General features: G+C 37.6%; 1 pseudogene; it reads right to left on the reverse strand.

Moving 5' to 3' along the window:
* Window positions 1-16,697: 16,697 nt before the first annotated feature.
* LOC132426610 (TM2 domain-containing protein 1 pseudogene) lies at window positions 16,698-17,327 on the reverse strand (annotated as a pseudogene).
* Window positions 17,328-144,179: the final 126,852 nt, after the last annotated feature.

Consider the following 144,179-nt stretch of genomic DNA (forward strand, 5'->3'; position numbering starts at 1 on the left):
TAGAACCACTCAGAAAAGATTTTTATGTTGCTGTTGTAATGGGTAAAGTGATGGTAATAATGACACCAAGTTATGGTCTCAAATGAGAGGTGGGCATAGAATTTGGAAGCAGTGAATTAAACAAGGCAGCTCTGTTGTGGGCTCATGAATTCCCATTTACAGGCCTGCCCTCAGGCACCCTCTTGACCCTTTGGCATTCCTTGGAGGACATGGAAATGTCAGCCAGCAGCCTGAGGTCATTATTCCTGACACAGATTTCATTCTATTTCCAATCATCTTAGTGAAGTTTCCAGCTTTACCCCATGTGCATCACATGTCCATCAGCACTATAACATGCATCTGGGTATAAGCCATAGCAAAGAGATTGCAAATAGGTCATATTTAAATTTTTCTTTCCATACTGACAAATGACATGGGACTCCTATGGGTGTACATTTGACACCCTCATGAATACAAAATGAATTTATTATGATTAGTGCTTTCACCTAGAATATGACATTAATTCACAATGATTGATGGGCTACTTAAAATAAAGTAGTAACCTTTTCTTAAGTTGGCTAGGTGACCCCATATCCACTTCATTAGTAATATTCCCTGAACTGTATTTATGTAAATGGGAAAAAAAAAGTATCATAAGGCTACTTTATCCCTTATAGTCAAGCACAACTCTCAGTGTAACTACATCTTACACAAACCAAAATACAATTTTATCTCATTCCAGAGTATCTGACAACGTTTTATTTCCACCATTGGAAAACAAATGCACTTACAACTGAACGAAATGCTCATGAATTATCATTAAGAACATGTAATGATCAAATTTAAATCATATTAAGAAGAGCTATTTACACCCCTTGTGCTGTCAGAAACTACTGCTTAGTTCCATCTTGGATAAATCAATGGTGAGTCTTGCTCACATGATTAGATTGATGTTTTCATTGATGCATGTGTTATATACTTATGAAAAAATAAAACCTCGGTCATTTAATATGGATTCTTAATCATTCCTTTGAACTAGAATGTATGAATAAAGGGAAGCCCTGCACCCTATGCTCATGCTGTTGCTTGGTGTTTAGAAACTGCTGAATAAGTAAAGGCAAGAGCTTAAATGGTTAAAAAAAAATACACACAGAAAACCAACTGGGAAGCCACATACTATTGGGTTCTCATTGCTTTTCTACTGGTTCTTTTCAATATGGTACTTCTCACAGGCTAGCTATTCACCTACTTAGAATGTTACAAACATGCATTCCCCTTTCTAGTATGATTTTGATCTAATGAACAAAGTGAAGTTTACATGAAAAGTAAAATAAACAAGCCATGACACACTGGAACAAGAACAACGTGATGCACAAGACATCAACAAGGACAAAAAGAACTGCCTTTTTGAATTGTATTCTGCATAAAAACATAGAGATTTCTATCACAAATAATGCAAACACTCTCCGCTTCTAACTTGGGATGTGAACCTAGGTTTTATAACTGAGCTGGAGGTGTGGACTTACGGAAGTTAACAAAAGCAAAATATGCCAGTTAGCACAGACAATTTGGGGGAAAACACATTGTTCTGTAGTGAAGCTCTGTGGACTAGGAGTTGGAAACTTAGCCACTCTGTCCACACTATGTCTTTGATGAGCGTGACCTTGAAATATCATTTAAAGTAGTCATGCCTCAGTTTCTTTTCATTTAAATTTATAATATCCATCTGTATCATCCCTCAGAGTTGTGTTGAGGAGCAAATAAGATATTATATGTGGAAATGTTTTTAAAAATACAAAGCATAAAACAAAATCAAACATTACAGAATACTATTTAACCTCTCGTCACTGTGTAACATAGGAATCTAACATACCAGAAGCAACGGTGATTCATCCAAGCAAATATTTATTGAGAGCTTTCTATGTGTACTGAAAGGGATGCAAATATAAAATTGGTCATGACTAGAAGAACCGTGAAGACACATATAAGTAACTGCAATATATATAAGATAGGTAGTGGTAAGTAGTAGTGATGCGTGAAACATAGATAATTGCCTATAACAGCTCAAAGAAGAATCAGAAAGGCTTGTGGAAGGAAGTTCATTAAAGTTAGGCCTTAAAAAATGATAGGATTTGACTTGAGGAAGAGGTGGGGACGTAAGTCTTCTAAGTGGAGAAACAATATGAGAAGAGCCACCAAAACTGGGATTCCCCTAACATAGGGAAACTGCAAGGGGTTCCATTAAGTTCTTATTCAGGATGAGTGAGGGAAATGTTGGGGAAATATTCATTAGTAATAGTTATTGAGCGTTTGCTATATGCCAAGCACTGTTCAACATGCTAGGAAAAGAGCAGTGACCAAGATAGACCAAAACACTGCCCTGAGGGCTTCCCTGGTGGCGCAGTGGTTGAGAGTCCGCCTGCCAATGCAGGGGACACAGGTTCGTGCCCTGGTCCAGGAAGATCCCACAGGCCGTGGAGCGGTTGGGCCCATGAGCCATGGCCGCTGAGCCTGCGCGTCCGGAGCCTGTGCTCCGCAACGGGAGAGGCCACAACAGTGAGAGGCCCGCGTACCGCAAAAAAAAAAACACTGCCCTGAGGGGGTTGACGTTCTAGTGGCTATAAATTTATGCCACAAAATGTCTCTAGCCCATAATCAATTTCCACAACAGCCTCCTCCATGACTATTCTTCTCCTAGTCAAAGTAAACACACATACACAGACACACATTCACTTAAACTCTAAATTTTGGAGTATCACCATTAATGTTGTCCAACATGCAGAATTCTGATTTTGAGGAAACATGGTGTTTCTGAAAATTTGGTGGGGAAAAAATAAGGGAATGGGTCCAAAAGGGGGCGAAGAGAAGGAATTTCCCCAGTGGTTTTCAACACTTGATGCATATTAGAATCACCTGGGGAGCTTTAAAAAAATATCCCATGTCTGGGCACCGACTCCAGAGCAATTAAACCAGACTCTCTGGAGGTTGGATCCAGACATCATTAGTTATTTTTAAAGTTTCTCTCAGGTAATTCAAATATGCAGGCAGATAAGAAATCATTGAAGTAATCAATACTCTGAGGGGCTGTCTCACTTCTTTTTTTCTTTACTTTACAGTTCAGGTAAGTGGATATATAACTCGCATAACACCCTAAATCTTTTATTATAATCTAGTCAGGAAGTCACAGCATTTGGAGATGGAAAAGGTATCAGATTTTAGGACAGTTGAGAGAAAGCCTGAGAAAGTCAAATTGACAGTCATAAGGAGAATTATTTGGAGGTGGCATTGAAGTTAAGTGGGGAGAAGTTGAGATGCAAATATGATTTCCTAGATTTGAGTCTTGGCTTCACAGCTGACTTTGTGATTTTCTCATCTATTTGAACTTTGATTTTCCAAACATAAAACTGAAAAATATAAAATCTCTACCTCTCACCTTCGGTCTCTATTGAGAATCAAGGTAGAAAGCGTCATGAAGGTGTACTGTAAACTAAAAAACCAAATTGAGGGATTATGTCCTAACAGCTGAAGCAACATCAGTAAAAATATTTAGTCCTATGAAAAATGTCTTTACTATGCATTTAGACATGGCAAGTAAAACCAACCCTATCAGATGTATACTTACCAATTAAAGTTATTTTCTTTCTACACAAGATACTTACATATTTTACTAGTCCAGATCCCTCAACAGAAGCCCTACTGGAAAGCCTTATTACTGATGGCAGGAAACAAAAACAAACCAGCTGTTAACAATCCAGATCAGATGATGTTAATGTAGTTTGAAACCAAATAAAGTGGAGGAGGAAAGGAAACATGGGGATGAGAGAAAGCCTTAACAATTCATGAAGAAAGTAGTAAATCTCACTGACAGAACATAAACTTCTTGGGCACCAAGGCAATGAAAATGGTGTTGATCTATGTGTCCACAGATGTGGCTCCAGGGTGTAATCTGTTCAGCTGCTCAATATCAGGACAGCCACATGGGCACCACCTCAGGGAAGATAAATAGGAAACCTCTTAGAGAGAGAAACACAATTGCTCCTGCTAGTTCTTACATGGAAAACCTGCTGATTGTCACTGTTGGACAAAGCAAGTGCTACTGAAATATTCTGAGACAGAGAGAGTAAAAGACCCGGCCACAAATCCAAGAGGTGATGGGATGCAGAGAGACATAAAGTTTTGCTTGTATCAATTTACTCAAGTTGGATAAGGCCATCCCACTGAATTTCATTAGGTAGTGCATGGAGCAAGTTTAGAAGGCAAAGAATAATTGGGAACTCTGTATTATATAACATGTAAAACATTGTTATGTGTAATATATATAAGCTACCCTTCAAGGTCAGGGAAGATCAGAGATAGGCAAGTTTGAGAGAGAAAAAAATGGGTTGGCATCTCAACCAGTGGATCAATATCCCACTCCACTTGAACCAATGGAAATCAATCCAACCTTTGCGTAAAAGGCCAGTTCTTTTAATGTGCTTTATTACATCCCTGGATTGACACTAGCAGGCAGGAGGGAGGGAGGAAATAAAACCATCTTACAAAGAGAATGTGGAAGAAAACTTGTTTTAAAAATAATCACTTTGGCCTTCTCAGAGTTTTCAGTCAAGCAATATGCTAAATTCAAGAAACAACCTGAACGTTTCAGAGCAAACCCATGCCTTTGTTTTAATTATTAAAGCCAACATGTTGTTATTCATTATGTGCATATTTAGTCAGCAATTATGACATGTAGGCACAATCCTAGGTTCTGTGAGGAAGAAAAAGGAGAATCAGATACAGAATCAACCTTCAAAGAGCTTACAATGTACTAAGAGAGATGACACCACATAAAAAACAGCAATGTACAGTAGAAAATACATGCCCTAAAATAAAAAGGACCATAGACAGCGAAGAGAGAGAGTGAGATTCCATCTGAAAAGCTTGATCAAGGAAGGCTAAAATCGCTTTTATTTTCTTGTCACTTTTATGACAACGTAAAATTGATTCTTTCTCTTTAAAATCTCCTTGAATATCTCTCAGTGGAATAAATAAACCTTAGGTTCATTCTTAAGAGACTTGTTTTTGCCTCTAGTTTCAACAGGAGCCCAAGATCTAAAGATCTAGAGGCGAAAGATCTAGAATGGTGTCCAACCTCTGAAAGCTGTTCCAGGTCATTTCTGACCTTGTTCATACTTAACTAGGGATTTATTACCAAGGGTCCACACAAGGGCTACCCACTTTAATGGGTACCTTGACATGATATGCAAAAATGCTGTGTGTAGATGCCTTTGTGTTTTTTCATAGCTTTCATCAAACTGTTTCAAGCCAGGAGCTACTTTGAGGCATTCCTCAGACCTGGAGTGCAGAATCAGATCAGCCCCAGGAAGAACGCGAGCCAAGTGAGCTCCGCAAGACCTAGATCAAAATGGGACCAGGTCCTGGGGAGACATGGTTTCTCTCGACAAAGATAAAATACTTTTTTCTTGTCTTAGTATTGAGAAGATGTCCTTGGTCAGGCTTGTGCTTTCCCGTTTTCTCTGAAAGAACGTATGTTTTGAAACAGTAATACCGTTCTCAGGTCATATAATATGTATGTGCTGAAATGGTAATATTGTCTTCAGATGACATGACATTCAGATACACTACTGGTTCTAAATCAAAATGGTGAAAGCCATTGAATTTGAGAACATAATCTTAGTTTTTATCTAACAATGTTGGCAACCATTTACCAGTGGATTTTTTTAGAGTTCTATAAAGTGGGTGTTGATGGTACCCAAAGCAAACATTAATAATCTTCACTGGAACAGAATGAATGGGAAGGAAGGAAGCTAAAATCTTTCCGTTTGATATAATTGCAGTTTAACGTGCTTTATTACATCCCCGGATTGACGTGCATAAGGCATAAGAAACCAGTCAATTTCAGTGAACAAACAACCAAATACCTAAAACCAGCTATTTACATTGTATGTAGTTAATAACTGCTTGCCTGAATTTTTCAAGTTCTAACCAGCTGTTTTGGCATTTTATAGACACAGTCTGAATAATTCCATCTATATTCCATCAGTCCTAAATTAACGTGACAAGTGTTTGTGTTTAGTAACATTTTCTAAAGTTGATAACTGTGTAAACAATTAGATGGTTCGTCCTCGCTTCCTAAAATACAGACATTTCCCAAGTAGACTGTCCTGAGAACAGCAGTTTCTTCATTTCCAAAGGGCATTACAGAGACCATAGAACTAAACTGGCCACCTCTTTTTTTATTTCCAGGACCCACTTTTCAATATATCACTTAAGTGATACATAAATTTATTTTAAATGGCTTACCTCCATTTAGGTGCCTATCAAAAGAAATGGAAATGTCTGTTCTACCGTTATCAAAAACTTCCTGATAGCAATATTTTTATTTAATTGAAAAGAGAGAGAGAAAAAAATCGAATCATGTCACAGACAGGTGGAAGGACACCGCAGGCAGGACTGTGTTTTCCAATGGCATCCAGGAAGATAATGAGTCCATGTCTATGGAAATTGATTCATTAATATTTCATTGAGGCAGCTTCAGAGCAATTCAAGAACTAGCTACCAGGAATTCAATCAGTAAATTCAATGAATTGTTGAGCTTAAAATAGCTGGGGGGGGGGGGCAAAGATATACATATATTTGGCATGTGTGCATATTTATACATACTGATGTGACACGTATATGCACATGAATACAGGAATACATATTAAAACACAGCACATGTAAGAGACTGTCATTTCTAGGCTTAAACTCTGTCTCACCTGCTTATATTCTTTACTTAAGAAGAATTTCCAAATAAAACAAAAATCACTAGATTTAATAACATTCTCCTGCTCAGTACTCGATTGGAAAGCAAGTTAACAAAAATGTTAGCCGCAACTTGTTCACTGGTAATCACATATTTATCAATAGAGCCCCTTCAATCAATTGACAACACATCAAGATGGCTCCCGAGAACCCATGCTGAGGCTGGAGAAAAACGGGGATCAACTATTTCATGGAGGAAGGGCTAATGGTTTGGGGCAGAGCAGCCAATTTACCACGTGATATACACATTGAGAAGGGCCAGTTAGGGAAATACATTCAAATTATCACGTCGGCTAAGTAATTGGTCTTTGGGTGTCCCTGAACACCAACCTACGAATAATTTTATTTTCATTTTGGATCAATGTCTTCTAGCCCTTGTCTAACTAACCTGTATTGATGTCTTTTTAATTAAACCGTGCGTGATATGCTCTCTCGGCAGTGGGGCATACTGAGTGTACATGCTAGGAATTCCAGATAAGGTAATTATGCTATTTGTCACTGTCATGATTAATGTGTGACAGCTGTTATGACAGCTGTGCCACTGTTTTGTCACAATACTCTGTTCATCCATAACAAAATTAGCTGTCGCACTCAAAGGTACACACTTGCTGCTATTTCTTTCTGAAGTCAACAATGAGAAAATCGAGAGGGAATATTACATGAACTCTGTGACAAACAAGAAAAACGACATCTTTATTTTTTTTCTTTAAATGATGATATAACCTGCCTGCATTGAAAATGCAGATAGCTCACCTCTAGCAAACAAGCTGTCACAAGGAGCCAATCCGCCACTAATCTAGCTAACAAGGTCTCAGTATGTGAGGGGTTTGCTTCATAATTTGAATCTGCCTTGTCAGGCAAGCCTTTTAGATGTTACCCAAATTAGCATTGGCTGGAACTGTTACTGCCTGTCAAGGTGGGAAACTGCAAATGCAGAGTGATAATAGGAAGTGGGAGACTGACTCACCCTTTCCTTTGGGCGTCAGTCAAGTGGAGCAAAATAGGCGGCTCTGCCTCCATCTCCCTCAAGACAGTCGTCCCTCCCTCCCTCCCTCCCAAGCCCTGCACCCTTAACTGGGAAAGATGCTTTCGGGAGCTGTCTCCAAACAGAGATGTAAATTGTCAGATGAAGGCAGTTATTAATGTTAACCAATATTGTTTCTTACAGAGCCCTAAGACTGGACTATAAAACCACAGAAGACACTGATGTGAAGAGACAGATGGCTACAATAATAGCGTTGTTATTCTATAGCTTTGGGTGAAGTGGATACTGCATATGTTCCATTAATTTAAAAGAAAAAAAGCTCACGGAGATGTCTATTCATAATGTAAAAGAAACACTGTGACATCAGACATGCTGAGTGCAAAAGAAAGAAAATATGTTGGATATGCATAACTAAGTGAACATGATATTTTCTCTCTTAAAAATTAAAGGGAGAGCAGCTGTGGCTATTATTATTTTTCAATAAATGATTAGTTTGATGTACTGATAATATATTTAAATTTGCCAATAACTTAACCAGCAAATATAATATACACTTTTAACAAGGAGACTGTTTAAATCAGGCCCATCTGCACTGTCTCTCTTAGGCCTCTTCAAAAACAGCTCTGGAACACTGAATTATTTCAAACAATTACAATGATTACAAAGGAACTGTTACCACCTGCTGCTGACTCTTGGCAGTCATCAGTCAATGAAGGATTTAATTAGAATATTTATCAAGGATGACCAAAACTCCTTTTGATTTGTCCCTGATTTCTTCATGTGGGAAAAGTAAATTCTTTGAAATTCAAACAATGAAAAGATGCTAAAGATTTCGGGAGTGAGAGTCCCCATGGCATATCCATCCCAGGGAGACCCTGCTGTTCATGGATTTATAAAGAACTGACTTCTCTGCAAATAAACTGGAGACCAGATTACAGATTAGGAGGACCTGAGCTCATCTCCTCCTACAAGCACACCCAAATCACAGCTAACGACTGAACAACCACGGGTAAAAAAGACGGGAATCTACTGAAAAACATATTCTACATCCAACGGCATAAAGAAAAAATCACGAGATGGTAGGAGCTCATGATACGGTCAAATCCCATACCGCCCAGGTGGGCAACCCACAAACTGGAGAACAATTATACGGCAGAAGTTCTCCCACAGGAGTGAGAGGGACCTCGAAGCCCCACAGCAGGCTCCCCAGCCCAGGGCTTCAGCACTGGCAGGAGGAGCCCCCAGAGCATTTGGCTTTGAAGGCCAGCGGGGCTTGACTGCAGGAGCTGCACAGGAATGGGGGAAACAGAGAGGAGGGCACACAGAAGGCCCCTGTGCACCGGGTCCCAGGGCAAAAGCAGTGACTCCACAGGAGCCTGGGCCAGACCTACCTGCTGGTCTTGGAGGGTCTCCTGGAGACGCGAGGGGGCGGGGGCGACTGTGGCTCTCTCTGGGGTCACAAAAGCTGGTGGCGGAAGCAGGGACCTACATCAGTTCTGGCTGGAGGCAGAGACAGGTATTTTGGGTCTCTGGCACCGAGACCTGCCCCACTCAACAGCCTGTAACTGGGACGCCTCAGGCCAAACAGCCAACAGAACAAGAACACAGCTCCACCCCTCAGCAGACAGGCAGCCTAAAGACTTCCTGAGCCCACAGCCATCTTTAGATACGCCCCTTGACTTGGCCCTGCCCATCAGAGGGCCAAGACCCAGCTCCACCCACCAATGAGCAGGCATCAGCGCCTCCCACCAGGAAGCCTTCACAGACCTCCAGACCAGCCTCACCCACCAGGGGGTAAATACCAGAACGAATGAAACTATGACCCTGCAGCCTGCAGAACTGACACAGGTCAGAACCTACCCTGGGACCAGCTGGTCCCTGGGCCTTGGGTGGTGAGAGGGGTGTGTACTGCTGGGACACATAGGACATCCCCTACAGAGGGCCACTTCTCCAAGGTCGAGAAACGTCTAAGCTATTACATACATAAAAATACAAATAGAAATTTAAACAAAATGAGACGGCAAAGGAATGTTACAAAGGAACAAGATAAAACCCCAGAAAAACAACTAAATGAAGTGGAGATAGCCAATCTACCTAAAAAGGAGTTCAGAGTAATGATCATAAAGATAATCCAAGAGCTCAGGAAAAGGATGCACAGAGCGAGAAGTTACCAGAAGTTCTTAGCAAAGAATTAGAAAAAGATGCTAAAAAACCTGGGCGCATGCTTAAATAGATTTCAAATCAACAACTAGGCTTTAATTCAATTGCTCTGGTTGGTTTTCTGTGAGACAGGCATGTGAACCTTTGATGATTCCTTTCACTTTCACTTTCTACCTCAGAGGAAACAAAAACATTTGTTACCTTACATTATTACCAAGCATATAGCACTTAGCTACTAGATCACACAGGGGTTTTGGATGAAGGAAGTGATAGCCCCTTCCAGGTGGTAAGTGTTCTTGCATGAATGGTCATGTATTTATAGAGAGCACCTGTGTTAACTTCATTTGCATTCACCCTGAGGACTCCCTGTTGAAAACTACCCATCTTCAAGATCCACTTCCAATGCCATCTCTTTCACGAAGCCTTAGATGAAATTTTGTCCCCATGTGTTCTTGCCCCTCCTTTTCTTGGAACTTCCATAGCACTTGCTGCTTGTTTATTTGTTTTAGTCACCAACTGTATTTGATTTGGGAAATGATTATTTGTGTGCTTTTCTTACCCATGGGCTCCAAAGAGAGCAGGAAACACTTTTGATGAATCTTTTAATTTCTCACAGAATCTAGGATACTATCTCACACACGGTAGGCCCTTTTGTTCATATTTATGAAGTAAATCAATTATTGCATAACGGGATTTTCAAGATGGTGGAGGAGTAAGACGTAGAGATCACCTTCCTTCCCACAAATACATCAAAAATACATCTACATGTGGAACAACTCCTATACAACACCTACCGAATGCTGGCAGAAGACCTCAGACTTCCCAAAAGGCAAGAAACTCCCCACGTACCTGGATAGAGCAAAAGAAAAAAGGAAAAACAGAGACCAAAGAATAGGGATGGGACCTGCACCTCTGGGAGGGAGCTGTGAAGGAGGAAAAGTTTCCATACACTAGAAGCCCCTTCACTGGCAGAGACGGTGGGTGGTGGTGGGGAAGCTTCGGAGCCACGGAGGAGAGCACAGCAACAGGGGTGCAGAGGGCAAAGCGGAGAGATTCCTGCACACAGGACGGGTGCCGACCAGCACTCACCAGCCTGAGAGGCTTGTCTGCTCACCGGGGCAGGTGGGCTCTGGGAGCTGAGGCTTGGGCTATAGAGGTCAGATCCCAGGGAGAGGACTAGGGTTGGCTGCGTGAACACAGCCTGAAGGGGGCTAGTGTGCCACAGCTAGCCGGGAGGGAGTCCGGGAAAAAGTCTGGACCTGCCTAAGGGGCAAGAGACCATTGTTTCTGGGTGTGTGAGGAGAAGGGATTCAGAGCACTGCCTAAACGAGCTCCAGAGACGGGCACGAGCCACGGCTATCAGCGCAGACACCAGAGACGGGCATGAGACGCTAAGGCTGCTGCTGCCGCCACCAAGAAACCTGTGTGTAAGCACAGGTCACTATCCACACCCCCTTCCGGGGAGCCTGTGCAGCCCGCCACTGCAAGGGTCCCGGGATCCAGGGACAACTGCCCCGGATGAACGCACGGGGCGCCTCAGGCTGGTGCAACGTCACGCTGGCCTCTGCCGCCGCAGGCTTGCCCTACTTTCTGTGCCCCTCCCTCCCCCGGCCTGAGTGAGCCAGAGCCCCCAACACACCTGCTCCTTTAACCCCATCCTGTTTGAGCGAAGAACAGATGCCCTCAGGCGACCTACACGCAGAGGCGGGGCCAAATCCAAAGCTGAACCCCAGGAGCTGTGAGAACAAAGAAGAGAAAGGGAAATCTCTCCCAGCAGCCTCAGGAGCAGCGGATTAAATCTCCACAATCAACTTGATGTACCCTGCATCTCTGGAATACCTGAATAGACAACGAATCATCCCAAATTGAGGAGGTGGACTTTGGGAGCAACTGTAGACTTGGGGTTTGCTTTCTGCATCTAATTTGTTTCTGGTTTTATGTTTATCTTAGTTTAGTATTTAGAGCTTATTGCCATTGGTAGACTTGTTTATTGATTTGGTTGCTCTCTTCCTTTTTTTTTTAATATATATATTTTTTCCTTTTTCTCTTTTTGTTTGTATGTATGTGTATGCTTCTTTGTGTGAATTTTCTGTATAGATTTGCTTTTACCCTTTGTCCTAGGGTTCTGTCTGTGTGTGTGTGTGTGTGTGTGTGTAGTTTTCAGCGCCTATTATCAATGGTGGATTTGTTTTTTGGTTTGGTTGTTCTTTCTTTCTTTATTATTATTTATAATAATTTAAAAAAATTTATACTTTAATAGCTTTATTTTATTTTATTTATTTTTTCTTTCTCTCCTTTTTTTTTCTCCCTTTTCTTCTGCGCCGAGTGGCTGACAGGGTCTTGGTGCTTAGGCCAGGTGTCAGGCCTGAGCTTCTGAGGTGGGAGAGCCGAGTTCAGGGCATTGGTCCACCAGAGACCTTCCAGCCCCACGTAATATCAAACGGCAAAAGCTCTCACAGAGATCTCCATCTCAACGCTAAGACCCATCTCCACTCAACCACCAGCAAGCTACAGTGCTGGACACCCTATGCCAAACAACTAGCAAGACAGGAACAAAATCCCACCCATTAGCAGAGAAGCTGCCTAAAATCATAATAAGTTCACAGACACCCCAAAAAACACCACCAGACATGGTCCTGCCCACTAGAAAGACAAGATCCAGCCTCATCCACCAGAACACAGGCACCAGTCCCCTCCACCAGGAAGCCTACACAACCCACTGAACAAACCTTAGTCACTGGGGGCAGACAACAAAAACAATGGAAAATACAAACCTGCAGCCTGCGAAAAGGAGACCCCAAACACAGTAAGTTAAGCAAAATGAGAAGACAGAGAAATACACAGCAGATGAAGGAGCAAGGTAAAAACCCACCACACCGAACAAATGAAGAGGAAATAAGCATCTACTTGAAAAAGAATTCAGAGTAATGATAGTAAAGATGATCCAAAATCATCAGTGGAACAATATAAAAAGCCCAGAGATAAACCCACACACATATGGTCACCTTATCTTTGATAAAGGAGGCAAGAATGTACAATGGAGAAAAGACAGCCTCTTCAATAAGTGGTGCTGGGAAAACTGGACAGCTACATGTAAAAGAATGAAATTAGAACACTCCCTAACACCATACACAAAAATAAACTCAAAATGGATTAAAGACCTAAATGTAAGGCCAGACACTATCAAACTCTTAGAGGAAAACATAGGCAGAACACTCTATGACATAAATCACAGCAAGATCCTTTTTGACCCACCTCCTAGAGAAATGGAAATAGAAACAAAAATAAACAAATGGGACCTAATGAAACGTAAAAGCTTTTGCACAGGAAAGGAAACTATAAACAAGACGGGAAAATACAACCCTCAGAATGGGAGAAAGTATTTGCAAACGAAGCAACTGACAAAGGATTAATCTCTAAAATATACAAGCAGCTCATGCAGCTCAATATCAAAAGAACAACCCAATCCAAAAATGGGCAGAAGACCTAAATAGACATTTCTCCAAAGAAGATATACAGATTGCCAACAAACACATGAAAGGATGCTCAACATCACTAATCATTAGAGAAATGCAAATCAAAACTACAGTGAGGTATCACCTGGCACCAGTCAGAATGGCCATCATCAAAAAATCTACAAACAATAAATGCTGGAGAGGGTGTGGAGAAAAGGGAACTTCTTGTACTGTTGATGGGAATGTAAATTGATACAGCCACTATGGAGAACAGTATGGAGGTTCCTTAAAAAACTAAAAATAGAACTACCATACGACCCAGCAATCCTACTACTGGGCATATACACTGAGAAAACCATATGTCAAAAAGAGTCTTGTACCACAATGTTCACTGCAGCACTATTTACAATAGCCAGGACATGGAAGCAACCTAAGTGTCCACTGACAGATGAATGGATCAAGAAGATGTAGCACATATATACAATGGAATATCACTCGGCCATAAAAGGCAACAAAATTGAGTTATTTGCAGCGAGGTGGATGGACCTAGACACTGTCATTCAGAGTGAAGTAAGTCAGAAAGAGAAAACAAATACCGTATGATAACACACATATATGCAATCTAAAAAAAAAATAATGGTTCTGAAGAACCTAGAGGCAGAACAGGAATAAAGAGGCAGACATAGAGAATGGACTTGAGGACACAGGGAGGAGGAAGGGTAAGCTGGGACGAAGTGAGGGAGTAGCATTGACATATATACACTACCAAATATAAAATAGATAGCTAGTGGAAAGCAGCTGCATAGCACAGGGAGATTAGCTCAGTGTTTTGTGTCCCCCTAGAGGGGTGGGATAGGGAGGGTGGGAGGGAGGCGCAAGAGGGAGGGGATATGGAGATATATGTATACATATAGCTGAATCACTTTGTTATACAGCAGAAACTAACACCATTGTAAAGTAATTATACTCTAATAAAGATGCTTAAAAAATAAAGTCATTCACATATCATTCATAATTATGACTTTATAGTTGGGATAAATCAATAGCACCTTAAAAATAAATATTAAAATAAATTGTTAAGTCAGTTAAAAATTATTGCATAACTGAATGCTGAAAAGAGTGTTTGTGTATTGTAGTATCTGTATTCAAGTGATATTAAAGAATGTAGGAGCTATTTAATGTGTGTAATCTTTTTTTTTTTTTTTTTTTTGTGGTACGCGGGCCTCTCACTGTTGTGGCCTCTCCCGTTGTGGAGCACAGGCTCCGATGTGCAGGCTCAGCGGCCATGGCTCAGGGGCCCAGCCGCTCCGCGGCATGTGGGATCTTCCCGGACCGGGGCACGAACGCGTGTCCCTTGCATCGGCAGGCGGACTCTCAACCACTGTGCCACCAGGGAAGCCCATAATGTGTGTAACTTTTTATAAGTGAACATGAAATATTTAAACAGACAAAACTCCCAGGTGATACCAAACAGACCAATTTTAACATCAACTGCTACACCCAGGAGTGATGTCAGATTAATGGGACACCTGAAATAACCACCATAAAAAGCTCCTAATTAAAAGGGGTGTTCCAGCTGTACAGATAACTTGATCTTTTCTAATGCCAGGGAGGTCTAGAAAACAGCTCTCTATGTAGCTGAAAAGGCATCCATACATTCATAGGTAGTAACAAACAGGACACAGTTTTTGCAGGAGTTTTGTGGGAGGCAGTTTTTACAGAAGGTAATTACGCTGGAGGATAATTGCACTTCCAGTGTTCCACAGGTCTGTGAAATTAGCAATCAAGCATAGAAATAGCTAGAACAATAGAAATAGAGTAGATGGGTTGTGTGGAGCAATGGCAAGCTAAAACTTAGAACTCTTCAATTAGGAGATAAACTCTAGCACCAGGAACCTAAAACACCAGGCTGAGATGGGGGATGGGGTGGGGTGAGATGTAGGAAGGCCCAAAGATGATGCATAATTAGCAACAGGTAGGAAGAAGAGGACCCAACTCAAAATCGGTCTGATTCTAGACAGAATTCTCCCTAGTTAGGGAGAATTAGTAAGTGCCAGCACCCAACAGAGTTTTACTTGAACTTAATCTTTAATTTTGTTTGTTTCAGTTAACTGTTTAGTAATCTGAACATTTTATCTCATTGTGAGGGCTCCATTTCTTTAGAGGCATAATTGAACCATTATTATTTAAAGGCATAATGACTGATATTAGTAATGGAGAGGAGGCACCAAATCAGTAAACTGAACTGATGGCTTCTGGGACCTTGACAGTGTGGTATCACATTAGCTACTGTATAATGCCTTTTCCTCTTACATATAGTAGCCCTTACACTTGTGTCCAGAGAATTAATCTGATGGGTTCCTCACTGATCCAAGGACAGAAGAGGATTTTTGACTGGCACCCTTTTCCTCAGGTTCCAGTTCTAAGTTACAGATAGGACACCTCCATGATCAGTTAATCTAATGAAACAGTGGAAAACTTTGCTAACTCTACCAAAACTCACATACCACTAATTTACCCTCATCCTCAACAAGAAAAGATGATTCACAAACCATTATCCTATGAAAGGCTTTTTATAAAGCTTTGTTAAGATCAGATGGTGTCTTGGTAACAGTATAGAATCAGTTAAAATTGTGGGGCAAAGACTAAAAATAAGACTAAAAGGCTAAACTGAATAGGCGACTCTGTTGCCTGTCTTGGGGTATGCTGCCATTTCATCCCTCAAATAATGAAATTGTTCTTGAAAGCCACTCTTTTAATACATACCGTGCTGACCTTTTTAACACTTCTAATAAAGCCTCCAGTTCTGGGGACCTTGTTTCCACTTGATAATGAGAGTGTTCTCTTCTTACCCTCAGAGCATACGTTCGGTCCACCACCTAGCCCAGTAGTTCTCAGACTTCCCTGCATTTTGGAATAATCTAGGGAGCTTTAAAAAATACTGATGTGTAGATCCCACCTCCAGATTTTTTTTTTGAATAAGTCATACTTTTTATTTTTCAGAAGTGAAAAAGACAAGTGGCAACTTGCCTTTGGAAAAGACATTAATATCAGAGTAATAAGCTACCTATCTCATAGAGACAGTAGCTGAACAAAGACTCTATTATCATATAAATCTCAAAGAAAGTTCTATTAAATACATCTCATATGTTTTTAACTAAAACAGCAAAACAAAAACATCAGCAACAACAAAAAATTAAATAGAATCCATAAAGTGGTATGTGAAGAAGGAAAAAGGGAAGTCTGGAAATCTACATACTGAGAGCTCTCTATTAAAATCAAGGAGGCCCAAATCTGTTTCTTTTAAACAATATTCATGGATATAACTGCGTTTTTCTAAATTTCTCATTGATAATACTCATAAGTCTGGTTCCATAATAATCTATAATGTAACTACCTCTATCTGAAGGTCCGACAATCTGAATTGAAATAAGAATGAAATCAATTAGGCTCCCAATTCCACAAAATCCTACAGTGCAAAACTTCAACAAACCAAAGGCAGGGTATCCAAGGTAAAATCTATCTGCTCCCAACCATCCAACAAAAAAGAGACAATGCAACCGCCACCTTGTATGAACAGCCATTTACATTTTGGCAAGATATGGGCTTGAGAAAACCAATTTTGTTTCCAGTAAAATGTGTTTCATTGCCACCAAAATCCTTACAAGTCATGTTAGGTGCTGGAAAACATGGAACATGAACTGTGTAGTTTGTACAGTTCACTGGTTCTTGTGTAGCATCATTTATTTTTGGATCCTTACAAATATATTGTCCCACTTTGAGGTTCTCGCACGTAAGCGTCTCCTCGCCGCTGCTGTGGCAGCTCCCCAAGGTCCCATGGTTACTGATGCAAACCACAGAACACCCAGGAGCCCAGCGGCAGCAGTCTCAGAAGCAACCAGCCCAGGGGGCCAAGCAGCCTCCATGCCGGGAACCGGCGTGTCCCCTATAACTCACCTCCAGATATTCTGATTTGATTGGTCTGCTATGGAGACTGGGCACTGGGATTCCTAGAAGTTCCACAGGGAATTCTAACTTACAGCCAAGGTCGAAAACCATTCCTAAAGCTGAATGCCTCTTTACCATTCGTGTTCATACAAACCATTTGAAGATTTTGTTAAAATACAGATTTTGATTCAGTGAGGTTGGGGTGGAGCCTGATACTCTGCATTTCCAACAAGCTTCTAGGTGATGCTGATACTCCTGATTTACAGACGACACTTGAATAGCAGGGATCTGGATTATTCTCACTCCCACAAAAAAATGTCTACATTGTTGCCAGCATCTGGGATTCATGGTGATGACTAAATGGAATGTTTATGGTCATAGTCAAACATTCTTTTCAAATTATACCCCAACTGAATCTGAGCGCCCATAGTTATGGGCATGATTAAAGGACAGGAAGTGGGGGGGAGAGTACCTTAACAATAAAGATTTGTAGATTTGCACTTATATTCATGTTCCCCTCATCAGAAATGGTTTGCTTTCATAATGAGTTATTTCTTTTTTGAATTCAGTTAGAAACACAGATTCTTTCCCCACACGTATGCAGGACACTATGACACATTTATCATGATTTTATTTGACTCGCAAGTCAAATAAAATTTTAACAATACTGTTAAAATTTTCAGTATTGTTCAAAATTTAACAATACTGTTAACGTTTTCAGTATTATGTGACCGTTTTATTGTATTACAAAGCAGAAAATTAACCTGATAGTGTATCGGTGTGGATTTTTGGGACAATCCCATCTGAGAGGCAGGTTCTTTCAAATAAGTACTATCTGGAAATAAGATATTCTTCCTTTGATCACCATATTTCTCTAAAATATTTGAAGTCTATATGCCTTAAATATAAAGCTGGCAATGCAACTAAACTTTCAAAAAATGCCCATTGATAAATTTCGGCATGGCCGTGGCCCTGTTGAAATTTCAGAATTAAGTGAATTTCAAAGAGATGAGATTTTAATCAATATAAGTTTTGTAAATTTTTTTTTTTTTTTTTTTTTTTTTTTGCATAAGGAGGATGAGGAAATGTGCTCATCTGGTCACCACTTCACAGAAGAATAAAAAGAAATGTCTTCCATCTTTTCATACAACCCCTATATTAGCATTACCCTTCCTCTAGAGCCCCATGGGCCAAATCTGGTTCACTGCCTGCTTTTGTACCACCCACAAGCTAAAAATGGCTTTTGCATTTTTAAATGGTGGGAAAAAAATCAAAAGAAAAATAATATTTCATGATGTGAAAGTTATATAAAATTTAAATTTCAGTGTCCATAAATGGAGTTTTATTGGGACATAGCCATGCTTATTTGTTTATGTGTTGTCCAAGGCTATTTTGTACTACAATAGCAGAGTTGAATATTTGGGACAGAGACCATGTGACCCACTAAGTCTAAAGTATTTTTTTATCTGGCTCTTTACAGAAAAAGTTTGTTGATTCCTGCTCCAGAGATATACTCACTTTTCTTCATTCTTACTTGAAATTGAAGACGTGCTTTGTTCTGCAGATTATATCGGGTTTGCAAATGTTGATGCTTTATAGCTGTGTGCCCATGCACGTGTGTGTGCACATGTAAACACACTCACACACACACACACACTCTAATTTTGTCTCCTTTAATTCTGCCTTCTCACCTCTGCTCTGATAACCAGGAAGTCTGAGCAGCATCTGCTTCAGAACCAACTCTATTTGCTTTTCCTGGCCACAAGAATGGAGTTCTTTAAGAAGGGAACCAAAGCTTGAAAGCAAAGAGAATCACCTTATCCTATTTCATGCTGCCTATTCTGGCCCAGCTCCTAGAAGCTGGGGTCTCTAACATATGCTACAACTTTTCTCCCAGGCTTCTGTGTGGAGAGCATTCCAAAAGGGAACAGACCTTTCTCTTGTTGCAATTTTCTATCAAGAAGCCTTGTGGCCAGAAAATAGAAGAGAAAACGTTAAAATCTCTGAGCACAAATGAGAGAGTTGAGATAATCTGTCAAGTCTACAGAAAGGATTTTCGTGTTTGTTTTTTTTTAAGTTAAATAAAAAGCAGCCAGATTATTAGCCTTGATAAAGAACAAGAATTTCTATTTTCCTTTCCTCTAGGAAATGGGAGTATAAAAATAACCTCTGGACATGCATAAAGGAAGAGGGGAGAGAAAAAAGAAAGGGAAGAAATGCCTCAAGCTTTCCTGTTATTTGTAAGAGTTTGTAGGTGGAGATATACTGATGATAACATATATGTTAAAGGTGCTGAGTTTCAAAAGGGACATTCACTTCTTTTGCAGAGATACTCTGGAACTATGATTGAATGACTCAGGAGAGAAAGACATAAAGGTGCCAAAACTCTGGCACCTTCAACAGCAGCATGGAGAGGTGGTAGAAGGAGAGTGAAAACCCAAACTTTAATCTTCAGTTACAAGTTCTATTGCTGTGGACGTGGCCCCTAAACTTTTTGAGTCTCAGTTCCTGAAATTTTTAAAGAAGGATAATAGTGCTTCTCCAACTTCCCTCCAGGGGCTGTACTGAGATTTGAATGTGATAATATATGTTAATTTCATTTTGTTGATTGTAGAGATCTAATCCCTTTTAAGATACTGATTTTATCACCACTTATCCTGTGTCCTGAATTTTATCTCATTGCTCAATCAGTTTCCTTTTAATGCCCACAAAAACAGAACTTTGAAATTCACTCCCTATGTTGTAGTAGCAATTTTATTTCCTAGTGTCTACAAAAAATATAAAAAATAAAAAAGACAGACTCAGACTCAAGATTCTCAGGGCAGCTGCTCCTACTGGGCCCCTCTTTCAAGGCAAGGTAGCTGGGGCCTGACTCGATGAATTACTCCACAGGCCACCATGTTCCCAGAGCATGATAGAAATTGTCTTCTGGAAACAAAACAAAACCCATTCTATAGTTTCTGAAACTCTCCAATTTGAACGTGGCACCTATAGTCTCATTTTCCCACAGTTCTCAAATGAATGGAAATTGGAGGGCAATCAAGTAAAAGGAATAATGTACACTCAGAAATACAGGCCTAAAGTAGTCTCATATGTACCACAGGTATCACTCATGGCCATGAACTATAATTATTTCCTCTGGAATCAGTGGTGCTTTATTTCATGTTGTTGTTGTTGTTGTCGCTATTGTTTACATCCAGGTGTAGAAGATCACATAACCACTATCAGGAAAACTAATGTCTTGAAATAACATAACAGCATATGAAAAGAAACCACACAGATCTAGTTGTATTATAATATTATGCATTTTATATAGGTAAATACAGATATCGTTACCAATTTGTCATATAAGAAGATGGACTTCTAGAGGTTAAACAGCACTTTAAAATTATATGGCAAGTTTGTACAAATCTGATCCTTTAATTCTGGAATGCTTACATAGTCTTGTTCCCTGAGTGCTTAGTGAAAATATTCATTCATTCAAATACTCACAAAATACATACCAAGCACTTACTATGTATTGGGCCCTGCTTGTTTCTGGGGACTCACTGGGGAGAGTCATGGCCTCTTATATCTAATGGATGTGGACCTTCCACCCTGCATACAATACTACCTCTGACCCTCCTTTGGATCAAAGGTATCCTGGAAAAGATGGAACTCAAGCATGGACTGCACTCTTGGTTCTCTGAGCCCCCTCTCCCTATCATGCCCCACTCTTGGCAAAGATTCCTAGTGCCCCTTGAATACAAGAAGACAAGGAGGCTAAATTCATCATGTTCCAAAGAATAATGTTTGTGTTCTAAATGACCTATTTTACATTATAACTGCATATTTTTAACACCCAGAAAATATATTCCTACTACTGTTACACTTTTAGTGCTACAACAATACTAGATTCTGTCAGAAATGCCTCATGCAAAAGACCTTCATGTTCAATAACAGAGAAATGAGAAAATAAGATATGTTCTCTCAGTACACCACTAGGCAGGCGTTAAAGTTTGTAATAACATGAAAAATGCTTGAGGTAATAGTAACTTGCTTCACCAGCCTGGATAAATACAGCCACATCCTTTTTATTATTCTAATTAATCACTTACAAACCCACATGCCTATATTGGCAAGCAGCTTTTTATCCCATGTCACCCACAATCAAAATTATTAGGCCAGAGGATTCCCACCATTCTTCTCATGAGGGGGAGTATCACTAGTAGAGCAGCACTGTTGGCACCGTCATAACAGGGACAACTGAAACTGGATGAGGGTCCCACAGCGACAGCAAAGCCTGTGTACATTTAGATCACTAGGGTCACTCCACTGTTGCCTAGTCATGACTCCCGTACCAGGCTGGCCAGGCCTGGGGACGTATGAAGGCTCAGTACAAGATCTGCCAAGGCCAGACCTGTCTTAGAACCTTGTTTGACACTTGAGAACCTTGTTTGAAACTTGTTGAAGCCCAAACTTTCTTCCTCTCTTCATGATTGCTCATCTGTCACTATTGTGGTTCTTTCCTGTCAGGGAGCCTCATCCAAGGACACTGTGGTTGCCTCCAAATTTGTCTAATGTTGAATCTTATGGAGAAGGGGCTGGAATCTTAGTCCCTTAACACTCACAAGTCCCTTCATACCGCCACGCCTCTGATGAAAAATTGATTCACAACCTTCACAAAAGGTTGAGGGCAAGGAGGGGAAACTTTGCTAAAACTAGAATGTTCTGGTCTGCATTTTAACGAGAGACACAAAAACACCAGAAAAGGCTGCACAAGCTTTTGCGTAACTAAGGTAAGCCAGTCAACTTTTTTTTTTCTCATAATAAGAAAAATTTCTCTTAAGGAGACTTGCTGGCTCAGCCTCTAAAAAAGGAGGTTGCATGCTATTTTAAAATTCCACCCTACCAGTCACTTTGTTATACTGATGACTTTAAATATATATATATATAAAATATTGTAAATGGGTTAATAAAAATCCTGCCAATTAAAAGAGGAAAGTGGAACCTAGCAGGAGCCTACATGGAACTTTCCCTTTCCTCATAACCCTACTTCACAGAAAGCTGTCCAGGGGAAAGGAAAGGAAAGAAGAGAGAAATACATCCTGCTCACCTCAAGCAACGGTGTGGCACAGGTGTGATCACAGTTACAAGGAATATGAGGAAATCAGTGTGCCCGAAGAAGCTGAGTTCCCAGCCTGTGGCCTTGGTACCAAAGTGACAAAACTCAGACACATGGTTGCTTGAGGGGTAGCATCCTGAGAGGTTTGGACTTAGGAGTGGGGCTGGGAGCAAGAAACCAGAGTGGAAGAAGAGAGGCAGCCCAGCAGTGTCATGGCAGCCAAAAAGCAAGTAAGAAGCTGGGAGAAAGTGTTTGGCCATGAGACTTGCCCACTGAAAATCCTTAGACACATGCCCACATAGATGTGTTATGGCGAAAGACATATTACATGATACAATCGACATTGTACGAAGAAACAATATACGTAAAATAGGAAGGAAATATATCAAAGTAGCAATTGTTCTCTTTCAATGGTGGGAATACAGACCATTCCTCCGTTATTTACACTTTTATTGCTATTTTGCAAAAGTTTTAAAATAATTATGATTTGCTTTTTAAGTTTTTAATTAATTTTTAAATAAGTAGTTTAACTACTTAATGATCAATTCTTTCTGAACTAGCTAATATAATAAGTAATGTAATGTTCCTTATTTTTATGGCTATGTGTTTCTTTTTCATAATTTTTAAGTCACAGAAAAAAAGCTATACAGTTTGAATCTGCCTGTGGCTTAGTAGTTTGGTAAATTCATACTTGGCATAAGCATTAGTCAAACAGCAAATGAATTGTTTGCATAATGGAAAAATAAATATTCTTAACATTATTAATCAAAATGTCTCATGCAGTTTGCAACTTAAAGCTAGAGGGCAGGACCTGGGACACACAGCTCAAAAATCCATTACCCTGCTAACTACAAGACACCCAAACTATGGCTAGATCATCAGGCAGCTGCCAAAATGGAAGGAAGATAAGGCTGTTGAAAAGTTGAAATTAAAGTATTAATCAAAATTGAGTAACAGAAGGTAGGCCATAATAATATGGCCAAAATATTTCTTTTTAGTGTTAACGAATATATTTTTACCTTGCAGAATTTCACAGGAAGAATATGTCAAATGGTGAAAATCCTAACAAAACAAAACCCCATTGAGAAGACTGCTAATGATACAATAAATGTAGTCTCTGCAGAACCCTCTTATGTACATTATCTTATTTATTACAATGTGGGATATATATTAGTATCACATGATAAAACTGACAGTTTTTAAAAAGGCATTCACCTAGTTAGTCAAGGGAAACTTGGGTCCTCTGTCTCTAACTCCAGAACTTCTTCCTACTTAAAAAAGAAATCCATAGACACAAAATACAGAGCATGAAAACCTACTTGCCTATTAGAGATTCTAAATAAAGTATGTTATCTCAATGAAATTCTTAAAAGCAATGTCCTCAATCCAATAGCCATTTATAATACTCCTAAAAAGCCAAGAAACCTGTCTTGATTTAGGTTCCCCCAGAAGCAGACCCTGAGAAGAGGATTCAAATGCAAGTAGTTTATTTGGGAGGTGATCTCAGGAAACAACAGTAGGGAAGTAGAGTAGTGAGGCAAAAAAGGTAGGAAGGAAAGGAGGGAGGGAGGGAGGGAAAGAGGTGGGGGGAGGGGGAGAGAGAGAGAGACAGATAGAAGAGTCAGTAAAGGACGTGTTATCAAACCAGTTACCCCTGCGGGCAACTAGAGCTTAATCTCCCTGGGGATGTTTAGGAGACAGAGTAGAACACACTCCAGAATGATCTCAATTTAAGGACAAGGAAGCTGAGTATTTATCCACCAACATCCTTTCTGTCTTTGGCTTGGGACTTGTTCCAGGAGCTTATAGAACTTCTGACTTTGCCTTCATGCAAGCCAAACCTGTGACCAGTAAAAAGACCTCTGGCTGGTGCTTGCCATGACAGTCTTCAGCATGCAGAGCATTCTGGAAGATATGGCCAGAACATCAAAATCTCGTGCTGCAGCGCCCAGTTTGGGCAGCTTTATCTGGGTGAACATGTATATAGCATTTATACCTAAGCATTTTGCATACACTTCTATGACTTAGGTTTTATTACTATCCCCATTTTTCAGACGATAAAACTTAGGCACAAAGAGGTTAAGTGACTTGTCCAAGCTGGAATTGAACTCAAGAACTATTGATTTTGAACTTAAGCACTCTGATTCCAGAGTCCATATTCTTACCCATCTTGATATATCACCTCGACTGTGGCCAAGGCTGATCGGCCCACATGAAGAACAGTCAAGGAGTTTGGGGAGAGCTTCCTATTAAGGCTCTGAGAGAAGGTGTGGTGTCTCCTTCCTCGTTAACCCTCACTGACTCCAAAGCAAGTAGCCTCTGTTGTCTGTTGCCCTTGTTACCAAAGGTCAGCCAGGACACACAGTCAGAATCAGGAAATGAAGACCTGCAGGAGAGTCATTTCCCTACCACCTGCCTCCCCCACGCTATCCACACATAAGCCTCTAGATTTCCGAGAATTTCTCTTCAGAATCCAGATAGTCCAGCAGTCATTTTGAGACACCATAATTTTCACTAACAGTTTCAATTCTATGAGCCTTTAAGCCTGTCTCCCCACAATGCTGTAGTAGCCTAGGGATGGAATCAGTTTGACCAGGGACTGAGAGCAAAGACGCAATTTAGCTCTATTTCAACTGACTGTATAACTGCCACAGACACAGCATTAGGCAGGTGGTAAATTAGCTACCTGGAGAGGTTCTTTCATTCCTTCAGGCTACTGAGGCATTAAAAACTCTATGAGTATCTACCAGGCAGTGTTGTAAATTCTTGTGAAACTCTATGTTAGCACAATTTTAGGAAAATCACTTATTCTAGGTAACCTAATTAGAAAAGTAGCAAGGCACAGCAGGCTTCTTTAAGACCATGAGCCCGAATACCCATCTGAGTTTGGTAAACACAATTTGGAATTGATTCTAATAGTTTTAGACACTAAGCACTCCCTGCCAATTCTTTCCAATTACACAGAGAACAGAAATGGATGAGAAATCAATCAAAATAAAATGAAACACCTTTGATCACCTTGGGTGGGATTTGAGAATGGGCCCACTACTTTGTTGTCTTATATTATCCTGTGGCATTATCAAATTTTTCCTGAGACAAACTAGCAAAGCAGAATGGGCTCATATTTCTTTAGTAGAATAGCAGTGAAGGGGGGTCAAGACTACATTTAATTCTTCCCTGTTTCAAGAATGTTATGGACATGATTATGTTCCCGACTATTTTAAGCAGTAACATAAGTATATACATCCAAAAAATTAAATAAAAAAAAACCCTGGAAGATACATCAGATGTTTTCTTTCTACCACACTGCACTTTCAAATTCAGTAAATCTCTTTCTATTATAAATTTCTTAGAAATACTGAAAACTTCTTTCATATTTCCCATGTGGGTGGGGAGAGAACCAACATAATGCCAAGTTTAGAGGCTTCCTGCATTTCTTCTTCATTCTTTTTAGGTATTACCAGGGCAATGTGTCTTCCCATTCTTGGCACAGGGAAGGCTCTCAATATATACTTCTTTTTTAGGCACGGTAGAATACAGCAGAAAAAGTATAGAACTCCTGGTATTCCAACTTCAGTTCAACAGCTACAATTTCCCAGCCACTGTCACTTAATATCTCTGATAATAACACCTACCTCATAAAATTACTGTGAGGATTCAATGGTATGCTATAGTCAGCTCTTACAACTGGTGAGAAACAAATGTGTGCACCTCTTAAATTCTGAATGCAGTAACATCATGCTGGTAGCATGAAATCAGCCATGGTGTGAAAATTTGCCATAGAAATTGACAAAAGCTACAAATTAGGGCTTCCCCCCACCTCGCCCCAGAGGCCTGGTTTATTAGCTCATTACTAAAAATTATATAATGTGCAAAATGTTTAACAGAGCATCCAGCTCTTCCCCCTTTCCTTTCCTGTTTTGAAGAGTTTGCAAAGATAGTTTTACCTCTATATCTAGAATACTCTAGTGACGATTTCACTTTATAATCAGTCGTTTGTTAAGGATTTGCCCTTGCTGTAGCTTCTGACAATAATATGAAGCTATTTGTTAGGATGACCTTGATTAGAATTTAAATGCCAAGTGAAACTCTGCTCTAGTATTTTGATCTCTGATACTTTGCTTAAGCAGGGCTAATATATGCTGCATTTGAGTTTTTTACTTGCCTGGGTTCTACTGAGGAGCTGGTACTTTCTGTTCAGCCTCAAGTGGCATCCCCCCAAAAAAGTTTTCTCTTTAATCTAGGGACTCACTCAAGAAATCACACCACCCTGCTGCAACAGTTGGGAAAACTGATGTATTCCCAGTAGACATATAAAATGCTACTAAAATTATCTGACAGTTCAATTCAACATGTCATACTAGACACAAAGTGAAATCTGTGACATAGAATTTACCATAGACTTGGTGAGGTGGAACCAAATGCTACACCAGAAGGTGTTGTAATTGGAAGCCTGTAGAAGGCTAACTTTCTAATAACGTGCAGGGGATGTGGTAGGAATAGTGGGTGTAAAGGCATCAGAGGTTCTCTTTTTCTTCATGAAACCCTATAGGATATCAGTATCCCTCCTGTCCCATAAGATCATGAATGGCAGCTGGAATTCTACTGTGTATAAAATGTTGGAAATATTTTTATGATTGATTCCTCTTACCATCTCCAGAAAGTAGTAATAATACCACACAGATGAAAATTGCATCTCAGAGGTACTTTGGAGTCATTCTGGTAAGCAGTAATATAGCATCCTGTGTTAAGAAGAATGACACAGTTGTCAAAAGACTGTGCCCCATGTTTTAATTCTGCCATTCGCATGTGACCTTGGGAAAATTCCATGATTTTTATAAAAATCAATCTTTTCATCTTTATCAATATGAGGGCCAAATACTGAAAATACGCCCTATATAGTAAAGCACGATACCAAGTGCAAAAGCTTATTACTACTTGGACATTTTTGGTCATATCCTACCAAAAAGAAAAGACTTTTAATGCAAAACATCTAATTTGGCATTAATAGTAAGCCAAACCACACATCTCAGGAATCATTTTGGAATGTTAAACCATGGAGCAAAGAAGAAGGCGACATTCCTAGTAATTAAGATCTAGGCTTTGGAATCAGGCAGAACTGGATGTTATTATAAGTTTCAATATATACTAGTTATGTGGCCTTAAGCAATTTATTTACCTCTCTAAACCCTAGTTTCCTCTTCTTTCAAATGAGGATTATGATATGACCCAGCTTATTATGTTGTTGTGTCAAATGAGAGAATATATAGAAAAGTGATTAGGACCAGACCTAGTTTTCAATAAATCTTATAATGCTTTTACTGTTGTTGTTGCTATTATTATTTGTATTTTAAAATTACGTAGGCAGAAAAATATTCCTAATACTGAGGATAAGAATCCTTAAAATAAGTTAAAAGAATTTGACAAGGAGGCACAGATTGTTAAACTTCCAAATTTAAATTAATGGTGCATGGTGGCAGCTAGTTTTGGACCATCAAGTAAAGCAAACCAGTCTCATTTTCCTCTAGGCTCTTCCTCTTAAACTTTCTTCCATTTAAACTATGAGAAATGCCAGTAGAAAGTCAGCTATATTTGTGTCTAAGCTCTTATCCTGGGAGAGAAGAGGTCCTAAAAGGAAAGATTCTTTACTTTCCTGGGACTTAGTTTCATGGACTTTGAAATAGACAGTTGGAAAGATGTGCTCCAACATCCAAGGTTAAGGTTGGAGGTGGTTTTACTGACCATAGCCACAGAGCATAGAAAAGGGGGAAAGCAAAATTTAAGTCCCAGGCAAAGGTATACCAGGGAAGAAAGGGGCAGTTCACAATGTTAAGTCCAGGAAGGAAGACAGGAGACTAGAAACACAGTAGATACCAAAGGTAAAGAGAGCTTGTATGCCACTGTGGACAGGCAGGATAGAAGAAGTTTAGGAAATCAAGCCTGAAGCCATAATAATAGAAGGATAGTTTTTAAGGATAACTATACCCCTTGGTGAGGAAACTGTTAGCAATGATTCATTATCTTGTTCTGAGGTTGGTGATAAGAAATATCAGAAAATTGCAAGCTTAAAACTTCTTTTTCTTCCATAAAGGGAAAAAACAGGCTATCTCTTAAGAAAATAAAATATGTTTTTGCATGTAGGACCAATCATTGGGCCAATCTCAGAAAGTTCTAGTATTTTATTTATTGATATGGAACCCAAACCTTTCTGTACCCAAGATTCTCCCAGGTTAAACCATTTTAGAAGGTACATAAGTCAACCAGGACTTTAGAATAGAAATTAGAAGTGATCACAGAGTAGAAAAATGGTTGTCAGGGGTTGAGGAGGTGGGGCGAGGAAAGTGGGAGAGGTTGGTAAAAGGGTACAAACTTTCAGCTACAAGATGAATAAGGTCTGAGGATCTAATGTAAAAAGTGACTGTAACTGGTGACACTGTTATATAACTGAAATTTGTTAAAACATTAAAACTTAAATGTTTTCACCAAAATACATACATACATACATGTTGGAGGTAACAGATATGCTAGTTAAGTAGATGGGAGGAAAATCCTTTCACAATGGATATGTATATGAAATAAAAAGAAAAGTGACCACAACTTTCAATGTACGAAAAAGCACCCCATGGTCTAAAAGAATCAGTGTGCTTTAGTACAGTGCCTAACAAACTAGAAGGGCTTGCTACTATTTTTTTTTAATCTTTAAAAAAAAAGCTCAAAAGCTGTGAACAAAACAAAATCTCAACCTACTTCATAATGTCAATCTCTTCTCTAAGAATCAAAATTCTAAAAAAAAAAAAGTCATCATTATCAGAAGAAAAATCAGCAAGTATTTCCAATGCATAGGGCAAGAAGGAAACATTTGCAATGTGAGTCTGAAATAACCTTGTCTTGTTCATAGTAAAGCACAGTGCTCATTAATGAAATATGTCAAGAGCAAGTTACATTTGGAAGAGAGCACTCTGTGACTGGAGGCTAAAATTTGTGATAGAATCATTTTTCTCTTGCAATTTTCCAAGATTTCCTGGATTTACTCAGGCTCTCCATGATAAGGTTATAGCTTTCTTGCGGTATTTCAACGTTTTCATTCATGATCTTTCATGAAATGAGGCATGCCTTAAAAAGCAGGGGCTGCAAACATTATTAATTATTACATACCCTTTTAAAAAACATAAGTATACGCCTTATTCTTAACTAAACAAAATTAAATCCATGTTTGGTGAAATGGCAATTATTTTGCCAATTACAACTACTTGGTGTGTGAACAAATAATGAGGTTTGCTCTGTGGATTCCTTTTTACTATCATGTTGCTGAATTCTAGTTAAGAGGATAAAAGATAACCTAGAATAATAGAATATTTGAGCTATGAAGGAAATTTTAGAGCTCATATTTCCATCTTTCTATTTCATGAAGCTAAGGCTAAGAGAAGTAAAGTGACTTACCCAAGGCCTCAGAGCTGTTAAGATGAAGGAGTAATGAGCAAAGTAGGGGCAGATCCCAGTTAAATGATAACCACTGTCACACACTGGTATGATAACTAATTTTACGAAGACTCACTATAGCCGTATTATGTTTTCTGATCATAATGCAATTAAATTATCAATTAATTGCAGAAAGTAGAAAATCACCAATATTTAGAACTTATCTAGTATGCTTAAAAATAGCCCATATGTTAAAGAAATCAATTGAAAAGAAAATACTTTGAACTAAATGAAAATTTATAAAAATATATATGAAAGCCCACAGAATGCAGCGAAAGCCTGTGTTAGGAGTTAAAATCTTAAATTCTATTACCTAAATTACCTCCCTCAGAAGCAATAAAAAGAACAGCAAATTAAATACCCCCAAAAGTAAAAGAAAGACAATAATAAGGATAAAAGAAAAAATCAATGAAGAAGAAAGCAAAAATACAATAGAAAAGGTCAGGAAACCAAAAGTTTGGTTTTTGAAAAGAATAATAAAATTTATAAACATCTCATCAAGAGTGAAGATAAGAAAGAAAAGAACCAATAACAGAAATGAAAAATGGGGCACCGTTATAGTCCCTATGGAATCAAAAAAATAATAAGGGGATACTATGAAAAACTTTATGCCAATAAATTTGAAAATTTAGATTAAATCAATAAATTCCTATAAAAACACAGCTCTTATAACTGACAAATAAAAAGAGAAAATATGAGTAATTCCATATTTATGAAAGAAATTGAATCTGTAACAAAAATTCTTTCTAATACTTGTAAGTAAATAAAACCTACGTTATAGAAATTCTTCAGGAAATAAGAAAAAGAGGAAACACTTCCCAGCCCAGGATAAAGTTGATTATCAAAATCTAACAAGAAAAAGCAAGATTTTAAAATTGCTGTCTAATCTTCTTCTGTAGTATGGATACAAAATCCTAATCAAAATAATAGCAGATTAAGTCCAGTTATACAAAGATGGATAATATATTACAATGAATTCAGGTTGTTTAATATATATGAAAAGACAGATCCATTTTTTTTAGAAATTTTCTTCTAAACACCATGAACAGGCACTTTACAAATAATGGTAGCAAATAAACGTATAAAAAGGTCTTGACATAATTAGTAATCAGGGATATGTAAACTAAAACCACAATGAGCTATCACAACACCCCTAGAGTGGCAAAAACTGAAAGGACTGATATTTAATATCACCAGCTCTTCAGCTAGTAAGCACATGGAGCCACTGGAACTGTCTTAATACTGCTCGTAGGAACGTAAATTGTTACAAAAAGTTTAGAAAATTTTTGGGCTGTACCTACCAAAGTAGGACAATTGCACACTCAATGTCCAACAATTCCACTTCTGGGTATATATTCAAAGAAATTCATATATATGTTCACCAAAAAAGATATATAGCAATGTTCACAGCAGCATTATTTATAGTAGCCCAAAACTGGAAACAACCCAAAAATCCATTAGCAGTAGAAGAGATAAAGAAATTGTAGTATTTCACACAAAGGACTATAATTATTCAACATACTGTTGAATCTTACAAACATTATGTGGAACAAAGAAAGCCAGATGCAAAAGAGTATGTATTGAATGATGCAATCTATATAATACAAAAACAGCTCAAACTAATAGAACTGGTAAAAGTCTTAGAATTCAGAATAGTGGTTACCTCTGGATAGATGAAGGGAGTGACAGAGAAGGCTTCCGAGGTGTCGTAATCTGATCTAGGCAGTAGTTACATGAGTGTGTTCGTTTTGTCAGAATTCATCAGGCTACACACTTATAATTTACGTGCTTTTCTGTATGTACATTATACCTCACTTCTTAAAAATTGGAAAAAGGAGGGAAGAGAATAACAAAATTTGGAGGCTAGAAAACTGTTAGCTGAGTGGTAACTAAAAAGACCACTCTTAGTTACCAGAATGAGAAAGGGCATTCCTGCACCATCAATGGAGACAGCCAAGATCCTCAATAGGTCCAGTAACTGGCAACATCATCTGAAGTGGGGCAAGGAGTACGGATGGGCTAGTAAAAGGAAAATTGGCTTAAAGTCATTGAAGAAAGTTGTCTCTCCAGCTCCATCCCATCTCCATTCTGCACCTCCCTACCTTGGAGAAAACTGAGATTTATTTTCTGGAAAGTATAACATAGAGCATCTCTGGACAGGGGGAAACAAGGTATGCTTTACTGAAAATAGAAATAATACTTACATACTCTAGTTTGCTTCCTCTACTTAGGAGGTTGTTGGGTTGTTGGTTGTTGGGTCTTTGTTGGGTTTGCTTCCTCTACTTAGGAGGTTGTTGGGTTGTTGGTTGTTGGGTCTTTGTTGGGTTTGCTTCCTCTACTTAGGAGGTTGTTGGGTTGTTGGTTGTTGGGTCTTTGTTGGGTTTGCTTCCTCTACTTAGGAGGTTGTTGGGTTGTTGGTTGTTGGGTCTTTACCCTCCAGGCAGGAGATTGCAAGAGTCTCTTCTGGAGAAACTATTTATTTAGCCAATGAGAAAAGACAAAAAGATACTGAAAATCAGGAGTTCTCCCACGTCAACTGAGCCATATCATCCCACAATGATACTGCTATCAATTCATCCCACTCACGTGCTCAGAACTTCCAATAAGTTTTATTTCCCTACTCTTAAATATGTGTAGACATCCAGAACTATTAAATACTCTAGGGAAATAAACAGAAAAAAGCAACATGGAGGAAACAGAGACTATGCAAAAAGAAGAAAGTCTCAAAAAAGTTATCTTTAATATCCTCAGAGTAATAGGAGAGGATAATGCAACCTTGAAACAAGAGCAGGGGATCCAATACAGATCAGTGGCAAAGAGAATCCCCAAGATGGTGGCAAATGGGAATCTGAAAGTAACAGCTGTGCACCAGGCATGGAGGCAACCTGTGCAAACTAAAAGCAGGTCAGAATGTTCTGAGAGAGATCACTGCCGAAGATGAAATTGTGAGGATAGCAGATGTGAATGAAAGTATTGAGAGGCTAATTAGGCAACTGGCAGTGCTCAGGATTGTCCTCTTTTAAATATATAGAAAAATAAGCAAACAAAAAAAGGGAAATTGTTATATCCAGGAGAAAAAAAAAACAGGTTGCATAGGTAAGAAAAATGATCAGTGTTTACTATATGATTCAGGTCCAAATTATATAATAATAATGTAAATACTAAATTTACCAACCTAAACTATAATTTTACCATATTGGCACCATTGATATCAATACAATAAGTATTAGAGGATAGAAGGGCAGAGGGGAAAACCAAATTCTTACCTTCCTTACTGGGATGTCAACAAGTAATGCCTAAAATATAAATACCAAAAGAATAAGGCAAAAGAGAGAAAAGTGACTGCCTCTAGGTAGGGAGAATGGGGAAAAAGAGACCAAAGACTGTTACTGACCTTAACACATCTGGTAGAAAAGTAGCTGACCTTCTGAACTAAGTATACGTATATTTGATAAAAATTAAAACTGTCTTTAAATGAAGAATGAGGGCTTCCCTGGTGGCACAGTGGTTGAGAGTCCGCCTGCCGATGCAGGGGACACGGGTCCGTGCCCCGGTCCGGGAGGATCCCACATGCCGCGGAGCGGCTGGGCCCGTGAGCCATGGCCACTGAGCCTGCGCGTCCGGAGCCTGTGCTCTGCAACGGGAGAGGCCACAACAGTGAGGGGCCCGCGTACTGCAAAAAAAAAAAACAAAAAAAAACAACAAAAAAAAGAATGAGTAGGAGTTATGTGAAATGTTAAGGGGGGAAGGGCATTACCAACAGAGGGGTGTCATATGGGCAAAGTGTGTGAGGTAGATAGCCATAGCATAGTACAGAGGGTGGCTTGAAGCAGAAGCATATTGCTAAAACAGCAAGAATGACTTAATGGGAGGTCTCTAGATGTCTTCTTCTATGTGACTCCCACTTCTTCATCCATAAGGAAGGTGCTGAAAAGTGAAGAAGTGCCAAGAGTATTGATGATCTGGGACACTAATGGTACATAGTGCTTCCCTAGCACACCATGAACCAAATTGGACTATTCGACCTGGTAAGATACCTCTAGTGTTTTGAATGAAACGAAAGGTTCACAAAACTACTTATTGGAAGAGTTACAGAGAATCTGGGAGTATCTTGCTCAGAGCAAGCACCCCCAGAACTAAGCAAGTCAGAGTGAGCCCCCAGATAGAAGAATCTGAATATGTGGCAATACTGGTCTTGCTAAGGCCTGGCCAGCAGCCAGCATACTCTGGCTGGTGGAGATGAATGAGAGGAAAAAGGAGCTCCCCTAGAGCTTTGGAACTCTTGTGCTTTTGCTGGTCACCTGGAAGGAGGCTTCCCAGGGTCACAAGGGGACAGAATTAAGACAAAAGCTTCTGAAGTTAAGATAAAATAGGACAGGTGTTTGTTCATTTCTTCTGGATATTAAATAATCCATATTGTGAAAGGAAAAAAAAATAACATCAGTCATTAAGGTAAAAGGAAAAAAGTTGGTTTACAAAGGGGAAAATTGCAAACAAGTAATCAAAAATTAAAGGAGGAAAATTAAATAGGAAGCATGAGAAAAAGAAGAACACTATAACCAAGAAATTTAAAAAACGTTTTGTAAGCACTGTGTGTATTTAAGAGGACAAACATCAAGGAAAAATTGTGTGCACTTATAATAATAACGGGAAATTAGAGACAATGGAAAAGGAAATAACAGAGACACTAAACAATTACTTGCAGCTGTCTTTACAAATAGAAAAGACAAGAGATTTCTCCCATTTGGGGATCAGATTTCTTCCACTGAAAGCATGACAATTTGGAAGTGGGTAGATAATAGCGGTACTGCTGATAAAGATAGAGTATCTTTCATCTGATAAATCCAGACAAGTAGCATCAGAGAGAAATAGGAAAGAAAGAGCCAAGGTTTGTAAGAGATTCATTCTTGAATTTGTGTTATTTTCATGAAAAGCAAGGGGTTAGATAGTGACTATAATACCTGCATGGAAATATCCTTCACTTTGAGAAAGGCAACAACCAAACAGGCAATTTAATGTTGGTGAAAGAAGAACATTTAGGAAAGATGTAATCAGAAAAGAAATAACATATGTACTGTGCCTTTTTGGTACATAAAATGAGCTATTAGATTAGAATCTGCTCCAAAGTTTCTATCTGAAAATGGTAAAAACACATGCATAATTGCAACTAAGCAAAGACAGAGAGGTTACTCCTGGCCCTACCCGGCAGTTCTGAAGCTTCAGTCTGACTTACCTAAAATTTCTCTGATTCAATAATCTCTAAGGGATCATTTTACCTACAGTTGAATGCCGGAAGTAAAATTAAGCCATTTGGGGAAGCTTAGTTGAAGGTTTAACATGCTCTTCCAAGGTTTCATTATCAACTGCAATCTCTAAATTTCTTTCTTGTAAAAACAACAATAAAAAATGTAAGCCAAAGAAGTGTCCAGCCTTGCTTTTATCAATGAAGATACATGTAGAGAGTACTCATCTCTTTGGGGGTTTGTTTCCACTCCTTACGTGGATTCATTTTTTGTTTTAATCAATTTCACTCTTTTTACCTTTTTCTACCATCCATAAATGGGAGTAAGACTGGTTCAGAAATTTTAGGGGATACAGTACAAATTACATTGCCTTCGCTATTTCCAGTTTGTGAAAGAAAATATTATTCATTTTTATGAATTTGTATTACTTTTAATTTTTACTTTAAGTTTTAGAATTATAGCAAACTGACAAACTACCCTGTTAATAACTAAGGTTTGAAATGTATGGAAATAACCAGTTTTACTGTTTTTTCCTTTTAATTTCAAGTGTTAAAGTACTTGTATCAGTGAAATGACAATCTCTCTCTCTCTCTCTCTCTCTCTCTCTCACACACACACACACACACACACACACACACACACACACACACACAATTTCCCATTCAATAATTAAGCCTAAACATTTGAATAGAAAATTGTTAGGCTTAAAATTTTAATCTTATAATCAATATAAAGCATAGCTTATTCTAGTAAAAATGTTTATTCCACTCCTGGGAAATCCAATCTAGGAAAATTATGAGAAGAATTGTTATGAATAGGAGTATACAAACTGAGTAGAGAATTCAGATATAGAACCAAATACATATGGGAAATTAGTTTAAATATGGCATTTTTCATCAGTGGAGAAAAGCAGGATTACCTATAAATGAGGTTAAAACACCTGGAATGCTGTTTGGAAAAATAAAAGTTGAATCCTTCTTTTATTCTTTATACCAAAATAATTTTCAGTTATATTAAAGATTTAAATGTGAAAAAAATGAATCCTTAAACATTCTCAGCAAAAGTACAAATAAAATTATTATGATATTAGAATAGAGGTCTTCCTGACAGGACACATGACTAAAAACACATAAAAGTAAAAGAATAATAAATTTAGCAGTATAAAAATTCTAAATTTCTATGTGATGAAAATGAAATAAAAGATAACAGCAAAATAAGAAACATTTTATAATACATACACTATAAAAATATTTTTTCTCCAACTTATACAATGTTAACTATAAATACAATTTTCTTAATTTACAAAGAGCTTATACAAATCAATAATTGTGTTTTTTTAGAGAGTAGCTCAATGGAAAAATGAGCAAAGGATGAGCACACAGAAGAAAATAAATGCAAATGAACAATGATCATATGAAAAGAGGCTAAACCTTCAGTCCCTCCTAAACCCTGGCAACCACTGATCTTTTAATTGTCTCCATAGTCTTTTCCAGAATATCATATAGTTGGAATTATACATTATGTAGCTTTTCAGATTACTTCTTTCACTTAGTAATATATGTTTAAGGTTCCTCCATATCTTTTCATGGCTTGATAGCTCATTTCTTTTTACTGCAGAATAGTATTGCACTGTCTGGATGGACCACAGTTTATTCATCCATTTACCTACTGATGGACATCTTGGTTGCTTTCAAGTGTTGACAATTATGAGTAAAGCTGCTATAAACCTCTGTGTGAAGGTTTTTGTGTGGACGTAAGTTTTCACCCCATTTGGGGAGAAACCAAGGAGTGTAATTGCCGAATCATATGGTAAGAGTATGTTCAGTTTTGTCTGAAACTACCAAACTGTCTATCAAAGTGAGTGCACCGTTTTGCATTTCTACCAGCAATGAATGAGAGCTCCTGTTGCTCCAAATTTTGTCAAGATTTGGTATTGTCAGTATTTTGGATTTTAGTCATTCTAATTGGTATATAGTGGGGATTTTACTTTTTATATCTTATCATTCAGTATTACTTGAATCTTCAAATCATGGGATTTTTTTTGGAATGCTAACAAGGATTATCTGGGATGGAATGATGAGCCATTTTTATGTTTGCAGGGATAAGCAGGTCTGAGTCGATTATTCCATCTCTGTAGAAACTTTGGAGAAAGGGGTAAGAGAATCAGAAAAAGCTTTCCCTCTCAGATCTTACCAAACCACTATGACCAGTCTATGATACGCAGAACAGGGAAGGAAATTAACACTTCTGGACACTCACTATTTTCTACACAATACCTTTCCTACTGGTATTATAGTACCACAGTCAAATGAATTTAGGAAATCAGATTCATTCTGAATACTAGTACATTAAAAACTCTGAGAAATCCTATAGTATAGAAAACTGCTTAATTTCATTTGACACTGTTTCCCACAATTATCTGATAATAGAGTACATTTTTATACATAACCTCTATTAACATTAGGCAGAACAGACCTGGGGAAATATTGGCCTATCACCTATTATATACGTTATCTCATTTGATCCTAATAACAATTCTAGGGAAAATACCTATTCTCTTCATTTTAAAAATTAGAAAATTGAGATTTCAAATATTTAGGTAACCTTGACCGAGATCATTCTACCCATATGTGGATTCTTACCTGAGTCTTCCCAGCTACAGAGTTCTGAGCAGCTATTGCAATCTGAGATCTATGTAAGTCCACTCAGCTCAGGAATTATTCCATACTAGATTCCCTTATTCCATTTTAATATTTTTAGAATAAGGATATTCTATATGTATGAAGTTGAAGCAATGACACTAGGGCCAGAAGTCAGGATCTGAGACTCCTTAAAGCCATAATTTGCAAACTATAAGATGACTACATGGGCTCAGCTGTAACAAGACACAATATTGTGATTCTCTCTGGTTCAAATTACTCATCTTGCAAATCATCTGGATTTTCTGACCTTGAAAAACTTTTTTTATAAATTTATTTATTTTTTATTTATTTTTGGCTGAGTTGGGTCTGTGTTGCTGTGTGCGGGCTTTCTCTAGTTGCGGTGAGCGGGGGCTACTCTTCACTGTGGTGAGCAGGCTTCTCATTGCAGTGGCTCCTCTTGTTGCAGAGCACTAGGCTCTAGACGCGTGGGTTTCAGTAGCTGCAGCATGCGGGCTCAGTAGTTGTGCCTCGCGGGCTCTAGAGTGCAGGCTCGGTAGTTGTGGCACACTGGCTTAGTTGCTCCACGGCATGTGGGATCTTCCAGGACCAGGGATCAAATCCATGTCCCCTGCATTGGCAAGCAGATTCCCAACCACTGCGCCACCAGGGAAGTCCCTGGCCTTGAAAAACTTCTGAGGATTTGGTCATATCTAAGAAATTCAAATGGGCCATGTAATTCAGGTAGTCCCTGAATCATTATAATACCCAATCCCAGCTCCAATGTGCTCTCAGACCTATGCAAGAGGTATCTGATACCTTTGCAGCAGAACACAAAGCAAAAAAAGGAGCAGAGAGGAAAGAAAATCTGACCATTACTCTGAATGTCCCTGTTTGTGTGGGTTTTGGTCAGACAAAGCTCCAATTATTTTTTTCTGCATTAATTTCTTTTCCAGTAAAGTGCTTAAAGAATACACTTCCAGTTAAAGCTTTTAGGGTGGACCATTGCTCAAGCCATTTTCAACTTTATTGAAGAAAGCATCTGAAAATATACTATGGGTGGAAATTCATATATGGCTCTTGGGGAAAAGCATGATGACTTAATAGGTCCCTACCAACCCACCTAACTTCTGTGATTGAATTAATACAGAGGATAATGGGGGAGGAGGGATGGAAATGTGAGTTGTAACCACAATTTGAGCTGTGTACAGTTACATCATGGCATCAGTTTTTGCACTCAAGCTGGTAAATGACTACACCCAGAGATATGTGAGCCCTTTCTGATGAGATATAAATCAATCCAAACAGTCATCCAATTCTCCCTTGCAATGAATTTAAACCATATCTTTCCCATCCTTTTAGCCTTTGGTTCTCATTTCATTTCTAGCTCACTGCAGTCTAAGCTCAATTTTTAAGGGATTTGATCCAACTGCCTGGCTCAGAAACTTGAAAAAAATTTTTAAAAAGCCCAAACTGTGAAATCCTGAGATCTGGTTGAATGGGGTTTGCCACATGATATAGAAGTGCATATCTCACCTAACTGGATCATGTAAGAAGTTTAGAGAATACAGCAGTTAGCTATTACAGCATACCAAAACACCCCTACATTTAATGGCCTAAAACAGTATGTATTTTTGTTGCCCACAAGTATCTGGGAGGGCTAGCCTTTTGTTTTGGGGGTATTTTTAAAAATATTTAATTTAGTTATTTATTTAGTTTGGCTGTACTGGGTCTCAGTTGTGGCCCATGGGATCTTCGTTGTGGCACGCAAGCCTCTTCGTTGCGGCATGCAGGCTTCTTAGTTGTGGCATGCGGACTCTTAGTTGTGGCATGCATGTGGGATCTAGTTCCCCGACCAGGGATTGAACCTGGGTCCCCTGCATTGGGAGCATGGAGTCTGACCCACTGGACCACCAGGGAAGTCCCAGGGCTAGCCTTTTGGCCTTCTTCTCAGGGTTGTTCTGCTTGTCTGAACTAGGATCACTCATACATCTGCAGTCAGCTATGTGTTGGATAGGTACTCTGCTGATCTTGGTTGGCTGGCTGTTAGCCAGTATAGGATGGTCTCAGCAGGGATATGTCATCTCTGCTCCATGTAGCCTCTTATTCTCCTGCAAGCTAGTCCAGGCAGAAGCAAGGTCCAAAAGAAAACAGAAGCAAAAAGGTCTCTTGAAGCCTAGGCTCAGAACTGGCACACTGTTACTTTAACCCAAATTCGACCAGCCAAAGAAAGTCACAAGGACAACCCAGATTCAACAGATGGTTGAATAATACAAGCTTCGGAGGGTGTTGATACAGAAAGGGGTGAAAACTGGGGCTGACTTTGCAATAAATTTATAATAGTATTTAATATCTTTCCTTTCCAGCTGAATATTGAGGTATTCTGGGCACCTACAGAGAGGTTTCCCAGCATCCGGGGCAAGGGTGGAGTGCCACTATGCCTGTGTTCACCATCAGCAGAGTTCAAGATCAGTGACTCCTCTTCAAATTATGCAAGTTACATAAATTCAGGTAGGACTTTCTCTCTCTCTCTGTCTTTCTCCATCTCTATGTCTCTCTGTCTCTATCTCTTTCTCCGTCCCTCTGTCCCTCTCCTTTCTTCCTCTCTCTCCTCCTCACCCTACTGTATTCCTATATTTGCAGCACATTAAACAATGCCTAGCTCAGATGCTCAATAAATATTTGTGAATGAATAAATGAACGAGTGAAAGGAAGCATTATGTAAGAGTCTCTATTAACAGAGTCAGATGGAGAAAGTGAACCAAATTTAACAAGAGACTGAGGAGAGCATTAATAAAGTGATGCAAAGCAGATAAGAGAAATCTTACCTTAGAAAAGAAATTCAGAACTGAAGTAAAGTGACAGTGGTAATGGTGTCTTGAGGTTCCTGCTGCTGCTGGCTTGGCCATGCTGGGAATACTTAAACAGCCATAGCTCAGTAGACAGGAAGGAATGAATTGCAGCAGAGATCAAGTGGAGCAGGAAAAACAGGTGATGATGCAGCTCACTGTCCCGGAAAGCAGTTGATTCCAGGCGACCGAGGCTGAAGGGACAGGGTGACCCTCGCTGGGCTGGATGTGGGGGTCAGTTTTACTGGCTAGCCTGAGAGGTCTAGGAAGCCCCCAAGAACATGGAGATCTGTCAGTAAATGTCAGGATACCTGCCACCAAGTAGGGTTTAAGGGACAGACTTGAGACAAACAACCACAGCCAACTGGGAGAAAAGAACAGCTAAAATGGCAAGAGATAGGCCCTGGGACTCTGAACACAACAAAAAGAGAAGCTGATACCATCCACCAAGGGAGGGCCAAGGAGAAACGAATGGTTAGTGCATCAGGGAATCCCGGCTCCTCGAGGCCACGCACATATTTGACTCCCTTGTCCTTTAGCAAGCAGAGAAGTGTTTTATCCCGTCAGTAAAATCTGCATTGCTGGGATGACAGGACTCACTTTCTGCAGGGTGCATAACAACTTTCCGACATGTTGTCAGAATGTGTCAGGTCGAGTTACTGTGATTCTGTTTCATGAGGACGTGACACATGGCGCCATTGCTGGCAGTTCAGACATTTCCTGTCAATGCCTGCCACTCAGGAATGGATATGTAATCAAACCCAAGTCACAGTGAGGCTTTTTGCATGAGAGTCGCTTCCAAGTTTTACTTTTAATACCTAAGGTTTTGTGTTACTGATATTAAATAAAAACTCTTTGCAATGAATTTTAAATGAGATAAAAGCTCTCACCAGAGATTTGTTAAAAGCAGATGAACAGCTGTTCTCTTTTCCCCCCTTTTTAGAAGGGCTTTAAATTATATATTAACCAAAAAGGTAAACAGAATAAAATGGGCAATTAAATATTAATGGAAGATGTAGTGGAATTGTCCTGTGCTGCACTTAAAACAGCCTGAATGATTGAGCTGTGAGTTGCTCTCCCTGAGGTATTGAAATATTCATCAGTGCTATTTAATAAATGTTCGTATTCGTAGGCACTCATGTTTACACTACAGCACTTGCAAGAGAGTGCTTACTAAAGAAAACATGCTAATGGAAGGTGAACTTTCCTGTACAGTGAGTCACCTTAAATTATACAGAGTGTGCCGCTGAGGAGACAGGGAAATCTCTCCTCTGACAAATGAGAAGCTCCCACAAGAGAGAAGCATCTTTTGTTAAAAGAATGGCTGGGGATGGCACAGAGGCGATGTGGCACCGAGACTATTTTGATGTTTTAAAAAAATTATCTGGTTTGCTTTTTTTTAAATGTTTAACCTTTCCTGCCTGAAGCAGAGCTTCATCCCTATGCTATTACTGTAAACTGCCTACTTTATGGGAAGGGATGCAAGAGATAACAAAAAGAGACTGCAGTGGAAAACCTTTAAACAACTGAGGTAGAAGCGTTCCAGGTGACAGTGGAGGCTGGAGACAGACACAAAGACACAAACAGCACTTACGGGTTGCGGCGGACACTGCCTCTTACTGCTTCCTCTCCCTGACATTTATTTAGTCTTTCGTTCCCAGGAACAGCAGATACTGTATCACCTCAAGTGGGGAGTTTGATTGTTCTCGTAAGTTAAACAGAATTAAGGCCAATCAATATTTTGGAATTGGCTGATCTCTAGGGAGGATATTAAGATTTACTAGAGCAGTGGAGGAAAGGGGCTGTAGCTGTGGCTGCTGGATTTCTGATGCGTGGGATGCCTAAACGGAACATGCCCAACCAACTTAGACACCTGCTTACTGAAAAACACAGTCACCTGAATTTAGCAGCATCATACCTGTGTGCTGGATCAGGGTCATCTGGAGGCTTCCTCTGCTACAGCCCTTCATCATCCTTTATGATTAACCAGAAAACACTTAAATAATTTTTATTCATTGAGAAAAGAGGATCCATGATTCCCAGAGTAACGAAAACAGCCATCCAGAGTACTATAGATTGATCTCAATATTTCACTCTCCTGTAATAGTTTCATAGTTCCATACTTATGTCATAGTTTCACATTAGGTAGAATATACCTCTCGCTCCTTGACTGGAGCCTTGGCCATGTAACTTGCTTTGGCTCATGGGTTGGACATGAAATTAAAAAAAGCTTAAAACGTTCATGCACAATGGGCTTGTTCTCTTGTGCCTTGGCCTTCTGCCATGAGAAGAAAATGCCTCCAGTAGCTGCTAGTCCAAGGAGGATGAGGGCCACTGCGGCACCAAGCCCAACTGTATTCATCTAGATGAGGTGAACTTTAGCTGATCTGCAGATGCACGAGCAAGATGCTCACTGAGTTGGGGGTTTGTTATATAGCAGTACTGTGGCACTGCCGAGGTCAGAGAGGGTCATTCCAAGGCATCTGTAGACCTATTAACGGTTGTCCATTGGTTATAAATATTTCAGAATGATCCTCTATAACCTTGAAAATCTGTCCCTATTTATCCTTCCATCTATCACTCTAGCTATTTCCCCTTATTTTCTATCCTAGATTATGGTATTCTGAGATTTTTTTTTTTTTTTTTTTTTTGCGGTATGCGGGCCTCTCACTGTTGGGGCCTCTCCCATTGTGGAGCACAGGCTCCGGACGCGCAGGCTCAGCAGCCACGGCTCACGGGCCCAGCCACTCCGCGGCATGTGGGATCTTCCCGGACCAGGGCACGAACCCGTGTCCCCTGCATCGGCAAGCGGACTCTCAACCACTGCGCCACCAGGGAAGCCCCCCTCTGAGATCATTTTTAATTTAATTCCATGGCTTACTTTTTGTGTTGCTCCTTTTTCCTAGCATGCTCTAATTGTCTAGCATTCCCCAAGTTCGAATGTAATCACAGGTCACTTCTCCCTCTGGAATGCCACAAGACTTTAAAGGACTATTTACCCCACTGTATTATAAACATGTATTGCCCAATGCACGTCCTTCATTATACTAAGAGTTCTTTAAAAGTAGGAGCAAAAGGGCTAGTACACATTTGGTACTCAACGAGTGACTAAACTTAAATACAGCCAGGCAATACTTCTTAAACTAATTATTTGTGAACAGCAGATGATTCCTATTTCTATGAATTAAAGAAAATACTACCAGGAGGAAACCCAAGTTATGTAAAACAGTAATGGTTTAGTGAGAAAAGTACTAAATTATATCTAAGCATTCATTTCTTTAATAGTTTCCTCTAAAATCCTTCTTAAATATATTTTTAAAAACTAGAATTAGATTTAGATGCTTTAAAAAGTTGTTTTCATATAAAAGCAAAATTAAATGTAAAGTATGGATTGTTTCTGTTGAGAAACTTCTAAGAATCCTAGCTTTTAGACTATGAGACCATTGTTTAACTGATGCCAAATATACTCCAGTTATCAAGGAAGAATATCATGAGTGTAAACTTATAGAGTAACAGTAAACACTGCAGTCACATGTCAGAATTTAAACTCTGAACTTGACCTAATGAATGCAAAGCCACCCATCAACACAGATGAATGGTTCTTCCAATTAACTTTTGTTTGCTGATATCCTCCTGACATGTTTGTAGAACACTTGCATACTGTGTAAGGACTATCTTCAGTGTTCTATAGATAAAACAGGTATATACTGAGTTTGATAACTAATTGAACATCAACTTAAGTTCTGATGGGAAGTGAGGCAAAACTCTCAACACCAGTCATTTTACTGGTTAAGCACCAAAGGCAACATGATTACATTCCACATATGACACATTAAACTTTAAAAAGAAGCTATCAGAGTCCCTTTTGGTTCTATTTGAATTCTTACTGAAACAAAAGTGGAAGGATAAGGCAAAGGACAAGAGAAAGGACAACAGAAAGAGGAAACAAGACTGTGATGCCTTCAGCCCCTTCCTCTACAGCCTGACAGCATCCCCTGCACGCACTATCTGCGTCCTTGAAAATTCATCCAACATTTGAAACAGCTAGTCTGATGGAGAACAGTATGGATGTTCCTCAAAAAACTAAAAATAGAACTACCATACGCCCCAGCAATCCCACTACTGGGCATATACCCTGAGAAAACCATAATTCAAAAAGAGTCCTGTACCACAATGTTCATTGCATCTCTATTTACAATAGCCAGGACATGGAAGCAACCTAAGTGTCCATTAACAGATGAATGGATAAAGAAGATGTGGCACATATGTACAATGGAATATTACTCAGTCATAAAAAGAAACGAAATTGAGTTATTTGTAGTGAGGTGGATGGACCTAGAGACTGTCATACAGAGTGAAGTAAGTCAGAAAGAGAAAAACAAACACCGTATGCTAACACATATATACGGAATCTAAAAAAAAAAAAGGTTCTGAAGAACCTAGGGGCAGGACAGGAATAAAGATGCAGACGTAGAGGATGGACTTGAGGACACAGGGAGGGGGGAGGGTAAGCTGGGACGAAGTGAGAGAGTGGCATGGACATATAGATACTACCAAATGTAAAATAGATAGCTAGTGTGAAGCAGCCGCATAGCACAGAGAGATCAGCTTGGTGCTTTGTGACCACCTAGAGGGGTGGCCTAGGGAGGGTGGGAGGGAGACGCAAGAAGGAGGGGATATGAGGATATATGTATATGTATAGCTGATTCACTTTGTTATACAGCAAACACTAACACACCATTGTAAAGCAATTATGCTCCAATAAAGATGTTAAAAAAAAAAAAAAGGAAAAGAAACAGCTAGTCTGTCTTCCATAACTCATCCTAGGCCTTTGAACCAACCCAGAGATCTAAACAAAAATACCTGCCTCTAATAAAGTAGCTTCTACCAAGTATAAGCTTGCAGAGAAGAGAAATTTATAGTCTTGTTCAAAATAAGAGGGTGACCTTGTTAGTAAAAGTACCATAATAAGAATACATTGAGCAAAAGTATCGGTGTGAGTGTTGTAAAGCGTCCAGGAGGAAATTAGCTGTTTTAAACCATGGAACTAATGTGAATCATTGCTAATATAGCTGCTTATTTATCACCAGCATACGAAGATAATTTAGCTAACTTAATGAAGTAATTCCAGTTCTTAACTGAATGCTAGCTGTTAATTGAATGTTATTGAAAAAAAAAAAACAGGGAGGGAAACTACACGAAGGAGTGAGTGCAACCAGCTTCCATCAGAGTTTATTAATATTTTCTTGATGCTGCTGTATAATATTCCAACTGTAGAAATTTGGGGATATCAAAGTGTTCAAGAAGATTCCCATGGAGAGACAACCTACATTCATCACTTGTATGAGAACAATGTAAAATGGGTTGGGCTGAAGGAGGGGTGTGTGTGTGTGTGTGTGTGTGTGTGTGTGTGTGTGTGTGTGTGTGTGTGTGTGTGTGTGTGTGTGTGTGTGTGTGTATGTGTGTGTGTAGGTGTGTGTATGTGTGTGTGTAGGTGCTGTGTGTTTTTCTTTGTTTTTTTTCTTTCTTTCTCATCCCAAGTAAGAAAATATCCCCAACAGTAAAGTATAGACATTAGACCCAGCGAAACCTGATATTTAATCCTGGCTAATACTTTCTGTGGTATGACCTTAAATTTGTTGTTTAACTTTCTAAGTTAATTTCTACCTTCTCTAATGGGATATAATAGCTAGTTTTAAACTAAACTATTGTATTGAGGAGTGTTAATTTTCTGAGGTATAAACAAAGTGTTTTATGGTTTTTTCAATACATTCCTCCAAGTCATCTATGTAGAACCAACTTTCCTTCTATGTAGCAACTCCCTTAATGAAATTGTGACAGATTTTGCAATTTTTCAGTGAATGTTGGTCATTAGAAAAATCTTATTTCTTATTCCAGTATTGGAAGACATAGTTCTGTTCAGTATTAAATTTCAATCCCAGGGCTTCCCTGGTGTCGCAGTGGTTGAGGGTCCGCCTGCCGATGCAGCGAGCACGGGTTCGTGCCCCAGTCTGGGAGGATTCCACGTGCCGCAGAGTGGCTGGGCCCATGGGCCATGGCCGCTGGGCCCGTGGGCCATGGCCGCTGGGCCTGTGTGTCCAGGGCCTGTGCTCCGCGGCAGGAGAGGCCACAGCAGTGAGAGGCCCGCATACCGCAAAAAAAAAAAAAAAAAAAAAATTCAATCCCATATCTGATTTAAAGTTCTCTCTGCCTCCAGGATAGGACAGACTGTGACTCTAGTAGTCTGAAGTTGCGCTGAGGCACAGTCAACTCTTCGTCTGCCCTACCCACCCTCCCAACCTCCTGCACTTTCTTCCTTCCCTGTGCTGATCTCTCAGGAGTTAGGCAAGGGTAAGAGAAAGAGGAAAAATAAATGTTTCCTTCTTGGCTAGCCAGGATTATACTCCTCTCCTTGGCCGTGATGACTGTTGATCAGGCTTGTTTACGTACTATTTGAGATGGGAATAGCCCTAGCAGTCCCCACCAATGAGGAGCACACTCCGTGTCATACCACATCTCCCAGATAGGCATTCCACTCAGCCTCCACATGCCATGGCAAGACTGTGGCATCCAATCTCATTTACCCTCCTTGGCCAGCTCTCAGGCCTGAATTCCCAGGATTCAAGTAACCAGTGTTTAGTGAGTTCCTACTAAGTGCTAGCCCTCTTATAGGCCCTGGGTATATAGCAAGGATCAAAACAGGAATAAATCTGTGGAACGCTAAGGGAGGGCTGCAATTTTAAATGGTATGGTAGGCCTCGCTGAAATGGTAATGTTTCAACAAAGAATTGAAGAAGGTGAGGGAGTGAATCATTTGGATATCTGGGGGAAATGGTTTCTAGGTAGAGGGAAAAGTCGGTGAAAAGGTTTTGAGGTTGAAAGGTGCTTTGAGGACCAATGGATAGCAAAGAGACCAGTGTCAATCATCACACAAAGGAGTCCAGTTCATTAAGGGCTGGAGTGTGCACATGCAAGTAAGCACAAGTATGTGCACACTCACATACACATGCATGTATGTCTGAGGCAAGGGTAGAGATGGTGAGTCCAAGGGATCAGCACTTCTGATTTTAACTTACTTACAGGTGAGGCCATAATTCACATAATTTAAACAGGGATTATATTAGAGTAGTTAAAATTGTGGGTACTAGAGTCAGACTATCTGAATGCAAACCCTGACTTCTCTATTTATTGTTTTTACGACCTTGTGAAAATAATATAACCTCACTCCAACTCAGTTTCTTTTCCTGTAACATGAGCTTGAAAACAGAAACTCAGCATTACTGTAAGACAATGGAATTAATGCCTGAAAGCACATAGTACGGTTTCTGTCCATGGTGATTTTAATGGGCAGCAAGGGTTAAGAATCACTGCCTACATCTATGCTTGACTGGCTTATTCTTGCTGATCAGGTCTCAACTAAAATGCCACCTCCTCAAAGAAGCTTTCTGTGATGGTCCTTAGGGATGTTCATAAATGTTCCAGTACTCCTCGTTCTAGGCCTTGGTATGATTGGATTTCCTCACTTCCTTTAAGGTCAGACATGGCCATGTGCCCTGCTGTGGCCAGTGAAATTTGAGAAGTGGCAAGTAGAGCCTTTACACAGAAGTGACATCTGTCAATTCCAGCAGAAGTACCACATCTCCTCTCCCCTGCAATGGTGATCATAGAAAAGAAATATATATATATATATATATATATATATACACACATATGGTGCCTCCGACATCCTGCGTTTCTACAGATTATGATGACCAGAGCACAACCCTCCTGCCGCCTGACTATCTGTACTGGACATGCAATTGGAGCAAGAATAAGCCTTTGTACTCTTAACCCACTAAGGTCTGGAGATCGCAGCATAATTTAGATTACCTTGACTGATACACTTTGATTGATCATATTATATAAAGTAATTTCCTCATCCCCCAGTCACTTTCCAGCACATCCTCAGATTTAATTTTCATTACAGTATTATACTGTTCTTCTTTGAAATAATCTCATTCACAAAATGTCTGAGACAGTTTCAGTTGTATCCTCACCACCTAATGAGATCTAAAACTTATTCAGAATTTAATAACTCTTTGTTGAATTATTAAACTTCACAGAATTAAATCCTTTTATTTAGAGCCTTAAAATGCATAAAGTTTATGCTAAATTCTACATTATGTGGCATGATTCTAGAATATTTATACCAAAAATTTTTAGCATATGATTTTCATGTTATTTAAGTCAAAGTTCTAGGATATAAACACAACTTGGTCACTTCACAGTGAGATTATTTTCATGAATAAAAAAAGTTAAAATGGAATGTCAGTGGTCTAAATGCATCAATTAAAAGAGATTTTCAGAGTAGGTCAAAAAAACATGACCCAACTATATGTTGTCCACAAGAAATCCACTTTAAATATATATAGATTAAAAGTAAATGGATGGAATATAGGATGGATGGACAACAAGGTCCTACTGTATAGCACAGGGAACTGTATTCAGTGTCCTTGGATAAATCATAATGGAAAAGAATATAAAAAATAAATGTAAATGTGTGTATATATATATATATATATATATATGTAAAACAAAACAAAACAGTGTTGAGTCTTCTGATCCATGAACATGGTATATAGCTCTACTTATTTAGGGTTCTTCGATTTCTCTCAGTAATGTCTTATAGCTTCAGTATATAGGTCTTGTATGGATCACAAAGAATTTAATATTTTTGATGCTATTATAAATTGCATTTTTTTACATTTCAATTTCTATTGTTTTTGCTACTATATAAAAATTTGATCCATTTTTGTATGTTGATCTTGAATGCTTCAGCCTTGCTGGACTTACTTATTAGTTCTAACAGTCTTTTTGAGGAACATTGGATTTTCTACATAAACAATCAGGTCTTCAAACAAATACAATTTTTTTTTTTTTTTTTTTTTTTTTTTTTGCAGTACACGGGTCTCTCACTGTTGTGGCCTTGCCTGTTGTGGCGCACAGGCTCCGGACACGCAGGCTCAGTGGCCATGGCTCATGGGCCCAGCCGCTCCGTGGCATGTGGGATCTTCCTGAACCGGGGCACGAACCTGTGTCCCCTGCATCGGCAGGCAGACTCCCAACCACTGCGCCACCAGGGAAGCCCCAAACAAATACAATTTTAAAGTTTCATTTCCAAGCTGGGTGAATTTTGTTTCCTTTTCTTTTCTTACTACATTGGCTGGAACCTTCAGTACAAGGTTGAATAAAAGATGGAAGAACAGAAAAAAAAAAAAGTAAATGGATGGAGAAAAATATAACATGCTAATACCAATGAAAAGAAGCAGGATGGGCTTCCCTGGTGGCGCAGTGGTTGAGAGTCCACCTGCCGATGCAGGGGACATGGGTTTGTGCCCCGGTCTGGGAGGATGCCACATGCTGCGAAGCGGCTGGGCCCGTGAGCCATGGCCACTGAGCCTGTGTGTCTGGAGCCTGTGCTCTGCAATGGGAGAGGCCACAGCAGTGAGAGGCCCACGTACCACAAAAAAAAAAAAAAAAAAAAAAAAAAGAAGAAGCAGGAGCAGCTATATTAATTTCAGACAGAGAAGATTTCAAAGGAAAATTATCAGGGATAAAGAAGGGCATTACATAATGATAAGAGGTCAATTCTCCAAGAAGACATAAAAATCCTTAACATGTTTCACCTAACAAAAGAGCATCAAACTACATGAGGCAGAAACTGAGAGAACTGCAAGGGGAAATACATGAATACACTCTCACAGTTGGAGACTTCAACACCCCTCTCTCAGAAACATAACCAGACAGAAAATCAGCAAGGACATAGCTGAACTCAACAACACTATCAATCAACTGTATATAACTGACATCAATAGACTACTCCATCCAACAACAGCTTAATTCACATTTTTCTCAAGCTGACATGGAACTTTCACCAAGATAAGCCATAGAACATAACAACACATTTAAAAGAATAGAAATCATACAATGTCTGCTCACAAACCACTGTGAAATTAAACTAGAAATTAGCAACAGGAAGACAGCTGGACAGTCCTCTAAAATGGAAATTAAACATCACACTTCTAAATAACATATGGGTCAAAAAAGAAATCTCAAGAGAAATTAAAAAAAAAAAAATATATATATATATATATATATATATATATTTTTTTTTTTGTGGCATGCGGGCCTCTCACTTCTGTGGCCTCTCCCGCTGCAGAGCAACGGGCTCCAGACGTGCAGGCTCAGCAGCCATGGCTCACGGGCCCAGCTGCTCCGTGGCATGTGGGACCCTCCCGGACTGGGGCACGAACCCATGTCCCCTGCATCAGCAGGCAGACTCTCAACCACTGCACCACCAGGGAAGCCCCTAAAATATTTTTAATTAAATGAAAATAAAACACAACTTATCAAAATCTGTTGAGTGCAGCAAAAACAGTGCTTAGGGGGAAATTTATAGCAGTAAATTTACTGCTATAAATTAGCATTCTTTATTAGAAAAGAAGAAAGAACTAAATGCAGTTATCCAGGCTTCCATCATAGAAAACTAGAAAAAGAAGAGCAAATTAAAACCAAAGTAAGCAGAAAAAAGAAATAATAAGAATTAGAGCAGAAATCAATGAAATTGCAAACAGGAAATCAACAGAGAAACTGAATGAAACTAAAAGCTGCTTCTTTGAAAAGATCAATAAAATTGATAAGCCTCTAGACAGGCTAAGAAAAAAAGAAAGACACAAATTACTAATTATCAGAAATGAAATCACCATAGATCCCATGGAAATAAAAAGGATGATAAAGGAATAATATGAACAACTCTATGCCCACAAATTTGATAACCTAGATGGACCAATTCCTAGAAAGACACAATCTGCCAAAACTCATAGAAGAAGAAACAGATGATGTAAATAGGCCTATTTGAGTTAACAAAATTGAATCAACAATAACCTTCCAAACAGAGTGCACCTGACCCAGATGGGTTCACTAGTGAATTCTTCCAAACATTTAAGGAAGAATTATAATAATTCTCTACAATCTCTTCTGAGGACAGAAGCAAAGGGCATACCTCCTAACTCATTCTATGAGGCCAGCATTACACCAATACCAAAACCAGATAGACACAAGAAGAAAACCACAGACCAATATCACTCATGAACATAGATGCAAAAATTCTCAGCAATACATTTGAAATCAAATCCAAAAAATATATAAAATGAATTAATGTACCACAACCAAGTAGGGTTTATCCCAGATGTACAAAGCTCATTCAACATTCAAAAGTCAATTAATGTAAGGAAATGTTCTAATCTCATTGTTTTACATGTAGCTGTCCAGTTTTCCCAGCACTACTTGTTGAACAGACTGTTTATTCTCCATTGTATATTCTTGCCTCATCTGTCATAGATTAATTGACCATAAGTGTATGGGTTTATTTCTGGGCTTTCTATTCTGTTCCACTAATCTATGTGTCTGTTTTTGTGCCAGTACCAAGCTGTTTTGATTACTGTAGCTTTGTAGTATAGTCTGAAGACTGGAAGAAAGATACCTCCAGCTTTGTTCTGTTTCCTAAAGATTTTTTGGCAATTAGGGGTCTTTTGTGGTTCCATATGAATTTTAGGATTATTTGTCCTAGTTCTGTGAAAAATATCATGTGTATTTTGATAGAGATTGCATTTAATCTATAGATTGCTTTGAGTAGTATGGCCATTTTAACAATGTTAATTTTTCCAATCCAAGAGTACAGTATATCCTTCCTTTTCTTTGTATTATTTTCAATTTCCTTCATCAGTGTTTTATAGTTTACAGGGTATAGGTCTTTGACCTCCTTAGATAAGTTTATTTCTAATTATTTCATTCCTTTTGATGAAATTTTAAATGTAACTTTTTTTTAAACTTTCTCTTTCTGAGAGTTCATTATTAGTGTATAGAAAAGAAACAGATTTCTGTATATTAATCTTGTATCCTGCAACTTCTCTGAATTCATTTATTAGTTCTAACAGTTTTTGGGTAGATACTTTAGGGTTTTCTATATAAAGTACCATGTCATACGCAAATTGTGACAATTTTACTTTTTCCCTTCCAATTTGGATGCCATGTATTTCTTTTTATTGTCTGACTGATGTGACTAGGACTTCTAATACTATGTTAAATAGAACAGTGAGCATCCTTGTATTGGTCCTGAATTTAGAGGAAAGGCTTTCAGCTTTTCACCACTGAGTATGATATTAGTTGTTGGTTTGTCATAAATGGCCTTTATTATATTGAGATATATTCCCTCTATACCCACTTTGAGGAGAGTTTTTATCATGAATGGATGTTGAATTTTGTCAAATGCTTTTTCTGTGTCTACTGACATGATCATGTGATTTTTATCCTTCTGTTTGTTAATATGATGCATCACATTGATTGATTTGTGAATGCTTAAGTTTTCTTACGTCCCTGGAATAAATCCCACTTGATCATGGTGTATGATCCACTTTATATATTGTTGGATCTGGCTTGCTAATTTTTTTTTTTTTTTTTTTTTTTGTGGTACACGGGCCTCTCACTGTTGTGGCCTCTCCCGTTGCGGAACACAGGCTCCGGACGCGCAGGTTCAGCAGCCATGACTCACAGGCCCAGCCACTCCGTGGCATGTGGGATCTTCCCGGACTGGGGTACGAAGCCGTGTCCCTTGCGTCGGCAGGCGGACTCTCAACCACTGCGCCACCAGGAGAGCCCTGGCTTGCTAATATTTCGTGGAGGATTTTTGCACCAATATTCATCAAAGATATTGGCCTGTAATTTTCTTTCTTTTTTTTGACTTTTTTTGTTTGGTTTTGGTATCAGGGTAATGGTGGCCTCACAGAATGAACTTGGTAGTGTTCTGTCCTCTTCAATTTTTTGCAATATTTTGAGAAGGATAGGCATTGGTTATCTTTTATATGTTTGGTAGGATTCCCCTGTAAAGCCATCCAGTCCTGGACTTTTGTTTGTTGGAAGGTTTTTTGTTTTTGTTTTTTTTATTACAAATTTAATTTTACTACTAGTGATCGGTCTGTTCAAACTGTCTGTTTCTTCTTGATTCAGTCTCGGGAGGTTGTATATTTCTATAAATTTTTCCATTTCTTCTAGATTGTCCAATCTGTTGGCATATAACCATTTGTTATATTTTTGTTCTCATTTAACTGGTGAGAACATTTCCTCACAGAATGTACCAAAAAAAAAAAGAAAACTCAAAAAGGATTAAAGGCCTAAATGTAAGACCTGAAACCATGAAACTCCTAGAAGAGAATACAGAGAGAACATCCTTTGACATAAATTGTCGCAATATTTTTTTGGATCTGTCTCCTAAGGCAAAAGAAATAAAAGCAAAAATGAACAAATGGGACCTAATTACATTTAAAAGTTTTTACAAAGCAAAGAAAATCACTGACAAAATGAAAAGACAACCTATAAAATGGGAAATAATATTTACAATTGATATGACCAACAAGGGGCTAATATCCAAAATATACAAACAACTCATACAACTCAATATCAAAAAACCCCATACAACTCAATTTAAAAAAAGGCAGAAGACCTGAACAGACATTTTTCTAAACATACAGATGGCTAACAGGCACATGAAAATAGGCTCAGCAATGCTAGTTATCAGAGAAATGCAAATGAAAACAACAAAAAGATATCACCTCATAACTGTCAGAATGGCTTTCATCAAAATGTGTACAAATAACTAATGTTAGACAGGATGTGGAGAAAAGGGAACCCTTTTACACTGTTTGTGGGAATGTAACTTGGTGCAGCCACTACGGAAAACAGTATGGAGGTTCCTCAAAAAACTAAAAATAGAACTACCATATGATCCAGCAATTCCACCCCGGGTATATATTCAAAAAAAATGAAAACACCAATTCAAAAAGATACACAAACTCTAATGTTCATAGAAGCAATGTTTACAACAGCCAAAATATGGAAGCACCCCAAGTGTCCAGCAACAGACGAATAGATAAAGAAAATATAATATATACAATGAATTATTATTCATCCATAAACAAGAATGAAATTCTGTCATTTGCAGCAGTGTGGATTGACCTAGAGAATATTAGGCTAAGTGAAATAAGTCAGATAGAGAAAGACAAATACTGTAAGATATTAGTTACATGTGGAATCTAAAATATAATACAAATGAATGTACATGCCAAACAGAAACAGACTCACAGATACAGAAAACAAACTAGTGGCTACCAAAAGGGAGAGGGAAGGGGCAACATAGGGGTATGGGATTAAGAGATACAAACTACTGTGTATAAAATAGATAAGCAACAAGTATATATTGTATGGCACAGGGAGTTATAGGCAATATCTTATAATAACTTTTAATGGAGTATAATGTGTAAAAATACTGAGTCACAATGCTGTATACCTAAAACTAATATAATACTGTAAATCAACTATACTTGAATTAAAAAAATCAAATAATGTAATCCATCACATCAACAGAATAAAAAATTAAATCACATGGTCATATCAACAGATGCAGAAAAAGCTTTTGACATAATCCAACACCCATTCACGATTAAAAAAAAAAAAAACTCTCAGTTAACTAGGAATAGAAGGAAACTTCCTCAACTTGACAAAGACTATCTACAAAAAAATCTACAGCTAACATCATATTTAATGGTAAGAAACTCTATAAGCATTTCCACTAAGATCAGGAACAAGGAAAGGATGTCTCTTCTCACCTTTCCTTTGCAACACTGTACTGAAAGTAGTTACTAATGCAACAAGGCAAGGAAAGGAAATAAAAGTTATACAGATTGGGAAGAAAGATTTAAAACTGTCTTTGTTAGCAGATGACATAATTGTTTGTGTAGAAAATCCAGAAGAATCAACAATACAACTCCTGGAACTGTTAAGCAATTAGAGCAAGGTTGCAGGATATAAGGTTAATATTCAAAAGTAAATTGCTTTCCTATATACCAACAATGAACAAGTGGAATATGAAATTAAAACACAATATCATTTACATTAGCAACCAAAAAAGAGAGAACTATTTAGGTATAAATATAACAAAATGTGAACAAGATCTATATGAGGAAAAATACAAAACTATGACAAATAAAATCAAAGAAGAGCTAAATAAATGGAGACATATCCCATGCTCATAGATGGAAAACTCAATACTGTCAAGATCTCAGCTCTTCTCAACTTTATATATAGATTCAATGCACTCCCAATAAAAATCTGAGCAAGTTATTTTATGAATATCTATGAACTGATTCTAAAGTTTACATGAAGAGGCAAAAGACCAGAATAGCCAACACAGTATTGATTGAAAAGAACAAAGTTGAAGGACTGACACTATCCAACTTCAAGATTTACTATAAAGCTATAGTAATCAAGACAGTGTAGTAATGGAGAAAAGAATAGACCAGTAGATCAATGAAACAGAACAGAGATCCTAGAAAGAGACCCTTTTGTCAACTTATCTTTGACAAGGGAGCAAAAGCAATACAATGGAACAAAAATAGTCTCTTAACAAATGATGTTAGAACAACTGGACATTCATGTGCAAAAATAATTTATCTAGACACAGACCTTACACCCCTCATAAAACTTAACTCAAAATTGATCACAGACCTAAATGTACAACGTAAAACTATGAAACTCCTAGAAGATAACATAGGAGAAAACCTAAATGGCCTTGGGTATGGTGATGCCTTTTTGGATACAACACCAAAACCTAATCCATAAAAGAAATAATTGATAAGTTGGACTTCATTAAAATTAAAAACTTCTCTCTGTGAAAGAGCAGAAGAGAGAAGGAGAATCAAGAGGATGAAAAGACAAGCCACAGACTGGGAGAAAGTTATTTGCAAAAGACACATCTGATAAAGATACAAAATATGCAAAGAACTCTTAAAACTCAACAATAAGAAAACAACGAACCCGACATTTTTTTAAATTGGGGTATAGTTGTTTTATAGTGTTGTGTTAGTTTCTACTGTACAGTGAAGCAGAGTTCCCTGTGCTATACAGCCGGTTCTCATTAGTTATCTATTTTATACATATCAGTGTATATATGTCAATCCCAATCTCCCAAATCATCCCACCCCCACCCGCCACTCCCCGCTTTCCCCCTTGATGTCCATACATTTGTTCTCTACATCTGTGTCTCTATTTCTGCCTTGCAAAGCAAGAACCTGATTTTACAATGGGCCAGAGACCTTGACAGGCACCTCAGCAAAAATGATATACAGATGGCAAAGAAGCATATAAAAAGATGCTCCACATCTTACGTCATCAGGAAAATGCAAATTAAAACAATGAGATACCATGACATACCTATCAGAATAGCTGAAATCCAGAACACTGACAACACCAAATGCTGGCAAAGATGTGGGGCAACAGAAACTCTCATTTGTTGTTAGTGGTAATGCAAAATGGTACAGACTCTTTGGGAGACAGTCTGGCAATTTCTTACAAAACTAAACATACTCTCTCACAAAACAGTCTAGCAATCATGCTCCTTGGCATTTACTCAAAAGAGAAAAAAACTTATGTCTGCACAAAAACCTGCACATGTATTTTATAGAAGCTTTATTCATAACTGCAAACACTTGGAAGTAATCAAGAAGTCCTTTAGTAGGTGAATGAATAAACTATGGTCCATCCAGATCATGGAATATTATTCAGCAGTAAAAAGAAATGAGATATCAAGCCATGAAGTTTCCATGGAGGAAACTTAAATGAAAGAAGCTAATCTGAAAATATTACATACTGTATGATTCTAACTATATAATGTTTTGGAAGAGCTATGGAGACAATAAAAATGTCAGTGGTAGCCAGGGGTATGGCAATAGAGATGAATAGGCAGAGCACAGATGATTTTTAAGGGAGTAAAAATACTCCATATATTATAAGGACATATATATATTTGTCCAAACCCATAGAATGTAGAATATCAAGAGTGAACCTTAAGATAAACTATGGATATTGGGTGATTATGATGTTTCAGTGCAGGTTCCTCCTTGGTAAAAATTGTGCCGTTCTGGTGTGTGATGTTGATAATGGGGGAAGTTATGAATGTGAAGGGGTAGGAGGTATATGAGAAATCTTTGCACCTTTCTTTCAATTTTGTCATAAACCTAAAAGTGCCTTAAAAAGTCTTTAATAAAACAAAAAGTTAGAATGAATTAATGTATATGTTCAAAATAAATAAAGTAGACATCTGTAATAATAATTTATCTCTTGTTCATAACTTAGTAAAACAGATTATTAGGTTTTAAGGATGATAATTGTTCACACTCTTATATCCCATCTAAATTTCAAATCAATTGAGAAATGAGGAATCAGACTGATAGAAATTAAAGACATCTTTGTTACTTAAACATGTGACCAAACTCTGGCCTCCTAATATCTTCCCCTCGCTCTCACCCTCATCCCAAAGTCTGGACATTCAGAGAGCCATTTAAAGAAGAACAAAGGTCTACAGAGAAGACCCACTTAATCAGAACTGCAGCCTTACACCCACTGAGTCCTGAGAGTAAAGACAGAGACAGGTGTGGACTCTGATCCATTCACTGCATGCTTAAACATGGAGATAGGAGCAAGCACAGAGCCCAGACTCCTGAAGCCAAGCATGTCTAAATGAGAGAAACCAAACACATCTCCAGATATCACTCTACAGGGTAACTGCTCCTTTCGTCTCCTAAAAGAAATGAGGGAGGGTGTATGGGAACAGAGGCCAGAAGAGTTCCCTCCATTCTCATTCCTTCTGGACAGTGCAAATTTCTTTCTTCTGTGGAAATGTTAAGAGTGTGGGAGGTGAGGAAGGGAGGAGATAAATGCACCTCAATCTATAGTCAAGGCAAATCTTAAAGGCCAATAATTCTTTCTGAATGACAAAATCAAATTGACTGCTTTCTTTTAACAGTGGAGCAGTGCTGGCTCACTTCCCAAATATCCTTTCATATAAAGATACCTAGTGAATGGCAACATTGCTCTGTTCCCTTCCTCTTTTCATAGCAGTAATTAGAATTCATTTATGGATATTCAACCAATAGCTTATAATTATGATTCAGAGGGACTTAGCAATGAAATCACTTATTTTAACAACAGTATTTTCACTGCAAAGTCCACCCCCAAAATTAAAATCCTTTAAAAAATGTAAATTAGAAAACTGGCTAAAATAAACATTCAATGAAGTTTATAATGTCCTCTTAAACCTTCTCTGGATCCTTCTATATAAATGTAAAAGTTTCTCAGTGTTAATTTAGTCAGTGAATAAGCTATTTCTCATTGCTGATTCAAGCTGAGAATTTAGCTCTATAGATCCCAAACTGCTTACACTATACAGAAGACATCCTAAAAGCTGACTTCTGGTGCCTGTGTCTGACACACTGAAGAGAAAATTAAACTATTTGTAATACAACAAAATGGTGGTTTAACAACAGAAGCATCCTTCTGACAAGAGCACTAATCATTCTTAGATGAAAGCAATGTGAAAGATAGGTATTGGCCTAAAACCTTTGCATTGAACTCCTGACCTTTCTGGAGTTGGGACACATAGAATTAAGAGTTCTGAGTGATGCTAGAGACTATCTAGCGGTGATTCTCAACCTGGTGGGGACAGGAAGCACTACTGTTAAGAATCACTGTATGGGAATAAGAAATGGTACTAAATGGAGCATGTTATAAACATAAACGGTATCATCACAGAGGAGGGGGGAAAAATCTAAATCTTCATTTTTCAGGTTAGAAAACCAGGGCACAGAGAAGTTGCTACTTCAAGTTACATGGCAAGTTAGGTAAAGTCAGAACTAGCCTTATTCTCCAGAGATTTAGGCCAATGGTCTTTCCTCAGGAGTAATTTCTATTAAATGCAAAGTCTCTTATTATTGCATGTTTTGGTAATACCTTTGCTCTGCCCAAACTATTAAAGGTATGCAATTTTCATATGAGAGTGCCTAAGAATGAGTTTTGATTTAAGAATTATTCTAAAGCCTTTTATAATGCCCAGAGACAGTCTTGGACTTGATGAGGTAAAATTCCTCCCGATTCGTGCCCATTCCAATGTGATGGCAATACCTATTTGTGTCTATCACTCCCGATAAATTTCTGTGGCACTTCTAGCTTCTTGCCCTTCAAGAAACAGAATTTTAATTTTATATGGATTCTCTATCAGTACACTTCCCATGAGAGGAAGACAGTAGATTAAATAACAAAGTTAAGATTTACAGCAAGGTCCTTGCCAAGAAGAGACAAGTCAGCTAGTCTGTAGGAGAATCTGACATTTTAGTTTCTTGAAATTTTTCTTTTTACGTTTATCTATAGATCAGTTATGTTTATGAAAAAGGCACCCAAGAAAACATCAAAATTTTTACATTTGAAGTAGAAGGATAGAGTTTATAATTTGTTATTAAAATGATTATGGGGGCTTCCCTGGTGGCGCAGTGGTTGAGAATCTGCCTGCTAGTGCGGGGGACACGGGTTCGAGCCCTGGTCTGAGAGGATCCCACTTGCCACGGAGCAACTAGGCCCGTGAGCCACAACTACTGAGCTTGCGTGTCTGGAGCCTGTGCTCCACAACGAGAGGCCGCGATAGTGAGAGGCCCGTGCACCGCGATGAAGAGTGGCCCCCGCTTGCCACAACTAGAGAAAGCCCTCGCACAGAAACAAAGACCCAACACAGCAAAAATAAATTAATTAATTAATAAACTCCTACCCACAACATAAAAAATAAATAAATAAATAAATAAAATTTAAAAAATAAAATAAAATAAAAAAGATTATGGTCATCCTAAGATACATCAGGCCAAGGTCAGCTGAAGATTGCAGTTTTCTCTTGAAACAGAACTTTGCTGTTTGTATAAATGACAAGTAAGTTAAAAATGAGATGCCAAAGTCTTTCCTTCCTCCTTTCATAGATGAAGGAAACACCGTATTGTTCTAAGCTTTCTTTCCCCATTCTCTCTAAAGTCAATAATTGACTAAGAGACCCATGATTAATTTTAATATGGTAAGGATTTTTACTTGAAATACAACGAATTTCCCACTCTACACAAGTTTCCTTTGCTGTAAAGGAAAGTAAAGTTTTCTTTACTTCTCTGCAGCTTAAAAGAATGATACTGAAAAATAGGTATTATTTAAGAACTGGAATAAACAAATCACTCCAAGATTCATAGCACCAAACTAGTATTACAGTTGTTGGTACACATGCTCTTATTATTTGTACAGCACTTGATCACTTATGAAATGCTTCCTTATACATTAACTTATGCAATACCTTCCACAGCATCCATGTACAGGAACAACAGGTACTCTAGACAGGAAAACAAGACTTTAGAAGATTCTCTGACTTGACCAGAATCACGAAAGTGGTAAATGGTAATTCCTCACTTCCAATTCTTAAACATCAGACTCTATGTACAGCTCCCCAAAATGACCTTAGAATGTTAGCATTTCTGCCAAATAAATCTCAGTAAAAACAGAAGGAGAAGCTTTTCAAAGATTATGTAGTGCCTTTTAGCTTTCTCTTTTGTGACCTATTCTAGGTAAATAAAATCGAGCCATAAAAGAATATTAGAAGCAATTGGTCACTATGGAACTCTCAGATTAATCACTTAGGAGCTCTTACTTGGAGGTACTTGAAACTTTACAATTTGTAAAGTTTGTTACAAACTCTTGTAACAAACTTTTTTTTATAATTAAGATCATATATTGAAGCGTCAGAGTCATCACACAAAGCTTAATGGCAGCTAACTTTAATCAGTCCAAAATAGAATCTCAGGCAATGTTTATACATAAAAGTTTATATTGAAGAGTTAACAGCTGATAATCTCCACACTTGGAAAAGAAGCATAGTATCAATTAATATCATAGTTAAAACCACACACACACACACACACACACACACAATCTCATTCAAAATGCCAGGAAAATGGCACTTAGTTTTTATAATTCACTCCAAAATATTTTTAAGACCAAACTAACTTATCATAAACTGAGACTTGAGCATGCAATTTGTAATCCATTTCACCATGTGATAAAGGAGACTTGACACTATAGAAAGAGGGAGCTTGAAAGTCCAACCCAGGAATATGTATCTACTTCACAGGCAGTTGTTTTAAGTAATATAATATAGAGACCACTTAGTAAAGTGCCTGACAGTTAGCAAGTTTTCAATAATCATTACTAATTTACTTATATTTATGGTTACTATTTTTATGTAACACAATGCTTAGCTCAATAAATGCTTGCTCTTTAACTTGCGTTTTTACTCAACAGAAATATGAAAAACTATATACAAGAGTTCCTTTGTATTCATTAGCATTGCCAAAAATAATAAGAGTTTTATGCATTTTGGGACCACTATACAATAGAAGATAATGGTATTCTGAAAAATAAGTGTATTTCTTGAAATATAAGAGAGTTACTCATAAGGCTGCATTGAACACCCCACATTAATTTCTAGGTGGGAAATCATGATTAAAAACAGTTCTGATGCACTGCTAATGCAGAGGCCAATAAAGCTAGATAGGGACATCTTTTCAACTAAGCCTTATTCTGAATATTGCTAGAAAACAGACATGTGGCTAGGTCACTCAGGTTACAATGAGTCAAATTCTAACTCTCTCTATGGCTAGGAATATGAAATTAAAGGAAACCACAATTACCTGGCTAATTTTTTTCTAAATAACTGCACACATTTTAATTTGTATTTTACATGAATATGTAATTATTTTGTGGCAAGATACTATTAAATTTTATTGACCAGGAAATCAAAACCATTTTCTCTTAAATGTATATTTTGTAGTTACCAACATATTAACTGCTCCAGAACTAATCAGTGATCATTAAAATGTTCTAACTTCAAAATAGAGAGGAAAAATTAGAGAAGTTAGTAAACTAGTAAGTAAATAAATATTTTTAAAAACAATCTGGGGGCTAAAAGTATCGGAGGATACTAGACTTATGCTCAGTCTTCTACACAGACGGTACACTAGCAAGAATTAATAAAAGTAACCAAGTTTTTGGATGGGAATTCTACGGCCACTGCTGTTAGTTTCTGCTAACATCTCATCACAGAGCTATTGGGTGCTCGTGAGATTTAGAAAATTTGTATAATTTTAAATACAAGGCAACTGCTCCTTTATTTCCAGAGTTGTCTTAGCAAGAGGATCTATCCTCAAATTATACAACTTGTCTTAGATGCATATTTATTGTGGGGATTTGTGTTAATTTCCAGTGGTTCAGTTTAACAACCAACATTTTAAAGAGAAATCCTTATTTTCAACATCTAAGCATTGCTGTTGCTGTTTTACAAGCCATGGTATACTTTACCTGATTAGCTCTTTATATTTGTGTGATTCATATAAGAATTCTGAAAAATACACATTTGGCAAAGTATAGAATTCATCATACTTAGATTTATAACAGTTAATGAAAGCCCAGCATGTGTCAGTCAGTCCAATACTTAGTGCTTCAACCTCCACAACCTCTTTCAATCCTCATAACAACCCTGACAAAGGAGCATATTTTACAGAGACAGAAACTGAATCACCAAAAGATTAGCTCACATCTGGCCAGATCTGGCCAGTCTGATAGTAGGTGGCAGAGATGATGATGTGTGTGCCTATAACCTTGAAGTTATCATTTCACATTTATTAAAAATTGGTCTCATAAAGATTTCCATTTTGAAACGTGGTAGACTAGGCCCTCTTTTCTGAAAACAACAAAAAATGCTGGAAAAAATATACAAAGAAAACAAGGGAGAAAGAAAGATATTTTAAATTACTGAGTTGGCAAGAAAGTTAGGGAAACTTCAAAAGTCAATAATAAAGTAAAATCAGAATCTGAAGAGATAAGAAATCGAAGCAATTTTCACACTGAAGACATGTACTCAATCCTGGGCACATTGAGTTTCTGTTTTGATGAATATGTAAATCGAGTGCTGGGAACAAGAGACAAACTGTAGGACCAGCTCAAGATGGGAGTTCTAGTAAGACATAGCTACACAGAAGGAGTTATCCCAAAGGGCTATACCCACGGTGTAGCAGTAGACCAGAAATAAATAAGGCCCTTAGAAAAAGACAAGAAAGATTTCCATCTTCAGCCTTGGCTCTGGGTGAAATGAAAGTCTCCTTTGTGAATTCTTAATCATAAGCCAGCCATATTTTCAGGATAATCCCAAAGACCTTAAATCAAGATATATGTTAAATTTGTCCTGAATTATTGGTAGCTCTGGGCTTTTGGCAGAAGCAAATCCTCTAGATGAACATACCTTCAAGAACACCTCATAGCAGCAATTTAGATAGAGTTCCACTAAACAGTAGCTCAAATGGAAAAATCTCAAAACTCACAAGAAAAGAAGGTACAAAAAGAGAGCCACACAAAAAACAAGACTCCAGAAATGGAAAATATCAGGCTTATAATATAAAAATAAGTATGTTCAATATTTAAATGAGTAAGAGAAATATTACTCAGCCATAAAAAAGAGTGAAATAATGCCATTTGCAGCAACATGTACAGATCTAGAGATTATTATACTAAGCAGTCAGAGAAAGACAAATATAATACTACTTATATGTGTAATCTAAAAAACAGTACAAATTAACTTATTTACAAAACAGAAACAGACTCACAGACAGAAAACAAAGTTATGGTTACAAAAGCGGAAGTGGGGGGAGGGATAAATTGGGAGTATGGGATTAACAGATGCACACTACCATATATGAAATAGATAAACAACAAGGATTTACTGTATAGCCCAGGGAACTATATTCAATACCTTGTAATAAACTATAATGGAAAAGAATAAAAAAAGAACATATTTACATATATATGTATACTCAAATCACTTTGTTGTATACCTGAAATTAATGCAGAATTGCAAATCAACTATACTTCAATTTAAAAAAATAATAATAAGTGAATAAGAGAAAACAATGACATATATCTAAAGAAAAAAGTCTATAAAATAATCAAGTTTATTTGTTAAAGAAAGAACTTGTAGAAATACTACTGAAGAAGAAAAACATAGTTGAGGGACTGGCTATCCCCAGATATCAAGAATTATAATAAAACTAAAAGAATTAAACATTTGTAATTAGTGCAAGATTAATCAAACAGACCAATGGAAAAGAACAGATATCCCAGGAAAAGAGCTAGTTTTGTAAACAATTGGGGTAAGGGACGAACTCCTCAATAAATGTTGCTGAAACAATTGGCTATCTGTGGAAGAAAATTTAATTGGAACGCTGCCTTAAATAAAAAAATGAAACTAAATTCTAAGTGGATTAAGTAATTAAACATGAAAGATAAAACGATAAATCTTTTCAGAAAATTATAAAGAAGTATATCTTTAGGAACTTACGATGATGATTTTCTTAAATAGAACACAGACTGAAACATAAGGGAAAAGATTTATAATATTAACTACATTAAAATTAATAACTGCTGTTCATCCAGCAATATCAAAAAGAAAATGAATTTATGAGCCACAAACTGGAAGAAAATACTGCAACATATTCAGCTTCTTTTCTGTACATTATTGTAGCCTTCAGTTTATAGATCTTTGCTGAAATTTACTTTCTAGGAAGGAGATTTCCTTCCTGATGATTCTGGTAATTTTTACATTTTATTTGTCCCCAGCATATCCTGAGAGTTGGATAAAAAGTTCTCCAATCTGTGGATCAATTCCAACTATTAGAGCACTATAAAACAAAACTAAAAAAATGCATAACTATAGCATAAAGGGTGACAGAGAAACATATTGCCAAGATCCAAACATATGTATTTTATAAAAGGGATATGGAACTTGAAAATAAAGATGTAGTGAAAGATAAGGAAGCAAAGGAAGAAAGGAAGCAAAAGAAGCAGAAGAGGAGGAGGAAGGGAGGAAGGGAGGAAGGAAGGAAAGAAGGAAGGAAAGAAGGAAGGAAAGAAGGAAGGAAAGAAGGAAGGAAAGAAGGAAGGAAAGAAGGAAGAGGTTGAAAAGAGGGAAAAAGGAAGGACTGAGTTATGGGAACAGGAGACAAAGCCTAGGACCAGCTCAAGGGGGGAATTCTAATAAGACAGCTCTGCATAAAGCAGGTATCTCAAAGGGCTATACTCACAGAGTAGTAGTTTCTTCTACTGTCAGTTTGGCCAATCAGCAGTAGCAGTAGCTATGTCATCTTTGGTTAAAGAGAGCTTATGCTACTGAATCCATGAATAGCCTCCATCCCTGATACCAGGCTTTCTCTACATGTAATCTTACTGTGCAACGACAAGGTGGTCAAGGAGAGAGGTTGGTGAATATCCTCAGCATTTGTCATTTTATTCACCTATTGTTGAGACCCTCCTCTTTGGGAGTTGTTCAGTGGCATGATACACTTCACTCTCATACCCATGTTTCATCTTGCTCCTAGTTGTTTTCAGTAACAGGAGCTCGTTCCACTTTGAAGTTTTTCCACACAAGTATCACCAACCTTATCACGCCTTTTCAGACAGCACAACAGCTGGGGCCCCCTCCTCACAGGTCTAAATCCCAGCTCCTCAGGGTCCTTCCACTGAGCTGCTAAGCACTTATACCAGCCAAGCAGGGCCCCTCTTCGAGGTCTGAGTCCTTCGTTCAAGTCTCCAGATTTTAATAATCCCAATATCTTCTCTTTTACTGTCAACCCTAGGAGAGATAAATGCTTCCTGTAATTGCTACTTTCTGATACTTCAAGTTCCTTTTGCCTTTTCAGTTCTCTTCGAGTAGGTTAACTATTCTTTATATTAACATATCCTTTAAGAAATTGGCATGGTTTCTGTCCCTTTAATGGACTCTGACTGATACAGTGATCTAAGCCCCTTATGACAGAAATCAGAAGAGATAACAGAGCCCTAAGGAGAGTATCAGTGTACTGCTTTCCTTACTACATAAAGTTGTACTTACATTCCACTTATGTCAATTTAGAAGAAAGCATTCTCCAAATCAATAACCACATACTAAATAATAGAGGCAGTGCAGATCTGCTTCAGAACAGATAGCACATTCAGCATGGCGGCTTCAATTAGGGCTGCCACCTGGTTAAGTTCATGGTAGACCATTATCTGCTGTCATGATCCATCTTCTTTTTGTAGAGTTCAGGTAAGGGAATGAAACAAGGAGCACAGCTGGAGACTGGTTCAAGATGGTAGAGTAGGACATGCACTCACTCCCTCTTGTGAGAGCACCAGAATCACAACTAACTGCTGAACAATTATAGACAGGAAGACACTGAAACTCACCAAAAAAGATACCCCACATCCAAAGATAAAGGAGAAGACAAAATGAGATGGTAGGAGGGGCACAATCACAATAAAATCAAATCGCATAATTGCTGGGTGGGTAACTCACAAACTGGACAATTATGCCACAGAAGTCCACCCACTGGAGTGAAGGTTCCTGAGCCCCACATCAGGCTTCCCACCTGGGGGTCTGTCAATGGGAGGAGGAATTCCCAGAGAATCAGACTTTGAAGTCAGGAGGGATTTGACTGCAGGACTTTGACAGGACTGGAGGAAACAAAGACTCCACTCTTAGAGGGCACACACAAAGTAGTGTGTGCATCGGGAGCTGGGGGAAGGAGCAGTGACCCCATAGGAGACTGAACCAGACCTACCTGCTAGTGTTGGAGGGTCTTGTGCAGAGGTGGGGGGTGTCTGTGGCTTACTGTGGGGACAAGGACCCTGGCAGCAGAAGTTCTGGGAAGTACTCCTTGGCATGAGCCCTCCCGGAGTCCACCATTAGTCCCACCAAAGAGCTTCCAGTGCTGGGTTGCCTCAGGCCAAACAACAGAGAGGGAACTCAGCCCCACCCATCAGCAGACAAGCAGATTAAAGTTTTACTGAGCTCTGCCCACCAGAGCAACACCCAGCTCTACACATCACCAGTCCCTTCCATCAGGAAATTTGCTCAAGCCTCTTACAAAGCCTCAACCAGCAGAGGGCAGACAGCAGAAGCAAGAAGAACTACAATCCTGCAGCCTGTGGAACATTCACAGAAAGATAGACAAAATGAAAAGGCAAAGGACTACGTACCAGATGAAGAAACAAGATAAAACCACAGAAAAACAATTAAATGAAGTGGAGATAGGCAACCTTCCAGAAAAAAAATTCAGAATAATGATAGTGATCCAGGACCTCAGAAAAAGAATGGAGGCAAAGATAGAGAAGATGCAAGAAATGTTTAACAAAGACCTAGAAGAATTAACAAACATCTAGAAGAAATAAAGAGCAAACAAACAGATGAACAATACAATAACTGAAATGGAAAATACAATAGAAGGAATCAATAGCAGAATAACTGAGGCAGAAGAACAGATAAGTGAACTGGAGGACGGAATGGTGGAATTCACTGCCACAGAACAGAATAAAGAAAAAAGAATGAAAACAAATGAAGACAGCCTAAGAGACCTCTGGGACAACATTAAATGCACCAACATTTGCATTATAGGGGTCTGAGAAGGGGAAGAGAGAGAGAAAGGACCCGAGAAAATATTTGAAAAGATTATAGTTGAAAAACTTCCCTAACATGGGAAAGGAAATAGCCATCTAAGCTCAGGAAGTGCAGAGAGTCCCAGGCATGATAAACCCAAGGAGAAACACGCCAAGACACATAGTAATCAAACTGACAAAAAATAAACACCAAGAAAATTATTAAAAGCAACAAGGGAAAAACAACAAATAAGATACAAGGGAACTCCCATAAAGTTAACAGCTGACTCTCAGCAGAAACTCTACAAGCCAAAAGGGAATGGCACAATATATTTAAAGTGATGAAAGGGAAGAAACTACAACCAAGATTACTCTACCTGGCAAGAATCTCATTCAGATTCGACGGAAAAATTAAAACCTTTGCAGACAAGCAAAAGCTAAGAGAATTCAGCGCCACCAAACCAGCTCTAAAAAAATGCTAAAGGAATGTCTCTAAGTGAGAAACACAGGAGAAGACCTTGTGTTTTCTCTTTGTAGAAAAAGACCTACAAAAATAAATCCAAAACAATTAAGAAAATTTTAATAGGAACACATGTATCAAGAACTACCTTAAACGTGAATGGATTAAATGCTCCAACCAAAAGACACAGACTGGCTGAATGGATACAAAAACAAGACCCATATATATGCTGTATACAAGAGATGCACTTCAGACCTAGGGACACATACAGACTGAAAGCGAGGGGACGGAAAAAGATATTCCATGCAAATAGAAATCAAAAGAAAGCTGGAGTAGCAATACTCATATCAGATAAAATAGACTTTAAAATAAATAATGTTACAAGAGACAAGGAAAGACACTGCATAATGATCAAGGGATCAAACCAAGAAGGAGATATAACAATTATAAATATATATGCACCCAACATAGGAGCACCTTGATACATAAAGCAAATGCTAACACCTATAAAAGAGGAAATTGACAGTAACACAATAATAGTGGGGGACTTTAACACCTCACTTACACCAATGGACAGAGCATCCAGACAGAAAATTAATAAGGAAACACAAGGTTTAAATGACACAATAGACCAGAGAGATTTAATTGATATTTATAGGACATTCCATCCAAAAACAGCAGAGAACACTTTCTTCTCAGGTGCACACAGAACATTCTCCAGGATAGACCACATCTCAGGTCACAAATCAAGCCTCGGTAAAGTTAATAAAATAAAATCATACCAAGCATCTTTTCCGACTACAATGCTACGAGATTAGAAATCAATTATAGGGGGAAAACAACATAAAAAACACAAACACATGGAGGTTATACAGTACGTTACTAAATAACCAAGAGATCACTGAAGAAATCAAAGAGGAAATCAAAAAATACCTAAAGGGACTTCCCTGGTGGAAGAGTGGTTAAGAATCCGCCTACCAATGCAGGGTACACGGGTTCAAGCCCTGGTCTGGGAAGATCCCACATGCTGCAGAGCAACAAAGCCCGTGAACCACAACTACTTAGCCTGTGAGCTAGAGTCTGCGAGCCACAACTACTGAAGCCTGTGCGCCTAGCGCTCATGCTCCACAACAAGATAAGCCACCACAACGAGAAGTCCGCTGACCACAAGGAAGAGTAGCCCCAGCTCTCCACAACTAGAGAAAGTCCACGTGAACCAATGAAGACCCAAAACAGCCAAAAATAAATTAATTGAAATAAATTTTAAAAAATACCTAGAGACAAATGACAATGAAAACATGATGACCCAAAACCTATGGGATGCAGCAAAAGCAGTTCTAAGAGGGGAGTTTATAGTAATACAATCCTACCTCAAGAAACAAGAAAAATCTCAAAAAGACAACCTAACCTTACTCCTAAAGGAACTAGAGAAAGAAGAGAAAACAAAACCCAAAGTTAGTAGAAGGAAAAATATCATAAAGATCAGAGCAGAAACAAATGAAATAGAAACAAAGAAAACAATAACAAAATCAATAAAACTAAAAGCTGATTCTTTGAAAAGATAAACAAAACTGATAAACCTTTAGCCAGACTCAAGAAAAAGAGGGAGAAGACTCGAATCAATAAAATTAGAAATGAAAAAGGAGAAGTTACAATGGATACCAACGAAATACAAACCATCATAAGAGACTACTACAAGCAACTCTATGCCAATAAAATGGACAACCTAAAACACATGGACAAATTCTTACAGAAGTATAACCTTCCAAGACTGAACCAGGAGGAGACAGAAAATATGAACAGATCAATCACAAGTAATGAAACTGAAACTGTGATTAAAAATCTTCCAACAAACAGAAATCCAGGAACCGATGGTTCCACAGGTGAATTTTATCAAACATTTAGAGAAGAGCTAACACCCATCCTTCTCAAACTCTTCCAAAAATTGAAGAGGAAGGAACACTCCCAAACTTGTTCCATGAGGCCACCATCACCCTGATACCAAAACCAGACAAAGAACTAAAAAAAAGAAAATTTCAAACCAAAATCACTGATGAATATAGATGCAAAAATCCTCAACAACATACTAGCAAAGAGAATCCAACAACACATTAATAGGAATATACACCATGATCAAGTGGGATTTACCCCAGGGATGCAAGGATTCTTCAATATATGCAAATCAATGTGATATACCATATTAACAAATTGAAGAATAAAAACCATATGATCATCTCAATAGATGCAGAAAAAGCTTCTGACAAAATTCAATGCCAATTTATGATAATAACTCTCCAGAAAGTGGGCATAGAGAGAAACTACCTCAACATAATAAAGGCCATATGTGACAACCCACAGCCAACTTCATTCTCAATGATGAAAAACTGAAAGCATTTCCTCTAAGATCAGGAACAAGACAGGGATGTACACTCTTGCCACTATTATTCAACATAGTTTTGGAAGTCCTAGCCACGGGAATCAGAGAAGAAAAAGAAATAAAAGAAAAACAAATTGGAAAAGAAGAAGTAAAACTGTCAGTGTATGCAGATGACATGATACTATACATAGAGAATCCTAAAGATGCCACCAGAAAACTACTAATCAATGAATTTGGTAAAGTTTCAGGATACAAAATTAATGCACAGAAATCTCTTGCATTCCTAGACACTAACAATGAAAGATCAGAAAGAGAAATTAAGGAAACCATCCCATTCACCACTGTAACAAAAAGTATAAAATACCTAGGAATAAACCTATCTAAGGAAGTAAAAGACCTGTATGCAGAAAACTATAAGACTCTGATGAAAGAAATCCAAGATGACACAAACAGATGGAGAGATATACTATGTTCTTGGATTGGAAGAATCAATACTGTGAAAATGACTATACTACCCAAAGCAATCTACAGATTCAATGCCATCCCTACCAAATTACCAATGGCATATTTTACAGAACAAGAACAAAAAATCTTAAAATTTGTGTGGAGACACAAAAGAACCCGAATAGCCAAAGCAATCTTGAGGGAAAAAAAACAAAGCTGGAGAAATCAGACTCCCAGACTTCAGACTATACTACAAAACTACAGTAATCAAGACAGTATGGTACTGGCACAAAAACAGAAATATAGATCAATGGAACAGGATAGAAAGCCCAGAGATAAATTCACGCACCTATGATCAACTAATTTATGACAAAGGATGCAAGGATATAAATGGAGAAAAGACAGTCTCTTCAATAAGTAGTGCTGGGAAAACTGGACAGCGACATGTAAAGGAATGAAATTAGAACACTCCCTAACACCATACACAAAAATAAACTCAAAATGGATTAACGACCTAAATGAAAAACTGGACACTATAAAACTCTTAGAGGAAAACATAGGAAAAACACTCTTTGACATAAATCACAGCAAGATCTTTTTTGATCCACCTCCTAGAGTAATGGAAATAAAAACAAAAATAAACAAATGGGACCTAATGAAACTTAAGAGCTTTCACACAGCAAAGGAAACTATAAACACGATGAAAAGACAACCCTCAGAATGGGAAAAAATATTTGCAAATGAATCAACGGACAAAGGATTAATCGCCAAAATATATAAACAGCTCATGAAGCTCAATATTAAAAAAACAAACAACCCAATCAAAAAATGGGCAGAAGACCTAAATAGACATTTCTCCAAATAAGACATACAGATGGCCAAGAGGCACATGAAAAGCTGCTCAACCTGACTAATTATTAGAGAAATGCAAATCAAAACTACAATGAGGTATCACCTCAGATCAGTTAGAATGGGCATCATCAGAAAATCTACAAACAACAAATGCTGGAGAGGGTGTGGAGAAAAGGGAACCCTCTTGCACTGTTGGTGGGAATGTAAATTGATACAACCACTATGGAGAACAGTATGGAGCTTCCTTAAAAAGTAAAAATAGAATTACCATATGACCCAGCCATCCCACTATTGGGCATATACCCAGAGAAAACCATAATTAAAAGAGTCATGCACCCCAATGTTCATTGCAGCACTATTTACAACAGCCAGATCATGGAAGCAACCTAAATGCCCATCGACAAATGGATAAAGAAGATGTGTTACATATATACAATGAAATATTACTCAGCCATAAAAAGGAATGAAATTGGGTCATTTGTAAAGACGTGGATGGACCTAGAGACTGTCATACAGAGTGAAGTAAGTCAGAAAGAGAAAAACAAATATCACATAGTAACACATATATGTGGAATCTAGAAAAATGACACAGATGAACCAGTTTGGAAGGCAGAAATAGAGACAAAGATGTAGAGAACATTTGAACATGAAGGGGGGAAAGCGAGGTGAGAGGGGGTGGTCATGGGATGAATTGGGAGATTGGGATTGACATATATACACTAATATGTATAAAATAGATAACTAATAAGAACCTGCTGTATAAAAAAATAAAATAAAATAAAATTCAAAACTAAATAAATAAAATGATGCTAGACCAGCACTGTTTTAAGAAGATAAATAAATAAAAGAAACAAGGAGCTACATCCTTCAAGTCTTTGATAACGGTTCTAATCTCTGTAATTCACTCCAAGAGCAGTATTACTTCTTATTTATTATCATGGCTGTATGATATTGTTTGGATAATTTTAAGGACTTCCACAATGCTTCCTAGAATAAGTCAGGAAGCCAATGCAAGGGTTCTGTCAGCTTCTATGTATAGTAAGTCTACCCCAATTATATTCTTCTGGACTTGGGAAATAATTATAGAATGGATCCTCAAACCCACTAGACTCAGAAAATTCCATTTATCTTGTGGCTTCCATAGTCTTCACCTTAATCAGACCATGATAACATTTCAGTTCTCCTGGTATGAGTGTCCACACAGACCTCATATTTAATAATCCTTTAAAAGTCTGTATCCTCTTTCTCTAGAGAGGAATTACTCTTTGGGAAGTAATCAGAGAAGTATTTTTGCATATATACTTTTGGCATAATTGCAGAGTCCTTTTAAATGAAACCCATTTTTGCCTTCAAGCAATGGGCTATGAGTCAGTAAATTAATATACATCTGGAAACAGAATGAAAAGCCACCATTTTCCATTGTGGTGCTTGGTGTCAGTTTTGTGATCAACACTTTCAGGGTTATTATTATTATTATATTATAAAAAGCAAGCAAGGGTTTCCCTGGTGGCGCAGTGGTTGAGAGTCCGCCTGCCGATGCAGGGGACTCGGGTTCATGCCCTGATCCGGGAAGATCCCACGTGCCGCGGAGCGGCTAGGCCCGTGAGCCCTGGCCGCTGAGCCTGCGCGTCCGGAGCCTGTGCTCCACAACGGGAGAGGCCACAACAGTGAGAGGCCCGCGCACGGCAAAAAAAAAAACCACCAAGCAATATTCTAGTCACTATCTATATGCCTTACTACAAGGATTCCACCATGATCATTACCATAGATTCCTGTGGGCAAAGGCACCGTGGCTGTCACTCTGTCACAGCCTTTGCTGTCCATTACAGTAAATACATATACTTTGCATCTGACAGTTAAGGGTTGTCACCTGGACTCTTCTGTTTTGGAATTTTATAATCCACAAAGATATTAGGGAGCCCAGGGCTATGGCAGCATCTCTAACATACCCAGCCTTCACAACCATTACTAGGCTTCTCAAAGATTCTGGTACCCTCCATCCAAGTATATTCTTTATTGCCTAAGCAAGGTAACGTCCCTTGCTTAATCCCCAGGGTACATAGTCATGTGAATGTGATGGATTCTCAGATATGAATGAGTAATACAGAGATACATTCTCATTTCTCTAAGTTTTCTGACTCCTTCCTTCATACCATGCCAAGGAAGTTCTGGCATGTTAGCCCTGTTTAATAGCTCCATTGTTGTTTACAAGATCTCAGGAACCATCCTTACAAATTATCACTACCAGCTCCAAGTATCCTTGCCAGAACATGGAATTCCTAGTCAAAGGTGAATTCCTCCATAACAATGAATTCTCCGCATCCATCTTTATATTCTTCCTCCCAACCCCACAAGTTTAATACCCAGACAGACACAACTTTTCTTTTTTCTAGAAAACACAGCTAGTTTGCTCAGTTGTGTAGGATTTTTGCCATATGAAACCACTGTTTCATAAGCAATCCATCCAGGGGAGAATGGGCCAGGAATTTGTTTGCCTTTTTCTCTCTCTCACTGGCTAAAGTTTACTGCATGGTAAATTAACTCCCTCTCATTTCTAGATTGTGTTTTCTCCTCTGAGGAATCACTGGGATGAGAAGCCAGAGTTTCAGTGGATCCAGTGGGCCCCCTGGGATCCACCCCCCTATTCCTTACCCCCACACTCCCTCCTGGTAAATATTAGCTATAGAATAACTTCAGTTAGCTGCCTAATGAGGGCAGTAGTGAGGGATAATGAGGAGAACAAACATCTTGCTGGATAACTGCTTTATGTAAAAACACTGCCGTCTCCAGTTATTGTGAGGCTATTCTCCTCTAGAAAGGGGCTACTTCTTATGGCCAGTGATTCAGGGGAGTGAAAGGATTCAAGTTTCTTAGGCTTATCCTCTTAAACTGCTAGTCTCAGTGTCCTACTCTTTCCTCATCAGGGCCCTGATTTTGACACAGGAGATAGGGCAGACGTTTATTTTGTTTCCTTTGCAGGTGTCTGCCACATTTATAATTAGATCCCAAGCCTGGTTTTTGTTTTATTTTGTTTCTTTTTTAACTAGTCTTCTTTAGGGTTGCTATAGAAGTCCTCTGGCATTCACAGCATACCTTATATAAGTAATTATTTGACCCAAATATATCACTCTCTTTTTTCAAGGCCCCCAATGTCATCAAAAGCAACCACCTCCTGCCATAAATCTTACATTATTTTCTTCCTTCCCAATCAAACACAGTAGCCATATCATTTCCAATGACTTGCGCCTTTGTACCTCATCTTAATTCTCCACCTATGGAAAATTTAGCAATTCTGAGGCCATGCACGCCAGAGATTATCACAACTCCCCACACCAGCAGCAATCTGGCCCCTACTGCCCTCTGTTAGGCAAGGAATCCAACATTCTAAGGGTCTGCTTTCTAGGGCCTCTCTTGATAACAGGGTTCCAAGGGAATCTTTAGATCTGAGTTTCCTAGAAAATAGAATCTAAGGGGGAATTTACCTGCTTAACATTTCATTGGGGTTAGGGAGTATAATCCCAGGGAAGCAAGAGTGAGGGGGAAACGGAAGGAAGCACAGGAGGAGGAAGAGCATCATGAAGTGCTGCATTACCCAGCGGGTACAGCCTTATAAAAAACACAACTGATTTGCTTAATCATGTAGGATGTTTGCTATAGGGAACCACTACATCTCCAAGTAGTCCATAGGGTGGGGACAGGGCACCAATCTATCTGCCAGCTCCTTCTCATCTTTTGTCTAATACCCTCTCATAGATGGGTTGTGTTATTACCCCTCCAGGCAGCTACTAGGGAGGAAAGCTAGAGCTTCAGTAGGTCCAGTTGGGTTGAACTTGTTAGTTGGAGCTACAGACATAGAAGACATAATAGAACCTTTGCCACAGCCTGGCCCTCACTCTGGCCAGGAATCAGGGCAATGGTTGAGGGCTGGGAGAGGTAGATGGGGCTGAGCAAATCTGGGAGGCAATTAAACTGGTCAGTACAGTATTAAGAGCATTTATTATCTCATAAAGAAGTATGTCCAAAAGTAGTTTGGGTTCTAGGACCGTTTAACTTATCACTTCAATATATTCATCAGGATCCCCAGACAGATTGTATCTCTCCATTCTGCCATATATGTGCCTTCTATCCACTCAAGCTTAGTTCTCCACATGGTGAGGAGGTAGCTGCCATCTGGCTAGAGGAAAAACGCTTCCTTGTCTGCATCAAGCAATAGAGAGAAAAACCCTACCCCACTCCTCAAATTCTGGGATATAAGAAAAGGATATCTTCCATTAATGGAGAAATACCTCTAGTTCAATATAATTCAGAAGAATTATATACATAAAAATTTGTAACAGTTAGTTAGGCTAATTTCATAAGGCGAAGTAATACTACTACTATATTTTTTAACCGTGCACTAGGGAGTCAGAAGAAACAAGTGTGTTGTGCAGAAAAACAGAATTCACAGCTTTTCGACCTTGTCATTCTCCAGTAAAGCTGGCAAATCTATGTGCTTCTAGGCCTCTCAAAATGCAACATCACAAGCTATTTCATGAATCCCACTCACACTCTAAAATAATTCACTGACTTCCTTCCCACAGAAATAACTAGGACCTTCATTTGAAAACTCTAAATACCCAGTGTCTCGAAAAAAAAAAAAAAACTAACAGAAGTTAGATATGAAAAGTATAATTAACATTAACCTTTATATTTAGGAAAATGAGTTTTTTTTTTTTTTTTGGAAAATGAGTTTTAACTCTCTAATTTGAAATAAACTCAAGGAAGAAATAAGAGTATTTTTCAAGTAACATTGATTATCTAGAATTAAATTCTTAAGATCTCTGGGTATACCCCCAAATTGGCAACCAATCAGCCCCCTGAGCTTTGACAGATCACTTCACCATTCCAAGTATGCTTTTTTATTCTATTAATTGGCTAACCTAGATGATCAGGAAAAAATCAGTTCTGACAGAACAAAATGTTGCCTAACTATAAATGTTGACGATATTGAGTTGCTTATTGGCATCTGAAATCTGGAAAGCTCACAGCTCAAACCTGTTTAGATGTTACACTGGATTCTTCACGAGTCAACACTGATGTCAAGAAGGAAAGAGTAAATCTGACACTCAAAAATAAGATATTTGGTTGTATTTTACTTTTTTAATTAATTAATTTATTTATTTATTTTTTTTTTTCAGTACGCGGGCCTCTCACTGTTGTGGCCTCTCCCGTTGCGGAGCACAGGCTCTGGACGCGCAGGCTCAGCGGCCATGGCTCACGGACCCAGCCGCTCCGCGGCATGTGGGATCTTCCCGGACCGGGGCACGAACCCGTGTCCTCTGCATCGGCAGGCGGACTCTCAACCACTGCGCCACCAGGGAAGCCCCTGTATTTTATTTTTGTATGTATCAAGAGTTAAGGGTGAACTTAACCGAAATTTCAAACTTCTCCTCCAAGAGAGAAGAAAGATATTTTACTGGTAAAAATAAATTCCAAAGGCTTAGAGCCTGCTTTATGCACTAATAAAAAATCAAATGAAAAAAAAAGCAATTTGATTAAATTATGTGTGCCTTTTCCTATGCCAATGGAGCTTAACTAAGCAAACAGAAGAAGTGAAGTAAATCAATGTTGGTTTATTAAAGATCAGAATTCAATATCTCAGTGGTTGAGGGGCTTATGCACCAGAGTGCTCAATGTTTAGCTTTCTTTTGCTAACAAAGTAAACATGGCAGTACCAAGGAGAAACTTGTTCAGAGAATGACACTGACATGCTGGGCTTCTCAAGGTGGAATTTATCTTGTAGCTCTCAGAAGATATTTTGTAAATAGAATATATATTTTATCCTAGTATTTCACGTTTCAACTTTCTTTCAAGATACTTATTTTGATATTTAAAAAAATTATTATTTCTTAGATATTTGTATTTTTCACCAGTGAAAGCACTTCTACCTCCCAATTAAGAAATGAAAGCTGAAATGCCTTCACCTGTTCTCATATGACTCATCAAATATTTGGTGAAGAAATCAGAGATTAATTTCTCATTCGGATCCATCTTACAATGAAGTCATAAATAACAGCTAATTTGTAACATCACATTAATCTCCATGGCAACAGGCTTACTGCGCAAACAAAGGATTATGACTTCATGAGAGAATCAAACAGAGGTAGGAGTGGGTTGCAAGGAAGGAAGCTCATTTTCAAACTCATATAATCTACAGTAATTGTACTGGGAATACAAGCAAAGCCTAGAAAAGCAAACTGCTTTTCATAGAAATATTTTGTTTTTTTCAAGTTTGCTCCACAATGAAAATCTTTCTCTAAATTGCATGGAGTGTATGGCGTAAGGCAATTTTAATACATAGCCAACGTAAGACAAGCACTCTGGGATATGAAGGTTTGAATGGGGACTGATAGCATCAAGAAAGAAACCCTGTGCATCCAAAACAGCACCATGCATGGCTGAAGTGAAACAAAACACAGAATTGCTACTGATGTGTTTACTATCCAAGCAACTAACATTTATAAAAGAATCGTTCTCTTCATCTTTCCTTTCCTATTTTACTTTCTCTCAAATACAATCTATAAAAATTGTACTTCCCTTTTTGGATTCACTTCCATTTTGGAGAAGCTGCTATACCCTTATGCCTAAATAACATCCCTGGGGATTATTCATATGCAAATTATTTAAAAAGATTTCTCCAACTATTCTTTTTCTCCAACTGGTAATTTTTCCTGTAATCTCCTTTCCTTTATAAAAGAAAAAGCCTGCTCACAGCAAGCCTAGGGCTTTTACAGAACCCTATATCCAGGCAATAGAGCTAAGGTTTTTTCTGAGATAAAAAAAATTAATAAGCCACAACTCCAAACTATGTCAATGGATTACACATTGTTTTTTGTTATTGTTGAATTGTGTTGTGCTTTGTATCATTTTGTTTGGTTTCCTTTTCCAGTACAGTGGGGATATCTTTAGGAAAACAAAAAGAAAAACAAAAAAATGAACTAAAATTATCCATCAGTGGTACTCAGAGAAAGGAAGGGTTAAAATAATAATTTAAGTGAAGGCCAGAAGATTGCAAACTCTCCCAAGTCTTCTAATATTTACACTGACATAGGGCCCGAATGAAATGTTCTGAAAAGCAGCCTGTTATGAAATAGTCAAGACTTTTTTTATGGGCCAGTATTTTCATGGACTGTCCCAGTAATTTCCCATCTGCCTGTGTTGAAGGCCAAAGATGACACATAACTTATGATTAAGGATAACTCAGTGTGAAAACTACTTGTGAGATGTCAAGAAGCAGACCTCATTACCCACAACTGGTTCAATTAAATATTTGAGGCAAGAAAATGATCTGACCAAATCCTCAGAAAACATTATACTAGGTTGAGCCTTTAACATATTTGAAGTCAGATAGAACACCAGGTTCCTGAAGCTCCTATAATTAGATGGACATTGACTAGTAATGCCAGGGTATATAATGTATTTTCTTTCCAACATCTAGTTGATATTACACTTTCAAAAAAGATGTATGTCATCAAATCTTTCCTGTTCCACCTTCTCACCTGCCTGCAAGATGCACCCAAGTAGACAAATATAGAGTTGACTTGATTAATTTGGTGTCAATTTCATGACATTCTCTTGAGTCAAGATCAAAGTAGGAATAGGATTTTTGTGGTATTTTAATAAATATCAGAACAAGTGAGACTACAATTCTTTCCAGGCTCTCCTTAGGCAACCTCTGGAAAGTCTCTCTTTTTTAAAAAAATCTTCCTGCCTCTCCCATAAGCTACTCAAGGGCTGGTTATAGGTAAAGGCTAAAAAACATTAGGCTCTGATGGTCTAGCCCCTGTCCACTCATCCACATTGACTTGTTTATCCTTACCAATGTGGATCAGAATAATTACTTAGGGAAAAAAATTCTAATTTAAGACTCAGATTACAAATATATTTATGAATAAATAGTAATTATGCTTCATGCATAGTTTCAAGAAACTTGAGTAACGTAAGTAAATATATAAACCATAATAAAGTCAGTCCCTTTTAGTCAACATTTTGCCTGATAAATTCCACTTACTTAAACACTACTATTAGTAAAGAAAGTATTCATAACAGAAAAATTAATTATAACAACTATTTTTTGAGCACTTGTCTACCATGACCAGTTTCTGTGTCATGTACTTTTTAATGTACTATATTATGGAATCCTCACCATAACCTTAAAGAATTGGTATTATGAGTTCTATTTCATAGATGAAGAAACTCATGCTCATTAGATTAATAATATCAAGAGTTCAAAGAGTTAGCAAATAAAAGAATAGAGATTATTATCTGTCTGTCATAACTGTTTTTTACTTTTCAGTGACATCTGCTTATAGAGTTTCTGCAACACTGCAACACGGTACCAAATCAGAAGGCAACTAAATCTGAAAAAGACAGCAACTCTGGCAGGTGGGCTCTAAAAAGTTTTGAAACTCTGAGGCTGAGATATATATACACATGTAAATACATATGTACATATGAGGTATCACATATGTTATATGTGAGTTTGTGTATGAAATACATATACATATAACATGATATCTATCTATCTATCTATCTGTCTCAGCCTCAGAGTTACACATTGTTATATATCTAGATGGGTAGATACACAGATACATAGATCAGCCTATAAATAATTCCAACCTTAAAAGCAAAGAGGTAGGACTGCCCTTCCCCAATCCTGTCTTCCCTATTGTTCAGGGGCCTTTCTGTGACTTCTTTTCTTATTCCTTTCTGCCCTTATAGCTGCTAAGAGAAGAGAAAAAGATGAACAGAAGGGCCAGATTTGAGTCTGCTGCTCTTCAAACTCTCACAATGAAAATCCTTGGACAGCCCTTGAAATATTTAGATACCTCAATGCCTCTTTAAAAAAAAAATCAACATCTCAAGTTTGAGAGCAGCTTTAAGGTCAATAAAATTTCAAATGCTTCTACTTGCTAGAACAAAAACTTATTAATTTTAAAAATAATCAAACTTCCTCTGATAGCTTTTAAAACTATTTTGATCATTCAGATAATGCCTCCAAATGAATTTAAATCTGAAATTGTGACTTAAATGTTAACGTTTGTCATAGCAAACATTAATTTGAGCTAGGCCAAATTTATGACATAGTATGTTTATGTGCTATATGTACACTCTATCATTTATCATAAAGATTCCTTGCATAATCAATGCATAAGGTATGTTTATACTCCTGTTATGGGACTTGCAACATTTTACCATTTGAAATTTCTACTTAGATTTATAATGAGTATCTTCATTTATAACACTGTGCTGATGACACTTCTGGGTAATTAAATGTGGTGACTCTGGTCAGGAATATAACTCCAATCATGATGCTACTCTATGCCTCTTAGCTAGCTCATTGGTAATAAAGGACCATTTTAAGACAATGTGTTATTTGATTCATTTGCTCAGAATTTTTCCTGTTCAAATACCAGAAATGCCCTGGGTTGCAAAAAGCAATAACTTTAAGTGAGGGTTAAACAAATCAGTTAAGACGAAGCCCATATCTGCTTTGTTTGTGAACAAAGGCTTTACTGTTAATAACAAAGTAAAACTGAAGCTGGTAGGAGGGTCTGGGGCCGGTGGGAAGGAGGAGAAATGAATACTAATCTACTGGGAAAGCTCCAACAAATGTCGGCCTCTCAGGAGCACTCTCAGTTTTCAGGCGGTTTGTGATGTTTTTTTCTTTTCATCAGTATCATATTGGCTCTCAGGACAGAGAAAATACTGGAATCAAAAAGAGCTGCTTTACCCAAGACGTATGAAGGAAGGTAGGCAAATAAAGACTATAGAAGATCTGTTTTAAGGATCCTTTTCCATCTGGCTGTGCTCCTCAACACAGCACCAGCGTATCTCTTGCCATCTGCAATTTCATCAGAACAACATAATAATGCTACCATTAATACTCTGTACAAGACACTGTGCTGAGTTTGCAATAAATATATTTTCCCTTTTAATCTCCACAAAAACCTTATGATTGGGTATGAATATACTCATTGTACAGATGACAAAATAGAAGTTGAGAGGCAATAATTAGCTTGCAAAGGTCCTGGCAGGTTGGTTGTGCACTACACTATCCTGCTTCCACTGCATCCCCCAACCCTTGAATCTTGTAAATTTCTTCTTGCACCTTCATTATAATCCACTGTTGACAAGGAAAGGTTGTCTTATAAGCATGAGAACAATATACATGACTCAGCTTGAAATGGTTAAATCACCATTTAAAAGCTAATAATATTTGTGCAAAGGGGGGCCTCTTAGCTAAAATCAAGCCAGGAAGTTTTACTCTTTCTAAATGAATCCTGGGAGATAGTTGTAGCCTTCCTACCACCTTATGTTAGAAGAGTGAGTGAGAGAGCAGAAGTGAGGGAGTGAGACAGACAGAGAGAGAGGAGACATGCATGCAGGAAACCTAGGAATCATAGCATATCTTGCAGTCTGTACATTAGAGAATGGCAAACCTCTTTGCTTTCAGCTCTGCCCAAGGCTGTGCAGTAATTCACAGGAACAAGGATAGCACAGGCTACAGGTACAATGACCAAAAAAAAAATTGGAAACATAGTGAAGTTTCAACAGTATGAATTCATTATTCCAAATTGTTGCATATTTATACAAATAAACATAATGCATCCATGACCAGTAATATTATTAAAGAAAAGTTCTGATGTGAACAAATGCTAAGAAAAAGAAAGCAAGCTACAAAATAGTATGATTCCAATTTTTAAGGCATATAGACAAATACATGCACATATCTAGAAAGGGAAGTACCTACACCAATGTGTTAAAAGGGCTTTTTCTGGGCCAGGAGGATTATGATTTTTTTGTTTGATCGTCTGGCTCTTCATTTTCTAGCGTTTCAACATTGAACATTTAATTATTTTTAAAAGTTATTAAATAAAATATTCACCCAAAGACATAGGTAGATTATAATGATTCAGTGCTTAACATGTAAACTTGAATAATGACAAAAAGATGCAGGATGTGGACCAACAGAGGCCATGAAGAAAAATAAATAAAATAAGAAAAGGATAAAGAAAGAAGAAAAAGATCTAAAGAGATCAAAGAGATATTTCTCTTAAAACGATCTAGTTAAGTATTTCACCAATTCCCTTACGAGTAGGAATAAATTAAATACCCAAACTACTTTGTATACCATTTGTAGCTTCTTATCTGTATATATCTGCTAAAATCAAGTATTTCATGATATAATTCACTCCTGTGTGTTGACTCATTCCCGACTTACCATTCCTATTGTCGCTATAATGTTCCAAGTAAAAGAGCCCTTTTGGTATCGTTAACTTGATCAAATGATACAGAGGACAATTACCATCAAGAGTCCAGCATATCAAGTGGGCACACCTGGTAAGCAACAGCCCTAATGAAAGGATGGCACCTGAATAAGTCCTGCTTCTCTACGGTCAATTAAACTACACCTTACACAGTTATATCCAAATAGCTGAGACTTGAACAAAGCACTATTATCTATTTCTCAGCATGTGATGGGGATTATGCTAGGTGCTAGTTAGAGCATTGTAAGAGTCCATAGGGCCATGTCAAGGACTTTTTTGACAGATACACACAAAATACACCTTAAAATTGTGGGGGTTTTGCTACTTGTAATGCACATGATGACACATTCACCTTGACCTCTGTCCTGGATTACTGTAACCTTGTAAACATTTGTAATATTTAATCTCAACTCTTCAGTTTCTCCCTAGTTCCCAATAACAAAGTGTTATCCAAGGATATAAAAGCTCCAGCCAGTGCCAGTCCTTACCTGCTGCCTGACCTTCAATCAATAGCTAACCACCATTCCCTCCCGTTTGCTGACAATTGGAGGAGAAATTGCCTCATGGACTTGGACTGAGTCATAAATAAGTGGCCAGGGACTATCCTGAGCAGCAAGCTTTAGGTTCTGCAGATATTATAAAACTAAAACAAAAGTGGCTAGAGTCACCTAGGTCAGGGACTATAAACCTGCCTGTCCCCTCTCCCGCAGAGCATCCACCTCTCATTTCTCTTTGGAGGCACATGTATTTATGCTATTGCTCTGTTCCACTTAAGCCCAGGAAGCAGCTAATTTCTTTATGTTCTGTGTATCATTCTGTCTCTACAGTAGTATCAGGGCATCACTTTGACAGCATCAAACCCCTTACCCTAAAGTATTGTAATCACTTAATGACTATTTAATCTTAATGACTATTTCTGCCCCCATTGGAAACCAACGAGTCTACATGGTCATAATGAGAAAAGTATCTAATACTGATTTCACCAAAATGTGTGACAAAAATGATAGGAGGAGGGGAAGAAGCTGTGTTGGGGGCAAAGGGGTTTAAGAGTTAAACATTCACCTTTCATAACAGAAACACAATCTATAATTTCTAAAACTGAAGAATCAAGAACCACAAGCATAACTGTGTTATTTAGAAATATGGTGGCAAATGCCAGGAGAAACAACAAAAAGAATGGAAAGTAGTTGTCTTTGGAAGCAGGACTTAAGGCAGAGAAGAAGAGATCAAAGGAAGTGTCTGCTATTTTTCATTGTAAGTCTTAGAACATTATTGATCTTTACAAACACACCATATACATGGCTTACTTTGGTTAAAAACAAATTTAATTTTAAAAATTATTAACTCATTCACCTATTCAAAGGTTATATAGTCACAGTTACTTTTACCTCGCATATAACATTCTTATCAAATAAAATCTTACTATAGATACAGTTATCTGGTTTCATCTTGCGCTAAAACTAGTTCTGTCTAACAGTATGAAATCTTGAAACTGTCACGTATACTCTAATATTATCCTTGGTTAACCATGTCTGTGATGCCAACTGCACACCCTATCAAACATCTAAAGTTACCAACTGGCTCCAGAGTTGGTGCCCTGGTTACAAAACACTGGCCAGCTGCAGGAAACATGGAGGGGAAAAAGTCGTGCCTTGGCTACTGAGTACCATCCGTGCTCAGTGTTAATGATACTATGTCAGTCCATAAATTATAATGGCTAACGCTAGAACATTAACACCACCCAAAAACACACTCGTAAGCAAGCCAGCATGGCAAAATGAGGTCATGGAGAAGCTTAAAGCTATTTTAGGATACATCGTGAACACCAGTATAGCCCCTTTGACACCACTTGCTCTCATTTGGAGGACTGTATATTTAAGTCCCCCAACAGCAACTGGGCTCAAACCCAGTGCTGACTCTACAGTCCAGTTCAGGATAAATGCTGTCCTGTTGTTAGATAGTGACCTTTAGATGAGACATTTAAATCCCCCTGCCAACATTCCCCACCTTCTGCTTAATTGGCACAGTATAAAAGATGGGGCTCAGAGAGCATTCAACAGTGGTCATAGCTGCTTGCATATTATCATAGTAATAGAAGCACGTGATTTATTCCTTTGGAAAAAAGAGTTGGACAATACAACCCAACATAATAAATCATTCTTGCTAAGAGGATCATGGCGGCATCAAGAAAGCAACCTGCACTCACTTTAGGAATTTACTTATTCTTTTCAAAGAACTATTCTTCCTCATAATAAAATCAAGAATACTTAACTTATTTAGTGTCAGGGATGAATACCTGCCTTCATATATGACTTCTGTCAGTAAACTCCAAAAAAGAGACATTTATGTCCCAAATTCATTTCAAAGCCACAATTCCCAAGTGTGAAAAGGTTGGTAAAACTTGGTTTTCAAAGCCATCAGGGTAAACCTTAATAATTAACTTGAAAGTCATTTTAAATAATATGCAATTCAAAATATAAATTACTGATATTATCCTTTGGAGTTGAGAGGAACTGGCTGTCAAAAGTCAGAAATTAAAGGCTTTTAATGCACTGATTTCCAATCATTCCTTTTTTGCTGTATTTCATGAATGCTCCTACACTCTGGAAAATGGATGTGTGTTGTTTTGTAGAGTTGTAAGGTATTTAAAATGTGTTTATCATGTGCTCCAACAAAACCTCTGACTTCCAAATCTATTTTTTTCCCAGCACCTAATACTGCTGCCCCATACCCTGTAGTTCACAATAAATGTTGACTACATGGAATTTTGTACACAAAGAAGAAATACATGAATATGAATCTAGAGTCATCCTTACCACAGATGACATGGACAGTTTCTATGGTTATTGAGAAATAACAGTTCTTTAAACTAAACCAATGTTAACTGCAAACTTCCATTTTCCAGGCAATATGCTAAGCACCAGACATAACTGGAAGGGCAAACAAGATGTGGTCCCTAACCCAAGGACTTCACTCTTTATCTTTACTGCTCTTCCTTGTTTCTAGAACTACTATTTAGAGAAACACAAGCTCAGTAATACACTCAAATTGCAATCACATACCTTAAGTTTGCTTTTTGCAGCTCTGAACAGGTTGCCTGCTGAGTGCTGGTAATCAATGCATGACAAGCATGAAATTATTAGGTTAGACTGAGGTTATAGTCACGTATCCGTGTTCTTTATTATTCAAAATACAGGGCAAACGTGAAAACAAAATATAACAGGATTTCCAAAATATGAGGTAGTACCATTAACACATCAAAGGTACGCTGATTGGGGCTTCCCTGGTGGCGCAGTGGTTAAGAGTCCGCCTGTCGATGCAGGGGACACGGGTTCGTGCCCCGGTCCGGGAGGATCCCACATGCCGCAGAGTGGCTGGGCCCGTGAGCCATGGCCACTGAGCCTGTGTGTCCAGAGCCTGTGCTCCACAACGGGAGAGGCCACAACAGTGGGAGGCCCGCATACCGCAAAAAAAAAAAAAAAAAAAGTAAATTAAACTATATAATGTCTCCAGAAATGTATATAACCTAGAATTTATATTGGCAAACACCACTGAACTGAATCCCTTCTAAATTTCCCTTTCATAGGTCAGCTAGTGAAACCATGTTTGAAAATTGCTAGCAAGAAGGAATCTGCTCTAGGCATGATCCATTCCTCTTACTGGTGCCATTTAGAGACCATTTCTGAAGATAGCCCCCTCCACCACACCACTCCAATCAAAACAATCCCTATTCCTCCACATCCACCAATAATATCACTGAATTTTGAGTCCAGAATCTACCTATCTAGAGCTCTCTTCCAAGAATATACCAGTTTACCTTTGTTCCTCTAAAGGGTAGAAACATAGAAATGGACCTAAAACTATAGGTTTATCTGTACAAAGAGATACATTAGGATCATTACCTCCCTTACTTGAGATAGTATAGTGTCACTGATACAATCTATCATTCTGTTAGTGTCTTAGGCAGCAAATCTAGTTACATTCATCCAAATGGAATTTGAGTTTTGTCTTCCTTTCATATAAATTCTTTAATTCTATAGGCATAGAATTAAGACATAACCACCCTTCCAGAGTTGTACGTAGCAGGCTAACCATGGTGAAGGATGCAAGACTGCAGCTCTAAAGCCACTGAATGTCAAAATATCAGCAAAATGGAACCTGAATGGAACCTCTGTGCCAAACTGGTTTTATAGGATGCAAAATCCAGTTCCTAAAACTCTCCTCTTCACCTCTAGGTCAGACATACCTAAATTATGGACCAGGTCCATCTTCAACACACTCAAACCCAATCCTTGATTTTACAGAGAAGGCTAAAATTTCTTGGGAACAGATTTGGAAATTCCTGATCTAAATTCAAAAAAATTAAGAATACACAGTTTCTGCTTTTCTCCTATTTCAGACAGAAAATGTCTAGAACACTTACTATATACATATGTCATAGTATTAATATTTGTGTTATAATTCACCTGTTCACCAGGAAGACTATCTCAAAGGATTCTCTTCCTAGAGAGGGAAAGATATTTTTTCAATTTTATATCTCCAGTATGTAGAATAGTACCTAGGATAGAGGACATGCCCTCTTAGTGTGGGTTGAAGGAATATAAAAAAATCTACACTCCTTACCAAATATCAAGATATTATAGGAGGAGGGGCGCAGCAGAGTTTCCCCAGGGCAGAGGGACACAGAGCAGGCACTTTGCTGGAGACAGTAGAAGAGTTATTACTTGTGGAATGGCAAGTCAAGAAACACCATCAGGGCTTGGAGACAAGATGGTGGAGTAGAAGGACATGAGCTCATCTCTTCTTATGGAATCAACAAAATCACAACTAATTGCTGAACAACAATTGATAAAAAAAATGCTGGAATATAACAAAAAAGATACCCTACATCCAAAGAAGCCACAGCGAGATGATAGGACAGATGCAATCACAATAAAATCAAATCACAAACACACTGGGTAGGCGGCCAACAAACTGAAAAATAATTATACCACAGAGGTTCTCCTACAGGAGTGAAAGTTCTGAGCCCCAGGTCAAACTTCCCAGCCTGGGGGTCTGGCAATGGGAGGAGGAACCCCCAGAGAATCTAGCTTTGAAGGCCAGTGCGGTTTGATCACATGAATTCCACAACACTGGGGGATACAGCAACTCCACTCTGAGAGGGTGCACACAGGGAGGTGTGTGCACCAGGACCCAGGGATAAAAGCACTGACCTCATAAGACACTGGGCCAGAATTACCTGCTAGTATTGGAGGGTCACAAAGTGAGCCATGGTAAATTTAAGAAAATTGAAATCATATCAAGCATCTTTTCCAATGACAACACTATGAAATTCGAACAACTACAAGAAAAAACTAAAAAAAAAAAAAAGCACGTGGAGGCTAAACAATATGCTACTAAATAACCAATGGATCACTGAAGAAATCAAAGAGGAAATAAAAAAATACCTAGAGACAAGTGAAAACAAAAGCATGATGATCCAAAATCTATGGGATACAGCAAAAGCAGTTCTAAGAGAGAAGTTTATAGCAATAAAATCTTACCTCAGGAAACAAGAAAAATCTCAAATAAACAATCTAACCTTACACCTAAAGCAACTAGAGGAAGAAGAACAAATAAAACCCAAGTTTAGTAGAAGGAAAGAAATCATAAAGATGAGAGCACAAATAAATGAAATAGAGATGAAGAAAATAATAGAAAAGATAAATGAAACTAAAAGCTGGTTCTTTGAAAAGATAAACAAAATTGATAAACCTTTAGCCAGACTCATCAAGAAAAAAAGGAAGAGGGCTCAAATCAACAAAATTAGAAATGATAAAGGAGAAGCTACAATGGACACTGCAGAAGTACAAAGGATCACAGGACACTACTACAAGCAACTATACACCAATAAAATGGAAAACCTAGAAGAAATGGACAAACTCTTAGAAAAGTACAATCTTGCAAGACTGAACCAGGAAGAAATAGAAAATATGAACAAACCAATCACAAGTACTGAAATTGAAACTGTGATTAAAAAACTGCCAACAAATAAAAGTCAGGACCAGATGGATTCACAGGTGATTCTATCAAATATTTAGAGAAGAGTTCATACCCATCCTTCTCAAACTATTCCAAATAATTGCAGAGGACAGAACACTCCCAAACTCATTCTATGAGGCCATCATCACCCTGATACCAAAACCAGACAAAGATACCACAAAAAGAGACAATTACAGGCCAATTATCACTGATGAACATAGATATAAAAATCCTCAACAAAATACTAGCAAATTAAATCCAACAATACATAAAAAGGATCATTCACCATGATCAAGTGGGATTTACCCCAGGGATGCAAGGGTTTTTCAATATCTGCAAATCAGTCAGTGTGATACACCATATCAACAAATTGAAGAATAAAAACCATGTGATCGGGGAGACCTTCAAGATGGCGGAGGAGTGAGACGTGGAGATCACCTTCCTCCCCAAAAATACATCAAAAATATATCTACATGTAGAACAACTCCTACAGAACACCTACCAAATGCTGGCAGAAGACCTCAGACTTCCCAAAAGGCAAGAAAATCACCACATACCTGGGTAGGGCAAAAGAAAAAAGAAAAAACAGAGACAATAGAATAGAGATGGGATCTATGCCACTGTGAGGGAGTCATGAAGGAGGAAAAGTTTCCATACACTAGGAAGCCCCTTCACTGGTGGCGATGGGGTGGGCAGAAGCTTCAGAGCCAAGAAGGAGAGTGCAGCAACAGAGGTGCAGAGGGAAAAGTAGAGAGATTCCTGCACAGAGGATCTATGCTGACCAGCACTCACCAGCCTAAGAGGCTTGTCTGCTCACCTGCCAGGGTAGGTAGGACCTGGGAGCTGAGGCTCAGGTTTCGAAGGTCAGACCACAGGGAGAGGACTGGGGTTGGCTGTGTGAAGACAGCCTGAAGGGGGCTAGTGTGCCAGAGCTAGCTGGGAGGGTGTCCAGGAAAAAGTCTGGACCTGCCAGAGAGGCAACAGACCATTGTTTTGGGGTGCACGAGGAGAGGGGCTTCCTGCTTTGTGTGCCCACAGATGGCAGAGCACCAACTAAGCGAGCTCTAGAGATGAGTGCGAGCTGCAGCTATCATCTTGGACCCCAGAGACGGGAATGGACCACTACTGCTGCCGTCGCTGCCATCAAGAATCCTGTGTGCAAGCACAGGTCACTACCCACAGCCCCCTGGGGGCCAGTGCAGCATGCCATTGCCAGGGTCCTACGATCCAGGGCCAACTTCCCCGGGAGAACACATGGTGTGCCTCAGGCTGCTGAAATGTCACACCAGTCTCTGCTGCTGCAGGCACATCCCACATTCCAATTATGATTACCATACCCCGCCCTCTCCTCAGGCTGAGTGAGCAAGAGAGCCCTAATCAGCCGCTGTTTAGCCCCCTCCTGTCTGGGCGGGTAAAAGACGCCTGAGGGCAGCCTACACACAAGGCAGGGTGAAAACCAAAGCTGAAACTCAGGAGCTGTGTGAACAAAGAAGAGAAATGGGAATTTCTCCATGAAGCCTCAGGAGCACCTGATTAAATCCCCACAATCAACTTGATCTACTCTGCATCTGTGGAATAACTGAATAGACAAAAAGTGTGCCCAAAACTGAGGCGGTGGACTTTGGGAGCAAGTGTAGACTTGGCGTTTGCTTTCTGCATTTGATTTGTTTTATGTTTATCTTAGTTTAGTTTTTAGTGCTTGTTTTTATTCATGGTTTTGTTTATTGGTTTGGTCACTGTCTTCCTTTTTTTTTTTTCTTTTCTTTTTGTGAGTGTGTTTGTGTATGTTTCTTTGTGTGATTTTCTCTGTTTAGTTCTGCTTTTACCATTTGTCTTGGGGCACTGTCTGTTCTTTTTTTTTTTTTCTTCCTTTTCTTCTATGCCGTGTGGCTGGCAGGGTCTTGTTGCTCTGGCCAGAAGTAGGGCCTGAGCCTCCAAGGTGAGAGAGCTGAGTCCAGGACACTGGACCACCAGAGACCTCCCAGCCCCATGTAATATTAATCACTGAGCGCTCTCCTAGAGACCTCCATCTCAACATTAAGACCCAGGTCCACCAAGCTCCAGTGCTAGACGCCCCATGCCAAACAACTAGCAAGACAGGAACACAGCCCCACCCATTAGAAGAAAGGCTGCCTAAAGTCATAGTAAGTTCACAGACACCCCAAAACACACCACCAGATGTGGCCCTGCCCACCAGAGGGAAAAGATCCATACCTACCCACCAGGACACAGGCACCAGTCCCCCCCACGAGGAAGCCTACACAAGCCACTGAACCAGCCTCACTCACTGGGGCAGACACCAGAAATAAGAGGAACTATGAACTTTCAGCCTGAGAAAAGGAGATCCCAAACACAGTAAGTTAAACAAAATGAGAAGACAGAGACGTAGGCAGCAGATGAAGGAGCAAGGCAAAAACACACCAGATCAAACAAATATAGAGGAAATAGGCAGTCTATCTGAAAAAGAATTCAGAGTAAGGATAGTAAACATGATCCAAAATCTCAGAAAGAGAATGGAGAAAATTCAAGAAATGTTTAACAAGGACCTAGTAGAACTAAAGAGCAAACAAACAATGATGAACAGCACAATAATTGAAATTAAAAATACTCTAGAAGGAATCAGTAGCAGAATAACTGAGGCATAAGAACAAATAAGTGACCTGGAAGATAGAATAGTGGAAATAACTGCTGTGCAGCAGAATAAGAAGAAAGAATGAAAAGAACTGAGGACAGAAAACACAGAGTCCCATACAGGATGAATCCAGGGAGAAACTCACCAAGACACGTATTAAACAAACTATCAAAAATTAAACACTAAGAAAAAAATTAAAAGCAGCAAGAGAAAAGCAACAAATTACATACAAGGGAATCCCCATAAAGTTAATAGCTGATCATTCAGCAGAAACTCTGCAAGCCAGAAGGGAGTGGCAGGACACATTTAAAGTGACAAAAGGGAAAAAACTACAACCAAGATTACTCTACCCATCAAGGATCTCATTCAGATTTGATGGAGAAATTAAAATCTTTACAGACAAGCAAAAGCTAAGAGAATTCAGCACCACCAAACCAGTTTTACAACAAATACTAAAGGAACTTCCCTAGACGAGAAACACAAGAGAAGGAAAAGACCTACAAAAACAAACCCAAAACAATTAAGAAAATGCTATTAGGACCATACATAATGATAATTACCTTAAATGTAAACAAATTAAATGCTCCAACCAAAAGACACAGACTGGCTGAATGGATACAAAAACAAGACCCGTATATATGCTGTCTACAACAGACTCACTTCAGACCTAGGACACAAACAGACTGAAAGTGAGGGGATGGAAAAAGATATTCCATGCAAATGGAAACCAAAAGAAACCTGAAGGAGCAATTCTTATGTCACACAATAGAACTCATTCTACGAGGCCACCATCACCCTAATACCAAAACCAGACAAAGATGTCACAAAAAATAAAACTACAGGCCAATATCACTGATGAACATAGATGCAAAAATCCTCAACAAAACAGTAGCAAACAGAATCCAACAACACATTAAAAGGATCATACACCACAATCAAGTGGGCTTTATCCCAGGAATGCAAGGATTCTTCAATATATGCAAATCAATCAATGTTATACACTATATTAACAAACTGAAGGATAAAAAGCATATGATAATCTCAATAGATGCAGAAAAGCTTTCAACAAAATTCAACACCCATTTACGATAAAAACTCTCCAGAAAGTGGGCATAGAGGGAACCTACCTCAACATAATAAAGGCCATATGTGACAAACCCAGAGCCAACATCATTCTCAATGATGAAAAACTGAAACCATTTCCTCTAAGATCAGGAACAAGACAAAGTTGTCCACTCTCACCACAATTATTCAACATAGTTTTGGAAGTTTTAGCCACGGCAAACAGAGAAGAAAAAGAAATAAAAGGAATCCAAACTGGAAAAGAAGGAGTAAGACTGTCACTGTCTGCGGATTACATGATACTATACATAGAGAATCCTAAAGATGCTACCAGAAAACTACTAGAGCTAATCAATGAATTTGGTAAAGTAGCAGGATACAAAATTAATGCACAGAAATCTCTTGCATTCCTATACACTAACAATGAAAAGTATGAAAGAGAAATTAAGGAAATACTCCCATTTACCATGGCAACAAAAAGAATAAAACACCTAGGAATAAACCTACCTAAGGAGACAAAAGACATGTATGCGGAAAACTATAAGACACTGATGAAAGAAATTAAAGAAGATATAAACAGATGGAGAGATACACCATGTTCTTGGATTGGAAGAATCAACACTGTGCAAATGACTACACTACTCAAAGATTCAATTCAATCCCTATCAAATACCAATGGCATTTTTCACAGAACTAGAACAAAAAATTTTACAATTTGTATGGAAACACAAGAGACCCCAAATAGCCAAAGCAATCTTGAGAAAGAAAAATGGAGCTGGAGGAATTGGGCTCTCTGACTTCAGACTATACTACAAAGCTACAGTAATCAAGACAGCATGGTACTTGCACAAAACACAGAAATACAGATCAATGGAACAGAATAGAAAGCCCAGTGATAAACCCACACACCTATGGTCACCTAATCTATGATAAAGGAGGAAAGAATGTACAATGGAGAAAAGACAGTCTCTTTAATAAGTGCTGCTGGGAAAACTGGACAGCTATATGTAAAAGAATGTAATTAGAACACTCCCTAACACCATACACAAAAATAAACTCAAAGTGGATTAAAGACCTAAATGTAAGGCCAGACACTATAAAACTCTTAGAGAAAAACATAGGCAGAAGCATTTTTGATATAAATCACAGCAAGATCTTTTTTGACCCACCTCCTAAAGTAATGGAAATAAAAATGCAAATAAACAAATGGGATCTAATTAAACTCAAAAGCTTTACACAGCAAAGGAAACCATAAACAAAACAAAAAGACAATCCACAGAATGAGAGAAAATATTTGTAAATGATGCAACTGACAAGTGATTAATCTCTAAAATTTACAAACAGTTCATGAGGCTCAATATCAAAAGAACAAACAACCCAATCAAAAAATGGGCAGAAGACCTCAATAGACATTTCTCCAAAGAAGACATACAGATGGCCAAGTGGCATATGAAAAGATGCTCAACATCACTAATTATTAGAGAAATGCAAATCGAAACTATAATGAGGTACCACCTCAAACCAGTCAGAATGACCATCATCAAAAAATCTACAAACAATAAATGCTGGAGAGGGTGTGGAGAAAAGCAAACCCTCCTAACTATTGGTGGGAATGTAAATTGGTACAGCCACTATAAAGAACAGTATGGAGGTTCCCTTAAAAAACTAAAAATGGAGTTGTCATATGATCCAGCAATCGCACTCCTGGGCATATATCTGGAGAAAAACATGGTTCAAATAGATACATAAACCCAAATGTTTATTGCAGTGCTGTTTACAATAGCCAAGACATGGAAGCAACCTAAATGTCATCAATAGAGGAAAGGATAGAGAAGATGTGGTACATATATACAATGGAATATTACTCAGCCATTAAAAGAATGAAAGAATGCCATCTGCAGTAACATGAATGGACCTAGAGATTATCATACTAAGTGAAGTAAGTCAGACAGAGAAAGAGAAATATCATACCTTATCACTTACATGCAGAATCTTAAAAAAATGATACAAATGAACTTATTTGCAAAACAGAAACAGACTCACAGACTTAGAGAATGAACTTATGGTTACCATGGGGGACAGGTTGGGGGAAGGGATAAATTAGGAGTTTGGGATTGACATGTACACACTGCTATACTTAAAATAGATAAGCAGCAAGGACCTACTGTACAGCACAGGGTACCCTGCTCAATACTAATAACCTAAATGGGAAAATAATTTGAAAAACAATGGATGCATGTATATGTATAACTGAATCACTTTATTGTACCCCTGAAACTAACACAGCACTGTTAATCAACTATACTGCAAAATAAAATAAAAATTAAAAAAATATATATCATTATTAAGGAAAAAAAGATATTGTAAAGCTAAAGTAGTAAGACAGTGTGGCACTGGCAGAGACTTAGAGAAATAAACACGTGGAACAAAATAAAGGCCCCAGAAAGATTGTCACACATATATCAAACATATATTGCAAAACAATGCTGATTGATGAAATAGGTTGGACTGTTCTTAAATTGTGCTGAGATAATAGACTAATCATATAAAAACCTCAAAACTGGATCCCTACCTCACATCATACACAAAAATATTAATCCCAGGTAGACTAAGGACCTAAATGTAGGAGGAAAAACCAGATCATTTTTAAAAAATAGAGAAAATATCTTTACAATATCAAAATAATGAGAGTTTTTTTTAAAACACATACACATAGACACAAAGAATTCACAAACTTTAGAGGAAATTTTTGATAAATTTGACTATAATAAAATAAAAAACTTCTATGCAAAAGAAACCACTAACTAGGGATAAATATTTGTAATATCAATAATCACAACGGATTAGTATCCAAAAATAAGTGATATACCAAGTAAACTAACATGCAAAAGATAAGAAATGCTGGAGAAATGGACAAAGTACTTGCATATTCAAATCACAGAAAAGGAAACCTAAATGGCTAACATCTAAAAAGATACCTCAACTTCCTAGTAATAAGATAAATGGATATTACACAAGTGCCACTGTATAACTGTCAGAATGGCAGAAAATAGAAGATTTTAGTGAGACTACAGCACAAGGATAACTTTTATACACTGCTGGTGGGAGTGTAAATTTGTACTACTTTGGAAAGCATTCTGTTAATTCCTGGGAAAGTTGAAATGTCCATACCCCCATGACGTAATGACTCCACTTCTAAGTGTATAGCCTCGAGGAACTTTTACATATGTGCACAAGAGATTAAAGTACATCTAAGTTCATATCAGGATTGTTAGCAAGACAAAACTTTGAAAACAACTTGCAGTATCATAGAGCTGTTGGCTAATATTATGAGTCTCCTCTTTGGTGTTAAAAGGCAGGATTACACATCTTTAAACTACTCCTTTGAAATTAAGTGTGACCTTCTATGGCTAATAAAATCTGAACAAAAGGAAATTTGGTCAACTCTGGGTGAAACTTTTTAAGAGACTCTATTTGATTCATCTCAGTGATTTTCCCTACCATAGTAATGTAATGGTGGAGGTCCTGTCAGCCTAGGACCCAGTACTACCCAGGCTGGGTAGTACAGGATGTGGAGTATAAATTCAAACCAATAAAAATGAAATGTTTAATTTCAAGCCACTTGGAATTTGGGTGTAGCCTACTGTTTCCATCCTGATGAATACACGATCTAAAAGTTCATCAATAAGTGAATTGATCACTAAATTGTGGTATATTCATACAATGGAATACTTTATAGCAGTGAAAATGAATGCACTAGAGGCATGGATAAATCATACAAATGTACTGTTAGAAAAAAGAATGCTGTAGAACAGTGGTCCCCATCCTCTTTGGCACCAGGGACTGGTTTTATGGAAGACAATTTTTCCACAGACCAGGGAGGGTGGAAGTGGGGGGAATGTTCAGGTGGTAATATTAGCAAGCGATGGGGAGCAGCAGATGAAGCTTTGCTTGCTTGCCCGTCGCTCATCTCCTGCTGTGCGACCTGGTTCCTAACAGGCCGCGGACCGGTGCTGGTCCACGGCCCGGCAGTTGAGGACCCCTGCTGTAGAAGAATACATGTACCATGAAACTCATGGAGTTTCAACAATACCAGTAGTAATTTATTTCTTCAGCTGGGTGATAAATATACCTGAGCAGGTTATTAATCAACGTGTCATACTTTTTTATGAAATATAACGGTTTTTACTTAAATAACATAATTATATATTCTGTTGGATAATTACTGAGTTCTAAAAGAAAGCTGAGACTTTTTGTTAAGAATTTAGCTAGTCTAGAAAACTACAGATTTCCCTCAGTCCTCTAATTAGAGCACTGACAGTTTTGAAGATCAGAGTAAGAGACCCATGACAAAGATGTTGGTTGTTCATTTTCTACCCACTATCAGTCTTTATCTTACATAGCCATTGAAAAAAAATCCTTGGAGAAACACACGCTATGCTTATTTACTTAAGGATATTTGTGGAGAGAGATGATAGTTGGCTGAGAGGACAAGAGAATGCAGTGAAAGGAAGTTGCTGCTTAATTTGCAGAAAGGTGTTCACATTGCAAAATTATTTCACTTTCCTGCAACTCATGAAAACAAAATGTTTTCAATAACTCATTTCTCTTTTCATCATTTTGTTTCCTCTTCACAACAAGGAGGACATTTTTACTTAGTGCTACTGGTGGCACATTTGTATCACTGTTTTAAGTACAGAAAACAACTAATAAGCTTTGCTAAGGGTAGTCACCCACTGGAGGCCATGAGGTGCAGGACTGTTCCCATCCAAGTAAACACAAACATAATAGGCACCTGTTGTCCTAACTCGCTTGGTGGCCAAATGTCTCTTTCATGTATTACTATGGTCTAAGATATATATGGAAAAATAATTGTATAGGTCACTAAAAGAGAAGGCAACTGACAATGTCAAAGTTGCTTACTGATGATTTGACTACTTTGTTGCTATTGATTTAATAATAACACAGGAGGAGGACAAATCCTTTTTGCCACTTAAAAAAAATTATGTGGAGTACTGGGAATGCTGTTATGTAAGACTTTAACAAGTACTTTGAAATTCACTGTTTTGAACAAGAAAAATTAATTTCACCCCTATCCCTATCTAAAAAGCTTGAAATTTTAGCCTCAGTTTCGCATAGAGAAAGGTGGCAAGAGGTAATAATACCAGACTCAGTTGCAGATCCAGGAATAAGGAAGACTCTTACTACTCTGAGTGTGGTCCACAGACAAGCAGCATGGGCATCACCTAGGAACTTACTGGAAATGCAGTATCTCATGCCCCATCCCAGAACTACTGAGTCAGATACTGCATTTTAATAACATCCCCCAGGTGAGCATGTGCTCACTAAAGTTTGAGAATCCTTGGTCTAGGTGATTGACTTTTACTTCATTATGCTGGACTTACCATATATTGTCTTTAGTGAAAAGTATGTCTCAAACCTGTATATTCATGATATTTAAGAGTGGGCAACACAGGGATATTGTCTTTAACAGTTATAATTACAAAATTTTGTTGACTCTAGTATCATTTTTCATAAAATATGTTTCTTTCTAAGCAAATTATCCATATTCCCCCATCTATGATAATGAATTTTAAAAATCCCCTGAGAAAAAGCCAAAACAAATTTTCATATTTCTTCCAATACTGATTTCCTTTGACTATGTTTTCCTTCTTTATGCTTTCTTACATTGAAAAATGAAATTCAACAAGAATACTAATTTTGGATGCTAGGACAAAAAAATTAGTATTATTATTATCATTTTTATAGTTTCCTATACATTTTCAAGCTTTATTACACTTTTATTTATATTTGAATAACATTTATTAATTTTTCTTAGTATAAAATTATACATGATTATTGTCAAAAAAATTGGAAATTATATAAAAGTATAAAATATATACTCAAAACCACCCATATACCCCCAATCTAGAGTTACCTGCTAGTAACATTTTGAGTTATATTCTTTCAGTATTTTTTCTATGGAGATATATATTATATTTTCACTTAATAGTCTATAATGAGTATTTCTCATATAATTAAAATACTTTCCTAGCATGATTTTTAATGGATATATGTTATTCTAACTCATGGATATAGCATAATTTATCTAACAATTAGCACTTTGTTAAACATTTAGTTAACTATATTCAACATAAAATTATGATTATTTGCTCACATAAAATTCTGTGTGCATCTCTGAATATTTTCTAAACATAAATTTTGAAAAGTAGAGTTTCTAAGTGTATAGACATTTTAAAGAGATGACAATAATTGCTAACCAAAAAGTTTATACCAACCTACAGTTCCATTTGCAACCAAAGATCACATTTCCCATTCCCCATCAATGAGTAATACATATATTTTAATCTTTGCCAGTCACAGATGAAAAATGGCATCATGCTATTGTTTTAATTTGCATCAAAAGGGTTTGAATGCTTTGTATATGTTTATTGGCTTCAAATATTTCTTTTGTGAATTATCTTTTCACATCTTCTGCAGCACAGAGTGAGAGAGCATGGAATATGCCAAGCTTTACCAGCTGCCAAATCTAATCAGAATAGCTTTTCTGCCCCAGGAAGTCAGGGAAAATGGAACCCGACATTTGGCTGCCAAGCCCACTGCAGTTCAGCAACAGAGAGCTGCACAAGACTGGGGGACTATATTCTTCACCAGCTTCCCTGCCCAGATACTACCTACCCAGCAAGAACTGGGAGTGGGGTAATGCACACTGCCACCATCTACTCAACATAGGCCTTCTGCAGCATGAGGCTACGGCAAAGGGGATCTGCTAGTGTTTACTGGCTGCCAACCCCCCTGGGAATAGCTCTCCCACTCAAGAAAGCTAGGGGAGCTAAGGTGTGCCACTCAACTCCCAGGGCTGCTGGAACAGCTTTTCTGAAACACATTGTTGTGAGGGCATACAGCAGTCCCTAGCTCAAATGCCATGCTCTCATGCAAGATTCTATAGGCTCTGTTGAGTAAATGTTCCTCAGTATGTAGGAAGCCCTTTGATCAATCTCCAGAGACTTTAAATAATTGTCTTTGCTAATTTTGACCAGGCTTTCCAGGGGAGAGGTTTTCCCCAGCTACTTAAAACACCCTGATTATAGTGAGTTTTTACAAAGAAAACTTCAAATATTTACAGAATCCAAATCATCAACCTTTTTCTTTCATGATACTTTTAAAAGGCTTGTTTTAAGTTTAGAAAATATTTCTACAACCTTGATTCAGATAAATATTAATTTATAACCTATTTTTATATTTAAATATATAAACTATGTAAAATTTAAATCTTTCATTATATAATGCATGTAAGATATGGTTTAATTATTTTTTGTTTTCCTTACTAATCGACCCAAATTTCCAGCATCATTTTTCATGTAATTTCTGCTTACTATGCTGTATTTAACATACACTTAAGGCTATTTCTAGATTTTTGCTTTGTTTCATAGATCTATTTTCAACACACTGTTGTAATTGTAACTTTATCAATCATTTTAATATTTGGTATTGCAAATATCAAATATATTATTCTTTCTAGATTAATGTTTCTTTCCTTGTTATTATAGTTGGTTATATTTCATAATTTCAAAATCATTTCATCAGATACAGCCAAAAATTCACTGCATTATTTGCATTGTATAATTTATGATACATATGGGGAACTCTGACATCTTTCAAATCTTGATTATCTGAGAACAGGGTAGGTCTTTCCAATTGTTTAATTCTTCTTTTAAGTATCTCAGTAAATGTTTTGTAAAATTTTTTTAGGTAGATCTTGATGATTTTGTTTTAGGCTTAAATTTACATTGCTATTCGGACTGGCATTTTCTTTTATATTTTATAAATGGTTATTGCTGATTTATAAGAACTGTGTGAATTTATGCATAGTCCTCTAATTGAACTCTGTTTCTATTGTCAATCCTCAGGGCTTTACAGTCAATTCTTTTAGATTTTTCTAGGTAAACACTACTCCTATTTAAAAATAATTTTATCTCCAACTATAATTTAAAATAATAATATAAAATATAATCAAAATAATATAAAAGAAACGTTTACAGTTTCTTTTTCTTATATTATTTCATTGGATAGAAATTTCAAGGCAAAACTAAACTGTAATAATGATAATGGTTACTTCTATTACTAATAGGCATATAATATTTGTCACGGGGTGTCAACTCCCCATCATCCCCAGCTCAACATGCCCCAGGTCAGCCTCAAATCTAAAAATCTTAGAATGAAACCTATTACATTCCTACTGGTCCTCTTAGGGTTTACCTGCATCCTGGGATGTATCACAGAAACATCTTCCTTAGAAAACTGACTCAATTGGAGTATGATTTTAAAGCATCAAAATGATAGAAAATTACCTCATATCATAAGTGAATAAGTATCAGGCAAGATCTCAAGGCATAGGCAAATAACTTTGATTCTCAGAAAGTGTGGCCAAATGAGGTCTCATTGCACATGCCATGTATAACGGGGCTGGGCAAAGCAGAGAGATTCAGTTCTTTGGGCTCTCAGTAACTCTCATGACAGCTTTTTCTTCTAGTCCACTGGCATCAGCTTTTCCAAGGCCACAGATTTACTGTGAGGCCATTCAGTGTTGAGGCTTGGGAATGTGAACCTCTAGATCTAAAGGCCTATCTTCCTTAGCTTTGCCCTCTGAGCTCTCATTAACACAACATCTAACATCACACTTTTTTCTACACTGTCTTGCTGCAGTCCTTTCCTTGTAAGTTGCCTCGGCTTCCATACATTCATCATTCAAAATGAAACTAAGGTTAATATTTTCATGATGAAGAGGGGAAATAAACACAAATTTAATTACTATTACTATCTGCTAGGTACTGTGTAAACCTATTTACAAACATTATATGATACAATAATTTTTAAAACCCCATAAAAATTCTATTATTTATCTCCGTTTTACAGATATGGAAATTGAGACTTATAGAGGTAAAATGTACTCTCAAATATCATGCTATACTTCCTTAATTTTTGACATTTAGTTCAAATATTTGCTTCAGGTTTCAAATACTTTTTTTTTTTAACGTCTTTATTGGAGTATAATTGCTTTACAATGGTGTGTTAGTTTCTGCTTTATAACAAAGTGAATCAGTTATACATATACATATGTTCCCATATCTCTTCCCTCTTGCGTCTCCCTCCCACCGTCCCTATCCCATCCCTCTAGGTGGTCACAAAGCACCGAGCTGATCTCCCTGTGCTATGCAGCTGCTTCCCACTAGCTATCTATTTTACGTTTGGTAGTGTATATATGTCCATGCCACTCTCTCACTTTGTCACAGCTTCCCCTTCCCCCTCCCCATATCCTCAAGTCCATTCTCTAGTAGGTCTGTGTCTTTATTCCCATCTTACCCCTAGGTTCTTCATGACCTTTTTTTTTTTTCTTAGATTCCATATATATGTTAGCATACAATATTTGTTTTTCTCTTTCTGACTTACTTAACTCTGTATGACAGACTCTAGGTCCATCCACCTCACTACAAATAACTCAATTTCGTTTCTTTATATGGCTGAGTAATATTCCATTGTATATATGTGCCACATCTTCTTTATCCATTTATCTGTTGATGGACACTTAGGTTGCTTCCATGTCCTGCTATTGTAAATAGAGCTGCAATGAACATTTTGGTACATGACTCTTTTTGAATTATGGTTTTCTCAGGGCATATGCCCAGTAGTGGGATTGCTGGGTCGTATGGTATTTCTATTTGTAGTTTTTTAAGGAACCTCCATACTGTTCTCCATAGTGGCTGTATCAATTTACATTCCCACCAACAGTGCAAGAGTGTTCCCTTTTCTCCACACCCTCTCCAGCATTTATTGTTTCTAGATTTTTTCATGATGGCCATTCTGACTGGTGTGAGATGATATCGAATAGTTCTAATCATGCTAAATATATATCCTTCTATTCCTACTTTACAAAACTTTTCTTCATACATTGAAAATGAATTTATAAAACGTCCTTTTAGCATCAATTGAGATGATCACATAATTTTTTCACTTTCTTTGATCTCTTGATATGATAAATTGTTTTAATAAATTTTCTACTTTTAAAATTTCTTTGCATGTCTGCGATAAAGCCAACATGTTCATATTTTAATATAAAACTGTATTTCAGTTACTATTATTTATTTAGGTTTTTTTTTAATCTTTATTCTTAAGTAAGCTAGCTACTTCTGTAATTCATAAAATGAACTGGGGATCAATCCATCTTTTTCTAAACTTAATAAAATGTTCATAGCATATCATTATTTTAATACAATGTATTTGAGTTGCCATTAACTTTATTTAGGGTTTTTCAATCTTTATTGTTATGTGGACTAGTTATGTTTTGCAATTCACAAAATAAACTGGGGATCAATTAGTCAGTTCTGTACCTCTTCATCCAGTGAAAATACAGAAATACAACCTACTTTAGCATAAAGTTTGCATACTTTTTATAGATGCAGTTATTTCCGTTTTTATATTTTTTCTAGCTCTAAAATTTTCAGTAAGATATTACTCTTATTTCTTCCTCTCATCACCCAAACATCCAATGATCAGAGAAATATAAACTGCAACTGGAAACTAGGAATAAGTGTTTATGGAAAGATTTTTCAGCCTAGGAGGAGTAAAACATGACATCCTGAATGCAAAGGAAAAGAACACAATTTAAAAATATTGTCTATAGATGTAAACACTTGTTTTGTACTTGCAATAAAGTATAAAGACCTGTAATATTAAATATTAAAGATGAGAGAGAATGACATATTGGCATGAAGAACTGAAGAAGAGGTAGGGATAATTAAATAGGGAGCTAAGTAAGAATAATTTTTTAAAAGGTAACAAAATAAAGTATAACTCTAGAATTAATATTGTCAGAAAATAAATTGAGCAGTTTGGAGAACAAACTTGAAAAACTCAACTAGAATACAGAAGAACCAGTTCAAAAGGCAAAAATATATATCGAAGTGGTTATACTTAAGGAGATAAGAATAAGTGTAACAGAAAACATAATACCTCTAAAAGAGGAAAATGGTTCTGACCATTGAAAGCCTCTACTGAAACAAAGGGACTCATTATAAACCAGAAAAATATATTCAGTAAGAGAAACCTCTAGACATATTCTGAATAAATGGTGAAATTTAAGTATAAAGACACCCTGGAAGCATCTAGCCAGAAATAATAAAAAAAGAACTATCAGATGTGCTTCAGACGTTTCCTCTACAACAGTGTTAGTGACTGGAGACCATGGAATTAAAGTTTCATGGGAAAAAGGTTCTAATCCAATAATTTCACACAAGTCAAATTATCATTTGTGGAGGAAATGAAAAATATCAGAGAGTCAATAACTGAAAGAGTAGTTCAGACATGTACATTTCCTGGGAGGAAAGATAACCAAACACAGCAGTCAGCTGAGAGATGAATAGAAAACAAACAACTTAAATATAGGAAGAGCACACTATGAGGAAAACCAGAAGTAGATTTAAAACCAGGTAAATTTACCATTAAATAAAATAATTTGTCATAAGTAGAATCACAAATGAGAATATGATTTATTGAAAGATAAGATATAAAAAGTGAAAACAAAATTGGTCTAGAGGGTCAATTATAAAAATTAAAACAGAAAGTGTTTGGAAAAAGTTAAAAATAACTAATTTCCTTATTTCACATAAGGAACTCAAAGGATACTGATAATTAGAAAACAATGTTCAACTATGCTTAAAAAAACTTTGACTTGAAAAAAGATAAAATAGGTATTTAAGAAAAAAGATTTTAGAAATGTCAAAAAAAGAACAGAAAGAGTGAAACAAAGCAAAAATCATTTATTATTCAAGAAAATAGATGAAACAAGGTAAAATATCACTACTAAAAAAAAAAACTGGAATTGAAAATCAGCTCTATGCTTTATATAAAGCTTTACCGAGAATAAAATGATAGAACAATTAAAGATAATGTCAGTGTAAAGTTAATAGGCAAATGCAAAAGAATAAAGTAGTTGACATTAAAGTAATATTAGTGTGGATTTCAAGGTATTATTTCATTAAATGAGTATAAATGCAAGGCAAATAACCATTAAGTCTTATTACTTTACATTGAAAAACTGTCGTAATCTGCAATGAAGTATGGATGTCATGAACTTTTATTTGATGAATAATATATAACTTAAAGTGTAAATAAAAACTATTAGAAATACAAATAGATGTTGACATAATCATGATGGTAGCATAAATATTACCATATTACTTTTAGTTCTTGACAGATGAAGTAGGAAAAATCCAACTGAGAAAAAGGTGGATGAATAATAAAACAATAATATTGATTTAATAGAAACATATCTAACTCAACAACTTACAGAAGTAAAATATATTTTCTTTTGCATTGACCTAAATGCTTTACAAAGTTCATCATGTGTTCTACAACAAAGTCTCAATAAATTTCCCAAATCATAAACTTTGTAAGACTGAATTACCTGGCTGAAATGCAATGTATTTACAACATTAATAATAAAGAATACAAACAAACAAACCAAAAGGGAAATTTAGGCATTTAAGACTTTCTTAAATATGGTCAAGAATAAGTAAACAATGAAATTATATACTTATTAGAAAATAATAATAATAAGAGTAGTTTACATGTTTCCTGATAAGTGGAAAATTATAATCCAGAAGTAAATTATTGTCTAAACTATTCAGTTATTAAACAAATAATGTCCACAAATTTAAAAATTTTAATGCATGGAGTAAAGGGAAACAAAACAGTAGCAAAAGGAATTGGTGCCACAGTGGTTAAGAATCTGCCTGCCGGGCTTCCCTGGTGGCTCAGTGGTTGAGAGTCCGCCTGCCGATGCAGGGGACACGGGTCCGTGCCCCGGTCCGGGAAGATCCCACATGCCGCGGAGCGGCTGGGCCCGTGAGCCATGGCTGCTGAGCCTGCGCGTCCGGAGCCTGTGCTCCGCAGCGAGAGAAGCCACAACAGTGAGAGGCCTGGGTACCAAAAATAAAGAAAAGAATCCGCTTGCCAATGCAAGGGACACGGGTTTGAGCCCTGGTCCGGGAAGATCCCACATACCGCAGAGCAACTAAGCCCGTGTGTCACAACTACTGAGCCTGCGTGCCACAACTACTGAAGCCCGCATGCCTAGAGCCCGTGCTCCGCAACAAGAGAAGCCACTGCAGTGAGAAGCCTGCACACTGCAACAAAGAGTAGCCCCCGCTCGCCACAACTAGAGAAAGCCCGCGCCCAGCAATGAAAAACCCAATGCAGCCTAAATAAATAAATAAATAAATAGATAGATAGATAGATAAAAAGAGTGTCTTTTAAAAAAAAGAAAAAAGAATAAATTTAAGAATTAACAACTACAAAAGAATAAAAACAATGGAAATAAATTCAGGAAGTGATTCTTTAAGAAAAAATATTGATGGCCCCTAACTAGCAAGCAAGATTAATATAAATGAAGGAAAAACACTCAAATACACACAATTTGCAATTGATAACTTCTTCAAAACATTCTTTTGGATTTTATGATGGTCCACTACACTGAATTTCCTTCTAGCTCTCTAGATACCCCTTTGTTCCCTTTAAAATTTGCTTTTCCTTTGTGAATTCCAAATACTGGAGCTGCCCACAGTGGATCCTTAGCCCTCTTCTCCCAAGGCTTTGAATAGCATTCACTTATTGGTGATTTCCAACTTTACAGTCCCACTGCATATCTGCCTCTCTATTTTGTATTTCTTCTTGGAGATATGACAGCTATTTCATTTACATGTGCAAAATTGAACTTTAGTTGCCCCCCTTCCCTCAAACATTGTTCCTCAATTCTTCTTCCCTGTCTCAATAAATGGCCATGCTCTCTCTCAGTTTCACAGGCCATTATTCTCAGTTTTTATTGTTTTACCTTTTTGTTTCCCTCTTTTAAGCAAGTCCTATTTATTCCCTTTCCTTATTAAATAGCCCAAAGCATTCTCTTCATTCCTCAGCCTCACCCTGGTCCAAGTTGTGAGTCTACCTGGATTACTGCAGCAGCCTCTTTACTAGCCTCACTTCCACATGTGCCTCCTCTACACTATTCTCCACACAGCAGTGACAGAGGGTCATCTTTTTAATAAACACATATTCAAAATTCTTTGATGGATTGCCAGTGCAGGTAAAATAATACCTAGTCCACACAAGAATCTGTACAAGAATGTTTATACCAGCTTTAGTAATAATTGCCCAAACTTGGAAGCAGCTAAGATGTCCTTCAAGAGGTGAATGGATAAACACACTGTGGCACACTCAGACAATGGAATCTTCTTAAGTGATAGAAAGAATGAACTACCAAACCATGGAAAGACATGGAAAAACCTTAAATGCATATTGCTAAGTTAAAGAATCCAGTCTGAAAAGGCTACATATTGAATGATTCCAACCATATGACATTCTGGAAAGGGCAAAACTATGGAGACAGTAAAAAGATCAGTGGTTGCCAGGGCCTAAGAGGGAGGGAGGGTGGGAGGAATGGATAGATGGAGTACAGGAGATTTTTAGGGTGCTGAAATTATCCTGTATGATACTGTAATGGTAGAGACATGACATTATACGTTTTTCAAAAGCTATAGAATGTATAACTCAAAGAATAAACCCTAATGTAAACTATGGATGTTAATAACAATGTACCATAATTTATACCTAATTGCCAAAACTTTCATCAATTGTAAAAATCTGCTGCACTAATTTAAGATGTTATTAATAGGAGAAACTGGTTGAGGGGTGGTATGAGGTGGTGAATTGGGAAGTTAATGAGGGTGGGAGGAAAAGGGGTTATATAGGAGCTTTCTGCTCAATTTTTGTGTAAACTAACATCTGCTAAAGAGTAAAATCTAGTAATTTTTAAAAAATATTTAAGCTCTTTAGTATGGCCCACAAAATGCCCCTTACAAATTATCCCATTCTTGGATACGGATGACTGAATTATTCTCCATTTTACATAAAGAACTTTGCAAAATTGTTTATAATTTCCCCTTTTGCATTGTCTGCCCAGTTCTCCAAAAGCTTCTCAGGGCCCTCTCCTTATCATTCCCTGTGTTTCAGCTACCTTATACTTCTTTCTTCCTCTCCTTCACAGAGCTCGTTCTTCCTAATCTTCCAGGTCTGGATTTAAATGTCACCCCACAGTGAGGTCTTCCCATACTCTTCTATCTTAACCCTGTTTGCTCTATCACATTTTTTTAATTACTATATTTTGTTAACTTCATAGCACTTATAACAATTTCTAATTACTTGTTTGCTTACTTGTTTGCCATTGTTCTTCCCCACTAAGCTGTATAATCCTAAAGGGCCTGAAACCATATAGGTTTTGTTCATTAGTAATTACTCAGTGCTCTGAGCAGGGTCAGGCACAGAGCAGATGGTCTATAACAGGGCAATTGGTGGAGAAAATGGTTCTAAGATCAGATATGGAGGGAATGTCATGAACAACTTTTTCTTCTAAGTAATTTGACAAATTTAATAAAATGGACAATTTACTAGAAAAATATGAATTTCTTAAAATAATTCAAGAGGGAATAGAAAATCTGAATATTTATGGAATAAATCAAGAAGATTTTTAAAGAACTAACTCTGTGGAGGATACCAGGCTAAGAATATTTTAAGTGTGATTTTCCCTAAACCTTCAAGAAAAAAACCATTTCCTATATTATTTAAAATGTTATTGAACTTAGAGAAACCAATAAAAGTTTGTTAAATTTAATAGCCTTTGCTTTCCCAAGATTTGGGGATACTGACAGTGCCTCACATATAAAACAGCCTGTTAAATTCACAACATCATTAGGACACTGAGAGACAGCTCTGTTAAAACTCTTTTACAGATGGATAAAGGGAGGCTCAACTCTGACCAGTTGCTTAAGACAACATAAGTCAATAGAGAAGCTGGGTTTAGAATCACAAAGCCTAAACAATTCGTGCAGTTAAAAAAAAAAATCAATAAAGGAGTTTAGTGCTTTGAAAATTAAAACACCATGGTGCTATCTTTAAGAGTTGCAAGCAAAATATTGATTCATAACTTGTCCCCTTTTTTTGTATTCCTATCAAAGAATGAGATTGTTATTTTTCCTAGCAACAACACGTTCAGAAATGGGAAATGCTGAACTGCATTAGTCAAGAAAATCCACTTCAAAATTACACATTAATTTTGTGAATCTGTTCAAAATAATAATGATATTTGAGTATCACATAACATGTAAAATCCAACTGTCTCTAAAGTGTGACGTGCAAGGAAGTCCCCTCAGAGTTCACTAATGAACAAAGCGTTATGTAGTAATAGCAATTCTAGCAATAAATGGAGTAATTAGAATGTGCTTGGTAATAGCTGACACATAATTACAGCAATCACATCAAAACTGAATGAAAATAAAGGAAAGAGAATAGAGGCCTGATCTTCGTATTAAAAAGAAATAAAATAATAAGTTAAACCTCATGCAGGAGGAAACGCTCCTTATTCCAAATGCACACAGGCACTGAGACCAGCCCATTCACAGCTGTTTGTGGCTGGTTAACTGCTTGACTGTCCCAGGTATGAAACCTTTTACTCCCTGGCTCTGCAGAGACACAAGTCTTGGGGGAGAGGCTTGGCTGGCTAGCTTCCTGTTTATTGACAGAATTTTCTTGCTCTGAGGCACCTGGTTTGTCCCTGCCAATTTAGTATAAATTACTTCCACAGGTGATCAGCTGTTCCTCATCTCCTTTGAGATCAGAGAAAGAAAAGAGCTTAAATGTGAACGGGTGGGATCTAAAGGGATTAAGAATCACAAGACCAAAAGACAACCCTCAGAATGGGAGAAAATATTTGCAAATGAAGCAACTGACAAAGGATTTGTCTCCAAAATTTACAAGCAGCTCATGCAGCTCAATAACAAAAAACAAACAACCCAATCCAAAAATGGGCAGAAGACCTAAATAGACATTTCTCCAAAGAAGATATACAGATTGCCAACAAACACATGAAAGAACGCTCAACATCATTAATCATTAGAGAAATACAGATCAAAACTACAATGAGACATCATCTCACACCAGTCAGAATGGCCATCATCAAAAAATCTAGAAACAATAAATGCTGGAGAGGGTGTGGAGAAAAGGGAACACTCTTGCACTGCTGGTGGGAATGTGAATTGGTACAGCCACTATGGAGAACAGTATGGAGGTTCCTTAAAAAACTACAAATAGAAATACCATACGACCCAGCAATCCCAGTACTGGGCATATACGCTGAGAAAACCATAATTCAAAAAGAGTCATGTACCAAAATGTTCATTTCAGCTCTATTTACAATAGCCAGGACATGGAAGCAACCTAAGTGTCCATCATCGGATGAATGGATAAAGAAGATGTGGCACATATATACAATGGAATATTACTCAGCCATAAAAAGAAACGAAATTGAGTTATTTGTAGTGAGGTGGATGGACCTAGAGTCTGTCATACAGAGTGAAGTAAGTCAGAAAGAGAAAGACAAATACCATATGCTAACACATATATATGGAATCTAAGGAAAAAAAAAAAAAGGTCATGAAGAACCTAGGGGTAAGATGGGAATAAAGACACAGACCTACTAGAGAATGGACTTGAGGATATGGGGAGGGGGAAGGGGAAGCTGTGACAAAGTGAGAGAGTGGCATGGACATATATACACTACCAAACGTAAAATAGATAGCTAGTGGGAAGCAGCTGCATAACACAGGGAGATCAGCTCGATGGTTTGTGACCACCTAGAGGGATGGGATAGGGAGGGTGGGAGGGAGGGAGATGCAAGAGGGAAGAGATATGGGAACATATGTATATGTATAACTGATTCACTTTGTTATAAAGCAGAAACTAACACACCATTGTAAAGCAATCATACTCCAATAAAGATGTTTAAAAAAAAAAAGAATCACTCTGACAGGGAGTTGTCTGATCACAGGAATGGGTTACTAAATTAGATTGTGACACTGGAGAAATATTAACTGAATTGGACTGAACTCCATGAGGGTAGATGTATATTCAGAAATGTTCTTAGCTTAATGCCATTAGCCAAAAGAAAGCAGTTCTAACAATATGTTGCTCAAAGAAGGTAGGTGTTCTACCTATAGGCACTACATAAATAAGTAAATATACCAGGAGAGAGAAAAAAAAAGACCCAGAGCTTTAAAGCCTGCAATGATGAGAAATGATCCTTGTATTTTAATACCTTGTTACTCAAAGTGTGGTCTGTAGACCAGCAGCACCAGTATTCACTAGGAGTTCGTCAGAAATACAGAATTACAGGCTCTAGCCCACACATGTTGAATCAGAACCTTCATTTTAACAAGATCCAGAGATTTGTATGGCATTTGAGTTTGAGATGCACTGATTTCACCAATTCATAAACCACCAGAGGGGAAGAAATCTTGGTAAAGGTCTTATCTAACCTCATTTTTCAAATGTGAACACTCGCCAAAGCTGCATGGCTAAGAGGCAATAAGTGTCAGACAACTAATTAATGTCACAGTTAAATCTAGATCCTAGACCAGTGCTCTGTCCATGACCCATATTATCACCCAAGAATTTCCAAATACACAATAAAATGAAAAAAAAATCTCAATTAGTCTGTTTCCTAACTCCTCCCCATTCGATTCTGTATTAGGATTCTAGTATTCTGCTACTGGACTTGGTATTAAAATTTTTTCTCATAAACAAATCTCCTGTCAAAGAATAAACCCATTAACAGGGCAGATTTCCTGAACACCAAGGTTATGCATTTAAAAGATTTTCTCTCTTCCAGTCATTACTGATGCAATCAAAGGTACTGTGAGAGATTGATGGAAATGATTAAATGTGTTTTATTTTAGATTAATAACTCCAGTGGAGAGGGTGAGAGGAAGGCAGGAAAACCAGGGCAGGTGGGAGGAAAGAGCAGGAGTCGAGTGGTGGCACTGCTGTGGCATGCCTGTCTGACATCACTGGCTTAACATTTGTATTTCAGCCCATTGCCTGACTAATAACACCATGTAGTGAAATAAAGCACCCATTCTGGAGGTAATTGTTACATGGTGCAGTATAAACAAGCCCCATTCTGCAGTATATTTACCACAGTGCATATTTACGAGTTGGGTTTAATTAAAAGTCAGGAACACTAGAGCTATTTTTTAACTAGATGCCTATTATCTAGTGTCAAATGCTTGGTTTTAATCACGCATTTTATATCATCGTGACCTAGATCACTGCCTGTGACATATGAGATAGTGTGTTGTCTTTCCTGAGAAGATGTAGCAGGGCTTGATGGATGTTTTCTCATTCCTAACCTCATTACTACCAGCTTCCCATCCATCTAATAAAATGCTATGATAGAGAGTGGGAAGGTGCTATAAATCATAATATTCCAGCCGCTTCCAGCAGATTCATTAGAAATGCTGACTATATATCTCACAAACAGAAAGTCAACACACAAAGTAGCTTGCTGCTTCTCCCCAGGATCAAGACACCCTGTTCTTTGCCTCTCCCTCTCCCAGTGGAAAAAAGGTTCCTTTTAAACGGCAAAAAACGCCATTTAACGAACGACTGCATAGCTTTCTGTCCTCACATGATTTATCCAATATAGAGTTGATAAATACTAGTTTCAATCTTGTTATGCACAGTTTGATCATTATTCCCCTGATTGGAAGAGCTGTTGACTTCTAAGTGTCAAGGACACCGATTCAGTTAAAATAGATTGGATCTCAGGGTTTTGGTCATTATTCATTTGTCCTGACAAAGAAAAGGACCCTGTGTCTCCTTAAGGTTAAGGTGGAAGTTGTTGAAGAGGTAAATGAGCGCTCTGACATTACCACTCCTTCAGGTAATCAGGCGTGAAGCCTTGGTAACATCCTAGGCTCTTCCCTCTTTTTCAATCATTCATATGTTCATTTCTTCAACAACCATGTCATGAGGACCTACTGTGGGCTAAGCCCTGTGCTAGATGCTAGGTTACAACCATAAATCAGACATGGCCTTCCCTCAAGAAGCTTGCACATTAAATGAAAAATAAAGGACAATGGCAACACATTAGAGGAAGTCCTAATCCAGTGTGGGCAGGGTGGTGGTGGTTAAGGAAGGCTTCCAAAAGGATATGAAACCTAAGCTCACCAGAGAAGAGGACAGGGAAACTAGAAAAAGAGAGCAGAGCACGTGCAAAGATTCAGAGCTGTAAAAAGGATACGATCCAAGTTTAGCACAGCTGAGATCAAGAGGTGCAGAGAGTGGTAACAGAGGAAGGAGTTTAGAAGCAATAGAGGCCAGACCACGAAGAGTTCTGTATGCTTTATAAAAAAAATTCAAGCTATTCTGAGAGCAATAGGAAACTATTAAACACTTTTAAACAGAACAGTGACTTGGTGGGTTCTGCATTTTAGAAGAATTGCTCTTACAATAGTGGGGAACGGATGGTAGGAGGGATGGAACAATGATTAAGTCAGGGAAACTACAAGAAGGCAAGGGCAATAACAGCATGAGATGTGAAAATGGAGAAACCTAGAAGTAGTTGAGATCTATTTATGAGTAGAGATGACAGGACTAGTGATTGATTTGATCGCTCTAACCTAGCTGGTCACCAAGTCTATTAGTTCTTTTTTCAAACTAAGCATTATTCAGCTGTTCCCATTTGTTCCCACAGCTACTGAAGACATTTTCCACAATGATAAGCCCTGTGCTATATCGTGACTGACATCCATATCGGGGCTAATCTCTCTGGTCTCCAACCCATGTTCTACAACCTAATACATCCTCAAAGCCCTCTTCCCTGTTCTGAAATCTCCAGTGTCTGTCACATGCCTGATGCCCACTGTCTACAGCAAGAGTCCTCAAACTTAAGTGAGTATCTGAATCACTGAGATACTGGAGTGGGGAGCTTGTGGCAAATACAGAAGCCCAGCCCTAATCAGGATAAAATTTCCAATTTAGATATGGCATGTATCCAGAAATAAGTCTTTTAAACAAATATTCAAGATACTAAGATAGGATATATACTTTGAGATACAGTTCAGAGCTATAACCTGGAATTCATGGATCTCTACAATTTCTGCACCCTACACTGTCCTGATATCCACTGTAACTTACTTCTCTTCCCACATCACTTTCTGTTGTCCTGTGGCTTGGTTTCTTACTGTAAAAATGACTGTTCTATAATCATTCCCACACCCATACCTTCAGTCACACTGTTCCGTCTTTACCCTCTGCTTATCTAAATTCCATCAATGTATGTGGGCTCAGTTTCCACATCTGTAAAGGGTGAGGAACAGATTAAATGATGTCTAAGTTACATTTTAACCTTACTATTCTAAGACTCATTTTATTTTTTTATTATTATTATTATTTTGTTTTATTTATTTTTATTTTACTTATTTATTTTTGGCTGCATTGGGTCTTCATTGTTGCACGCGGGCTTTCTCTAGGTGCGGCGACTGGGGGCTACATTTCGTAGAGTCATCTACCCAGGACTTTACCAGGAGTGAGATATGAGCCCCACTCCAGAAGGACCAAATCATTCTCTTTTCCCATGTCAGTCAAAGGGATTACCTCCCTAAACTCCCTGCCATGAAAGACAATTCCCTCTCTTACTCTCTGGGGCACCTAATAATGACTTTAATAGGGCACCTTCCTAATGACTTTAATAAGTTTAGGATTCTGCTCTCAGTCCTACTAAAAAAAATTCTCTGAGGCAGGGAATTATTAAGGACCTGACTGCCCGTGTGAAATGAGGAAAGGAAAATAAATGAAAGAATAATGAGCACAAATTAATATTTTAATAAACTATCCTTCCCAACAAGTCGCGAGGAATCAATCTGGCTGAACACAGAAGGATCAAAGCACAAAATAAAGGGATGCTGGAATGTTGACAGCATATTCCTTTCTTGAGTCAGACAAGACCTTTTTCTCTATCGTTTTGGCACTGGGAAAAAGAACGAGCCTTTGGTCAAGGCTAGGATTCACTCTACTTTCTTTCCAAATTTTAGGAAACTTTTTGATTGTTATTGTACAATGAGAGCGCCATCCATGCAGGCGAAGCACATCTTGCCTCTTGAAAGAACAAAGGCTCAGAGAGGCCATAAAAATTGCTCATAAGTCTTTGTAGACATCAAAGGATCTTACCAACAACATGCAGATGACTTAGTGAAAGTAAATCAGGAACATATGGATTAAGATTTTCTTGAAATACACATGGATTTAGAAACAAGGTGAGGAGGTAACTGCTTAGGGCCAGATGCATTTTGGATTTTCTAAATACATGTGTGTGGCTACCACCACTAACATCCTCACTCCCACACCCACATACACACATACAAACATTCACTCACTGCATAATCCAGAGACCTAGAAATGGTAAGACTCCTGGAGACCACACACCATGGGAAATTTGTAGATATCTACCCAAGGTTAGATTAATTCAACAATGATTTTTCTAATATTTTCAGAAAAGGGTAAAAGGAAAGGAAAGTCTACTGGTGATTCAAGATAAATAACAACAGACTTTTGATTGTGATTTCTGATTTTAAGAATAAACACATATCTACTTTGTTGGCCTCGGTTTTCTCATTTATAAAATGTAGGAAGTGGATTGATTCATCTCATTAATGCTCAAAAATGTCTTTACTCTCTGACCATTTTGTTCATCTGCTACTCCCCCTCATCCTTCCTTTTCCAATTTGGGCATATGAATATTTTTACAGCAATAATAACAAGATCAAAAAGTTGAGCTTTAAAATATCCTATATCCAAGCCTGGCCCCAGGAAAGATTCAGAGCAAGTGAAAATGAGAAGCCCACTCACTTTTTCTACCCCTACCCCTACCTTCTACTCACTTTTTCTACCCCTCTTCTCCACCTGGAACGCCACCACAAATCACCTCTGCCCTCACTCACCCCCACAGCCTAAAGTAGCCCAGTAGGGAACTCACACTAAGGGCCGACCTACAGCACGCGATGATCTCTTTCATAAATAGGAAGTTAGGTGGGCTTTTAAAAAAACTGGTTATTGACAATCAGGAAGCATCAAGAATTGAGTCTAAAATTACAAGACTAGAAATTGGAAGGAGTAAGATGTTTTATTACATATTTAAATCCTGATTATTTAAGTGAGAAAAAGGTTACTACCAGTACCATCAGCATTAGACAGATTGAATATTTACTGAAGACTTCTTTCCAAAGCCAATTTTCTGATTCATAACATTCCTGACGTCCTGAACCTGAAACAACTCATTCTGGGAAAGCCTATTTGTCTTCTGATAGAAGAAGTAAAGATATTTACATACTAAAACTATTATTCAGCAACTCTCTGTCTCTAGTGTGACTGTTGTATGGTCACAGTTATTTCACTATCACTCATTTTCAAAGTATATGCAAAGTAGATCATGACTGGGATCTGCATTTGAAATAGAGATCTAGGTTCTCTCCAAGAGCCATTGATATCAGCAGTCCTTAATGTAGAACTTAGTTTTGAATTAATAACATAAGTGAACCCAGACACAATGCTGACATCAAAACTCTTGACTCTATCAAGATGTACGATCTATACTGATTCTCTCCTTACACCTGAGAAAAAATTGCTTGTAACGTATGAATCCCAATTGCTGTGAGTAAAATTTCATGATACCAATATCCTGATCTACCTGAAATAATCTTCCCTATCACCTTGACCAGCTGGACCATGTTAATTTCTCCTCCTATATGCTCCCATAGTATTTTGTATCTCCTTATCATAACATTGAAGATTGCAAGATCTGAGAGGGGAAGAAGAATGACTATCTTGTTCTCAACTGTATTTTCAGAGCCTAGACAGTGCATGGCATAAATAATAAATATTTGCTGAATATACACATAAATAAATGGATTTTATCTCAGAACGCTGTTACCGAAATTGGTACTGGATAATTTTTGCTGACTCTCCAAACAATCTGGCTATCCTTGCCCCCTAGTTTACAGACGTTATAGTTGGATCCTTTGTGGCTTCAAAGGGCATTTTATAAGGACTTTATTTGCTGCTCTCCATATTTGATTTGAGCACTGCATTAATTCCATTTCACAGATGACAAGCCTATGGCAAAACCTTCTATATTTAGACCAAAAAAACAAACGTAGGGCCTGAACAACAAAGGTGAAAGGGATCACCCAGGAAATCCTGACTTTCAATTCCATTTGTACTTCCTTGTAAGAAGGTAATCTTAAGCTGTTTCTGTGGAACCCAAGGACTTTGTGGGTGTGTTTTGCAGATGTGCCTTTGTAGACACACAAGCAAAACAAAAATCTGACAATGAAAATGCACACGAAGAAGCATACAGCGTTGAGGTGGTCCAGGTGGAGTTTATTCAAGCCTGCTGTGCTGGCATTCCTATGAATGCTTTGTCAGGGACACAGAACTGAATAATAAAATTAGTATTCTTTTATGAAAAATACAATCAAAATTCAAAATTGTACATGAAGAATTAAAGACCCCATTAATGTATTTCTTCACAAATCATTGGCCAAGGAGAAAGATATTGCAGAGCTCTTTTTGCTCATTTTTGAATAAGTTCATGGAGGAAAAACATAAGACAGATTTGTAGCTTTGTACAAATACTATACACACACAATAGGAGAAGAAAAAATTAAGCATTTAGACCCATTTTTGCCATAGCATCCATCTGAAAAATGACGTGACAATAATGACAGTCAAACAGAATGGCAAAAACAAAACAAATAGGAGCTAGGGCTCTTATTAAAAAGGCTGCTAGGGCTTCCCTGGTGGCGCAGTGGTTGAGGGTCCGCCTGCCGATGCAGGGGACACGGGTTCGTGCCCCAGTCCGGGAAGAACTGCCGCGGAAAGGCTGGGCTCGTGAGCCATGGCCGCTGAGCCTGCACATCCGGAGCCTGTGCTCTGCAACGGGAGAGGCCACAACAGTGAGAGGACCATGTACCGCAAAAAAAAAAAAAAAAAAAGGCTGCTAAAATATTTTCAAATTTGTGTTGTATAGATGAGCCCTTTGCTGAAACAATGGCAGGGTGCTTCAAAACAGAGTTGAGCAAGCCACGCAATTTAGTATGTGCTCCTTATATTTCCTAGTTTGGGAATTATTGATAATTATAGTGGCAGAGAGTAGCACAGTTTGCCATTTATACTAAGCTTTAGTGGCTATTCTGGACCAAAACAGGAATATTTATTGTATGAGTATTTCAAATGAGAATACATTTGTTTGTTTATAAAATAAACCTCATTAACTACATATATTTCAAACATGATATGATTCCACTACCAATAGTTTTAATAAGTCCAGCAAGTTCAGTTTGGTTCGTTAGGGTTACAGTGTCACAGTGCTCACAACTACAGATATACTGTCAGTAATGAAACAAACTAAATCTTTGAACTTGATATGCTAAGCAAAATAAACCTGTAAATTTTATTGGTTGAAAAGTTGTGACCTGACAAAGGCAGGCACTGAAGTATCTAAAATGTAATAAATTAGAATTTTAAACATCTTTTAACAATATAAAGAATAATGGAAAAATATTTCCCTACAGAAGAGTGAATATTTAACTTTGATGCTAACAGCTTCTACTACACCTCTTTTAAGATTCTGGTTCAGTTCAATTGAAAATACTTCTGAAATTGCAAAGCAAACCAGTTAAACAGTTACTGCTTGTAAGTGTTTAATTTTATGACTGCAGTATTGTGAAACTAAACAAAACACAGAAATAAGTTGGGTGATGATGTTGATAAAAGACTTCGATTGTCATCCAAACCCCCAATTTTCAAGTTTAGGTGTTAATCCAAATAGCCAGGTTGTTCTCACTGATTTCTGTAAAACAAGTTAGTGCTATAAATTGTAAGCATAAAGTAATGTTATACATATAAGAAAGGACTTTAATTTTTGGAATTTGCAACTTCACATAAGGTTTCAGTCTTTAAAGGGTTAATACTGCTAAAAATGACACTGACCTGATCCAAACTCCTCCCTGACAAATGTTTTAAAAAGGTTGGAAAGACTAAGATACTGTGAAAGATCACTGTCTTTCTGGGCTTCTCAAAGTTTTCAATAAGCAAAAGTAATTATGAATTTCCATAAGGGAAGCTGTTCTATTGTCATGATTTGTCTCAGAAGCAGACTCCAAGAAGAGGATATGAATACTAGTGGCATTTTGGGGTGATGCAGACATCATGGGTAGGGAATAGAAAAGTGAGAAAGGAAGAGAAAGCAGCCAATTAAGAGTGTATTGTTAAGACAGTTTCACTGAAGGCAACCAAAGCATAATTCCACACGGAACCTCTGGGACACTAAGTAGAACCTACACTGTAAATCTATCACATCTGCGGAGCAAGAAATCTCTCTTTTTATATGCCAACTGCTGTCAGTCACTGGAAGAAGTCTGCTTCAATAGGTATGAATTCCGGGCACTTCCAACACAGGCACAGAGGTGGGAAGGCCTGGGAATACATGCAGAGCTCTAAGAGTAGCTGCTACAAGTCCACAGTGTTTCCCAAACTAATTTGATGACAGAATTCCTTTTTTATGGAGCACTAAATAATTTACATTGGAACTTTATTGATCTAGAAACATTAAAATCATACAGTGCCCTAATGAACACTGTAATATAAATAGTGCTTCCACGTATGTTATTTATTTTGATTCTCAAAAACCAGGTATTATTATTTCCACAGTACAGATAAGAAAAACTAAGGTCTAGATAGGTTTATGGATACTGGTAGACCCAAAAAGCAGACTCAAGCTTCTGATCTTAAGATCCCAAATATATCAAGCTACTTCTTTCAGAGCGAGACCAGCTCAGTGCTTTGTGACCACCTAAAGGGGTGGAATAGGGAGGGTGGGAGGGAGGGAGACGCAAGAGGGAAGAAATATGGGGATATATGTATATGTATAGCTGATTCACTTTGTTATAAAGGAGAAACTAATACACCATTGTAAAGCAATTATACTCCAATAAAGATGTTTTTAAAAAAAATACATTTTCAACTAATACATAAAAGTTTATTATCTAGAGTAGTTTTGCCTTTTCATCCATGAAAGCTCTTACAAAGACCTTTTGTTCTATTAAAATGACCTGCCACCACACCATATATACAGTTCTATGAAAGCCAGTAGATCAAAAATTTTTAGACAACTCTAATTCCATGGTTACTACAGAGATAGTGAAGCTTGCTGTCACTTTAATGTATTATGCTGTCTATAGTATTACTGATAGGTACCTGAGATAGCCTTATAAATTTTAAGCTTTTATGTGCCTCCTATATTTCACAGTATAGGATCACAATTTACAATGATATGATATATTGTCAGCTAGCAAACTCCAAATATATTTTAAAGATTTGCAGTTACTAACTGCACTGAGGGAAAAACAAAAAGTCTTCAAAAGCATACAGATCCATGATTTGGCAATTTTTAAGCTAATATTTATTGAGTATTTACTATGTTCCCAGCACTGCTCTAAATAATTTATAGGTATTAATCCATGAGTCCTCAGAACAGCCCTCTGGGGTAAGTATGTTGTCATCTACCCTATTTGACAAGTGAAAAAACTGAGGGACAAAGAAATTAAGTAACTTGTCCAACTTATACAGTTTATAAGGGGTAATGCCATCAATTGACCCCATGAAATCTCCACTCACAGACATCATGCCATGCTGGACATAACTACAGAGCTGCTCCACGGATTAGCCTATTAAGAATGATTGAGGTTTTATTTCTTATTTAATCAGTGTAAAGAAAAGTACTTCTAAAACTTCTAAATAATCATTGAAAGATAAAAGATCATTTAAACGTGTGCCTGTATGATGAATAATTACTTCCAGTAGACTTGACCCAAACTATCTTAGGCAGAACTTTAATTTTCTGAGATCTCCCTGACATTTTATTCTCAAGGGCTTTTAAAATTTTTGTTTACTGAAATAAAATCTTCATGTTCATAATTAGAGGCTGCATATGGAAAATGAAGGAGAGGGAGGAAGAGTGAATGAGGGAAAGAGATAGAAACAGGGAGAGAGAAACAGAGAGAAAGAGAGAATATAGATTTATACATTCTCAGACTGAAATAGAAAATGTTAAGTTAGAAAGTCATTTTCTCGCTAAACTAAAGCAGTGGACATTACTCTGAACAGAGGTTTATGTTGATTTGTTTAACAGATGTTCTCCTGAAAAAGTTATATGTTGATTTGACATATTTGTGAAAGCACATATTAACTGACAACACTTCTGTTTGCTTTCTTATTGACCAAACCTTCAAAACTGCTTTATCTCCTTTCTAAATGATTGATCAAGTAGCCAATAAACCATAAACCTGGATGTGTAGTAGTAGACCTTCTTTGTAAATCAAGCATCCTTTAAGAATAAGAATAACATCTTTAGTTGGGCAAAAGCAAGGAATAAGCAGACACTTCTTTTCTTGATGAGAATCCTACAGCCTTACAACACTGCATGTAGGGAAAAGAAGGCTGGTAATGGAGATGTTTGGGGGAAAATGAAGTCTTTCAAGGATACAGAAGGAAATCCTGAATGAAAGACTCCAGAAACCAATGCATAAACAGTGTATGACTCTAAAACCTCTCAGTTAAAACTCTATTAACATCTAGGTAAATGTGCACAACTGCAGTAGAAAAGTCAATAAAAAGGAACAATGTGAATGCCAGGGTGGTAAGGTCAGCACCTGTGCAGTGACATCACACCAATAAATAACTTCAACATTAGAATCAGTAATCACACTGGCATCCTACCAAACCACTATGCCCCATCCTACAATTGCACATGGGTCTAAGGAATTACCCACCATAATCATGAAAAGCCAGAGACAGACAGCTTGGGGTATTATCTACTTTTGAGAAGTAAGGATAAAAGAGATATTTCAATGTTCATTTATGTGGTTGATTTTCACTCTGCATCTCTTTAATGTGATTAGAAATATGAACAAGTTTTTAATTGTGTGTGTGTGTGTGTGTGTGTGTGTGTGTGTGTGTGTGTGTGTGGCTTAACATGAGATTTCAAGCTTAAAAAATACTCTGTATACGTGCACTTGAATATCTGATTTCTTACCATGTGGTCACAGGTGGGTATTCTTTTAGTCTTGAGAAAAGTTCAAATCCTTCAACTGACAAAAAGAAGAACTGAGTCATTCTCTGAAAGAAGTTTTTAATTCCTTGCCAATTACCCATTCAAAGGAAAGCAACTCATACTCACAAATGTTAATGTAAATGCTTGTAGCCACAAGGATGTGTTTGAGATGCTATACATTAGCTGACACTGTATTTTTAAAATCACTATAGTGCTTTAAATTTCAATTAGCCTAAAGTCAAACTGACCAAATGTTGAGGCTGGCAAGTATCTGACTCATTTGGTTGAGTTCTCTATGTCTAATTTTAGTCATGGAAGGAAAATTAGACAACTGGTCCCATTTTATGATACTGGTAGACAAGTCTTATAATATATAAAAATAAATAAATCATGGTCCCTGAACTCAAGGAGCTTCCACTCCATCTGTGGGGATGAAGACAATCTATGGTGAATCATGGTAGAAATGATTCAGCATCAAACAGTGGAGGTAGACCTTGACCTGGACCTTGAAGTATGAGCATAGATAAGAAATTCAGGGGAAAATAAGTTATTCAAGGTAAGGGAACAGATGAGCTGGTGAGAATGGTCATGGCAGATGGAGATAAAGAGAGGATGGGGAGGAGTTCTGTGTAATGAGAAAGGGGAGTTTATACTGGAGAATCAGGTAAATACGTTTGAATAGGTAGAACAGGACCAATCCAAAAGTTTCTATTATTAATAATAATAGATGTAATTAATAATAATGGTAATAATAATTTCTATTATTTAAAAGTTTCTATTCTTCCAACAATTAGGAAAATCTGTTGTATTTTAAATCACCAATGATCAGAATGAGCTTAAAGTTTTATTTTTATTGTTTTGTATATCCTATTCCTTACTCCTTATTAAAATATACTCTTTAGTTCTTTCATTAAGAATCTGTGAACAGATAATTTTAACACACTTTTGGGGGTTTTTAATCTTTGGGCTTTTTTTATTGTTGTCTTGGGTGTTGGTATTTTTGTTTTTGTTTGTGTTTTTTTCTAGAGGGCCAATATAAACATTTCTTTATATTCTCTTATTCTTGAGTGGTACTTTATCACCCATAGTCTAAACTGTGGAAACTTCTAGTTTTCAGTCTGTCCAGCATGTAAGGAGTTGGCATTTGTCACTCCCAATCACATAACAAGGAAAAAGCTATGAAAACTGAAAGTCAACAACTCTTCCTAAATCCAAAAGAGAACTGAGGTCCCAGAACAAACCACTGCCCTCAAAACTGAAGAGACAAACAGGCAGATACAGAGAATCACAATTTACCAAATCAGAAACCTCTGTGGGAACCAGCACCAGAGTAGAAAAACCTAAACAGTAACTAATGAGTTGTTGGAGGTTCAAGGTGGACAAGTTTGAGAGTTTAAAACAGGGAGGTCCAGTCTTGGGCTGGGGGATCCACACTTCCATGAGTGTATCTCCACAAGCCCCACCTGATTCATCTCCGTGAAGACTGGAGAAAAATCCTCTCACTTCTAGTAGGAGAAGGGGAAAAACCGTCATTTCAAAATACGCCCAGAACATTCTCTTCTTAACAAGTCCTGCCCTCAAGAGAAACTATTTCACCAGAGCCTAATGGACTGGGAATTTATCCAAAAACTAACCAACCTGAGGGAAGGGAAATATCCAACTCCAGTTCCCTTAACCTACCTGTCCCACCTAAGCAGGAAAAACTAAAACAAAACTGAAAAGCACTTGTGAAGATCACAGCCCAAGGTCACAGGCTCACTAAAAGACTGAAACCTAATTAAAGGACTATAGAATGCTTCCCCATCCTCTTTACCTTATCCATACCAATTTGGGCTCCTGTATAAGAAGTGAAAGAACCATGCATCCCAGACAATTTTCAAGAAGTCTCTAGAGAAATCCAAAGACAACAGGGGAGACAAAAACAAGGACACCAGAGGAAATTTTACACTCTGAAACCTACAGCTAGAGTAAACAGTAAACATAGCCTAACCCCTAGTCAGATAAATATAAAACCTCAGAAAAGGTTTATTTATTTACCTCAGTACTTTTACTGACTATATCATATTCTGTTTTGAACAACAAAACAAAAATTACAAGGCATACTAAAAGAGAAAAAACACAATTTGATGAGGTATCAGAATTGGACTCAGAGATGTTGGAATTATCAGAAAAGGAATTTAAAATAGCTATCCTAAACCGACATTTGAATATACTATTACGTTGTTTTATGGCCTTTATTGTAGTTGTTATGTATATTTTCACCATAATTATTGTTTCTTCTGTAGGTAATCTGCTTTTTTCTCTATAGCAGCTAATAAGATTCTTTCTTTGTTTCTGGTGTGCTATAGTTTTTCTATGATATTTCCAGGTATGGATTTATTTACATTGCTAGAACTTGTACTTCTTAAAATAATGTTGATATCTTTCCTCAGTTATGGAAAATTATAACTGAAACTCTTTGAATATTAGATTCTCTCTTTCTGAAAATCCTTTTAGACGTATGTTAGAACTTTTTATTCTATTCTAAATATTTGTAAAGCTCTTTCATATTTTCCATATCATCATCTGAAATGCAATCTACTTATTTCTTTAAATTGGTTTTCCAGCCCATTTTCTCTTCAGTTATGTCCAATCTACTGTTTTATTTAGTCCCTCCAGTTTTATTTCAATTTCAATGATTATATTTCATATTCTTAAAAGTTATGTTTTTATCTTTTACAAATATACTTTTATATACTTTATACTTTTGCAAACATACTACTGTCCTTTTCTTACAGTTGTTACCAATAATTTAAAATACTTTATAGTCTCTAACTAAGAGTGTTCATCCCTAACATTCTGAATGACAAAGCTTGATATATCTTGTATTCACTGATTCTCAACCATAGTTGTAATCTTATGTGTTTCCTAATTTTTTTGACCTAACCTTTAGCCTGAGTTTTTCTGTGTGAATTCTACATAGCTGGTTTGTAAAATGTCTCTCCAAAATGATTTTTTGTTTGCCTATAGCAGGGGCTCTAGACCTAACAGTAGCCTAGGACCAATTTTTATGTTCATTTTTCAACTAGGGTTTTCTTACCACACTGATAGCATTAAATTAGACTCTAAATGAAACTTTTTAAAAACAGAGATCCCAAGCAAAGGCAAGTTTCTTTGTTGTTTCTCTGTATCATTGAGTAGAATCTTAAAACCTCAGTGGTTAGATATTACCAAGTACAATATTATCTTTCTCTCATCTTCTTCTAGTCCAAGACCGTTGTGGCATTGGTTCATAGACTTAATGCTCTTTTTTCTCTGGCACCTGTTGATTTTCCTGTCTTGCTTACTAGTTATACCATGAATTTTTAAAGAAATTATTACATTTTTCTTATTGTGTCTATGAGTTTGCAGTGACAGTATTATTGTATTGGCTTAGACCACATCTTCCTAAAACTAAAGTGCTAAAGTATTTTTTAATTTGTATCTCAGAATGAACTTTAATTCTCTACCATATACAAAAGAAAATAAATTTTGGGAAATATAGAGAAGATAGATCTATGCCTCTGTTCTTCTGTCTCTTTATACAATACACATACAGACACAGGAAGCATACATACTCCCCACTTCCTGTCCCTGATAGGTTATATCTGGATCGAGGATGGCAGTGAGGACAGAGCAGGATGATCAGAACTATCAAGTCAAAAGGGGAAGTGTTTTACTCTATCCTAAGAATCCAAAACCCAAGGATTGAGACCAAACTCACTCAGCCACTTATCCATATACAAGCAAGTGGGTAGACAGTCCAAGGAATCTGGCACCAGACAAAATGCCAAATGTGAAAATGGGCTCCTTGGGCTGGAGCTTGGCACAGCGGAATGGGCTGGCATGGATAGGCAGTTGCTAAAGAACTAAAAATAGCTGCCAGTGGTGAAAGGAGTGAAACAAGCCAGAATCCACTGGGGAGAAAAAAAAGCCCTAAATACCAAGAATCCCAAATATTAATGTGTCTCCTTATCTCTAAAATGGAAATAACAGTCATCTCTGCCTTCCTAAAGCTATAGTGAGGGGTGATATGAAAAAATTAGTAATCAGGAGAACACAGGCACCTGCAATCAGAACCAGAGGTAGAAAGAATCAGTCTAGTCATACCATTGCTTACAGGTAAATGCCCTAGCTATGGTATATGTTAAATGAGATAGTACAAGCAAAGCATTGCCCATTGTGTCTGACACAGACCAAGCACTCAATAAATATGAACTGTTACCATTAGTAACAGTTTTCATTTTGAAAACAGAAATTAAATTTGGAATCATATTTGGACCTGGAATTAGATGAGATTAAATAAAAGCAAGATGGACACAAATAAGGAAGGATGAGGTCCTGTATGAGTGCCTCCAAACACATGACTAATGTTCTCAGCTTACTTTTATTAACTGGTAGGTACATGGAACAAGGGAGTTACATTGGTCCAGAGAATAAAAGGCAGGTCAACAATGTCTAGAAAGGATACGTGAACTCTTCCCATGTCACATAGTAATTAAGACACACGGCCAGAAGAGAAACTCAGGTTTCCTAATTCTCATTCTACCACATCAAAATACCTCTATAACATAATAATTATTTACATTTATATGGATTTTTGACAGTTTCCAAAATATTTTGACGTGCATTATTCTCATTTTCAGTGATAATCAATGAATAAACAAACAGATGCATTAGCCTTCAGAGAAAAAAAAGAAAACAAAACAGCAATACAGCTGAATTTCAAATCTACCTTAGGGTGATCGAAATTTAAAGAACGTGTTGTTTTAAATGCCACAGTTCAAGAACTGGGCAAGTTCAATACATATCAATGCAAATATGTTAGATGCAGTGCAGACAGTTGCCATAGTAATCTCCATATGATGGGTGGATGGATAGATTAAATTTTTGTTTTGAGCTTCTGAAAACAAAAATACTGCACAAAACAAAAGTTGCTTGAAATCATATCTCACAAAAGAATCTTTTCCTAGTAATACTCAAGACACATCAAAAATGTATCTCAAAAAAGAGCTTTCTGGGCTTCCCTGGTGGCGCAGTGGTTGAGAGTCCGCCTGCCGATGCAGGGGACACAGGTTCGTGCCCCGGTCCGGTAAGAGCCCACATGCCACGGAGCGGCTGGGCCCGTGAGCCATGGCCGCTGAGCCTACGCGTCCGGTGCCTGTGCTCCGCAACGGGAGAGGCCACAACAGTGAGAGGCCCACATACCGGAAAAAAAAAAAAAAAAAAAAGAGCTTTCTATAACAGTGGATTCATCAATTAAACCTCTGACTTGGTTTTCTCCTTTTATGAAATGGAAAATGTAAACCAGAAAATATAGTAGTTAAAAGCCTAGACTCTGGAACCTGGAATCTTGGCTCCATCCCCTCCTAGATGTGGACCCTCGGGCAAGTTGCTTGACCTTGATATGTCTCTCTTCCATTTATTAAATAGGTTTATAACAGAACCTATTTCACAAGGTTGCTGTGAGAATTGAATGAGTTGGTGTATGTAAAGGTCCTACAAAAGTGCTTAGCACAGAGCACATCCTCAATAGATGCTAGTTTTATTACTGTATTCCTTGTCGTCTCTTTTCACTTCTCCATGTGACTTTCAAAAGAATTTTTTAACTTTTGCTTTGTCTTAATATTGGGGATGGAGCAAGGGCTTTTTAGACTGGGTCCTATAGTTAGGAATGTGCTCATGAGCAGGTAACAATACAAAATACCACCTATGGAAACTAAAAAAAAAAACAAAAAACAATAGAGTGTTCTTTTTCTCAAATAAGAAACCCAGAGTTTAATGACTGCTGGCATTAATTCATGGCTAGCTGGGGTCAGGGTCTGCATCTGTGCATCTCGATCTGTCCTTGAAGCTGCTTTAGCTCCAAGCATTCAAGGCAGGGAGAAGGTAGAAAGGAGAAAGGTGGCTCCAGCAACATCTACTCCTTTTATTAGGAAAACAAAAATCCCAGAAATCTCCAACAGTCTTCCACTCATGTCTTATTGGCCAGACCTCTGCCACTTCCTCTCATAGCTACAAGGAAGGTTGAGGAAGTTATTCTTTAGCTGGGCATTCTGCCATCCTGTTGAAAATTGGGATTCTGTTAGCAAGGAAGAGGATGAATGGATAGTGTATGCCACAGGTGCATGGCAGATCTTGCAGCATTTGACAAAAAGAATTTATTAGGTAATGCTCCCTTGAACACTTTGAGAATAAAATGAGCTGTGTAATGCTAGATAGTTTCAGCTGCCAGTTGAAGCACATATTTTGCCTTCTCTTTTATTCCCTCTGTGCTTAGTACTCTCATTCTGCCTATAATCAAAATTTAGGAATTGCCATATGTGGGTTAATGTGGCCACATTGCCATGGAAGGCGATCACTGCCAGGTTGCTGTGGTACCTCTGCAGGTGTAATGCAAAGGTCTCAGGAACAAAAATCTAAAATACTCACTTGCAGTCCCCCATTGCTTTGCTCCAGAATCCACACCTACTCTGTCTCTGCAATGTACATAATCAAAAGAGTGCAGGTGCTCTGCCTGATTGAATTGAGCCTGCTTCCCTCCAGACTATGGCAATTCTCATTCAGGGGAGTCATACAACAGATGTGATGGAAGAGACTGCTCCCTAATTATGGAGATTTGTCGTTGGTGTTAGAGGTTATTTTTTGTATTATTTACATTATTCTGTCTGGCAGTAATATTTCTGTCTACTGGTGACAATTACATTGCTCTTGACTGGCGCAGATCACAGTTCGTAATAGCTCTGAAAAGCCAGTGTGTAACACACGTCACTGGCAGACATATTAATGTTGGCGACAAGGAGTGCATGTGATGTAACACGATTAGATGGCGCTAAGATAAAGGACCATCTTGAAGCCCATGAAACACCAAGAAGCAGAAAGGTGACAACTATCAATTATTTATTGTCCTTGTCCAGTACATTATTAACAGCTCCAGGAAAGCACACAGTCTTTCTTTCCTGCTCTCTCTCCCTCATGTTAATGCTTGGCTCCTCAGCTTATGGAAGGTTATACCCTAAGAGACACATTTTGCTCTCAGCTACCATTAGACAATCCAGAGAAAAAAGTGAAATGACCTCAAGACAGACTACATTCAGCTTTTCTGGCTACCAGAAAAGATGCATCACTCTCTGCTCTCCACTGGTGATTCCTCTTATCACCTTCATGTGCAAAGCCTCCTCTTTACACTTCTTCCCTCAGGTCCAGTGGACTGCTGATTTAACAATAGCTCCCACTTTGAGGAGAGAAAGTAATGTTCTATTATTAAATCTCATGCATATACCTGTAAGTCAGGCCATCGTTTCATAGGGAGTTGGTTATAGGTTTTTATACTCATTTCATAATCATGGTCTCAAATTTCTATAGCTGTGTAATTATTGCATATGCTTATTATGTTTTATGTTTAATGTTAAAGCTACTATCATACTGGTATTATGTAGATCTTTTATATAAAAACAAAGTTGTGAAAATCTTGAGAGGTCAGTCATCTGAATCCTGTCCTCAGATAAAACTTCATCTTCATTCTTGCTTCATATATTTGCTCATTTGTTCATTCACCAAATTTGTAAGGTGACTAGAACATACACGACACTGTATTAGGACCCATTTTTAAATAGAATTCAATAAAGAACTATTTATTCTTCACTAATAAGCACCTACTGGATACTGTATACTAAGGACATCATCATGGCCTTCGAGGAGATTACAGTCCTGGGAAGAAGACCTACATGTAATGAACGGTGCCATAGAAAAAACACAGAAGATTTACATCAGCTGGCCGCAGTAAGGTATGTGCCCAGGATCTTCCTGAATGAGATGGTAAGTAAACTGAGTCTCAGAGAACTAGCCATGTATAAAAGAAGGAAGAGGGCTTCCCTGGTGGTGCAGTGGTTAAGAATCCGCCTGCCAATGCAGGAGACACGGGTTCGAGCCCTGGTCCGGGAAGATCCTACATGCCTCGGAGCAACTAAGCCTGTGCGCCACAACTACTGAGCCTGCGCTCTAGAGCCTGCGAGCTACAACTACTGAGTCCACGTGCCACAACTACTGAAGCCCATGCACCTAGAGCCCATGCTCTGCAACAAGAGAAGCCACCGCAATGAGAAGCCACGCACCACAACGAAGAGTAGCCCCCGCTCGCCACAACTAGAGAAAAGCCCATGCACAGCAACGAAGACCCAATGCAGCCAAAAATAAATAAATAATTTTTTTTAAAAAAGGAGGAAGAAAGGAACATAGAAAGCAGAAATTACTGGAACTTCGTATTATTAAAATGAGACAGAGAAGCAGAAATTGAGACCACACTGGAAGAGAGGACCTAAGTCTCCAGTTGCAAGTTATTGTGATGTATGCAATGGCAGGAAGCCACTGAAGGAGAAGCAGCTTGGCCTGTTTGGCACTTCAGGTAACCCACTATGACAATTGTGTGGAAAACAGAATATAAGGGAGAATTTTATGAAGATTTTTTTAAAGGGCACTCACTGTGAGGAAATCAAAATGTAATATTTATTGAACAGCCACAAAATGTGAGACACTGTGCTACTTTCACATAATAATCTTTTAACACTTTTAACAATTTTGAGAGATAGTTCTTGATAGGTTTTTTTTTTTTTTTTGCGGTACGCAGGCCTCTCACTGTTGTGGCCTCTCCCGTTGCGGAGCACAGGCTCCGGACGCGCAGGCTCAGCGGCCATGGCTCACGGGCCCAGCCGCTCCGCGGCATGTGGGATCTTCCCAGACCGGGGCACGAACTCGTGTCCCCTGCATCGGCAGGCGGACTCTCAACCACTGCGCCACCAGGGGAGCCCTGATAGGTTTTTAATAGGAGGAAACAGCTCCAGGGAAGGGAATGGAAGGAGGATCACAGCTTTCCCAGGATTACCAGGCTAGTAAATGTGATCACTAAGTTGAATACTCAGGAGCAGTTATGAAAGCTGAATCCAATTTGGAAGAATAAGGTGAAATCGGGATATGAAATGGGTTTTCCAGGATTCTTAGTTCAGCTGAATATTCTTCTATATAACATGGGCCTTTAAGCATAACGGTATTAAAAATTATAATGAGACATAGAGGTCACAAAGTATTTTCATATTTGCATCTTCATTATAACTAATCTAGTTCGTTCATATTCTAGTTATTCATATTCATGTTCTACTATATTTATAAAAAGAATAATATAATAATAAAAAACAATAATATAAAGCATGTGCCACGTGCCAGGATGCCTGCTAAGATCTTTGTATACATTTATCTCCTGTTGACACCTACATCAACCATATTAGACATGTATTATCTTATCCCTCTCTTTACAGATAAACATACTCAAGTCAGGGAGGTTCGGTAACTTGTTTGCCAAAAATCATACAGGCATCAGTCACGTAGGTGAAATAAAACCTTGTCAAAGTGACTTCAGAACTCAGGCTCTTAACAATTTCACTTTGCAGCTTCCTGATTCCAGGCATTTTTTGAGAATCTGCACTGGGTCCAAACCATATTAAGTTTGCTGGTAATTATAAAGGGTGCATAATTTCCAACTTCTCTTGCCTGCAAGATATGGTTAACACATGGAAATAATTTCTTAAATAGCACTAAACAGAGTATAATGCAGTACCAAACAATGTAGTGTAGATTACCATAGCTTTAGGAGTTCAAAGAAGAATGAGATCAAAGTGATCTGATGTGGTCAGGGCAAGTTTTGAAGGATGTGAACCTTGAACTGACTCTTTGAAGAATGGTTAAGATTTCTCTAGATAAGTAAATAGAAGGGGGGAAAAGGCATTATGTGATGAGAGGAAAGCATTAAGGAAGACCAAGTTTTTGCTCTGCAAAGATAATTTCCCTAAAAAACTAGTAGGAAAGTTTCAGCAGACAACGTAGAAGTAAGTATAGGTGACCAGTTTGGTGATGACTTTTTTGATAAAACATCTAAAGCATGATCCATAAAAGGAAACAGGGTACTCTGCTCAATACTCTCTAATAACCTAAATAGGAAAATGATTTGAAAAACGATGGATACATGTATATGTATAACTGAGTCACTTTGCCTCACACCTGAAACTAACACAACATTGTTAATCAGCTATGCTCTAATATAAAATAAATATTTTTTTAAAAAAGAAGTAAACAAAACAGCAACCCAATCAAAAATTGACAAAAGAGCTGAACAGACACCTGACCAAAGAAGATATACAAATGGCAAATAAGTATATGGAAAGATGCTCAACATCATATTCATTTGGGAACTCCAAATTAAACCTATTAGAAGAGCTAAAATACAAAACATTGACAACACCAAACGCTGGTGAAGGTATCAAACAATAGGAACTCTTGTTCATTGCTGGTGTGAAGGCAATGTGGTACAGGCACTTTGAAAGATAATTTGACAGTTTCCTACAGAACTAAACATAGGCTTATCATCAGATCCAGAAAGCACATTCCTAGGTGTAAAATGAATTGAAAACTTACATCCACTCAAAAATCACACATAAATGTTTATAGCAGCCTTACTCATGATTACCAAAACTTTGAAACAACCACGTCATTCATAGGTGAATGGATAAACAAACTGTGGTACTTCCATACAATGGCACACTATTCAGTGCTAAAATGAAATGAGCTATCAAGCCATTAAAAAAATGGAGGAGAAGAAGTCAGTCCGAAAAGTACACATATTGTAGGATTCCAACTATATGACATTCTGGAAAAGGCAAAACTATGGAGACAGTAAAAAAGATCAGCGACTGACAGGGGTTCAGAGGGAAGGGAGAGGAATGGATAGGTGGAGTACAGGGCATTTTTAGAGCAGAGAAAATGTATTGGTGGATATATGACATAAATTTGTCAAAATTATAGAATGTGCAACACCAAGAGTGAACTCTAATGTAAATTATGGGCTTCCATTAATAAAACTGTGGCAATACTGGTTCATCAATTGTAATGAAAGAACCACACTAATGCAACATGTTAATAATAGGAAAAACTGTGGGCAGGGGAAAGTGGGAAGGGGTATATGGCAACTCTCGAACAAGTTTTCTGTAAACCTAAAACTGCTCTAAAAATAAACTCCTTATAAACTGGTAGATGGGACTTCCCTGGTGGCGCAGTGGTTAAGACTCCACACTCCCAATGCAGGGGACCTGGGCTTGATCCCTGCTGAGGGAACTAGATCCCACATGCATGCTGCAACTAAGAGTTCACATGCCACAACTAAGGAGCTGGTGAGCCACAACTTAGAAGCCTGTGAGCCGCAACTAAAGAGACCGCCTGCTGCAACTAAGACCTGGCAGAACCAAAATAAAAAGATTAAAAAAAAAAAAGGATAGAAAAATTCTGTGCTCAATTTTGCCAAACCTGTTTTTAAGTCACCATGTCCATTCACAAGATGGGATGAATTGGGACATCTACAAATATTCAACATTTACAACATTAGCTCCTTACACATGTTATGTGCTGCTTGTAGTTCTCCTAGATGCCAACCATACATTGTTTCTCTTTTTTTAGCCTTACTTTATCTTTTTGACTTAACTCTTAGCCTTATTTCTCTGAGTTTTTAGATTTTTATAGGGTAGGATATGTATGCATGTATCTATGTATAGATAGATGGGCTTCCATTAATAAAACTGTATCAATATTGATTCATCAATTGTAACAAAAGAACCAACAAATGCATATATATGTGAACACAGTAGTATTCAACATGAACTGATAAAACTAAAGTCCATTGCAAACTAAATAACAACAATAACAGCAAACATTATGTCCCTGGCACTCTTATAAACACTTTACATAGGCTAACAAATTTAATCCTGACAGCAACAGCAACATCATATCACATCAAACTCCATACCAAACTTTAATGACATTAACCATTAAATTTTTAAGATTAATAAAATAGTCATGGGTTGAAGGTCACATTTAAAGTATGTGTTTTCTACTTTTCTGATTATGTTGACCCTTGATTATTAAACAGTTCCACAGCCTAATGTTGACATTAGCCTAGAATCTAATACTAACCTATACATACGTAGTGTTAAGCAAATTAGAGTTGCCCAAGAATCCAAGCTTGATAGAAATTAGGCTGAGTCAAAGATATTTGAAGTGACATTCAATAAAAAATTTCCACAAAATATAAAGATTATGCATTACAAAACCAGAAGTTTTATTCTCACAGACTACCATCAGATATATATTTATAATGATGGTAGTAAGCATGAGAAAGGGCTGGGGAAATGTTCATGGCCTGGTAACATTATGTTATTACTATATTATCTATCTGTTTATCTGTCTGTGTGTAAATATTATTCTATACTATTACATATATATTATATACTATATTTAATTATTATATTATGCTTGCTCTATGATGAAAAATTTCTCTTGCATGTGAAATATCTACAATTGAAACTAAGAACACAGACTACAACAAACATCTAGTTATGCATATCTCACCTTCTCTACAGGCTCTTTATTCTTCTAATATAGAATCTAGTGAGATTACTTGGCAGTGTCTACTGACTTCGATTATGCCCCATGTGACTCTGTAAGCATTGGAAAGCTCTTCAAAATGGGGTGTTGGAAGAAGGGATTAATTCATGAATTGGCTTGCTGCACTAGTCAGTAAGATTTAAAACTCACACACACACACACACACACACACACACACACACACACACACGCACAAGGAAAGGATTAGTTCCCTATCTTTTTCTCTAAATATCCCACAGCCTTTCTTGGTTGTATGTTTTTACATACCCTGCATTCCTAGGGAAAGGACCATGATTTCAGGTCCTAGTTGGGAATATAACTTTTCCCATCCTAGATTTTGATTTCCCAAAAAGACATTTCAATTTTAAATTTGGAAACTGAGTTATATTTTATTGATTGATTTAACTGAAATATAGTTGACTTACAATATTATATTAGTTTCAGGTGTACAACATAATGATTTAATATTTTTATATCTTATGCACCATATAAAGTTATTACAATATTATTGACCATTTTCCCTCTGCTTGCCTGTGACTTATTTTATAACTGGTAGTTTGTACCTCTTAATCCCCTTCACCTATTTTGGCCATCCTCCCATCCCTCTACCCTCTGGTAACCACTAGTTTGTTCTCTGTACCGATGCCGTTTTGTTATATTTGCTCATTTGTTTTGTATTTTAGATTCCACATATAAGTAAAAATATAGTATTTGTCTTTGTCTGACTTACTTCAGTATGCATAATACCCTCCAGGTCCATCCATGTTGTCACAACTGGCAAGATTTCATTCTTTTTTAATGGCTCTGTGGTATTCCATTCCATTCCAAGAGAACATATATCTTCTTAATCCATTCATCTGTTTATGGACATTTAGCTTGCTTCAGATCTTGGCTATCGTAAATAATGCTACTATGAACATTGGAGTGCATATATCTTTTAGAATTAGTGTTCATTGTCTTTGAATACCTGAATGTGAAATTGAATTGTACGGATGTTCTATTTTTAATTTTTTAAGGAACATTCATACTGTTTTCCATAGTGGCTGTATCAAATTTACATTCCTACCAACAGGGCATGAGCATTCCCTTTCCTCTACATCCTCACTTGTTTCTTGTTGTGTTGATAATATCCATTCTTATTGGTATGAGGCAACATTGTGGTTGTTTAAGTTCTTTACATATTTTGGATATTAACCCCTTATCAACATGCCATTTGCAAATATTTTCTCCCATTCAGTAGGTCGCCTTTTCTTTTTGTTGATGGTTTCCTATGCTGTGCAAGAGCTTTTTAGTTTGATGTGGTCCCATTTGTTCATCTTTGCTTTTGTTGCCCTTGCCTGAGGAGACAGATCAAAAAATACATTTCTAAGACTGATGTCAAAGAGCAAACTACCTATGTTTTCTTCTAGGAGTTTACAGTTTCACATCATACTTTTAAGTTTTTAATTGACTTTGAATTTACTTTTGTAAATGATGTAAGAAAATGGTCTAGTTTCATTCTTTTACAAGTAGCTGTCCAGTTTTCTCAATACCATTTATTGAAGAGACTGCCTTTTCCCCATTGAATATTCTTACCTCCTTTGTCATAAACTAATTGATCATATATGCATAGATTTATTCCTGGGATCTGTATTCTGTTCCAATGATCAATATGTCTGTTTTTGTACCAGTACCATACTGCTTTGATTACTGTAGCCTTGTAGTACAGTATGAAGTCAGGGAGAATATCATACCTCTAGCTTTGTTCTTCGTCCTCAACATTACTTTGGCTATTGGGGATCTTTTGTGGTTTTATACAAATTTTAGGATTATTTGTTCTGTGAAAAATAATATAGGTGCTTTAACAGGGATTGCACTGAATCTGTAGATTGCTTTGGGTACTACAGACATTTGAACAGTATTAATTATTCTGATCCATGAGTACAGGATATCTTTCCATTTCTTTCTTTTGTCTTCAATTTCTTTCATCAATGTCATAGTTTTCAGAGTACAAGTCTTGCACCTCCTTGGTTATATTTATTTCTAGGTATTTTATTCTTTTTGACACAATTATAAATGAAATGTACTTCTTAATTTCTTTTTATGATAGTTTATTAGTATATAGAAATGCAACAGATTTCTGTATGTTTATTTTGTATGCTACAACTTTACTGAATTTATTTATTAGTTCTAATAGTTTTTTTGGTGCAGTTTTTAGGATTTTATATATGTAGTATCACATCATCTGCAAAAAGTGACAGTATTGCTTCCTCCTTTCCAATTTGGATGCATTTTATCTCTTTTTATTATCTGATTGTTGCAGCTAGTATTTCAAACACTATGTTGAATAACAGTGGCAAGAGTGAGCATCCTTGTCCTATTCCTGATCTTAGAGGAAAAGCTTTCAGCTTTTCTCCACTGAGTATGATGTTAGCTGTGGGTTTGAACTTTATGACCTTATTATGTTGAGATGTGTTCCCTCTATACAAGTTTCTTGAGAGTTTTCATCAGGAATGGATGTTGAATTGATCATGTGACTTGGTGTCTTTCCTTTTGTTAATGTGGTATATGTATCACATTGACTGATTTGCAGATATCGAACCATCATAATGTATCCTTTTAATATATTTTTAATTTAGTTTGCTAATAATTTTTTGAGGGTTTTTCCATCTATGTTCATCAGGTGTGTTGGCCTATAATTTTCTCTTTTTGTGATATTCTTGGCTGGTTTTGGTATCAGAGTGATGCTGGCCTCGTTGAATGAGCTTGGAAGCATTTCCACTTCTTAAATTTTTTGGAGTATTTGAGAAAAATAGGTACTAACTCTTCTTTAATTATTTGGTAGAATTCACAGGTGAAGCTATCTGGTCCTAGACTTTTGTTTGTTGGGAGTTTTTTTATTACTGATTCAATTTCACTACTAGTATTTGGTCTGTTCAGATTTTCTATTTCTTCCTGATTCACTCTTTAGAAGATTGTATGTTTCTAGAAATTCATCCATTGCTTCTAGGTTACCTAATTTGTTGGTGTATAACTATTCACAGAATTCTCCTATGACTGTATTTCTGTGATATTGGTTGTAATTTTTCCTCTTTCATTTCTAATTTTATTTATTTGGACTCTTTTTCTTGATGGGTCTGGCTAAAGGTTTGTCAATTTTGTTTATCTTTTCAAAGAACCAGCTCTTAGTTTCATTGATATTTTCTATTTTTTAGTCTCTATTTCATTTTTTTCCACTCTTATCTTTATTATATCCTTTCTTTATTAACTTTAGGCTTTGTTTGTTCTTCTTTTACTAATTACTTCAGGTATACATTTAGGTTATTTATTTGAGATTTTTTTGTGTTCCTTGATTTACACATACATCTCTCTGAACTTTCCTCTTAGAACTGCTTTTGCTGCATCCCATAGATTTTGGAAAGTTGCATTTCTACTTTCATTCATTCCAAGGTATTTTCTGATTTCCTCTTTGGTTTTTTCATTGATCCTTTGTTGTTGTTGTTTTGTTTGTTTTTGCTTTTGTTTTAGTATCATATTTTTTAGTCTCCACGTGTTTTCCCAGTTTTCTTCCTATAATTAATTTCTAGTATACCATTGCGGTCAGAAAAGACAGCTGACATGATATCAATCTTCCTAAGTTTATAAAGACTTGTTTTGTGTCCTAGCATGTGATTTATCCTGGAGAATGTCCCAGGTGCACTTGAAAAGAATGTGCATTCCCCTGTTTTTGACTGGAATGTTTTCTAGATATCTACTTGGTCATTCTGGTCTAATATGTTGTTTAAGGCCAGGGTTTCCTTATTGATTTTCTGTCTGGATGATCTATATATTGATGTAAGTGGGATATTAAAATCATGTACTACATTGTATTACTGTCATTTTCTCCCCTTATGTCTGTCAAAATTTGCTCTATGTCTTTAGGTATCTGTCAATACTTGCTTTACGTATTTAGGTGTCCTACGTTGGGGGCACATATATTTACAAGTGTTATATCCTCTTCTTGGATTGACCTCTTTATCATTATGTATTTTCCTTTTCCTTTTTTTATAGTCTTTGTTTTAAAGTCTGTTTTTTTAAATAAGTTCATTTGTATCATTATTTTAGATTCACATATAAGTGATATCATATATTTTCTTTGTCTGACTTACTTCACCTAGTATGATAATCTCTAGATCCATCCATGTTGATGAAAATGGCATTATTTTATTCTGTTTTATGTTTGAGTAATATTCAATTGTATATATGTACCACACCTTCTTAATGCATTCATCTGCTGATGGACATTTAGGTTGCTTCCATGGCTTGGCTATTGTAAATAGTGCTGCAATGAACACTGAAGTGCATGTATATTTTCAAAGTACAGTTTTCTCCAGATATATTCCCAGGAGTAAGGCTGCTGGGTCATAGGGTAGTTCTATTTTTAGTTTTTTAAGGAACCTCCATACTGTTCTTCCTAGTGGCTGTAACAATTTACATTCCCACCAACAGCACAAGAGGGTTCCCTTTTCTCCACACCCTGTCCAGCATTTACTGTTTGTAGACTTTTTGACAATGGCCATTCTGACTAGTGTGAGGTGATACCTCATTGTAGTTTTGATTTGGATTTCTCTAATAATTAGAGATGCTGAGCATCTTGTCATGTGCTTTTTTTTTTTTGCAGTATGCAGGCCTCTCACTTGGCAGAGCACAGGCTCCAGACTCGCAGGCTCAGTGGCCATGGCTCACAGGCCTAGCCGCTCCACAGCACGTGGGATCTTCCCGGACTGGGGCATGAACACATGTCCCCTGCATCGGCAGGCGGACTCTCAACCACTGCGACACCAGGGAAGCCCGTCATGTGCTTTTTGACCATCTGTATGTCTTCTCAGAGAAACGTCTATCTACAACTTCTGCCTATTTTTTGGTTGGGTTGTTTGTTTTTTAGACATTGAGTTGCGTGAGCTCTTTATATGTTTTGGAGATTAATCCCTTGTCCATTGCTTTGTTTGCAAATATTTTCTCCCACTCTGTGGGTTGTCTTTTCGTTTTGTTTATGGTTTTCTTAGTTGTGCAAAAACTTCTAGGTTTAATTAGTAAAGTCTGTTTTTTCTTATATGAGTATTGCTACCCCAGTTTTTTTGTAATTTCCATTTGCATGGAATATCTTTTTCCATCCTTTCACTTTCAGTCTCTGTGTCTTTAGCTTTGAAATGAATCTCTTGTATGAAGCATATAGATGGGTCCTTTTTCTCATTCATTCGTTTAGCGAGCCTATGTCTTTTGACTGGAGTGTTCATTCCATTTACATTTAAAGTGATTATTTGGGTGGAGTCAAGATGGTGGAATAGAAGGTGTGGAGTTCGCATCTCCTCACAAATACATCAAGAATACACCAGAACGACTGCCACAGAGGACCTGCTGAACACTAGTGGAGAATCTTGGACACCTACGGAGACAAGAAAATTCCTGCACAACTGGCTTTTCTTTTCCTTTTTCTTTTTTTGTTTTCTGTTTAGGTTTGTTTTGCTTTTATTACTGGTTTTGGTTTGGGGGCTCTCTTGTTTGGGTGTTTCATATTTGCTTTCCTTGTTTGTTTTTTTTGTTTGCTTGTTTGTTTGATTTTTGCTTGCTTGGATGTGCTTTTGTTATTTCCCTTGGGTTTTACTTGTCTGTTTCTTTTCTTTTTTTTTTTTTATCTGTGTATGTGTTTGTTTTTGTTTCTGTTTTTATTACGTGCCTTACGCTTTATCTCTTGTTTTCTTTTCTTTTTCGTTTTGGTAATGCCGGGCAGCTTGCGAGGTCTTGGTTCATAGGCCAGAGGTCAGGCCTGAGGTCCTGTGGTGTCACCACCAAATATGAGCCACTGGACTACCAGAGAACTTTAGGCACCAGGGAATACTAATTGTGTGAGCTCTCCTGGAGGTCCTCATCTTGGCACCACAATCTGGCCCCACCCAGCTGTCTGCAAGCCCCAGTGATGGACGCTTCAGGCCAAACAACCAGCAAGACAGGAACACAGCTCCACCCATCAACAAAAATGAGACAACAGAGAAATATGCTACAGAAGACGAAACAAGGTAAAAACCTACAAAACTAAATAAATGAATAGGAAATAGGCATTCTAAATGGAAAATAATTCAGAGGAATGATAGTAATGATGATCCAAAATCTCAGAAATAGAATGGAGGCATGGATTGAGAAAATACAACAAATGTTTAACAAGGACCTAGAGGAACTAAAGAACAAACAAACACTGATGAACACCACAATAACTGAAATGAAAACTACACTAGAAGGAAACAATAGCAGAATAACTGAGGCAGAAGAATGAATAAGTGAGCTGGAAAAGAGAATGGTGGAAATAACTGCTGAGAAGCAGAATAAAGAATGAAAAGAAATGAGCATAGTCTCAGAGACTTCTGGAACAACATTAAACGCACCAACATTCAAATTATAGAGGTCCCAGAAGAAGAAGAGAAAAAGAAAGGGGTCTGAAAATATATTTGAAGAGATTATAGTTGAAAATTCCCTGATATGGGAAAGGAAATAGTCACCAAAGTCGAGGAAGCGCAGAGAGTTCTAAACAGGATAAATCCAAGGAGAAACACGCCAAGACACATCTTAATCAAAGCTATAAAAATTAAATTCAAAGAAAAAATACTAAAAGCAGCAAGGGAAAGGCAACAAAAAACATACAAGGGAATCCCTATAAGGTTATCAGCTGATTTTTTCAGCAGAAACACCGCAGGCCAGAAGGGAGTGGCAATATGTATTTAAATTGATGAAAGGGAAAAACCTACAACCAAGATTACTCTACAGAGCAAGAATATCATTCAGATTTGACAGAAAAATAAAAAGCTTTACAGACAAGCAAAAGCTAAGAGAATTCAGCACAACCAAACCAGCTTTACAACAAATGCTACAGGAACTTCTCTAGGCAGGAAACACAAGAGAAGAAAAAGACCTACAAAAACAAACCCAATACAATTAAGAAAATGGAAATAGGAACACACATATCAATAATTACCGTAAATATAAGTGGATGAAATGCTCCAACCAAAAGACACAGACTGGCTGAATGGATACAAAAACAAGACTTGAATATATGCTGTCCACAAGAGACCCACATCAGACCTAGGGACACATACAAACTGAAAGTGAGGGGGTAGAAAAAGATATTCCATGAAAATAGAAATCAAAAAAAGAAGCTGCAGTAGCAATTCTCATATCAGATAAAATAGACTTTAAAATAAAGACTGTTAGAAGAGACAAGGAAGGACACTGCATAATGATAAAGGGACTAATCCAGGAAGAAGATATAACAATTGTAAGTATTTATGCACCCAACATAGGAGCACCTCAATACATAAGGCAAATGTTAACAGCCATAAAAGGGGAAATCAACAGTAATACAATCATAGTAGGGGACTTTAACACCCAACTTTCACCAATGGACAGATCACCCAAAATGAAAATAAATAAGGAAACACAAGCTTTAAATGATATATTAAACAAGATGGACTTAATTGATATTTATAGGACATTCCATGCAAAAACAACAGAATACACTTTCCTCAGGTGCTCATGGAACATTCTCCAGGATAGACCATATCTTGGGTCACAAATCAAGCCTTGGTAAATTTAAGAAAACTGAAATCATACCAAGTATCTTTTCTGAATATAACACTATGAGACTAGATATCTATCAGAGGAAGAAATCTGTAAAAAAAAAATATATAAAAACATGGAGGCTAAACAATACATTACCTAATAACCAAGAGATCACTGAAGAAATCAAAGAGGAAATCAAAAAATGCCTAGAAACAAATGACAACGAAAACATGACGACCCAAAACTTATGGGATGCAGCAAAAGCAGTTCTAAGAGGGAAGTTTATAGCAATACAATCCTACCTTAAGAAACAAAAAACATCTCAAATAAACCACCTAACCCTACACCTAAAGCAATTAAAGAAAGAAGAACAAAAAACCCTCAAGTTAGCAGAAGGAAAGAAATCATAAAAATCAGATCAGAAATAAATGAAAAAGAAATGAAGGAAACAATAACAACGATCAATAAAACTAAAAGCTAGTTCTTTGAGAAGACAAACAAAATGGATAAATCATTAACCAGATTCATCAAGTAAAAAAGGGAGAAGACTCAAATCAACAGAATTAGAAATGAAAACGGAGAACTAAAAACTGACACTGCAGAAATACAAAGGATCATGAGAGATTACTACAAGCAACTATATGCCAATAAAATGGACAACCTGGAAGAAATGGACAAATTCTTAGAAAAGCACAACCTTCCAAGAATGAACCAGGAAGCAATAGAAAATATGGACAGACCAATCACAAGCTATGAAATTGAAACTGTTGTTAAAAATCTTCCAACAAAAAAAAAAACCAGGACCAGATGGCTTCACAGGTGAATTCTATCAAATATTTAGAGAAGAGAGAACACCTATCCTTCTCAAACTCTTCCAAAATATAGCAGAGGGAGGAAAACTCCCAAACTCATTCTATGAGGGCACCATCACCCTGATACAAAAACCAGACAGAGATGTCACAAGGAAAGAAAGCTACAGGCCAATATCACTGATGAACATAGATACAAAAATTCTCAACAAAATACTAGCAAACAGAATCCAACGGCAAATTAAAAGGATCATACACCAAGATCAAGTGGCCTTTATCCCTGGAATGCAACGATTCTTCAATATACACAAATCAATCAATGTGATACACTATATTAACAAACTGAAGAATAAAAACCACATGATCAAACAAATATCGTATATTAACACATATATGTGGAACCTAGAAAATGGTACACATGATCCGGTTTGCAGAGCAGAAATTGAGACACAGAAGTAGAAAACAAACCCATGGACACCAAGGTGGGAAAGCAACAGGGAGTGGGGGCTGTGGTGTGATGAACTGGGAGATTGGGATTGACATGTATACACTGATATGTATAAAATGGATGACTAATAAGAAAAAAAGAACATATGATCATCTCAATAGATGCAGAAAAAGCTTTCAAAAAAATTAAAGTTATTTATGATAAAAACCCTCCAGAAAGTAGGCATAGAGGGAACGTTTCTCAACATAATAAAGGCCATATATGACAAAACCACAGCCACATCGTCCTCAGTGATGAAAAACTGAAACCATTTCCACTAAGTTCAGGAAAAAGACAAGGCTGCCCACTCTCACTACTATTATTCAACATTGTTTTGGAAGTTTTAGCCACAGCAATCAGAGAAGAAAAAGAAATTAAAGGAATCCAAATTGGAAGAGAAGGAGTAAAGCTGTCACTGTTTGCAGATGACATGATACTATACACAGAGAACCCTAAAGATGCTACCAGAAAACTACTAGAGCTAATCAATGAATTTGGTAAAGTAGCAGGATACAAAATTAATGCACAGAAA

The sequence above is a fragment of the Delphinus delphis genome, chromosome 6 (assembly GCF_949987515.2).
Source record: "Delphinus delphis chromosome 6, mDelDel1.2, whole genome shotgun sequence".
NCBI classification, from domain to species: domain Eukaryota; kingdom Metazoa; phylum Chordata; class Mammalia; order Artiodactyla; family Delphinidae; genus Delphinus; species Delphinus delphis.